The sequence below is a fragment of the Octopus sinensis genome, linkage group LG11 (assembly GCF_006345805.1).
Source record: "Octopus sinensis linkage group LG11, ASM634580v1, whole genome shotgun sequence".
In the NCBI taxonomy this organism is placed as follows: domain Eukaryota; kingdom Metazoa; phylum Mollusca; class Cephalopoda; order Octopoda; family Octopodidae; genus Octopus; species Octopus sinensis.
In genome coordinates this window covers 49,186,311-49,328,810 of record NC_043007.1, presented here as the reverse complement: position 1 = coordinate 49,328,810, position 142,500 = coordinate 49,186,311, and the positions used below count along the sequence as shown (strand labels likewise).

Here is a 142,500-nt window from a genome sequence, read left to right as displayed (position 1 = left end):
ATATTCATTGATAATTTAGTTATTATTCAAATATTATATAATTATTTGATTTGAAATTAAATTTAATAATATGAATAGTGATTTTTTTTTCGTTAAATATTTAGGTAAATTAGATATTGACTATAACTGAGATTAGATTATTTGTGGGTTTATTATGTTTTTTTAAAAGCCATATTATATCTGAATAGATATAATTTTAAATTTTTAACTTTAAATTTAAATAATTTAAATTTTGAATTTTATATTTTATATATTTTGTATTTTATATTAATTAATTTTATTTCTATGTTTTGGTTTATGTTTTTCACTGTTTGATTTGCCTAATAGTGGTTTTATCTCTAATTTAATTTATATTTATACTGTAAAATTAGATTTAATCCTAAATCTAATTTTTCCCTGTAAGTTTGGATTTGCTCTCTATTATTATTATTATTATTATTATTATTATTATTATTATTATTATTATTATTATTATTATTATTGTTATTATTATTATTGTTATTATTATTATTATTATTATTATTATTATTATTATTATTATTATTATTATTATTATTATTATTATTATATATATATATATTGCACAACTGCAAAACCTGTAAACCACAGCAAAACTATTAAAAAGAAAAGAAAAATTCCAAAAGAAAAAAAGTCAGAAATTTAAAAATCCCACAAGGTGAACATATCTACCTCCTACTATTCCCAAAGATTGGAATATCTACAATTTCCTGTGAATATTTTAAATCTCCCTCAAAATATAATGAGTTAGGAAACTTACATACCCACAACATTCGAACATACAAACAAACAGCTTTAAAAAATCAACCTTTAATATCTACAATTACTGTGTGAATACTTATCCTTTCCTCTCTCCCTGAGTATCCGAAAATGTAAACATCATGCTCCATTTTATTCTAAAAACACTACCATTTCTCATTGTGCGGTCATGCAAAAGATCATATTTAGTAAATCTTAAAACTTTACTATCTACAACTTGTTTTCTTTTCTTTTTGACTTTCAATGAACATGTGAAAATGTAAACATCTTTTTCATTGCAAATGTCTTACTCTATTCTCCAACTGGACAGACAAACGAACATCTCAAGAAAACTTTTAAACTTTAATATATTACCCAAATACGTAAACACACCTTTTATTGCAACAACACAATTGAATTCAGAAATTCAAAAGTTCAACGACGTGAATATCAGTATATATGTGTGTGTCTGTATGTATATATATATATATATATATATATATATATATATATATATATATATATATATATATATATATATATATATATATATATATATATATGTATGTATGTATGTATTATTGTTTTTTCTACCAGCAATTACAAATAAACAGGTTGAATTGCTAGTGGTAGTAGGCCAATGGTTGTAGTAAGGTCACTGGTAGTAGTAAACACATTTCACCTCAGCTAACTCAAAGGGTGCGAAGATTCCTTTGTCTCTATGGCTGACCTCCCCACCGTCTGCCGAATTTATTTATACACCTGTAGGATATGATCTATTCACCAAACTGCTACCCAACTATCTCCCCCAACAATGGTAGTGGTGGTGATGGTGGTAATGACAAAAATAGAAATAATGATAATATGTAGCAGCTGCTAATACTACTAACACTACAATAATACTACAACTACTACTATTATGATAGCACAGAAATATAAGGCCCAACTAGCACCCTTACCAGTACCAAGGCCCCTGCTACTGTTGCTGCAACCAATGCTACAACTACACATAGAATCAATAATATCAGTGATGATAATAATAATGAAAGGAAACGGGTGGAGCCTCCTCCTCCTCCTCCTCCTATGGGCTGATTAATGATACATCTAGTGTTGGTGTCAATAAAAACACTGGTAATTGCGCAACCTGACAATCGCTACCTCACATGAGGAACAATGAAAAAACAAAATATTTTGAATAACGGTGGTAATGAAACTGAAGCCAATGATGGTGACAGTGTTACACCCGGTAGGTTCAGAGATTCTGGTCCGGCTCCAGCCTGTCGATATCCAGAAAGGGACCACCACACACGGCGTAGATGGAGCAAGCAAATTAATGCTGTGGTGATGGAGTGTTACTACCTGAGCAGCGCGGTAGATGAAAATGGTGTTCAGATTAGGGGTTACCGACAGCGTATGTATGATCATTGGAGAGAAAAGGGATTATTTCAACTCACAGAACAGAGACTGTGTGATCAAGTTAGAGCAACAAGAAAAAAATATTGGTTCACAGAAGTAGAGCTCGATTCTATCAAAAGACGGATCATGAAAAATAGCAGCAGAGATAACAATGAAAATACAGTTCTTACTAATAAAAGTAATCCCATTGCACAGGAAAGGAGCAGTGGTAGTTTACTTGATGTGAGTCATATAGATGATCTAAAAGAAGACAATAAAACTAATAGTGACATGACAGATGAATAAAAGGCAATCTACGACAGAATAAAGGTAAGACTACAGGAGAACGATTGCGACGTTATTTGCAACCTTAAAAAGGTTGATCGATGGAAATTGAACCAAGAAACGAAAAATGTCAATGAAGTTCTGAAATACATCAGAACAAACAACATTACAGAAACAAATAATTTGATCAAGGCAGCGAGTATTGTTGTAGCAGAAAACGTGGGTGTTGATGTCAAGAAAAAGAGACATAATGGGAGTGACAAAAAAAAAAAGATGCATGTTAGAAAAGAAGAATGCAGGCAGGGTTAGACATGCTGTCGAAGGAAATCTCAGTGTTAGACCGAAAAAAGAAAGGGGAGCTTAAAAGCGAACAAAAATACAGGGCACTGGAAAGGAAGTATAATATTGAAAGAATGGACCTGAAAGTTGTAAAGGAGGAACTGAAACAGCGCTTCGTTGCAAAGAGAGCAAAGATGGTTAGATATGACCAAAGAATGAAGGGTTACCACCAGAATAGGTTATTCAGAGCAGGTCAGAAGAGATTCTATAAAGAAATAAATGGAGAGCGTACAGATGAAAGTTGATACCAGATAACATTGAAAGTCAAAGGTTTTGGAGTGACATCTGGAGCAAAGACAAGGAGCAGAAGAGGGATGCTGAATGGTTGCAAGAACTGAAACAAACAGTAGTCTGTCCAAAACAGGCAGATCTAGTCATTTCAGTTAGGGAAGTGAAGGAAATAAGCAAAAAAAATGAGCAACTAGAAGACCCCGAGACCAAATGGAGTTCAAGGCTACTGGATCAAAAGATTTGGTGAATGTCATGCACGAATAGCTGCGCGAATCAACACCTTGTTAAATGCCGACCAAGTAACATCAGAGTGGTTAGAATTGGGTAGGACAGACCTGTGCCAGAAAAACATATTGAAAAAGGTAATACAGTAGACAATTACAGGCCGATATTCTGTTTGCCACTTATGTGGAAGTTATTGACTGGAATACTGGCAGAGTAAATGTACGAATATCTGGAAAAAAATGGAGTCCTGCCACATGAGCAGAAGGATTGCAAGCGTAAGTGCAGAGGTACCAAGGATCAACTCCTGATAGACAAAACTGTACTTAGATGCTACAAGAGGAGGAAAAGTAACTTGCGTGTCATGGATCGACTATCGTAAAGCGTATATGATCTCATATTCTTGGATTGTGGAGTTTATGAACCTATTTGGTATTGCATCGAATGTTGAGCGATTGCTTGGTAAAAGTATGGCGATTGGAGGACGGACCTGGAGGACGGAAGAAGTTTAGGGACAGTAGAAATTAAGAATGGCATCTTCCAAGGGGATTCCCTGTCCCCACTGTTCTTTGTACTGTGCTTGATATTACTAACACTGATTCTGATAAAAGCAAAAGCCACCGATGAAAAGTCAACCATTTGTTATTCATAGATGACCTCAAACTTTATGTTGATACGGTGTATACCTTCAGTGCTGATATCAAAATGGAGTTCGGACTGAGAAAGTGTGGTGTTTTAGTCTTGAAGAGAGGCAAAATAAAATGTATGGACGGGCTAACGATACCGTCGGGGTTGGTTATGAAACAGATAGAAGAGACGGGCTATAAGTACTTGGAGATTTTGGAGATGGATAAATTGATGGAGAAAAAATGACAGAAACATTTAAGGTGGAGTACTTGCGCAGACTGAGACTGATCCTTAAGTCGAAATTAAACAGACGGAATAAGATCGAAGCTATCAACACCTGGGTGGTTTCACTCCTTAGATATGGAGCAGGAGTAATCGTATGGACAGCAGACGAACTAAACAGCTTAGGCAGAAAGACAATGAAGTTGCTATCTAGACATGGGTCACTCTACCCAAAAAGTGGCACTGACAAAATGTATGTACAAAGAAAAAGAGGAGGAAGAGGACTTATTGGAAGCGAACACAGCATTAGAGCAGAAGAAAACAACATAGAATGGTATGTAAAAATTCCACAGAACCGTTATTATTAGAAGTAAGGTCAGATTTTTGTAGGATGAAAGATTTCAAAGTTAAAGCACTATACAAGAAATTGAAAACGAATGAAACTGAAAATAGGTGGGTAAAGAAAATAATGCATGGTCAATTTCGTAGGGATGTTGAAGATAAGACAGACAGAGAAAAAAGATGTCTGGATGACTAAAAGTGATTTCAAACCGGAAAGGGAGGCTCTAATCTGTGCTGCCCAAGAGCAAGAACTAAGAACAAACTACATAAAATACAGAATAGACAACACAGTAGAAAGTGATAAGGGCAGAATCTGTGTCAAAACGGTGAAACCGTATGACACTAACCCAGAAGGAATATAAGAGACGCCACGACAACATAGCAAGGCTTGTCCTTTGGACACTTTGCAACAAGTATGGACTTGACAGACCAAAAAATTGGAACGATCACAAACCTGAAGGCATCGCCGAAAATAGACATGCAATGATCCTATAGGATTTTATGATTCATTGCAAACATGAGATAGAGAATAGGAAGGCGGACATAGTCTTAATTGAGAGAGAAAACAAACTATGCTGGATCATAAATATAGCATAACCAGCTGACAACAAGGTATGGGATAAGGAAGAAAGAGAAGTCGAGAGATATGACAGGTAGTTAAGCAGCTGTGGTCGATGAAAAAGGTAGCAGTAGTACAAATAATTGTCGGAGCTCTGGGAACAGTGAATAAAACAATCTTGAGAAGTACGTGGAACAAATAGGGGATGCAATAAGGGTGGAGCACTTGCAGGAAACAGCATTGCTTGAAACCGCTCGAATACTCCGGAAGGTGCTCGAAAAATAAGAGGTGTTACCTTAGTTCACTGGTAGTGAACAGATGACACTATAGTATATCTCCAGCGTTAGAAGCTGAGCAAAGGTAATAAAAATAATTATAATGATGATGGTGATGATGATGATGATGATTTCAAATTTTTGCTCAAGGCCAGCAACTTCGGGGCGGGGCGGCAAGTCGATTAATAATAATAATAATAATAATAATAATAATAATAATAATAATAATAATAATAATAATAATAATAATAATGATAATAATAATAATAATAATAATAATAATAATAAAAACATCTGAGAGCGATAAAACACTGCTCCGAAATCTATCCAAAAACGTCGGGAATAAAGCTATCGCGTGGAGTCAGAAATAGCTGACAAAGGGTTGGACTATATACGAGTAAGTACTACTAATTGAAATTTATTTCTATTTTCCAAATGAAATTATGTATTTTTAATGGATATCATCCCCATTGCTCGCACATCACATGTAAATACGCTCGACACATTACGATCCATCAACACCAGACCACCTCCGTCCCAAAACACCATGTACAAAAAAATTACAAATAAATTAAATAATACCGGTATTGTTCAACTCAAGAATAATAATCGGGAAATACGTACTTTAAACTTGTTACACAAAAAGTACAAAAAACTACACGTGCAAAACAATTTAACACCAGAAATGAACGGACTGGTACCCTATGAAAATGATGACTGTCAAAATAAAGAGCCGGACGTTGTTCCTCATGTCCCGCAAATAAAACCAAAAAATGCATAAATGGACACGTGAGGAGTATATCTCAATCCTACACGCTTATTATACAGTAGTGCTCTACCCAAAGAACGAAAACACAAAAACATATACATATAAAATCTGGAAGAAAAATAACCTAAATAAAGACTTGGATACAACAATGAACCCTAATAAACTAGCTAACATACGAAGATACATACTTAAAATATATCTATAATATATATAGATAGAAATATAACATTTAAAAGGAAAAATACTTCAGGAAAATGTAGATAGTAGCCACACAGCAATGCCAAATAATATAAGAACTGAGACAGTAAAACACGAAGACAGACGTAACATTTCCAACAAAAGCGAAGTAAACGACATAAGACAACAAACCCAGACCATAAGAATGTATAATGATGGGCAAAAGGCACCAAGCCAGAACACCACAGACAAACATATGAACGGGAAGGAAGGCGAAACAAATCTAGAACCTGGAAACAGTGAAAGGGAACCTAATGATTATGATACTCTAAATGAGCATAATCAAAGAACTGAAAGCCACATATCTCAGTATGGACCACTGATTGTACCTCCCAAATATTAAAATAGATAATAAAACAACATCAATAATAAATAGTATGAATCTGGCCGTCACAGAACTAATAGCCACAGAAACAAATGTCAATATCACCGAGCTAAATGACATAATTTATGCAGCTGCCACTGTGGCCACAAAAGAAGCTGGAGTACTAAAAAAAAAACGTGGATAAATAATATCTAGAAAAAATAGAAAACAAAAGAAAGGATCTGTCAATCCTTAACGAAACTAGTAGACAATCAACACTACTTAGCAACAAAAAGAGAACAAAAATACTGTGCAAATACAACATTACAGAAAAAGGGTCCACCGAGCAGCTTTTGTTCCCTCTTGTCTCAGAGCATGTGCCTTGGCTCAGACTATGCAACTTTCTTGCTTGGCGTTGAAGTGTCAACACGTCATTTGCAATATCTTTCCTAAGCGCCTTTTCTAACTTTTACGCTAAATCATCCTCCAATCTATTTCTTTCTACGGCTAAAACTTTGCTAAATCTGACTGATTCTACTTTGATGGACCCTTTTTGGTCTACACTACTAGTTATTGTTGATGATTGTCCCTGTCAAAGCTTTCTGAACTAACTCTTTAATCCTATCTCTGTAAGCTTGGCACGCTGAGATTGACGCGTTCAGCTTCCAGTAGCCGTGGCCCTGTCTACGTATGCTATCTAAGTCGACCTTACAGGTTACTCATTTGTGATCTGTGTAGCCGACGATTTGAAATTGTTGACATCTAATACTCTCCCTGTCTAAAGACCTGCAAAATTCTCTGCGGTTTTCCCATGTCCACATTGACACACTCGGGAAATCCAGTCGGACAGTTGAAACTGTCTGAGCAGGTTTGCGAGGCTTTTGCAATCCCCTTTCCTATCTGTTTGAATCACACAGTCCAATTGTGCATCTAAGATGGCATTGAAATCAACCATTAACACTAAAGGTAGCGACGAACCCAGGAAGACCCTCCAGACGCCTGAAGCATTCCGGCTATCCTGCACCTGTCAGTGCGTAAACAGCCAGCAGCCTGAAGGCCCCATCGTCACTCCCTTTCACGTCCAGGACCATCGGCTTCCCTTCTGGGTCCAATAAGACTTACGTTATTTCAACATCCAGACCTTTCTGAAACAATACCGCAGTACCCCCACCACTCATTCTCCACCGACACGGAGATGCATATATCTTGTAGTCATCGAAAATGGGCACGAAAGCTCGCGGTTCGGTTAGTCTGGATCCAGTAATGACTATTACATCTATTCCTCGTGGCCTCAGGTCTTTCAATAGGCAACCTTGTTTCCAAGGGGACCCAGGCCACATATGTTTATGCAACCTATTTTGAGTATGACCATTTTAGTGGCTGGTAAGAAGAAAAAGGAGAGGACTACTTACCATTAGCACTCTGGGGTGGTAGCGGAGCAGATGTCCCGCCCCTTAAGTGGGATGTGGTGGTCTCCATAACCAGGGGTTTATAGAGTCTCCAGGACACTTTCGTGTTGAAACCTCTAATCACCTGTGGAAATTTGGATTTTATGTTGCTCTATGTATGTTGCGATGCTCGAGGTATGTGTGTGTGGTGGCGGTGTGTTATTCGGGGAGAAAACAAAGTCAGTCATTTTGATGTCTGTATATTTCTTTATGTTTAATAGTAAGTTTGTGTTGTCTGTGTTTATTGCAGTGAATTTTGTGATGTTTTTTTGTTGTTTTCGCTTACTTTTTGTGTTGACCCTGTTGTTCCTTATACTGTTGGCTATGACTGTGGATTTGGTGGTGATGGTATTGGTGAATATGTTGGAAGCATGGGTGTTGGTGTGGTGTTGTTTTCGAGTGATTTTGATTGCGTTTTGGGAGATACAGCTTCTTTGTTTATTAGTGTGCTGTTGCGACTTTTTCTTTGTCTTTTACATGTGACTTCTGTCCACTCAATTCTGTCGGCCTCTCCGCACGACATATCTGAGTGGTCAGAGTTGGGAAGGGGTAGTTCCAGTAAGTCGAAATTTGCTGGTGTTTTTTGCTCCTCTGGCGAAGCGGGGTTGTTGGTGTTCTTGTAGACGCTGTGGTGGTGGTGTTGTCAGCGCTTCTATTATTGTTGGCGTTGTCTCTCGTGTAGTTGTTGTTGTTGTTGTTGGTGGTGGTCGTGGTGGTGGTGGTGGTGGTCGTCGTCGTCGTAGTGTTTTTGCTGGAGCCCCCTTCCTTTATTTTCTTAAGGTTTCTTCTCTTGTTAGGGCTGCTTTTGCTGTTGGGGTTTGCTTCTGTAGTTGGGGTTGCTTCAGTTGCTGTGGTGTCGGTGGTGCTTGTGTCAAGGAGGTAATTCCCACCTTATGTTTTAGTTGTGGGCAGAAGGCTTTCAAGTTGATTATTCTATCCGCATTGATAAGATCTTGGCCTTCTGCTCTCAACTGCGACGTTCAGCATAGTGCCATCTGGTCAGGAATTTGTTCCAAAGGTCTTGGACCATTATTTGCAATGCCTGACCAGTCCAGTTGTTTTTTTCTTGTTTCTCGACTTTAATGATTCTGATTTTATCTTCCAAGACGAGGAAAACGGCTGTGACAATCCAGTAAGCGTTGATTTCTGGTGGTATCTCCAGTATTTTTATCTTGGCGACGCGCCGTTCAAGTACGTTGGAACTAGAACAAGTTCACTGTTTCTCAGCGGAGCTGTTGAGTGCTGTTTGCCACGTATTCTGTAGCAAATCTGAGTTCAATTGTGCCATATTTCTTACCCCTCGACAGATATGTTACGTCTTTCCAAATGGGTTGCAAGCATTTTTCAACTGCTTTGTAACAGTTTCTAAACGTCTATTTTTTAAAGATATAGTTTTGTACACTATGGTACGTTTGATTATCTATAATATCTTGAGGTACGTTTATCGAAACACATATTTCGCTTTTTCTTTTTAAAATGTTTCTGTAGTCTTTAAGAAAATCTACAGAAATATTATTTCTAGGTTTTGTCATTGCAGCAGAACCTCGGCTATTTAATGCACTGAGCTGTTATTGTTGTTGTTGTTGTTGAGTGTTCAATGTGTTAGTGTTAGTGGTGGTAGTGGGAGGGCTTGGATTCACAGGTGTTCTTTGCTCTTTTCCTCTTCTTTCACGTGTTTCTTTTCTTCTTTTTACTTCTGTTACTCAGCGTTGCACATGCTAGCAAGACTTTGATCGTCCCCCGCTCTGCCTTTTAAGGCGTGGAGTGGGCGGAGAAAATTAATCTTTAAACCTTTTTGGTTGTCTTCCGACAGCAGAATGGGGGAAATCAGAAGGGAAGAAAGAGTTAACACTCTTTTCCAAGGACATTTTTACAAATTTTAAAATTGAAAAAAATGAAAAAAGAGGAGAGTTTAAATTGAAAATTCGCCCCAAGACTCCCGGCCTAACCACTCAGCTTAGCAAGAGCCCAATCGGCCTGACCATAAAAATGATGTAAAAAATTTTCAGATGCAACAATATTATCTGTGAAAATTAAACAAAAACTTACAGCTCACGAACACACGTCCTTCCTCTCTGAAATCCACGAGCAGTTTCAATATAATAATAAAAATATAAAAATAATAATAATAATAATAATAATAATAATAATAATAATAATAATAATAATAATAATAATAATAATAATAATAATAATAATAATAACAACAATAATAATAATAATAATAATAATAATAATCATAATAATAATAATAATAATAATAATAATAATAATAATAATAATAATGATAATTGCCCTGATGCAGTACCTTGCCCTGATGCAGTACATTGCCCTGATGTAGCACCAGGCAGTGGCTCTCATGGCTTCTGATCTTAACTGATTGGAAGTGTTATCATGTACATTATTTTGTCTTGGTATAAAAGATGGGCTACAGCAAATATTCTGCTCAATACCACAGATTTGCTTGTCAGTTGTTTGACCTTAACCAGTTGAGCATGTCCCTTAGTGGCTGACAATATGTGCATCTCTGATCACGAACAGAAGTAGTGGGGGAGCATCATAGCCATGTGCTGAGAGGAATTCTTTGGAGTTTGAATAATTCACCTTTGGAAACATGGGTGTTTCGTTCAACATCCTTAAACGACCCTTATTCAGGGACCGTTTGAGCAGGATGGGTTACTCAACCAGAAGAAAATTCTAACTGGGCCCCACCTGCAAGGTCATGTGCTGTTTATCTTGATATGAGATCACCATGTCGTGCACATGTGGTTGTGATGCATGTGCCTGGTGTACCCTTATCAGCCGGGTAGTCATGATGGGTATACTGGGCTTCATGTATTTGTACCGCAGCACCATTTTGATGGAGAGCGATGCTGTCTCACTCAATACTATTACTAATAATAAAGCAAAAGAATTGTGGTAGATGTTTATAGTTGCTCACAGCAAAAAGTAATGACAAAAATCATCTATTCCCATATACATACACACGCGCGCGCACACACAACACATACAGAGACACATACATATATGTTCACGCACGCACACACAGACAAACACTCGTAAACATTCCCACACACATATGTATATATATTCACATCCATACACACACACACACACATACACACATACACATATATATATATATATATATATATATATATATATATATATATATATACCTTTATTAAATCTCCAAATTTACCACAAAACCCGTCACTCAGAGTTTCACGTTCTCGTTCGTCGGGCAGTTGTTATGACAGGAACGTGAAAATCTGAGTAATAGTTTTTCTGATAATTTTCAGCTTTAAAAAAACATATTACTAAACCTTTGGAATTCGAGTACTATTTTTCGACCTTGTTTTCCACCTATGTTCTCACCTGTGTGTGTGTGTGTGTGTGTGTGTGTGTGTGTGTGTGTGTGTGTGTGTGTGTCTGTGTGTGTGTCTGTCTGTGTGTGTGTGTGTGTGTGTGTATGTGTGTGTGTTGGGTCATCACTTAAATAATGCGTTTATACTTCTTTTATTTTTCAAAATTTAGATAAACAAAGATTTTTTAAAATCTAAAATATATTCTCCTTCATTTCCCACAATGTTCTTCCGTCTATTCGCTGGACATGCAAAGTACCCTCTTCCAAAATTCACTTGTCCGTGACGAAAAATACTCCTCCAATACTGTTCTAACCTCTACCTTAGAAGTCATATTGTTTCCATCCAAATGATTTTGAAGATTGCAGAATAAATGATAATCAGATGAGGCAATGTCCTGCGAATATCGTGGGTGGGACATCGTTTCCCATTCAAACTGCTCCAGCCTTTGGAATGCCATCTTCTCTGTATGTGGCCGAGTATTACCCTGATGGAATAATACCTTTCGTTTGGAATCATAGACAGTTGTTTTTCTTCTATCGCTGACTTAAGCCGTTCAAACTGCCCGCAGTAGATGTCTTTGTTATCGTTTGTTTGGGGTTTAAAAGTTTCAAGTAGACTAAATCATACTTATCCTACCAAACAGATAACACTTTCCGTGGGTGAAGACTTTTTTTGCCTGGGTGCCGATCTTTCTCCTTTCCGTACCCACTGTCTTCGGCGCTTGACATTTTAGTAGAGAACCCATGTTTCGTCATCAGTTACTATTTCGTCCAAAAAAATGTTCATTCGTGAGATGTGACAGCAGAGAATTGCACACATTCACTCTCTGTGCACGATTAGACTCGGAAAGTTTATGAGAAACACTTTGACCAAATTTGTTGGTTTTTGTCGATGAATGCTTGAATAACCAAATCCAAGCTTTGCTGCTAGTTCCTCAACAGTTACGATGAGATTTTGTTCCACAAGGGTTTCCAGGAGGTCCTCCTCGAGCTCTACGTATCTTCCAGGATGAGGCACGCCTTCTAGGCTGTAGTTTGGGCTCGGAACTACTATTGACATTGGCTTGCCCTTATTATCATTGACACTGGCTACCCCTTATTGTCCGATCCCCATAAAATGCATTAATATTCCTCGTAATTTCCATTGCGTTGATGCCTTTATTGAATTCATAAAACGAAATATGCCGAATATGCTCCTTTGTCACTTCCATTATAGCTTTGAAAAAATAACTGTTAAAACCGAACTGAACTCTTCAAAACTTGTATTAGGAATAAGTACAAGATAAAATTACTACCTGCTTTTATAACAAGTTGATGCAGGTAGTTTATCCCGTCCCCCTCCGACTTTCAGTTCATGCAATTGAAAAAGCCGCATTATTTACCAGATGATCCTATATATATATATACAGAGAGAGAGAGAGAGAGAGAGAGAGAGAGAGAGAGAGAGAGAGAGAGAGAGAGAGAGACAGATACAAGTTTTCCCTAAAACTTATTCACTTATTGATGTTTATAAAACCAGTATTTATTAAAATACATTTTTTTAAAAAATGTAATAGAAACGATTTGTTTGATGTATGCCTATTTCAAACTGATTTATTCTGGTCTAGCCCCAAGAAATGGAGTCGCAAACATCAAGGAACGTTTCACTCGTTATTTCAGGGTATTCTCGTTCTATAGGTGTCCGCCAATTCGTCGTCTGTTGCCGACTTTGTACAGTAAACTTTATTATCCCCATAAAACATTCGAGTGTTGTGAAGTCCGGTGGCAAAATCTGAAGGTAGGCCTTTAGATTACTATATTAGTGCTTGTGAGAAGTACCACATCTTGGAAGTAAAGCTCCAAATTTTGGAAGTCCTCTTGAATGCTTGATATAACAGAGTGTTGCATCAGTTTCAAGTAAGTAGGACAAGTAAAAAAATAACGGTCCAGTTTGCGAACAAAACCTACCATACTGTAAACACCCGGTAAATTAACATGATTTTCTTCCGAAATATGTGAATTTTCAGGTCTGCAGTACATGTTGTTGTGTCAGTTGATTGAACTATTTGGTTTAAAAGTAGTCTCATCACTCTAAACTTTCTTGGAAAGTGTGCATTTTCTGAACGTCTTGCCAAGCACCACTCGCAAAACTCCACTTTTCGGATGGAATCATTTTCAGTGTGAGATTGGACTGTGGTTGGAATGTAACTTTTCCAATAGCAGTGCTTCAAATGCGAAAGACGCTTGATTATGAGATTTCTAATTCAAGTTACACTTGTCGCAGGTTTTCTGGAATACTGACAATAAGTTACTAGTACCCGTTCACGTTTTGCGGGACACGACAATGTCTGCGGTCTTCCCGATCTTTTATTCTGGACAATCTGAAAAGTACTATCTGCTCTAAGAATTATTTCTAATTCGAGAGATGGTTAGTTTCGAAGACGGATCTGACTAAAGCTTCCTCTTAAGCTGGTTGTACTTCGACTGTAATATATATGTAATATACGTATATATGTATATGTATATATAATATTCGCATGAATGCATTTTGATTTGCAACCTTTCTTTTTCTTTGAGTCTTTTTTTTTATCGCCTAGGTTTTACACTCTCCCCGGACAAAATTACCTCTCTAATTTTAGGGCCTTAATTTGGGTGTCTTATAAATACTTTTATTCTCATTCTAACAATGTCTTCAACGCGAATTGTTCTCTTTCTGTTTTGTTTCCCGATTTTGTCAATCAATTATCTCTTATACTAATTTTATACACCTAATCACCGGTTTAATACGCCAATATATATATATATATATATATATATATATATATATATATATATATATATATATATATATATATGTATGCATGTATATGTATATATATAAATTTCCTTAATGTCTTTATTTTTCTTGATAGATTCTTTTAAAACCAATCCCCATTCATACTTTGTAAAAGTTGTAAAAGTACTCATCGTCGATAAATATGTTTTAATTATTTCCCTTTCATCAAAACTATTACATTTTCTGAAACACTGCTTTATTCCGTTTTTTCTTCAATAATTTATGTCAAATTAATGTTGACACTTGTTTCTGCTTTATATTCCTTAGTATTTTAGGTTTTCTAGTGTGAATTTCATTTCCCTCAGTTTTCATTTATTACTCACCCAATAAGTGTTGATTTCTTTACTGAATTTATCATTATTTGCTTTTTGCTATGAAAGAGGTCATCTTATTGGAACTGACTGTGTCTTGAGGAAAGAAGATATTTCAGGCGCAAGAGATGCGAGGGGTTACGTACCAATAATTTAGAGATGACTATCCCAAGAATAGGTGGAGGGCAAGGTGTGTGCCACGGGAGATGGATAGTCGAGGATTCATAGATCTCTCCTTCAGTAGGTCCTACAAGCATGTGGGTATTACAGGAATGCGTAAAAGAGCCTCCAAGAACAGCGTAGTATCTGCTGAGGCATCTAGATAGCTCTGATTGAGTTCGAAAACGCTGCTTGAACACAAGCCTAGGCTTGTTCAATCTAGGTCAAGTATCCTGGCTGAAGTTGCATGTTGTAAGACCTGAAGCAACTTGTGACCCCATAACTAAATTCTGACGATGTGTCCAGGTATTGCATTTATAAATGTATGTGAAATTGCGCTCACTTCTTTCTGTAATAAGTTAAGTTGTTTTTTTTAACTACTTCCTTGTTATTTATCAATATGTATGTCTAAAGTAGGGCGGCGAGCTGGTAGAAACGTTAGCACGCCAGGCGAAATTTCACGTCTTGTGCCTATTGTCGAAAGGATTAATATTTTTATATTGGCAGAATCGTTAGCACGCCGGGCGAAATGCGTAGCCGTATTTCGTTTCCCGCTACGTTCTGAGTTCAAATTCCGCCGAGGTCGACTTTGTCTTTCATCCTTTCGGGGTCGATTAAATAATATACCAGTTACGCACTGGTGTCCATGTAACCGACTTAATCCGTTTGTCTGTCCTTGTTTGTCCTCTCTGTGTTTAGCCCTTGTGGGTAGTAAAGAAATAGGTATTTCGTCTCCCGCTACGATCTGAGTTCAAATTCCGCCGAGGTCAACTTTGCCTTTCATCCTTTCGGGGTCGATAAATTAAGTACCAGTTACGCACTGGGGTCGATATAATCGACTTAATCCGTTTGTCTGTCCTTGTTTGTCCTGTCTGTGTTTAGCCTCTTGTGGGTACTAAAGAAATGGGTATTTAGACTGTCTTTACGTTCTGAATTCAAATTCCGTCGAGGTCGACTTTGCCTTCCACCCTTTCGGGGTCGATAAATTAAGTACTGGGGTAAATCAAATCGACTGGGCTCCTCCCCAAAAATTTCGGGCCCAAAATTTCGAGTAGAAAAGAATATGTATATCTAAACTATTTCATTTATGAACTCTAGATCCCACACAGTATTGTTCTTTTTCTCTTAGTCAACCTTTTTACTGTTCTTTTTCTTAATGAATTTACTTCTCTATTTTCGAAGCCATACATTATTTTATATGAATATGTAACTTTGTTTAGAAATTAATCAAGTTCCATTGTCTGTCATATGTATCAGGGTGACCTTTCTCCATTATCATTTATACACTAAATTATCAATATTCATTCGCATGCTCGATTAATTTCATACGTGTTTCACAACGGTTTCTATATTTACTTAATTATCTGTAGTGAGTATGTATGTCCAGGCCTGTCTACACATTTGCATATGCTGATGTATACACACTCACATATGTATGTTTAACATTTATGTGTGAGTGTGTGGGCGTGTATGATTGTATGTGTACGTGTACTTCTTCGTATATAGTGTAGCGGGTATCTATTTATCTATTAATCCCCCTCTGTATGTATGTATGCATGTATGTATGTATGTATGTAAGTATGTATGTATTTATGTATGTATGCATATATATATATGTATATATATATATATATATATATATATATATATATATATATATATATATATATATACACATACATACAGGGGTTGATCAAAATAACGGAAACACCTAGCATCATAGCATCATAATTTTGAAATATCTATAAAACTATCACAACCTTGTTTATTTTTATGTTTTTTTTATTAATTATTAGTGTTGCTTAATATATTTTGCTAAGATTACTGTTTCGTTTCAGATATCATCAGAAAAAGGTAATTAAAATTCATTAAAATGACAGATCTATCGGACTTTCATAGAGGTCAAATTGTTGGTGGTCGTATGGCAGGCGCTAGCGTAACAAAAACAACCGAAATGTTTGGTGTATCAAGAAGTACTGTCTCGAAAGTAATGACAGTCCTTGGGAAAGAGGGAAAAACTCCTCGTCGAAACAAAACTCCGGAAGAAAACCAAAACTTTCAGATAAGGACCGACGGACTCTTACGCGAATTGTTAGAAAGGATCACAAACGTACAGCTCCCAAAATTACTGAAGAGCTTAATGACCACCTCGAGAACCCAGTTTCCACAAAAACTGTTCACCGGGAGCTGCACAAAGCCGGATTTCACGGGAGGGCTGCAATCAGAAAACCACTACTTTCAAAAACAAACGTTGCAAAGCGTTTAGAGTGGAGTAAAAACCTACAGAATTGGTCCCTAGAGCAGCGCAAGAATGTTATTTTCTCGGACGAGTCATCCTTTACTCTATTTCCGACCACCGGCCGAGTATACGTGTGGAGACAGCCAAAAGAAGCATTTGACCGAGACTGCCTTCTCCCAACTGTTAAACGTGGAGGAGGATCTGTGATGATTCGGTGGGCTATGTCTTGGAAATCCTTCCGGAGGTAAACGAAATATTTCAGTATGATAGTGCACCAATTCACACAGCTAAAGTTGTTACTGAATGGCATGAGGAACATTCTAGGGAAGTTGAACATCTTATCTGGCCACCACAGTCCCCAGATCTCAATATTATTGAACATTTATGGTCCATTTAAGAAAAACAAGTAAGGAGTCGATATCCTCCACCATCAAGACTGTTTTAGCTGAAGAATGGACAAAAATTCCTTTGGAAACAATTCAAACTTTGTACGAGTCCATACCACATAGAATCCAAGCTGTAATTACTGCCAAAGGCGGTCCTACCTCATATTAAAATAAATTTGTTTCAAATTTTAAGGTGTTTCCATTATTTTGTCCAACCCCTGTGTATATACAGGGTAGGTGAAAAGTAAGTAGGCATTAAAATTGGTAATAAAATCCTTATTCCTTTTACAAATTTATTGAAACAAATTATACGGTCTTTATTACATGGGGAAATGAAACTATATCTTCATATTTCTACGTAAGCACCGGTGGCGTCAACCTGTTTGCTCAAACGGCCAGAGATGGAATGAACAACCTTCTGTAGGACGTCGTCTGGGATATCATTGAATCTCCAGAATCCGTGTCTCCAAACCTTCCAGCGTGCGAGGTTTTGTCTTGTATTGTCTTGTACACCTTTTTTGTGTAACCCCACAGGCAAAAATCACAAGGCGTGAGATCTGGATTTCTTTAGCCCCTGCACGTAATGGGGTTTCTACGGGCGAAAATTGAATTCTTTATTCAACACCGTATGTATTGTGTATTTTGTCAGTCTACTTTCACGAGCTGCTTGACGCGTTGATTTTAGTAACAAATAATTCTGTAAGTAACTTCTAATGCCTACTTACTTTCCACCAACCTTGTATACACACATATAAAAAGGTAAAGAGTAAAGTCCTCCTTCGGTCATGAATAACGATGGGATTGCACCTAGAAAATTCCCCTGTCAGGCACAAGTTTGGGCAAGGTTATTTATAGAAGGCCTGCAGTCGCCATGTATACCAGTCTCCTCTCTTTACGCCACCGATGCTATCCAAGAGAAAGACAAAAGCTAATACAGATTGACACCAGTGACGTCGCAACTCATTTCTACAGCTGAGTGAACTGGAGTAATGTGAAATAAATTGTTTCACCACCTCCTGGTTGCGAGCCCGACGCTCTAAACCAGGGGTATCAAACATATGGCCCGAAAACCGGAACCAGCACGCTGCAGGGTTTCATCCGGCCCGCGAGAAGACTTTGGAAAGTGTAAAAATTATATATTTAGTTACTTATTATTGTGAATGTTGATTGTTTGAGTATGACTGATGATAGAGTCAATGATTCAATTTCTAATAGAATAATTCCCTTCGATTAATATAAACTTGTTGAAACAAATATATTTTTAAATAATTAATTCAAAAAGGAGAAAAGTGGATACAGAGTATAGATTATTTCAAGAAAAGTGGTCCTTTTCCTATTTATTCGTGGAGGTGAATGGGAAAGCTGTGTACTTGGTGTATTCGCAACAGGTTTCAGTGCTCAAAGAATATGACGTTGGGCGCCGCTATGAAACTCATCGTGCTGATAAATACAATAACTTGCAAGGACAAATGAGAAGAGAGAAGGTAAATATATTGTTAGCGGATCTGAAGAAACAACAGCCTGCTTTAACCCAAAGTCGAGATATCAGTGAGGCAGCTGTAAAAGCTAGCTACCTTGTTGCATCAAAGCTGTACTGTGAGGATGAATTCGTGAAAATATACATACAGAAGGCTGCAGAAATTGTACGTCTTGAGAAGCAACAGACTTTTTCCATCCGAAATAGAAGTTTGAATCACCGTCAGTTTCACAATTTTCTGAGCTATATAGGCTTTATCTATGGCTTGCCATATCAAACCGAAGTAAGGTGGTTAAGCCGAGGTGACGTGTTGAAGCGTTCCTTTAACCCACGAGAAAAAATTGAACAGTTCATGGAGAATAAGGGCAAACCAGTGTTAGATTTTCAATCACCAGAATGGCTGCAACATTTAGCATTTAACGAGGATATTACAGAGCACTTGAATAATCTGAACAAAATGTTGCAAGGCCTTAAAGACGTTCTCACGCAGTATTTTGAAAGCATACGCGCCTTCAAGTGGAAGCTAACTTTGTAGGAGACACAATTGTCAGGTGGTGACCCATTCATTTTCGTTGTCTAAAAGATGTGGTTGCGACCGCAGATAATGTTGACATGAATCGGTACAAAGACAATATCACGGTATTGCTGCGAGGGTTTCAGCAACGGTTTAAGATTTTTGATGAACTTGAGACATATTTTACAGTATTTCGCTCACCATTTACAGTCAACGCCTCTGATCTGCCCGTCAGCATCCAACTTGAAATGATTGACTTGCAGTGTGATTCAGATTTAAAGAACAAATTTATCTCGGTGGACTTGAGCACATTTTATCAGTATTTCTTGAAAAAATACCCCAAATTGACAGCCTTTGCTACGAAAGTTTAGTGCATATTTGGATCTACCTACCATTGTGAACAAGTTTTCTTTGTAATGAGCATCAATAAAACAAAACTGCACTCAACGACCACACATAAGCACCTAAATGACATCCTGAAGCTAAAATGAGTTTGACAACCCTGCTCTAACCACTAAGTTATGCGCCTTCCTAACTCTGTCTCCCACTCTCTTTCTCTCTCTCTCCCTCCCTATAGTATGTATTAATCTATTTATGCGTAAATGTGTGTATAAGACTCTGTGATTTTGTGTGTATGTGTGTGTTGAAGGACGGATAAATACGAAAATTGGCAGATGATCGATGAGTAGATTAAGAAATAGATAAGAGATGCATAGATACATTTGTAGATAGATAAAAAGACATATGGATAGATACCATGACAAAAAAGTAGATAAAGATAGGTTCAGCGAAACATAGGTAGATATGATTAGAAAGATAAATACATAAAAAGTTTAGTAACGGATACATGCTTTAATGAGCTAATTTTATTGGTACCATAACTAAAATCATGAGAAGATAATGAAGATAAAACAGTAAGGTTTGTCAAGGTCTTTGAATATATTTTTGACTGTGTATATATACAGCGTGTCCCAAAAAATGTATACACACTTTAAATAATTGTAAAATAAGTGTTTATTAAAATACAATTCATTTTCAAAGTTTAATAGAATCTACAGACATTATTGTATTTTTTGTCAACGCCCGATTTCAAACTGAGATCTGTTCTAGTCCAGGAACTGCTGACAACGCAAAGCAACGGAATCGCAAACATCACGAAACAATTCGTTTGGTATTTGTGTGCCTTCTCGTTCAATGGCTGCTCTCCAATCGACGACTGTTGCAGGTTTCATAGCGTAGACTTTGTCTTTTAAAAAAGTCTAGTGATGTGAGGTCTGGTGAATGGGAAGGGTATTCAACGAAACCCTTTCGTCAAATCCACCTGTTTGGCAAGATCTCATCAAGGAAGGATCTAACATCGCGATGGTACTGTAGGGGTGCCCCATATTGCTGAAAATAAAACTCCTCATCTTGAAAGTCGTATCTAATACTTGGCATGACAGACTGTTGCAGCAAGTTCAAGGACCAATCACAGTAGCGTCAAAAAAGAATGGTCCAATTAATCCTCTTGATTGATAAGCCACACCACACTGTAACTCTTGGTAAATTAACATGGTTTTCCACCATAACATGCGGATTTCCAGGTCCCCAGTAGGTGTAATTGAGGCGGTTAATTGAACCATATAATTTGAATGCGGCCTCATCACACCACGCAATCTTTGTTGGAAAGTGTGCCTCTTCTACATATCGTTCCAAGTACCACTCGCAATTTTGCACTCTTTGGTCTGGATCATCGTCATTAATCGCCTGGACTAATCTTGGAACGTAACTTCTCCTTTGACAACGCTTCAAAATGCGTTGGACAGACGATTTTGGAATACCTGCTTCATGACTCGCTTGCCGCACAGATTTTCTTGGACTTTGGTGATGCGTTTCCAGTACTCCTTCTTGCTTTGTAGTGGTTGTTGATGTTCCAGCTTTTCTGGAACGCTTCTTGTGGACATTCTAAACAGTTCCATCAGCTTCAAACTTATCTCTAATTCGAGTGATGGCGAGTTGCATTGGCGGATCTGTTTGAAACTCCCTCCTAAACGGTCTTTGCACTTCAACTGCGTTTTCACACTTCCAGTAGCATTTTAGAATGAATTTCCTTTGTTCAAAGCTTATTCTGACTGCCATCATTAAATTTTTGGGACACCCTGTATAAATATATATATATATAAATACAGTATACATTTAAACACAAAAGAGGTATCCATCATAGGACTACCTGCATGTTAGAGAGAACAGTTAAATTCCAAACCACTATTAGGGATAAAATTTCGAATGGAATGAAAAATAAAAACATTTACCATCTAACTCCTGGACATATGGTTTCAGACTTTTTTTTACCTCTTTTGTGTTTAAATGTACACTGTATTTATATGAACAATATATAGTCTATTAACTAAATTTTTACACGCTAGGCCACTGGGAATGGAAATTTCTAATATTTCAGATTACCCAATACATAATACAAAGAGGAGAGGAAGATAAACCAGATAAGTATCGTGTATATGTTATCGGGTATGTATTAACTAGGCAACTAAGTTCCCGCTTTATTTTTAAATTTTAAATTTTTTAAAGGTTTAATAAAAAATAACAACTAGTTAATCAATAATGTATTCATCCTTGTTGTTTACAACTTCTTCCCAACGTTCAACAAGATTTTCAACACCTCATTGGTAGAAATCACCCGATTTCGACTCGAAGATGGATCCAAGCTCTCACTTCTGCATCAGTATTAAACGAAACTCCGCTCATCGCATTTAAAAGAGATCGAAAGAGGTGGAAATCCGTTGGTGCCAAATCAGGAGAGTACAGCGGGTGTGGCAGCACTTCCCTGCCATGCGTTTGAATGGCTTCCTTGGTCATATTGGCGATATGAGAGTGGGTGTTGTCGTGCAGCAGAAGAACTCCATGCTGCCGATTAGGTCTTTTCTCTTGAATAGCCGTGTTGAGCCGTTCTATCTGTTGAACTTAGAGTTCCGCGTTGACCGTTTGGTTCCGTTCAAGTAATTCGTAATGGATAATCCCTTCCCAGTCCCACCATACGTACAACATCGTTTTACGTGGATGCAGATCTTGTTTCACGTACTGTATCGCTTGTTTACCGGGGCTAAGCCATTCCTTTCACCGCCTCATATTTCTTTACCGAATCGCCAATAACGATTCGGTAAAGAAATCGTTGCTTGTGTCAATGATTTGAGCGGTGACGAGCAAGCAAACCAGTGGAGATTGTGGCTCGTTGATTTTTGTTGTTGTCACTTAAAGCATGCAGAACCCATGCTCCATACTTCTGAACCTTTCCCATCGAGTGAAGATGCTTCTCTATAGCAGTGTGGGAGCATTCCATTTTCTCTGCCAGTTCCCTTGTCGTTCGAACTCAGCTGGACTGCCAGAACGAGGTGCGCTTTGAGGTCAACATTTCCGTTTTTGAACTTGGCATACCAATCACGAGCGGTTCTTTCAGTTATGGCACCTTCTCCATACACAGCACAAATGTCGCGAGAAGCTTTTGCGGCCTTAGAACCTTGATTAAAAGCAAAAAGAAAGCGGTGTCGAAAATGCTCGTTTTTCTTAACTTGACATTCCTTATAAATGATCTGAAAATAAACAAAAATTAACTAAAATTAATAAGAAAAAAAAAACAAAGTAGATTCCAAAATGATTCAAAAATAGAATTCTCAAAATAAAAATGGATTCCAAAATTTAAAAACGCAATAAATTCCAAAATTTTAAAAAACGGCGGGAACTTAGTTGCCAACCCAATAGCTATCCATTAGTTACATTTCTACTTTGCTTTGTAGGTGTAATGAAGGTTAATAGGTAATTAAAATATATGGGCCTCTATCATATATGATTAGATCCGATGGGATAAAATAAATGCTCAGTCACAGATTAATAGGGTTAGATGATGTGTTCCTTCAGCATCACATACAACACCCATAATCGATTCTTTTTACATAGAATGATTAGGGATAGATATTAGGAGAATAGGAAAAATTTCACTAGATGATCATGCCAGTTATTAGATTGTACAGGCTTATACATGAAAAAGTAGGGAGACTATGAGTGTAGTAACATTGGCTAAAAACTAAATTTAAATGTTAGGTAATACCTTTAAAATATTTAAAGGTTTGGGTTACTTTATGAATAAATGAAAGACGTAGGTCCAATTTATTATTAATTAAATTTTCACTATTCTCCTATTTAATATTTCATAGACCTCCATACAGCATTGTCTGCACCCATATCTGCTGTTAGAGTATGGTTCTGCTACCCTAATTATATACCATTTTATTTTGAATTCGATATTATCGTCTTTGAGCTCTCAAACCTTTGTGGCTAATGACATTCTACCAGCCCTAAGTCTCAGTTTGAAAGACGATTGCTGGTTGCGTAGTCGCTTTATAAATACATAAATATAAATATAAGAATATAAGTATAAGTATTAACCTCTGTCGTCACTGTACACCTGTATACTACATTTTCGGCCATACAGTGACCAGAAATCGGGCATGATTTTTTTTCGAAACAATTGCATCTATGTTTGGTCATGGCGCAATTGTTATTACGAGTAATCCCTCATACTATTTTGGCTTAAAGGATTATCCTATCGGGTGCTATTAGTGTTCATATAGTTACTACCAGAGGTAATGTTAAAACATCTAATGTCGTTATTATTAGCTATATTCAGAGTAGTAGTTGGTGGATTGTGCGTAGGATAAGAAGGGATTATGCAATCAGAATCTATCAGCAATGGGCCAGGAATTGACAGGGATTCGTTTGGGCATAATTCTAAGCTAACTGAAAGTAGTTTATGACCGCAATTTGTGACAGGGCTAGAGTGAAAATCTGTTTTTATATCATTAGCAGTCACAAGCTGCTTACTACCAAGACAATCACTACGACCATCATTTGTAGCTGGCACAATCCCATTAATGTTTTTAGATTCAACAGCATTAAGGGGATTATAAACCCTGGGTATATTGGAATGTTTAGTATTACTATTACTTATGTCGATGAGGTTATTATGATTACCAGTTGGTACTATATCATCATAATCCCTATCACTATTGTTACGGGTTAGGTTTATGCTTTTTCTGTTCAGGCCAGCTACAATCGTACTAAGGGTAGAATAGGAAACTCTAATATTCTTACGGGTAACATTTGTGCGATGGGGCGGGGAAAGTTCTTATCTAATATGCTAAAGAATGTTTTATATAAATTAGTACCTATTACGTAATTGCATGATGGATTATATCAGATTACATCATTGTTATTTGTGTGTTTTCCTTTATACCTCCTACGCTTCTTAGACTTATAGTTAGTTCCAGATTTATACGATACTAGCTGAATCACCACCTTCAGGGCGATTGATTAAAGAATTTCCTTATACACAATGTTGTCAGTGTAGATTCCTTTCATACCCTTATACCCTGAGTCCAAAGCCAATATATGCACATTGTTCCCAGAACCAAAGCCAATACAAGTACATTGTACCTAGAAACAAAACAAATATATGCTCATTGTTCCCAGAAGCCAACATGGCTTCCGTTATCTCAGTCCATTTTGGGTTGGTTGTCATACTGATGAAGTAGTCTGGATTTCCAAACTCTCTCACCAGAGCAATTCGAGGTTGAAAACACTCCCTGTAAAACCGAGGAGAAGCAGTATGTGATGGCGGAAGGATGATTTTAGACCCTTCGTCATTCATGTCTCCATTTGCAATAGCATCCATAAGACCCTGGTACTTTTCAGCCTTAAGTTGTTTCTGATGAGTTCTCAGGAAGTGTAATCGATCTTGCTCTATCTTTGTATATTAATCTACTGCATGTTGTTGCATCAGACGTTTACTTTTCATTATGCCTTTGAACTCGTCCTTTCTTATCTGGAGCCGATAAGAATAAGTCACATTCAGTGATAGCTTTGCTTCCGGTATTGTCTTTCAAGAGCGCATTCCAGCCCTCTTCTCCATAGGGAAACAGAAGTAAATAATGAAGAAAGCCATAACCTTTGTGGATTTGACTAATGTAGTCTAACTTTTCATTGCTCGCATTGTACTAAATGGCAACATCCACAGGTTTAATGTTTGGGTTATTGGTATCATCCACCACCGTGATCACAGCAACTTTTTCTGCAGTTGATGGATTACAGCTTCTCTCATGTGACCCAACAGGAATAAGCCGTTTGTGATGACTTATAATATCATCGGTAGAATATTTTCCTGATGCAGGGTATTCCTTAAGTGTGTCAATAGCCTGTTTAAACTTTTGACATATGGATTGTGCATATGCAATGCTCTCTGAAAGTCTAGCAGGATGTTCTCATTAAGGTCATTGTCAGCCCCTCTGAATGACAACCTGTTTCTCATCTCACTTTCAGTGTCAACGAAATATAGTTGTGTGTAGACTGGCTTCCTATTTACTGGTGGTAGGAAACTTTCTACGCGGTGGTACAACTTTCCTTGAATCTTGAATGTAGTCATATAAGTGCTACCACCCTATGGTCAAATTGGTGGATTATCCAGTCCAAGTGAAGCCATAAACTAGTAAATTATTGTAGTCACGAATTTTGTTCAGAAACATTTGACTGCATAGATTAACATCATTATATTAAGTTATTCATTCTGGGGCTTTTTTACCTGTGGAATTTTATATTTACTAATTTTCCTTTGCCACAGCAGGGGGTAGTTTTCTCAGCTCTTCTAAGGTAATCTTTGCAGTTAGGGTATGTTCTGTTAAAAATGTTTCCATGGTAGTGCAACATAAAGATTGGGTTTCGTTCTTTCTCTTGAAAATCTGCCACATCAACTTCCATAGCCATTCTCTCAGTGTCAGTTCTTTGCTGACAAAGTTTCAGTTGCTATCGTGCCTGGTTGTCGCTACTGAATGTGTTGCAGTGACGTGTTTTCCCTAGAGACCTCTCCTCTTTCCCCAGCAGATCAGTATTTGTCCGTCGTGCTTCTGTTTAATGTGGTATTTTCATTGCACGGTTTTTCTGTGTTCTCAGCCGATTCACATTCTTCCGTTCTTTTTTTATTTTTCTGGTCTTTCCATTGCACGGGTTCCCTGTGTTCTCATCCGATTCGCATTTCTCCGTCCTTCTGAATCTTCTGGTCCTTCCATTGCACGGGTTTCCTGTCTCTTCAGCCGATTGCATTTCTCCATACCTCTGTTTGTTCTGGTGTTTCTATTGCGTGGGGTTCTTGCATTCTCCTTCGCTTTATTTCGAGACACTGAGAAGAGCTAGGTCCTTGTCTGTTTTCTTCAATTAGCATCTGTTGTCTTTGCTCAGCAATCTTTTGTGAATAAGAATTTTTTCGGGTCAGGTTGTTGCCCTTTCTTTCTCTGAGCACAGTATACTGCTGAAAGCGTGAATATTTATGACAATTATACAGTGAAAGTTTTGCAACGATTCAGCTAGTATTTAAGCTAATTTCTCTGAACGGGAAGTTTCCACGGTAATTGTAAATATTTACTTTGAGTATTTATTTAAAATTACTCTACTCTCGCTAAACACTATTTTAAAGTGCGATTTTTTTGTTGTTGAATTGCTCTAAACGAATTTTACCATAAAAATGTCGGAAATTTAGTATTTTTTAAGGTAATAATAAAATTAGTCGAACCTATTTTCATGCAGTCGAATGCGTAGTTTCCAAAATTTTCATACTTTTTACATATGCTGTTTCAGACGACAGTACGTTCAATAACATATTCATACACGAAACGACGTAAACACACATAAAAATAGTCCCGACGGCCGACGGCATGAAAATAGTTCCGGCAAATTTTATTAATATCTTTAAAAATACTAAATTTCCAATATTTTTATGGTCAAATTCGCTTAGAGTAATTCAATGACATAAAAATCGAACTTTAAGATAGTGTTTAACGAGTATGGTGTAATTGTAATTTTCACCGAAGATCAACAGTATATATTTTTTCAAAATGACACCGATAGAAACATTGGAAAAAACGCAACCGGTTAAGAGAGAATGAAGTAAGAGAAGTAGTAAATATGTGTCTTAGAGAGAGAGAGAGTTATGAGAGGGAACATTGTGTGAGAGTGAGTGCGATACGTAATACTTATGTGTGTGTGTGTGAGAGAGAAAGAGAGAAAGAGACAGACAGACAGAGAGAGAAACGTCAAATTAACACCAACGGAGACATGGAAAGAGCGCAACCGATTAAGAGAGAGTGAGTTATGAGAGGAAGCATTGTTTGCAATTCTATCAATTACCACTCCTCACACTACAGCTCCCAATAAGAGAAAGAGGTAGTAAGCGTGAGGAATAGTAGGAGAGTCACTGAATAGTGAGAGAGGGGTAATTCGTTTTGTCGGATTTTACCAGACTGGAACCGGACCGGTTAATTTTCGTGAATCCCATATAGATGTTAACACTTTCTCGGTACCCACGGTTCCTCACGCCAAGTTTGGTCGAATCGGTCCAGTGGTTGCGGAGGAGTTTGGAAACACGATTTTGACACAGACATACACACTAGACGTAAAAAGCGCAATTATAGTATAGATACTTATGTTTTTGTTGTTATCAATATCCTTATTTTTGCTACAATAATTATTTCCGCACTTAACTACATTTAGCCACTTTTTTCTGGTATACCCATTAGTTAATTAGTTAACCTCTTGACTCCATCATCAACACAATTACTTTTATTATAGCTTTTAATGAATTTAGTGGGCCTTCTAATATCATTCTCACAATTCCCAGAAATGGGAGTGATTCTTATGTTAGTGTTGTGTACATTATCATCTAGTTTCGGTGATTTAATAAAGCCAATGAATCCACTGGAATTCATTGAAACTAGTCTAATCGTATCACTCGAATTTGTCTTAAGCATCTGCCTATGTGCTGATACGATATTAACATTATCATTACCATCAATACATTTATCATTATTATGACGGATAGTTTTACATTTAGACTTTTCATATACAATGTCTTGTTTCTAGCGGGTTTTTCGTATAGCCGAATGAGTGTAGGAATTGAAAATGCTAGTTGCATATTCCTCCGTGAAATCACTTTTACTAGAGATTTAATTACGCAGTGGTGATGGTAGTTGGGTGGGCCGTTATTGGAGAATTTACTGACATATTTAGTGATTTCCTCGGGTTTTCTATAGGGATAGTATAATCCAGATTTAAGGTCTAATTTTACATCCAAGAAATCAACTACTTTAGTACCATACTCGAAAGTTAAATTTAGGTTGAAGTTTAGAAGGAATTTTCTAAATTTATACGCGTCCTCTCCAAGACTGTTTTACTGCTACTGGGTATGACGAACGGAGCTTCATTCCTGTATAAACCATCACGAAGATCTGGGAATTCCTTACTAACACAGTGTAAGAGGTAGATTCTTACTATGTCGGTAACTTGGGCTGAATCACTCAATCTCATGGCTATATAGACGTTGTCGCTGGTGTCACTTCTCGTTCATAGTCTCTCCTCAAACTCAATGATAGTTCGTTTAAGGTGTCCTAGACATTTTAACATCTCTCCGGTCGAACTCTCAGCCCTTCGATGTCTCCGACGCCGCCAAGATATCAACATCAAACCGGCTGACAAGGATAGAGCTGTTGTGATGATGTGTGCAACTCTCCACCAACTTCAGGATATCGCCTTCTGTTTCCCTCTATTCTTCAGCCCCACTCCTAACTACCAACAGACTATGTCTTCAACTATTCATGACCTCTTCCTACCGCCTCTAACCTCATTCTCCCTACCTCAAGCACCCTCACTATTTACTTCCTTCCCAAAATGCACAAGCCCAACAACCCTGGCCGCCCCATCGTCTCCGTCTCCAACTGCCCGCAGGAATGATCTCCAAGTACCTTGACTGTGTCCTTCACTCCCATCACACATTCACCATACTAATCATGCTTTCCGTCTGTTTAACTCTTTGTCCTTCTTTCCTGGCCCCTCCCAAATCCTGTTCACTCTCGACGTTAAGCATCTGTGCACAGTGATCCCGCACAACGAAGGCCTTCTTGCGCTAAAACACTTCAGCCAGACCCTCAGCTTGATACCTCCACTTTTTTTCGTTTGTCCGAACTTGTTTTCTGCTTCAACTGCTTTTCGTTCGCGAGTGAGTTTTACCAACAGGTCTCGCGGGGGAGTTTTACCAAGGGCTATGGGAACGAGAATGGACTTCAGCTATGCGAACTTGTTCGTTGGCTATGTTGAGGCGCAAATATTCTCACAGTTCACTAGTCTCATTCTTGAGCTATACGGTCGATATATCGATGACTGTATCGGCGTGACCTCACTCTCCCGTGAACATCTTGACATGTTCCTCTCCTTTGTCCAATCTTTCCAGCCTGCTCTCGTATTCTCTTCAATATGCACCACACCGCTCTCACCACTTCCATCCACTACAAACACACAGACTCACGCTCCTACCGTAACTTCTCCTCTACCAACCCTACTCACTCCAAGCTCTCCATCCCCTGCTCCCATTTCCTCCGTCTACGCCGGCTCTGCAATACCGACCAAGACTGAGACCCAGTCTCAACTCATGACTCGCTACTTCACTGTACGTGATAACCCCTCACTATTATTCATACTGCCTTTGCCCGGGCACAATCTGTTGACCGTGCCTCAGCTCTTTCTCTTAGCGCCCGACCCACCCTTACCCGTCTCCCTTTCTCCCACAACTACCACCACCCCACTCTACCCCTCCAACGCACCATCCTCCGACCCTTCCGGCGACACCATCCGACCTCTCCGCCTCGCACATCTTCCCTAACTGCATCTCCTACTCTCTCTCTGTCCTTCCCTGTATATTAGTCAAACGGGACGCCGCTTGGCTGACTGGTTCGTTGAGCACCTCTGAAACATCAGACTCAGCAATGACACCCCGATGATAACTGACACCTATCCCACACAGATTTCCACATACGTACACACATTCATACGCGCGCACATACATACACACATCCATACGCGCACACGCATACATACCAGTATACGAAACGCATATCACTCCACATAATGTACGCACTGGGTCACTTACACGCACATACACACACAGAGGTCCACATAATTCTCAGCTCGTCCACACATACATACTCATGCACTCGCCCCCACTCATAATACATACGCGCTCACACACACCATTCTCACATACTCACACGCGCTTGAATAAATTTGCTTAGCTGGGTTATCGTTATTATCTCTCATTCAACCTCTTCCTTCAGGCCATTTCATCATGTTGAACCGTTAATCCTACGCATTTCTATCTCCGTCTGTTTTTTTTTTTTTTTCATTCTCTTTCATTTTTTTTCCCATCTTAATCCTTTCTGTCGAAGAGCGTAGGCTCGAAACGTAGAAGACTTTCCATTCTTCCCGAGCGTTAAGCTAATACACCCGCTGGTTGTTCCTACACCTGTCTTCGTCTTAGCATTTGGAAAGTTGATTTTTAATGTGTTGTACGTGTGGTGCTTTAGCTTTAAAATTTGTATGTGTGGTGGTGGTGGTGGTGATGCATTGTGTGTTGGGAAAAAGAAGTCTTCCATTGTGGATGTTTGTGCAGTCTGTTTGTGCTGTGTACTGTGTCGGTGCTTGTGGTGGTAGTATTGGTGGTGTTGTTGTTGTTTGCTGTGTTTGCTTATTGCTGCTGATGGAATTTCCTCCTGTTTGCTCTTTTCCCTCTTTTTTTCTACTGTCTTTCTTTTCCTTTTTTGTGAACTCTAGTATTATCAGGCGATTGTAACGCTGTCTTAGATGGACGTTTCGATTGCGTGGGAGTATCTGACAGGAGAGGGGGTGCAAAAGCCTCCAAAACCTGCTCACACGTTTTCAGTTGTGTGACAGGTATCGACTAGATTACACACGCAAAACAAGCGTTGGTTTTTGATAACCGTTGGGAAATGGTAAGCGTTAGGAATTGATAGCTAAAGCATTGTCTGGAGACTCCGTGATTTCCGAGATGAAATACCCCGCAGCTAGTGGACTATTATCGACAGAGCGCCACCCTATTCAGGCGTCACCTCCAACTGCCAGCTCTGCTCCCGCGAAAAACGGCATATCCTCTAACAACCCGCAGTATCTATCAACAAGAAATACGATTTATCGTACTGCTGTCACCAGAGGAATGCCCTTCCGGCAAATTACAGAACTCTGATTACCGACAACTTGGATACACCATCTTAGCAACAGCTGCTACTTTGCACAGCCTGCACCAAAGTCACCGCTACCAATGACTCCCATAAGCAGGGCCGCCATTTATCAATTTCCGTTTACCAACTCTCAACGCTTACCAATCCCCAACGCTTACCAATTCCCAACGCCTGTTTTGCGCGTGTATACTCGCGCATGCATGCGTCTGAATGCACAAGTACATGCACATACGTGTGCGCGCACACACTGTTATGCATGCGTACATGTATGTGAATATACATATATACATATGGATGCACATGTGTGTGTATGCGTGTATGTGTGTGCATGTGAACGTATGCTCGTATATGCGTGTGTGAGCGCACACGCGCACGCGTGTATGTGTGTAGACGTGCGCGAGCGCGCCCGTGTACAAATGCACATGCGTCAATATACACATGCACGCAAAAGTATACGAGCGCACCTACACACCCATATAGAACTATATACTTGCACATGCCGCCCCTTTCTGACAACCTAACCGATTTCTTAATCGCCACGTAGTCTATTTCGTGTCCTTTAACATAAGGCTGGCCCAGGGCTAAACGACTAATCAATGAATGTTGCGATCCAATCACGAATCCACTAAGCAGTGTCTCTGAACTAATCCACTTTCAATTACCACCTCTCCAACTTTATCCATTTATTATGATTGGAAAATGAACTCGAATGGTTAGTAGTGTCCATCTGAGTAAAATAATGATTAAAGAGACCCATAGATAACAAAATGGTTCAGAAACAACGCTTCAGTGCATTTAAGATAAAAATAATACAAAAATAGAAGCAACTCTTTTATAAGAGTAACTTCCCTTGTAAAAATATTGCTCTTTAAAAATTACATTTTAAATACTGATAGAGTGAAAATATGGAAAATACGATCTAAATCATGAGTGGAGAAACTTGTTAGTTAAAAAGGTCCGCGGGCGGATCACAAGTGCTGACTCTTATATCTGGGTAAGTCTTGTATATATAGGCGCAGGAGTGGCAGTGACCTAAGTAGATTGCTTACCAGCCACATGGTTTCGGGTTCAGTCACCTTGGGCAAGTGTCTTCTACTATAGCCTCGGGCCGAGCAAAGCCTTGCAAGTAGATTTGATAGACGAGAACTGAAAGAAGCTCGTCGTATATATATATACATACATACATATATATATATATATATATATATATATATATATATATATTGTGTCTGTGTTGGCCGTCCCCAACATCGCTTGACAACCGATGCTGGTGTGTTTACATCCCCCGTAACTTAGCGGTTCGGCAAAAAGAGACCGACAGAATAAGTACTAGGCTTACAAAGAATAAGTCCTGGGGTCGATTTTCTTGACTAAACGCTGTGCTCCAGCATGGCCACAGTTAAATGACTAAAGCAAATATAAAGATTAAAGAATAAAAAGTATATCTATGCATAATTCGATATACATTAGTAAAGACAAGTTTAACACAATAAAGTAAGGCGTAATATCTTCATTAACGTCGCCACTGAATTTAGGACGTTTATATTACTTATGAGGTATTCATGTTTATGACATATTTAAACAAATTTATTCAAGTAATAATTTTATCAAAGCTAATTCACATTAAGGACGAAACTGCTTTTTTTTCTGTTTTTGAAAGTTTAGGAATATTCTTTGTTCATTACTCAAGTTTTTGTCAGTAAATTGGGTACGAAGACGATTTTTTGCATAATTCAATTTTTTGAAAAATTGCTCACATTGATATGTTGTCGAGAAGAGATATGCGAATTTTAAGGCATTTTTATGTAAAGCAGGTAATTTCTCAAGATTGATAGATTTGTAGAAGTCTAATAAAGACAGATTATAATACTTCGATTTTATTAAGTTATCCGACTTAATAAAATCAATTAATTCTCATTGTAATGAATCTGGAGCCTCTTCAGGACACACAACAAAAGTGTTTCAAAAACACGTAGCTCGATTTTATCTTGTATTTCTTCAAATCTACTTTCAAATTTCTTCAAAAGACTTTCACACTCGTCAGAATGTTCCTTTACTGATTCGGTATTTTGCTCACTCAATTTCGGAAATTGTGTGAAGCACTTTCTTTTCACATGTGTGACAAATAAAGAAAGCTTTTGATATAAGCAAACTGACTGTAGCCTTGTAGTTTCAAGTTCAAATGGTTTAAATGACTAGTTATACTAGTTATATTTACTAAAAATGCTAAACCACTTCGAGACTTTTCATCTTCTAGTCCTATAATAGGAACACCTTTAATATCTATAAAAAATTTCACTTCTTCCTTCAGTTTATAAAATCGCTAAAGCATTTAGGCCTTACTTAACCACTTAATTTTACAATGGTACAATAAATCCCCATATTCGGCTTCAAGATTTTTCAAAAATTCTTTAAATTCCCTATTATTCAACCCTTTGCTTTTTATCAAATTGACGGCTTTAGTTACAATTTTCATTACATTGCCCATCTTGGAAGATTTTGCACATAAAATTTCCATATGAACAAAGCGGTGACACAAAGTTTCCGGATCCAAAAGACGCTTCTTAAATTCATTCCTAATCACAGTCACGAACCCTTTTTCACGACCTACCATAGATGGAGTGTCATCTGTAGCAAGACCACTCATTTTGTCATACGGTAAATCAAAATCCTTTAAGGCTGAGTCGACCATATGAAATAAATAGTCACCTCTAGTTGTTCTATGCATTAACTTCAAGGCGAGTAATTCTTCCCGAATGTTGAATTTTGCAATTTTTCCACGTATAAATATTGCCATCTAAGCAGTATGAGACAGATCAGTTGTCTCATCAATAGCTAATGAATGCAATATGAATTCTGCTGGATCAGATTTTAAAGAATTTCGAATGTCATCAGCAATATCTTTAATACGATCAGAAACAGTTCTTCTTGATAAGCTAATATTTCCAAACACTAAATTTTTCTGGGCATATATTCTGAACAGCAGTAAGGATACATTCTTTCAGGAATTCACCATTGCTGTGTGGTTTGAATATTTTAGCAATATTTTCGCATACCGCATAAGTAGCTCGAGTTACTGATTCAGTTTCAAGAATCGGCTTTTAAAAAAAGCTTGTCTTTTGGACAGATTTCTTTCAAGAAAGCTATTTTGTTCAAACGCTCAGATTCTTTCATAGGTCTTATGCTTACTCACAAAATGTCTCTCAATATTATATTTTTTAATGAACGGCTTCTTGTTCGTTGCAAATAAGACAAATGCACTTGTTAACTATTTCGATGAAAAAAATAAAGCTCTGCCCATTTTTCATTTAAACAAAGCTCGTTCACCAGCATTTCCTTGTTTAGGATTTTTTATAACCGCCTGCCATATTGACAAGGATATCGAAAATCTGATTTAACAAAGTCAACAAAGTTAAAAACCGGTCGAATTTATATTATTACTTTCGGAATTTTAATTATTACCGCTTCCTGACAAAAGCGTAGTTGTAATGCATGCGTTCAGTGTTGTAAAACAGTAAAAAATGAAAATCTGCAAAAAATTAAGATATTTCATGGTTCAGCAAGGCTTAACTTGATTTTTCTCTCTCCCTTGCCAATAAAGGTGTTGACAAGCGGGTGAGTAGGAAAGGGCGATAACTGATAGGTCGATGGTAGATGAAAGTAACTCCTGTTGACCTTCTTGACACTGGCTGATAGCAAAACTGCAACACCCCTTTCGAAAACAGTTATTTTTTATTGCTTTTTCAGAAAAAGAAAAGTTGGTAATATGTTTTTATAATCCTGTTCACAAAGCACTAAATTTGTAGTTTCTGTTTCGATTAAGCTTTGCCAATTTGTTTTTAATTTTTAATAGAGTTTTAGACATTTTTTTGCTTATCGACACACAGAAAGACAGTGTGTGTCGATTTCGGAGATTTTTTTTTATATGTTTTGTAGTAAAAACAAAATTTCCACTAAATTGGTGATTACTGGACGATTTCTGTTCGAGTCTCATCGTTTTAAGTCGTTGTTGAAATCCGAACTATGTCGCAAACAGGTATACCAGTATTTTATAAATCTTATAATTGAAAAATTTACTTTATTTTGTACATACAAGTATATCAGCCTGCGGGTACAATAAAATGGGCTCGCAGGCACAATTGTACCCGTAGGCGAGGGTTTCCCCACCCCTGATCTAAATCATCCCAGCCGTGATCATTCAGTTATTTTGATTTTTGGGTGGTGGTGTCAGTGAGTGTAATTGACAACTGCATCACCTAATGAGTCCTTTTCTATTTATAGACGGTAAGATGTGATTCTCAGAAAAGTGGTTGCACATGGAACGAAGACGCCTATAGTGGCTCGTTTACTAGGATCTGTTTTTTTTTTTTTTTCGTTTGCCGTCTAGTTTCACACACACGCATACACATACTCGCACGCGTACGCACACATACACACACACATGCACACACACGCGCGCACATGCTGACGCTTACACACACGTACACGCGCACGCTAATACACTCACACGCATACATGTGCACGCACACGCATATATAAACACACACGCATGCACACACACACACACACACACATAGATAGACTAGTATGATTTGAGTAATATTTGGTTGCATTTTCTAGCAAATCGAACAAGTTCGGACATTGTGAGTTATTTGAATTAACAAGTATTTGTGTGTGTGTGTGTGTGTGTGTGTGTGTGTACGAGGTATAGTAAAAAATTATACGCACTCTTGATATTCTCAATATATTTACACAAATGTAGGGATAAACAAGTACGTCATTTTTCTACATAGTCTCCCTCGTTTTCGATGCCCTTAGTCCTGCAGTCCACAAACTTGTGTATTCACTCCAAGAAGGTTGGGCATGCAACCATTTATGCACCGCTTCCTCCACATCTTCATCTGTAGGATATCGACGAACTCGTAAACCATCATTGCGCGGTCCAAAGATATGATATTTGGAAGGGGCGAGATCTGGGCTATAGGCAGGGTGTTCCAGTACCTCAAAACCTAATTGGTTAATGGTTTCAACGGTCTGGGCAGCTGTGAGTGGGCATTTTCATGTAACAACAAAGCATTCTTTGACAATAGACTTCGGCGTTTGGTTGCGAATTGCTGGCTTCAGTTTGATAGCCAGCAAAGCACTGTATCTTGCACTGTTGATCGTACACCCCTTTTCCAAGGGTACATCCTTTTTCGTCAAAAAAGGGTTAGCCTCACTTTTCCTGCGGAAGACTGAATCTTGAATGCCTTCGTCGCTGGCGATCCAGGATGTTTCCACTCCATACTCTGTCTTTTGGATTTTGCCTCAAAAGGATGGACCCACGTTTCATCTCCTGTGACTATTCGGCTTAAAAATTCCTCGTCCTCTTTGTAGTAGCGATCGAGTAAACATTGACAGACCTCAAAACGTTTGCGCTTTAGCTCTGCAGTAAGCTCTCTTGGCACCCACTTGCACAGACTTTATGGAAGCCGAGCTCATCGTGGATGATTTGATAGGCAGAACTATGACTAATCTGCAGAGAACGAGCTACCTCAGCGATGATAAATCGCCGGTTCACCATTACTATCTCTCGAGCTTGCTGAATCTTCTCGTCAGTGGTGGAGGATGGCAGGTTCCGATGAATTTCTGCAACTGACACACCTTCCGACCAGAGAAATCGGATCACTGCTCTTTGTTCTTCTTCGGCGCACATTGCTAGTGGGGCGACCATACTTACACTGTAAAGCCAGAAAGAAGAATGGAGCAATCAGATTCAAACTTCGATCACGTGGCAGGAATAAATCTAACTATAAGCACGCATGCGCAGAAGGCAGTGTGACAATAATAAAAATATGTTATGGCAAAAGTGCGGATAATATTTGACTTCCCCTCGTATATATATATATATATATATATATATATATATATATATATATATATATATATATATATAAGTAAGGAAAAATTTTTTTTTAAATGCAGAATGCTCAAATGAAAGAAAATTTTAATAAAATGAGAAATTGATAAAATATATAAATATATATTTATTCAACCGGTTTTCGTCATTGTATGACTTGTCAAGAATATTTATGTTTTAAAAAGTTTTTTTGAATTTTATCATTATTCTTTTACAAAAAACAATGCAATTTTCTTTTTTTCATTTTTTCCCCTTTCTAATTTTTAAAAAAACTTTTTAAAACATAAATATTCTTGACAAGTCATACAATGACGAAAACCGGTTGAATAAATATATATTTATATATTTTATCAATTTCTCATTTTATAAAAATTTTCTTTCATTTGAGCATTCTGCATTTAAAAAAAAATTTTTCCTTACTTATCATTTCTCCACGTGCGGTCAACACAACCCCACCATTTATTGAACTATATATATATATATATATATATATATATATATATAACCCTCTGCATGCTAAATTCCAGTTTCAGTCGAAAATCACTACGATTGTGAATAAAAGGCTCCCTCAGTTAATTCATCTGAAGATTAACCAGTTATTTAACAAGGCTCATATTTGTGGCGCTAATGTTGGAGATAGTATTCAGGATATTTTCGATAAATAGTCTCCCATGGCCGCAGTCAAATGACTAAAACATATAAAAGAATAAAAGTATACATATACTTAAGCGCTCGCACAGACACATGCACAAACGCGCGCGCACATGTATACACACACACACACACACACACACACATACACACACATACACACACACACAAAACACACTATCCGTTCCGGTTGTTTGTATTTGAGTTCAAATACTGCTAAGGTCAACTTTCTCTTTCATTTCGTGTAGGCTAAAACAATGTACTAGTCAAGTACTAGTAGCTGTGATATCGACTGCTCTCTCCACACAAAATTGCTGGTCTTGTATCTAAATTAGAAACCATTATCTTCCCTATTCCTCTTACCCTCAATCTCATTCGCTCACATTTCCCATCTTCCAGTCTTTTTTTCTCACCTATTCCTCTCTGATTTACTCCGACTTTCTTCACTTTCGTCTCGTAATCTTTCACTCGTTGTTTTATCCCAACCGCCGCCTGTCCTGTCCGTGTTTATTTGTTTCGTTTCTGTCCCAATTTTTGAAAAATAAAATAGAATAAATTACTACTACTACTACTACTACTACTACTACCACTAATAATAATAATAATAATAATAATAATAATAATAATAATAATAATAATAATAAATAATAATAATAATAATAATAATAATAATAATAATAATAATAATGTGCAAATCATAAATGTGCAAAGGCTACCTTTATCAAAGGAAAAATGACAGAAACATCTAACGTTAACCTTGACCAGCAGAATGTCATAAAAGAACTAGACCCAGCGGAGAGCTACAAGTACCTAGGGGTAATTGAAGGGAACGGAATAAGGCATTCAGAGATGAAGGAAAGGATCAGGAGAGAATGCTATCGAAGAGTGAGAGCAATACTCAAGACAGAGCTGAATGCAAGAAACAGGATCAAAGCGATCAATGCATTAGCTATACCAGTCGTGACTTACAGTTTCAATATTGTTAACTGGTCAATTACTGAAATATGTCAGCTCGACAGAAAAATAAGGAAACTGTTGACAATGCATAGAATGCACCACCCTAAGGCAGATACAGAACGACTCTATGTGCCAAGAAAAGAGGGAGGCCGTGGTCTTTTGCAACTGGCAATAACAATGAAGATTGCTACAATTGGCCTAGACACCTACCTGAAAAACTCTGAGGACTGGATGTTAAAACTTGTCTCAAAACATGAAAACAAGAAAGCATCATACTCAGTCACAAAACAGGCAAAGGAATATCTAAGTGAATTCCGAATACAACCAATTTCGGAATTAGAGATAGATATACAAGAAACAAGCACAGAAAAAGCTAGGCGCATGAAAACCCGTGCCAAAACTGCGGCCTTAGATATTCTGAATAATAAATGGCAAGAGAAACCTCGCTATGGCAAATACCCAAAGAGAGCGAATAATGCAGATATCGACAAAGCCCTGACCCATCAATGGCTAATGGCCTCTGGCTTAAAATCTGAAACAGAGGGGTTTATCATAGCAGCTCAAGATCAATGCCTACCAACAAGAAACTACCAGGCCAACATATTAAAGAACGGCAGTAGCCCAACATGTCGTGTATGCCGACAACAAAATGAAACCATTGACCATGTTGTCTCCAAATGCAGTCTTCTATCGCCTACAGAGTACCTCAGTAGGCATGATAGAGCTGCACAATATATTCACTGGGTAATTTGCAAAAACCTGGATTTGCCCCATGAAAAAAACTGGTGGGAACACAATCCACCTCCTGTGCATGAAAATGACCACATCTCACTCCTCTGGAACTTCACCATTCAAACTGACAGGAAGATAGATGCAAATAGGCCAGACATTATATTGAAAGACTTCAGACAAAGAACATGCCTCCTCATTGATATGACTGTCCCAATCGATATAAACGTATCTGTCAAGACCTACCAAAAACTGAGCAAATATAAAGATCTTGAAATAGAAATCAGCAAAATGTGGAAGCTGAAGACTAAAACAATACCTGTTGTCATAGGTGCCCTGGGAATGATAGCGAAAGGGACTGATTGCTACCTAACTCAGATACCAGGAAACCCCAAAATGGCAGAAATTCAAAAAATAGTGCTCATGGGAACTGCTCATATCCTACGCAAAATACTCTCTATGTAATCCCAAGGTTTAAAACAAACTTTTTTTATTTATTTATTTATTTATTTATTTATTTATTTATTTTTATGTATTAGACATTCACTAGTACAACACCAAAAAAAAACCCCAAATATATGGCACAGAACTTCCAACCTGTTGTCTCTTGAGGTCTCTGGGTGAGACTTGGAGCCAACTTGTACAGACATAAAGCAAAAGTCAAACATGGAATAATAATAATAATAATAATAATAATAATAATAATAATAATAATAATAATAATAATAATAATAATAATAACAATAATAATAATAATGATATTAATGATAATAATAATAAAATTGTAATAGTTTATTTTGTTGTTGATTCAGAGGGCGCCAGTGTGACTAGGTCTGATCTGAAAATATTTGTTTTTCTTTTGACTTCGATGTTAAAACTTACTTCTGGCTTTTCACCACCAAGTTGTGATGTGGAGGTGTTTAGTGCGTGCGTGCGTGTGTGTGTATATGTGTGTGTGTGTGTGAACGTGTGTGCGCGCGTGCGTTTATGAGTGTGTGCACGTGTGCGTGTGTGTGAATGTGAATGCTCGTGTGCGTGTGCGAAGGAGAGAGAGAGAGAGAAATAGAGAGAGTGTATGGATAATGGAAGAGGAGTGGGGGTAGGAAGATGTGAAGACTTGCGATTTGGTTGGCAGCAAGGAATTCTCAGCGAAAAATGCCAAAATGGTTTTCATAAATAAAAAGAAAACCCCAAAGTATCAGGAAACAAGAAACGAAAACAGAAATCGAAAAAAGGGACACAAAGACATAGATTTTAAGGAAGAATTATAAGTCAATATAAATGGTAGAACGACAAAATGAATAAATGAATGAAAATAGATATTTGAATGAATGAAAGAATTAAAACATGAGTGAAAGAATTACAGAAAGAGTCTGTACTCCCCAACAACAACAACATCAGCAACACCAGCAGCAACAACAAAAACGACATGAATAACAACAACAACAACACAATACTGCACACATTTCAAAGAATGTAGCAGGTGTGCTGTTGAAATTTGCCTGAAACTATCAAATGCCAAATAATAATAACTTTTTCTACTATAGGCACAAGGCCTGACATTTTAAAGGGAGTAGTGAGTCAATTACATCGACTTCCTCAAAAAAACTGCTCGCCCCGTGACAAAATTACTATTATTATTATTATTATTATTATTATTGAGTGAGAGAGCAGTTCATGCCATCAAAGTGACACTGGGGTAAAATATACGAAGCCCAATATACCCATCATGACTACCCGTCTGATAAGGGTACACCAGGAACATGCATCACAACCATATGTGCGCGACATGGTGATCTCATATCAAGGTAAACAACGCATGAACTTGCAGATGGAGCCTAGTTAGAATTTTCTTCAGGTTGAGTAGCCCATCCCGCTATGATGCTCCCCCACTACTTCTGCTCGTGATCAGAGATGCACATATCGTCAGCCATTAAGGGACATGGTCAACTGGTTAAGGTCAAACAACTGACAAGCAAATCTGTGGTATTGAGCAGAATATTTGCTGTAGCCCATCTTTTATACCAAGACAAAACAATGTACATCATGACACTTCCAATCAGTTAAGATCAGAAGCCATGAGAGCCACTGCCTGGTACTGCATCAGGGCATTGCTCCCCCACTACTTCTGCTCGTGATCAGAGATGCACAAGTATTATTATTATTATTATTATTATTATTATTATTATTATTATTATTATTATTATTATTATTATTATTCCTTCCTAATACAGTGTAGGTAAAAATGCACCGGAGTCTTTAGTCATCAGACAGATAATACTTTCCTTAAGGCGTGCGCTGTACCCAACAAGGCTGATTTTTGCAAGACATCAATCTTGCATGGGATTTCCAGTTGTTTTAAGAAGACTTGAAGTATCACTTTTACATTACCTCTCGCAATCCATACAGTCTTGCCATTTCCACTTTCAATTCGGAATACTTGGTGATTTTTTCAACCTCTTTACTCACAATAATCATGTCATTTGGTATGGCTAAATTAATGATCTGATAGTATGTGAATTACCCAAACCCCAAAGAATTACTCTTAACACATGGCTATGATGCTCCCCCACTACTTCTGCTCGTGATCAGAGATGCACATCTCGTCAGCCACTGAGGTGACATACACAAATTGTTAAGGTCAAACAACTGACAAGCAAATCTGTGGCATTGAGCAGAATATTTGTTGTAGCCCATATTTTATACCAAGACAAAACAATGTACATGATAACACTTCCAATCAGTTAAGATGAGAAGCCATAAAAGCCACTGCTTATCGATAAAAGAAGTATCAGTTGAACACTGGGTTCGATGTAATCAACTCATCCACACCTTTCTCAACCTGCCATTGTGACAAAAATTTGTATCATTCTGGCAGAATCTTTAGCGCGTCGGAGGAAATGCTTAGCGGTATTTCACCCGTTGCTACGTACTGAGTTTTATATTCCGCCGAGGTCGACTTTGCTTTTTATCTTTTCGGTGTCGACAAACTGAGTACCAGTGAAACACTGGGTGTCGATGTAATCGACTACGCCCTCCCTCAAAATTTCACGTATTGTGCCTATTGTCGAAAGGATTAATATTTTTATACTGGCAGAATCGTTAGCACGCCGGGCGAAATGCGTAGCCGTATTTCGTCTGCCGTTACGTTCTGAGTTCAAATTCCGCCGAGGTCGACTTTGCCGTTCATCCTTTCGGGGTCGATTAAATAAGTACTAGTTATGCACTGGTGTCGATGTAATCGACTTAATCCGTGTATCTGTCCTTGTTTGTCCCCTCTGTATTTAGACCCTTGTGGGTAGTAAAGAAATAGGTATTTCGTCTGCCGTTACGTTCTGAGTACAAATTCCGTCACGATCAACCTTGCCCTACATCCTTTCCGGGTCGACAAATTAAATACCAGTAAAACACTGGGTGTCGATGTAATCGACTAGTCCCCTCCCACCAAATTATAGGCCTTGTGCATATAGTAGAAAGGATCATTATTATTATTATTATTATTATTATTATTATTCAGTAGTTTTATTTTTATAGCGTGCTTTCACTTCACTACCGAGCGCAGCTCTGTGTGCCTTGGGTATGTGCTGTGATTTGTTGTGATGCTTTGATGGTTATTGTATGGAAAGTGTTCTGCGTAGGATGTGTGCAGTGCCTAGTAGTGCAATTTTCTGTATGTTATATGTGTTTGTAAGTCCTGGTGTTTTTGTTATGTATTTGTCTGAATATTTTTTTATCATGCCTGAAGCACCTACTATGATAGGAATTGTTTCTGTTTTCAGATTCCACATTCTAGTTACCTCTATTTCCAGGTCTTTGTATTTTGAGAGTTTCTACATTTCTTTTAGAGACACGTTGTCATCAGCCGGTATTGATACATCAATTAGAAAGCATTTTTTTTCTTCATGGTCTCTGACAACTATATCTGGTCTGTTGGCCTTAATTTCTCTATCTGTGTGTATCGGCATATCCCAGAGTATGGTTGCTTTCTCGTTTTCTGTGACCTTTTCTGGTGTGTGCCTATACCATCTTTTTTCTGTTGTTATTCCATAATGTTGGCATAGCTTCCAATGTATGTAGGTTCCAACTCTGCCATGTCTGTGAATATATTCCTTCTTAGCCAGGACTGGGCAGCTAGAGATAATATGATTTATTGTTTCTTGTCCATCTCCACATATTCTGCAGTTACTTGTTATATTTCTTTTCATTACATGTTTTTGGTAATTTCTGGTGGGGAGGCTTTGGTCTTGTGCTGCGATTAAAAATCCCTCTGTCTCTGCTTTGAGTCCTGAACTTCTCAACCATTGCTGGGATTTTTCTTTGTCTATTTCTTTTGCGTTTAGTTTAGTCCAGTATTATTATTATTATTATTATTATTATTATTATTATTATTATTATTATTATTATTATTATTATTATTATTATTATTATTATTATCATTGTTGTTATTATTATTATTGTTATTATTATTGAGTGAAAGAGCAGTGCATGCTATCAAAGTGACACTAGGGTAAAGTATACGAAACGCAGAATAGCCATCGTGACTACCCATCTGATAAGGATGCACCAGGCACATACATCACAACCATATGTGCGTGACATAGCGATCTCTTGTCAAGGTAAACAACGCATGACCTTGCAGGTGAGGTCCAGTCGAGTAGCCCATCCCGCTCAAAAGGTCCCTGAATAAGATTTGTTTAAGGATGATGAACGAAGCATCCATGTTTCCAGAGGTGAATTATTCAAACCCCAAAAGAATTCCTTTCAGCACATGGCTATGATACCCCCCTACTACTTCAGTTCGTGATCAGAGATGCATATATCGTCAACCACTCAGGAACACTCTCAACTGATTAAGGTCAAACTACTGACAAGCAAATGTGTGACATTGAGATGAATATTTGCTGTAGCCCATCATTTATACTGAGAGAAAACATGTACATAATAACACTTCCATTCAGTTAAGATGAAAAGCCATGAGAGTCAGTGCCTGGTATTGCATCAGGGCATGCAATCTATGGTACTGAGTAAACTATTTTTTGTAGCCCACCTCGCATACCATGACAAAACATGAAAGTGGAAATGGCAAGACTGTATGGAATGCGAGAGGTAATGTAAAAGTGATACTTCAAGTCTTCTTAAAACAACTGGAAATCCCATGCAAGATTGATGTCTTGCAAAAATCAGCCTCGTTGGGTACAGCGCACACCCTAAGGAAAGTATTATCTGTCTGGGGTCTTTGTTATAACTAAGACAGATGACTAAAGACTTCGGTGCAGTTTTACCTACACTGTATTAGGAAGGAACAATAACAACAACAACAACAACAACAACAATAATAATAATAATAATAATAATAATAATAATAATAATAATAATAATATTATTATTATTGTTGTTGTTGTTGTTGTTGTTGTTGTTGTTGTTGTTGTTGTTGTTTTTGCTGTTGCTGTTGTTGTTGTATATATAGCCTTGCATCCTAGATCCTGTCATTATTTTTCTTGTTTTCCTGTCTATTTTGGTTAGTTCATTTAGTGTCCAGTTAAGGATATTGTAGCTGTAACTTATAACTGGGACGGCTAAAGTGTTAATACCTATTATCTTGTTTTTAGCAATGAGCCCTGTTTTTAGTATTGATCTAACTCGTCTATAGTATTCTTTCTTTATTTTCACTTTCATTTGTGCGTGTTGTATCATATTTAGCTCATGGATTCCAAAGTATTTGTAAGTTTGGCTTTGGTCTAATTCTCTTATTTCATTGGCTTTATCTAGTGTGATGTTGCTACTCTTAACTAGTTTTCCTCTTTTCATGGTTACTTTGGCGCATTTTTCTAATCCAAATTTCATATCTATTTCTTTGGTAAATCCATGAACTGTCTGTAGTAGTGTTTCCAGCTGTTTGTCATTTGTAGCGTATAGTTTTAGGTCATTCATATATAAAAGGTGACTGATCGTTTTGCCACAACATTTGTATCCGCATCCAGTTCTATTTAGCATATCAGATAGAGGCGTCAGTGCTAAGCAGAAAAGGAGTGGAGAGAGCGTGTCTCCCTGGAATATTCCTCTTCTAATGGGGGTGGCTTTTTTTTCACGAGTACCTCTTTTTTTGGAGCTGTAGTACTGTCTGCCATTTATTCATAGAGTGTCTTATGTATTTTATAATTGTTGGTGCTACCTTGTTAATGGCTAGTGTTTCGAGGATCCACGTTTGTGGAGTGCTGTCAAACGCCTTTCGGTAGTCGATCCAGGCCATACTGAGGTCTTTCTTCTTTCTGTGGCTGTCTTCAGTTGTGGCTTTATTGATCATTAGTTGATCTTTACAGCCATATGAGCCCTTACAGCATCCTTTCTGCTCTTCTGGAAACAGGTTGTTTTCGTCCAGATGCTTGCTCAATCTTTGCGATATTACTGCAGAAAAGGCTTTGTACATTGTAGGGAGACAGGTTATAGGTCTGAATTTTTGTGGTTTTGACGTTTCATTGGATTTGGGAATTAGGATGGTTTTCCCTTTCGTAAGCCAGTCAGGCATTGTCTCTGGCTCTGCTAGTATGTCGTTAAAGTTTTCAGTCAGCTTTTTGTGCATTCCTGTCTGATATTTCAACCAGAAGTTGGGAATCTTGTCGTGCTCAGGTGCCTTCCAGTTGCTTGGTCTTTGCAGTGCCTAGGTGACCTATTCAGTTGTTATGGGAGTCCAGAGTTGCTCAGGAGCTAAGTTTGTTGTTTTAATAGTCCTTTTCTGTGGTTGTTCATTCGGCGACCATATTTCTTTCTAAAATTCTTCCACTTCTTCTGCCGTTGGTGCTGCAGTGATGTCTATTTTATTTTTGCGAAGTTCTTGGTAGAACTTTTTGGGGTTGGAGTTGAACTGCTTGTTTTGTTCAAAGAAACGTTGGCGTTTCTCATACCAGCGGATCCTGTGTGATTTGGCAAGGATATCTTGCTTTAGCTTTTCTTTTATCTCAGGTAAATCTTTTTCTGTGATGTATTTGCACAGTATTTTTGTTTTCTTCTTGTTGCTTAGTAACGTTGATTGTCTGCTAATTTCGTTAAGAATCGACAGATCTTTTCTCATTTTTTGTATTTTAAGTTATTTATCCACAGGGTTTGTTTGGATGGTGGTACTCCTGTTTGGATGGGTTTGAGGGAGTATCCAGCTTCTTTGTGGTGGCAGTGGCTGCTGCATATATTATGTCATTTAGCTCAGTGATATTGCTATTTGTTTCAGTGGCTATTAGTTCCGTGACGGCCAGATTTATGCTGTTTATTATTGATGTTGTTTTGTTGTCTAATTTGATTTTGGGGAGGTATGGTCAGTGGTCCATTCTGAGATCTGTGGTTTTCAGCTCTTTGATTATTCTAGTTTTTATAGCATCATAATCATTAGGTTCCCCTTCGTTGTTTCCATGTTTTAGATGTGTTTCGTCTTCTTTCTCATTCATATGTTTGTCTGTGGTGTTTTGTGCATTATTATGCATCCCTACGGTCTGGGTTAGTTGTTTTTTGTTTACTTCGTTTTTGTTGGAAATGTTACGTTTGTATTCGTGTTTTACTATCTCAGTGTTTATATTATTTGGTATTATTGTGTGGCTTCTATCTCCATTTTCCTGATGTATTTTTTTCTTTTAAATATTATATTTCTATTTCTGATATTTTTTTTTTTGCGTTGAAAATATATCTTCTTATGTTAGCTAGTTTATTAGGGTTCATTGCTGTATCCGAGTCTTTATTTAGGTTATTTTTCTTCCATATTTTATACGTATATGTTGTTGTGTTTTCGTTCTTTGGGTAGAGCACTGCTGTAAAGTAAGCGTGTAGGATGGAAATATATTCCTCACGTGTCCATTTATGCCTTTTTGGTTTTATTTGCGGGACATGAGGAACAACGTCCGGCCCTTTATTTTGACGGTCATCATTTTCGTAGGGGACCGGTCCTTTCATTTCTGTTGTCACATTGTTTTGCATGTGTAGTTTTTCGTACTTTTTGTGTAACAAGTTTAAAGTACGCACTTCCCGATTGTTATTCTTAGGTTGAATAATACTGGTATTACTTAATTTATTTGTAATTTTTTTGTACATGGTGTTTGGGGCCGGAGATGGTCTGGTGTTGATGGATCGTAATGTATCAAGCATGTTTACATATGCTGTACGGGAGGTGGAGATGATATCCAGTTAAAATACATAATTTCATTTGGAAAATAGTAATAAATTTCAATGAGTATTACTTACTCGGATATAGTCCAATCCTTTGTCAGCTATGTTTTGGCTCCATGCGATGTCTTTATTTCCGATATTAGTGGATAGATTTCGGAGCACTGTTTTATCGCTCTCACATGTTAAATGTCCCCGGTGTCTTCTGTGTTAAACTTCCCCGGTGTCTTCTCTGTTATTATTATTATTATTATTATTATTATTATTATTATTATTATTATTATTATTATTATTATTATTATTATTATTATTATTATTATATGTTTCACTTTTGCTTTGTATTTGTACAAGTTGACTCCAAATCTCACCCACAGATCTCAAGAGAAAACAAGTAAGAAGTACAAGTTGGTATTATGCCTAAGGTGTCATATATTTGGCTTTGCACATAGAATTGTTCTAGAGAATGTTTAAGAAAACATAAGACAATTGTAGGCATGTTAAAAAATTTTATATTACATAGAGAGTATTTTATGTAGGATATAGGCAGTTCCAGTGAGCACGATCTTTTGAATTTCAGCCATTTTGGGTTTTCCTGGTATCTGAGCCAGGTAGCAATCAGTCCCTTTTGCTATCATTCCTAGGGTACATATGACAACAGGTATTGTTTTAGTCTTGAGGTTCCACATATTGTCAATTTCCAGTTCAAGATCTTTATACTTGCTCAGTTTTTTGGTAGGTCTTGCCTGATACATTTATAATGATTGGGTCAGTCATATCAATGGGATGGCATGATTTTGTCTGAAGTCTTTCATTATAACGTCTGGCCTATTTGCATCAATCTTTCTGTCAGTTCGAACGGTGAAGTTCCAGAGGAGTAAGCTGTAATCATTTTTAAGTACTGGAAGTGGTTTGTGTTCCCACCAATTTTTATCATTTAGCAGGTTCAGATTTTTGCAAATTACCCAGTGAATATATTGTGCAGCTCTATTATACCTGTTGAGATAATCTGTAGGCGCAAGAAGACTGCAAATGGAAATAACATGATCATTGGTTGCATTTTGTTGTTGACATACACAACACGTTGGGCTACTTCCGTTCTTCAGTATGTTGGCCTGGTAGTTACTTGTCGGTAGGCATTGATCTTAGGCTGCTATGATAAACCCTTCTGTTTCCGATTTTAGCCAGAAGACACTAACCATTGATTTGTTGCATTTGGAATTCACTCAGATATTCTTGTGTCTGTTTTGTGAAAACTCCACGGCTACCCTCTTTTCTTGGCAGGTAAAGTCGTTCTATATCTGCCTTAGGGTGGTGCATTCTATGCATTGTCAACAATTTCGTATTTTTCTGTCAAGAATACATATTTCAGTAATTGAGCAGTAAATGATATTGAAACTGTAAGTCATGACCGGTATGGCTAAAGTATTGATCACTTCGATTCTGTTTCTTGCATTCAGCTCTGTCTTGAGTATTGCCCTTACTCTACGATAACATTCTCTTCTGATCCTTCCCCTCATCACTGAATGTTTGATTCCGTTCCCTTCAAATACCCTTAAGTATTTGTAGCTCTCCGCGGTTTCTAACTCCTTTATGACATTCCGCTGGTCAAGATTAACATTGGATGTTTCTGTCATTTCTCCTTTGATAAATGTAGCTTTTGAGCATTTATCTAGGCCAAATTGCATCCTGATGTCATCACTGAATTGTTTAACAATCTCTATTTTATTTTTGCCAAGTTCTTGGCAGAATTCTTTGGGATTGAAGTTGAACTGTTCGTTTTGTTCAAAGAAACGTTGGCGTTTCTTATACCGGTGGTTTCTTTGTGCTTTGGCGAGGATATCTAGCATTAGCTGTTCTCTTATCTCAGGTATATCATGTTCTGTAATTTCCGTAGTGTTTTCTACTCTTCTAGTAATGTTGTTTGACTGCTAGTTTCGTTAACGTTTGACAGATCCTTTCTTTTATTTTATATTTTTCTGGATATTATTTAGCCACAGGATTTTCTGAATGTTGATATTCCACTTTAGATGGGTTTGAGGGGGTATCCAGCTTCTTTCGTGGTCATAGAAGCTGCTGCATATGCTATATCATTTAACATTTGTTTCTGTGGCTATTGGTTCTGTGACGGCCAGGTTCATGTTATTTATTATTGATGTTGTCTTATTATCAACTTTAATTTTGGAGAGGTACAGTCGGTGATCCACACTGAGGTCTGTGGCTTTTAATTATTTGATTATACTCATTGATTTCGCCTGGTTGCAGTCTTTAGTTGTATTAGTGTTTGTATTGCGTGTTGTGTGTAATGCGAAATGTGTTCCTCTGTTGGGTATCCAGTCTGTAGAATACATGCTATAGGAGTCGTTTAGTTTATTCGATATTTACTGTATAGAGTGTGTCTTGTGTTTCTGGATTGTTTTGTTCGTAGATAGTTTTGTTTGGGCTGTATTTATTGAATTGATAGTGTCTTGCGTAGGATGTAGACTGTTCCTAGCAGGGCTATTTTTGGATAGTGTACTGTGTTGAGGATCCGGGTGTAGCTTCTACGCTTTTGTTCATACCCAATGCACTAATTATTACTGGTATTGTTTTTGTATTCATGCCCCACATCTTGAAATCTTCGATTTCGTGGTCTTTGTACTTTGACAATTTCTCCACTTCTTTTTTAGCAATATTTTTGTCTGAAGGGTTTGTAATATCTATCAGTAAGCTGATGTATTTTTTTTCAAGCTTTGACTTTTATTTCTGAGTTTTGCTTTTATTTCTTTATCAGTTTGAACTTATTATTATTATTATTACTATCATAATAATAATAATAATAATAATAATTATTATTATTATTATTATTATTATTATTATTATTATTATTATTATTATTATTATTATTCACTGCAGAATACATAAGATGTGTTTTCAAACTTACCATATTGGTGCACCATAAGACACTTGTTTACACCGGTTTGGTGCTTATTTCCATTATTTGCTTTATTCCAAGTTATCAATAGAAATACCAGGAACCTGTTACAGGTGTTCTACGATTGTTTAGCCCTCCAGGAGTTATACTCGGCCCACCTAATATGTTCTGTGGGCGTTTAATTTAATTTAATCAAGCACAACTCAAAAAGATGGCGGGGCGCGTCTTGAAAGAGTTGAGAGAGAAGAAATCCGGTGGCTACTGAAGATTTCCATCCCCTTCCCTCCGTTACTATCAACAGGAGAAGGGGAGTAGAAAAACGAGACAATTACAGTACAACGTCCACCACAGCGGTAGTAACAGTTACAGCAACAGCGGTAGCAGATACTAAAGCAGCAGCCTCAACAATAACAACAGCAGAAGCAGCAATAGTAGTAGTGATAGCAACAACAACAACGAAAATGACAGCAACATCACCGTAACAATGGTAGCAACAGCAGCAACGATAGCAAAACAACAAAACAACAACAACAATAAAACCAACACTAACAACATCGGTAAAAACAGCGACAGCAACAATAACGGCAGCAGCAACAGCAACAGCAACAACAATAACGACGAGAACATTACCAACAGCAAAAGCACGTTCGCGGCAGCAGAAGCGAAAAAGAAGCAACGCTTTACCGTGAACCTCACAAACAGGGACGAAATGTTAACGCAAGCATGGAAACTAATCAAACAAGAAAAGTCATGGGCCAAACTTACTTATCCGTTAGAGGCAATTGGAGCAGTGGAGAAAAGAATGGTACATCTCAGCAGAGACGAAAAGAGAGGCTTGATAGTTGGTGGCTTCTGGGATGCGTAATTGTGGAGGGGACGGATACTGTCCCGATAGAAGTGACAAGAACTACAAGGGAGGACTGGTCCGGCGTTGACCTGGAGATACCTCTCCAGATCAGACCCGAAAACATAAAAAAATCCTGGACTACATCCGTCTCCAGAACACAACAACCGAGGGCAAAAGGCTGCATTGTTTCGTGTGTGAAAAAGCTACTCATTTGCGAGTTCGCTGCCCCATGTGGTAAAAGGTGCAAGGGGTCAAAGGCCTCTATAGCTGCCTATGTCGGGACAAAAATTCGAGAGAGCTTTCCGAGGGACGTGGGAACCCCGAACGTGAGACCCACATCAAAGCTCTTAAAGGGGTTCCCAAAAATCCCCTTCTCATTATGGAAATCGAACCACCTGACCTTCACAAGACGTCAGGAGGTAAGTAAACCTTTCCCTTCTCTCTTTAGATTGCCAACATGGCCATATTAAGTGTAGGAATTTTAAATGTTCGAGGCCTGGGGTCGCCCTGAAAGCAAGGGCACTTGCTCAACGACCTCAAGTCTTTAGAATTGGATATAAGTGCTGTCAGTGGGACCAGGATTTCCAATACATGCGCACTGGCCCCATGTTCGACGACTGTCAGATCTTTGCATCTGTTAGTTGGATGGTTATGGGAAGTGGAGTGGTAGTGCTATTTAGGAAAGAACTGAATTTCGAGGTTAGGTCATCTTCCGGGACCCGGACGGGAAGTTGGGGGTCCTAAACGTGAGAAATAGTGTAGGTAGTGTCTTTAGTGTGGTGGTCGTCTACGCCCCTACTGGAGCCAAACGGCCACATTTCTTTAGGCGTCTGGAAACCTTTCTAGGTACAACAACAACAACAGTATTCAATTGCGTATGGCTTTCGGGTTTAAACACGAGCAACAATAAATTGTCTTTTGGTAATGATTTGCTCAGTAGAAAAATATTTTCCTGAAAGATCAAAAACCTATGAATATTTTGTGCATCGAAATGGGTCCATACTTGCTCAGAGGTTTACAAAAGCCAATGAGAAGAGAAAACCAATGTACCTATACCTTATGAAAACATGGGATCACACCCAAGCACGAATTGTGAACAGCTCCCGGGAGACGCGCAGATACACGGACAAACACACAGACACTCAGACACACAGATACATAGACACGCGCGTGCATACACACACAGACAAATGTACAGATACATACATAAAAGGACATAGACAGACACACAGGCACAGACGCACAGTTTCATAGATACACAGATGCACACATATTTGCGGGTAAAAATAAGCAAGTTGTACAATTGCAGGAGAGAAAGGAGAGATTTGGAAAAATAAAAATTTCGCTGTGATTGATGAAAACCAAACGTTTTATTGATCATTAAAAGATGACTATTCTTGAAGAAATTTGCGTTTTGTGTTAATCAATCAAATGCTGAAAGGCTCTCCGAAGTTAATATTAAGCAAGCAACATCTAATTTTTAAGTGTCAACAACTATCCTTTCGAAGTAATTACCTGACTAAAGGGAGAGTCTACAATGCAAATGTACAGATTGATAGTAACCTGATGTAGAAAATATGTATCGGATTAACAGAAGATGCTTTTAAAACAAGATTCTACTTGCTTTAAGAATTTACGAACTTTTTTAAATATTTGAACACAAGTCTGGCCGGGAATATTCTGCTTTTGAAGAAATCCGACTTAGCTCACTTTAAAGAACACTAGTCTGTTTTAGAAAGAGATAATCTATATAAAGATAGTCTTCACGCACAATTTTATGTAATATCCGTTTGAGCGAGTATTACATCATTCTTTTTCAGAATAATTTTGGTTTCCTCCAGACCCACATCGAAATACTTGCTCGGTATTCCGTAGCCTGTTAATGGATGATGAGTGATAAATATTTTTCGAACTTCTCAGTGAAATGAAATGTTTTGGATTTTAAAGCTGCTAACTTTTTGAAGTTTTGGCATTTTACATTGTTTATCAACTTTTTCTAACGTTTTTGCACAGCAACAATTTGTTTATGTTCTGGTTTTTGTGATAATGAGTTATGCGTGTGTGTGCATTAATTTTTATTCATTTGTGAACCTCCAAAATCTTTGAGATTTTCACGCTTAAGAAGACACATAGAATGAGAACGCTGTCGGTTCAAATTCTATATTTTCTCTTCATTTTCAAATTATATTTAGTGTGTACACTAAACATTTTGAAACGCTTCCATAAATCACTATTGAGGTGCTTTGAAAAATAGCCATGCATTTAAGCGACGTTATGTACATTTAAAGCGATTTAAAATCTTGAATTCTGCGCAAAAAGATTTTCTGGGCGAAGTTTGCGTACATACAATCTTTGTCATTAGAGAGAGGCAAAATACTTCTGGAAAAATGATTGCGTTTGCATCGTTTTTATATTTTGATGAACAGAGTTGTGTTATAAGCACAGCGTGTATATAATGAACGCATGTTGTAATACTGTATTTTGTCTTATAGGCATACATATATGTGTGTATATATATTATTATGTTTGCATACACATACACACATGCGCACGCACACACGCACACGCACACACATATATGAACAAAGGGAGAACAGAGTGAAAGCGAGAGAAATAGTAAATGAAAAATAAACAGTCATGTTTAAAGATAACTTCAGAGACAAGTAAAATAAAATATTGTTTTATTAAATTTCTTCTTTACTTTTGGAATTTATATTTTTCCTCTTCTTTGCACCTTCTCCTTTACCGCGCTCCCGTTTGGAGCTCAGTATTTCATCCAAATGCTGTGGTAGTTGTTTATTATGCGTTTCAGGAAGAGTCAATAACAAGCTCGATGCAATGAAACAACCAGCACCAAATACAAGTGCTGGGCCCCAAACAACACGCGCAGCCTGAAAAAAAAAATTTACAAATTATATATATATGTATATATATATGCATATATATATGCGTATATGCATGCATATGTTTGTGTGTGTGTGTGTGTGTGTATGTGTGTGTGTGTGTGTGTGTGTGTGTGTGTGTGTGTGTGTGTGTGTGTGTGTGTGTGTGTGTGTGTGAAAATAATGGTGACGATGTGTACGATAATTAACAGGAAGGACAAGAAACAAATATGGATAAGCACTGTTTAACAGCTAGCTTTTTGTTCAGAGTTAATGCGAGCAGTCATCGCTTGTTTGACTGTGCTTAAATACTAAAGTAATACCATGAAGAAAAAAAGCAGTCAGTTAACAAAGTAGGCGTTTTGAAGGCGAACCGTTGGCTTATGAATGTATATAGTGAAATGTTGGGCCTTAGCATGTCGGCTGGTAAAACATTAAATCGAAAGCCTAACAAGTACATGATCAATCACACTGGTCAGTCAGTCATTATATATCATGGGTTCCTGGGTATGTAGGAAAATTAAGGACAATGAAGATTACGTTACGACTGATAGTTGGGGTATACGGATTGGACTGATTTGCTAGTAACACAGAACCATGTCAATTATGTAGGTAGTAAATGGAGTGAGAATGAATGGCTTTGACGTTCCTGGTCGTTAGTCTGAGCTGGTCTCATTGCATGAAGTACAATCACCCGTCTAGCGATTGCACTGACACCTATCAGAGAATCACCAACAGGGTTGTCGGTATGCTTGAGATCGAACATGACTGTGGTAAATTCATTGACGTCGGTCAGTTGTCACATTCGTTTTTGTATGGCAAATTAGAAGCAGCAGGGAGGGCAGAACATGAATGGTTTGTGCTCTCTCAACATTTGGGAGGGTCGTCACTGCAAAAAAATGTAAACGGCACAAAGAAAGGCAAATCGTTAGCAATCCATGGTCACGTGTACTACATTCAGTTTCCACAGAGCTGAATTTCCGAGAAAAGTCTTTGCCGCCTCGACGGTGCTTGTTTTAAAACCCATTCTACTGCAATAAATTAATCGTTATTGCAATATTTTTTAAGTGATATAACGATCTAATTGGAGGAGCTTACTTAATAGTGGGAAAAACCGTTGCATCTTTATTCAATCAAATGATTTCGTTAGTATTCAATATTTCTGCTGTAGAAAGAGAATGTAGCCGTCTTTTTATTTCTGAGAGTTGCTTTTCTATAAATCAATGGCAGAAATTGATGATTGCTAAGAATTCCTGAAGCTGTCGTCCTATGTTGAGAGAAGGGAAATTTTCTGATTGCTACAACTCGATTATTTCGAGGAAGTGGGCATCTCCAAATTCAGTTTTGCTAGATTTAGATTTAGAAATCTGTACACCACTGAGGTTACCTTACTGTATGTCTGCAACATCATATCCCTGACGCTGATAGCTTAGTCTCAAACGAATTGTCTCTTCTGCCTTCATAGCAAAAAGTAAAATTTTACTCGTCAAGCAATTGAGACTTCAGCGAGATCATCTAGCAGTTAAGAGAAGTATCATATTAAAACATACTCAGAACAATATACCTGCATAGCAAAAATTATTATAAATGCATGCATGTGTGTGCGTGTGTCAGTGAGAGAGAGAGAGTGAGTGAGATAGTGTGTACGTGTGTGCATATATATTAAGTTATAGCTTAAGAAAACATTTTACTTACCAGCATTCTTGTGTAAGGAGAGAACACGCCACCGATACGTGCTGTAGCTGAGGCTATACCCATTCCAGCATTCCTGTTAAAAGACAATCCAACAATCATTAATTAAAGAGATTTTCTTTTATAGAAACTGTCTCGAGACGAACAAGACGCCTTGTTCATGGTAATTATTGTTTATGTTGGTCCTGGGCAATCATACAAATCAATGATGGATGATAATCAAACCACGAATATTCAGTGGTTTTCCCTTTTTCACCATTGCATCCAGAATCTCATTTTCCAATGTCTGCTTGCCATTTTCAAAAGGTATTTTGTGAAGATTGAGGGAGATTACGCTGATAATTCTAACTAGTGCACTAATCACTTATATTTTCCTTTGCTGGATTATATTGACGAATTTATTGTGACGAATTTACCACAGAATGCAATTTTTGAACAAACAGTTATCACAACTTCCTGTATCAACTTTTGAGTTGCGATTTCTGGACCATGCAGCATAGTTTATCGAGTGACTGAGTCAAATGGAAACTCCTTTCTAAGACACAACAGTGAAAGGGCTTTCCAATTACTCAGTTTTCCATTCCCATTTGGTGGAATTGAACTCAGCACAACAAATTACTGAAACGCTCGTTTATACAACAAGCGAACATCATAAATCATGAAAATGTCGGTCGCGATCAAAACACGCTGGTGAGTGGAAGCTAGGATCTTGGCTGAAACCATTTCACTTTACAAACGCTCCCGATGCTCTTTGAGGAAGAATGAGTATTCCAATCTCATGTCACTGTTTGCAATATGTATAACAACTGTAGGTCTCCAGTCAAAATATTTATATTCACTTTCACATCCTTCTGTGGTTGTCAACTATCCTGTTGAATTCTTAAAGTTTTGGAACCTCTTGGACTCCCACAAAACCGACTTCTGTTGAAAGTAAGAACCATCATTATGCTATCATGGAACCTTAACCAGCCTCGGTTGTGTGATGGTACTAGACGGTGCTAAAAGTCAACGCCCGATATTATTTAGACCACTATTTTAACTGGTTATTCCATGGGAGATATTCTTATACCCAGAATACCCTTAATACCATCCGACACAGAAATTCTTTTGCATTAAAAGGGCTGCGACAGCCAATAAAACTCAGTTTTTCTATGTCTGTAAATAAATCACAAGGACAGACTTTATTTTTTCCTGGGCTACAACTTGAACATTGAGGACGAAATAACACAATAAGAATGTGAAGTGGTGCTGAAGGAATGGGAGGACTACAAGTGAAATATAAATATGTGTAAAGCGCGGCAAAATAGTGTTATATAGGTTGTCAAAACAATATACACACACACACACATATAATTTGTTTGTTCGTTCGCCCGTTATACATTAGTTAATTAAAGAGGTGGAGTAAGTGAGTGGTGGAGTAAGAGTGAGAGAGAGCGGGAGGGGTGAAGAAAGAAGAGAGGAAGAAGTAGAGGAAGGTGATTAATATCACTACACACAGACCAAATAGTCACGGGGTCAGCTGAAGGTAGAGGCGAAGAACGAGAGAAAAGAATGACGAGAGAAAAAGTATGAGAGGGAAGTGTAAACGACGTGTGGTGGGTTGGGGGAGGAACATTTATTACGTGGTTAAAAAGTAGAGAATGATAGATAAAGATGAACAAGGGGGGGTCAGTTATATTGAGAGAGAGAAGAGAGAGGAGGGAGAGATAGCGGTGATGGTGGTGATGGTGTGTTGTTAGAGGAAAGTATTTTTTTCCTTTTTGAACTAATATTTTTTATAGCGACCATCACTTAATGCCCACGCATAAGTGCAATTAGTTATCGTCTACTCTCTGAAAAAACTGATATTTATATCTATATGTGTTAAATTAGCCTAAACTCAGGATACATATGAAATAGGGTTGCAAGCTGCCCGAGAAAGGATGTGTAGGTATAGAGCACGGACCAGAGAGAAACAGCGAGAAGATAAAATAAAAAGAAAAAACAACGGAGCCATGAGGAAATGGATGTAGACGAACGTCAAGAATATTAAAAGAAAGCTGAACAATGAATGCTGTAAAAATCTAAATCATCCTTTCTTTCTTAAATAGGTCCTCTTAATTTTTTCCTTCCGTGGAATTTACACCTGTCCCACAAGCGTGTGTGTGTGTATATATATGTGTGTGTATATATATGTGTGTGTATATATATATATATGAATAAATGAAAGAAAGGGGTCGAACGAAGATGTTAGCAAAATTCCTTTACTCTCGACATATGTTTCGAAGACAACATGGTTTCATTCCAAAGGAATAAAGGGTGCATTATGCAATCTTCTCATCGGGAAAGAAAGGGAGCCTCTCTCGACAACAAGACAAACAAAAATTTCGATGACTGCCTACATGGTAAACAAAACGATAATGAGTGTTTTTAAAAAAAAACCGTTAGAAGAATTGACGTCAAAGATAGATAGTAGGAAGAGAAGGGTTAAAGGAATAATAGGTAGGGAATAAGTGGAGAGGGAAGGGTACGTTGTATGATTTTTCTATGAGTGTGTTTACAATTGGAACCTTAGAGAATCTGAACTCTTCCATATTCTCTTCTCTAAGATTCCCCTTGTAAACACACTCATAGAAAAATCATACAAATGTAAACACTGGCAGAAACATACTTTCTACTCATATAAATGATAAGGATAATCACTGTGGTTTGAACAATTAGCTTAACGTGCACTCCACTTCAATAGCGAAATTCTTTCCTAAGCCTTCGAACATTCTTTACAGGTGTTTGAACTGAGTCAAGTGTGAAATGGAGCCTGTTGAGTGTCGAGCAGTGATCCGGTTTTTGTATTTGAAAGGACGCACACCACGGGAGACTTTTGATGAAATGAAAGTAACTTATGGTGATGATGCCCCATCATCTGACCTTGTAAAGCGCTGGCATCGTGAATTCAAACATGGTCGGAACTCTGTGGAAACAGCTCCCAGATCTGGTCGCCCCCCTTCTGCCATTGATGAGGCATCTGTCCGTCAAGTTGAGGTTGCCATTTTGGAAGATCGACGCATAACTATTCGCCAAATAGCCCATGAGGTCAAGATTAGTACCGGGTCTGTGGAAACTATCATTTATGACCATTTGCATATGCAAAAGGTATCTGCCAGATGGATTCCCAGGTTGCTCACACCTTTCCAGAAGCAAGTACGGCCGAGTGCTCGAGGATGAATTTGGAGATGTGCCAAGAAGATGAATCAAAATTTTTCAAACGACTGATTACACAGGATGAAATCTGGGTCCATTACTATGATCCAGAGACCAAAGCCCAGTCAATGCAGTGGAAGCACTGTGACTCACCTCCTCCAAGAAGGCAAGGGTGCAGCCCTCCGCTGGCAAGGTCATGCTCACAGTCTTCTGGGACCAGGACGGATTAGTGATGACAGATTTCCTGGCAAAGGGTACCACAATTACAGGAGCCTATTATGATTCACTTTTGAAGAAATTAAGAGAAGCCATCAAAACAAGAGGCGGGGCAAGATCAGCAAAGGCATCCTCCTCCTGCAGGACAACGCTCCGGTCCACAACTCGCATGTTGCCAGATCAGAAACACAGGCGTGCGGCTATGAACTCCTCCCCCATCCCCCCTTCTCTCCTGACCTTGCACCCTCTGATTTTCACCTCTTCCCAGCCATGAAGTTGTTTTTGAAAGGAAAGTGTTTCCCAGATAATGCAGCATGAAAAGTTTGGCCACATCACCAGCGATGATGTGGCCAACCTTTTCATGGTATGGTGGGACAGAAGGCTTAAAGAACGCCTAACACAGAACTCCATACTCGTAAACATGTACTCTCGCTATGTTGATGATATCAACATAGTGGTAAAAGCACCCCCACAAGAGAATAATGTTGATATAGTAATAGAAACTAATACTATGGAGAGCATCCAACAAATAGCTAACTCCATCCACCAGAGTATTAAGGTCACAATAGACTACCCCACTAAACAACCCAACCATAGACTACCAGTACTAGACACTGAACTCTGGCTAGAAATTGTGAATAATAAAACCCAAATCATTCATACTATGCCAAACCTATGGCCTCAAAATACTTGATCCACCGGAACTCAGCCATTGCGGACAATGCCAAATTCAATATGTTGATGGCAGACCTCGTCAGAATAATGAAAAATGTGTCACGCATGTGCGAGCCCACAGAGTTAAAGAGACACATACAATATTTCATTCACCGCATGCAGTTCTCAGGTTATAGCCATAAAGAAAGGATCAGAGTATACAAAGGAGCCATGAAGAAATTTGATAATATATTATGTAATGATAGGAATGGGATTTGCCCTCTCTATAGGAACAAGTCATGGAACACTATAGAAAGGACAAAGAAGAACATAGGGAAGGCCAACTCTTGGTATGATAGCCATAAATACCAGTGTCATGTTCATTGACACCACCCCTGGAGGTGAACTGGTGTACCGCTTTAGAAGGACCCTAGACAAACTTAAGTTAAGAATTAAGGTTGTTGAAAAGCCAGGCAACCCTATCAAATCTATAATTGGTAGAACCTATCCTTTTAGTAGAACCCCCTGTACGGATAAGTACTGTACTATATGTAGATTTAGCCCACAAACTGTAAAGCCAGAAATGTAGTCTATAGTATAAGATGTATAGAGGGACGATGCAGTAACAAGACAACGACATACGTAGGGGAAACGGCAAGAAGCATAGGAGAGCGGGTAAATGGTCATTGGAGACAACTCAAGGAAGGTAAAAGCTCATCGATTCTGTACCAACACGCCGAACAGGAACACGGGGGATCAATCAGCAATATAGAAATTAAAATATTGTCCACACATACAACAGATGCAACATTCAGTCGAATTACAGAAGCTACACACATAATAGAAAATAAACCTAGCCTGATTAGAAAACTAGAATGGAGTACTAGCACACACCACAACATATGACGATAGAGGATCCCGAAAACATAATAAATACACAGATAAATAACTATATATATATATATATATATCTTTTTTCGATTCGATTTATTATTATTATTATTACTAGTATTGTTGTTATACATACAAGCATATGTAATGATATAATAAGTGGATGTAAACACGAACAAAATAAGAATAAACGAAAACAACAAACAAAAACAAAATACAAATTACATGAACGTATATAAACAGAAGATACAAATATTACATGCATCCCCCCACATACACACACTAAATAAACATAGACGCACATAGAGATATAAGCATGCGCAAATGAAGACACAATAGAAAACAAAATGGCTGACGTTAGTAAGGAGAGACACAAATAAGAAAGAAGAAAACAAAGGACCACTGATCCGGTCACAGGAGTGTGACGAAAGAACTCTGGCCGAAATAAGATTAAGATTAATGTAAAAAATAAATAACACTGAAGCGAAATAACACCAAATATATAGTGCGTGTGTTTGTATTGGCTAAACTGGCAAAATGACCATTCCGAAATATAACAATATCTGTTTCAACACACGACTTCACATAAAACATCTTGCACAACAAATCTTTAAACGTACTATATATATTATATATTATATATATATGTATAAGGGTGGAAAGGAACAACGAGTTGATATATATGAAAAAAACAAGTCAAAAAATAGAAAATGCTAAGATGATTTATAGTGAATCTTTCAGTATCGGTTTCGGTCATTTTGAGACCTTTTCAACTGTAACGATTAAATAATTAATAATTGTCACTAATGTCTCTTCAGGATAACGCCTACGCAAATTCCATAAACAATTCCTGAATTGAACTGCGACTACTGTCAGCCACTGTCAGCCACTGACCATTCAAAATACGACCATTAAGGCATTCCAGATTTCCCCACCCCTCTCCACATCAGCCTCATCATTATTCTTCACCTACCCTACCAAGAACTCAAAACGACCTCGAACACAAGTGCAAACAAGGGAGTCAGAGAAAGCAGAATGCTACTTATATCTGAACACTACTACAGAAATATTCTTTTAAAAAAACTTTTCTTCTAATTTTCTAAATTTAATTATTTAATCGTTACAGTTGAAAAGGTCTCAAAATGACCGAAACCGGTACTGAAAGATTCACTATAAAATCATTAGCATTTTCTATTTTTTACTTGTTTTTTCATATATATATATTATATATATATATATATATATAATATATATATATATATATATATATATATATATACGCACATATACACACAAAAGAACGTGTATATATTTGTGATTAATGCTAACCTTAATGTAGTCGGATAGACTTCAGGAGTATATAACCATACACCACCAAAGGCACCACTGATACCGATCATTCCAAGCAAAGACAAAAACTACTGTAGAAGTATTGATGGCGTCACTGTCTGTAAATAGAAAATAGAGGTCAACATTATCACAAACTCAAAACAGGTTGCTTCTGGGCTTCTAGATCGAAATGAAAATATGTGATGCTTATTCATCTCATATTATGGCTTGACAACCGAAAACGAGCAAATATGAATTCAATTCAAAAGTTATTTTATATATTTAACTTCTGATCAGTTGATATCTTCTTTTCGATGATAACAACACCAACAACCACATTTGATGATACCTTCTAGATGTAAAATGGTAACCTGGTAATTTTTTTAAAATTCGCTAAAAAAATTCACTGATATTTAATAGACTTGGCCTCGAAGTTTTTGGATTATTCAAATATATCTGACCTTATGTCAGTGTAATTTGATCTTTAACCGCTTCATGCAAAGAGAGTTAAACACAAAATAGAAAAAATTGCATAAATCAGATGACTTACCTTTCCTTCTTTCTCTCTCTCTTCTCTCTCTTCTCTCTCTCTCTCTCTTCTCTATCTATCTATCATCTATATATATATATATATATATATATATATATATATATATATATATATATATATATATATATATTATATATAATATATTTTATCGCTATCTCTATCTCTTTCTGTTCCCCCTCTCTGTTAACAAGATCGTCTTAAATATTCAAGATAAAAGTGTAAAGAGAAAATAAGTGTGCGATCAAGTTAACATTTCTGCTTTTGTTATGTCAATTCATACAATCTCGTTTTAGAAAGATCTTCTGGTCAATCATTGTTGTGTTTGCATTGAATCTCAGTGTGTGTTCATGTGTGTGTGTGTGTGTGTATGCGTGCGAGTGTGTGTGTGTGTGTGTGTGTGTGTGTGTGCGTGCATGCTGTCGAGTCTTTTCATCGCCATGTGATTTTCCTTGTTCACGTAGTGTTTGTTTTTTTCGTTTATACACTGACCGCTCTCATTCCGTTTCTAAATTAGCTTAATTTATTCTGTTTCATGCAGTGAATATGTCAGAGTTTTGTAAGGGAAATATTAATAGCTTTATATTAGTGTAGTGTAGTTTGGAATTTTTGAGATCTACTGCACCGAAAGTCTTGTGTTGTCAAGGCCAAGTGGTGTTTGTTCTGTGTCCATTTACATACACTCCCTTATCCTTTTCACCAGGAGAAATGAAATCTCTTATAGATAATGATGAGAGGAATTGCCATATATATATATATATATATATATATATATATATTATATATATTATATATATATATATATATATATAGCTATATATATATATATAATCAACTTTTTGTGCATAAATATTGCCGATAAAAGCTAGGTGTCTTACCACCGACTGACTTCAGAAACTGCCACGGTTAACAATGTCACACCTGAGGCACCAATAAGAATTATGATGGCTTTCTTCCGTCCAAATCTGAAAAATGGTACAAAATAAGATTCTGGTGGTGAGCTTGAATGATGAGTTTCATAGACTGGTACATGGAGTAAATTATCTCAGATATCGTAGTAGACCTTTCAGTGATATGTACAATGCAATAAAGAAAGGCAGCGACGGAGAGAGTGAGAAGGAAAGAGAGCGAGATAAAAGTAGAGAGTGAGAAGGGTAAGAAGGATTGAAAGAGAGAGAGGGTGGAGAGAGAGAGAGAGAAAGAGAGACAGAAAGAAAGAAAGAAAGAAAGAAAGAAAGAAAGAAAGAAAGAAAGAAAGAAAGAAAGAAAGAAAGAGAGAGAGCTCCAATGTTTGACTGGCTTATATTTTCGAAAGGACAAAAGATAAAGTTGACCTCGAAGGACTGGAGTTCAGAGCTGGAACAACGATTGCGAAAGGCAGTCAAAATGATTCTTTCACAATTCCACAAGTTAGCCGCCTGAAATCATATCTTTTTGTCTTAGATGAAAGCAAGACATATTTGATAACACAGTTGAAAATAGAATGTGTTTGGAAAAAAGAGGCAAAATTATAGCAATTGGAATTGTTTTGATCATAGACAGATGATCTAAGGTTATTCTGGGGTATACATAATAACAAAACTTGTAAAATTATTGTACTTACAATCACCAGCCCCTGTTCAATATTTCATTCATCTACCCCAACTCTCTGTCTGTCTGTCTCTCCCCCCTTTTCACTCTTTCTCCCTTTCTCTCTCTTTATAACATCCATCGTTACTTTAATGTACACATCTCATAACACATAAAGCTTTTAGCGAGCCCTGATCATTTGTCACCAGAATGCTCTGTATCAGTTAATGATTTATCCACCCTGTAATCTTCATTAATCTTCTAAATTAAGATTTAGAACGCACATGTGTTAAAAACATTCACACAAATACAAATATCTTTCTGTCTGCCTGTCTGCATGTATATATATATATATATATATATATATATATATACGTAAGTGAATCAAATATAAAATATTTACGAACAGCGAGAATAATTTGTAGACGAGGAAACTGGAGGGAAGTTCCATGGCTGCAGTGAGGAAGAAATTCAAATGACGGTCACCAGACAAACTACTGGAGGTCAAGTAGAGTCCGAAATATGTCAAACTGGTAATGAGCCTGAAATACAGGGGAAACAAGACAGACATTTGGCTTTTGTTCTTTCTTAAAAGTATTATTACACATAGTGTTCAGTTTTTTGTTTTAAATTATCAAATATAACTATTTTTGTTTTATATGTATTTGTGGCGCAGTCGTGGCTGTTTAGTAAGAAGTTTGCTTTCCAACCACATGATTCCAGGTTAAGTCCCACTACGTTGCACTTTGAGCAGGTGTCTTCTACTATAGCCTTGGGCTGACCAAAGCCTTGTGAGTAGATGTGGTAGACGGAAACTGAAAGAAAGCCGTCGTATATACATATATGCATATATATCAGCGTGTGTGGCTGTGTTTGTCCCCATCCACCCACCACTCGACAACTGGTGTTGGTGTGTTTACGTCTCAGTAAACTAGCGGTTCAACTTAAGACATCGATAGAATAAGTTGCTGGCTTTATTAAAATAAGAGCTGGGGTTAATTCATTAGAATAAAATTTCAAGGCCGTGCCCCAGCATGGCCACAGCCCGATGACTGAAATAAGTAAAAAGTTAAAAATAAATTATGCATCTACCACGAGTCCTGAGTTTCTAAGACGTTGCTGTTAACCTTCTGAAATCAACAGTGAAGTTTGTGGAAGTCTTAGTCGAACGCCGGTGAGTGTAACCATGGTATGCTGCATGAACAGCTAAGAGCAATAATACCTGGCTGCAGACCACCAGGTATGTCACCATTGTCTGGTGATTTCGCTCAACGACAGACATGAGCACTCTGCTGGTTTGTTCGCCAAATTTACCCGATAACAGGCACCTAACGCCTGCTCGCAGGACGCTGCCGAATCGTGTGGCTGAGGTTTTAGTAAATGTAAAGAATGTTTACAAGAGCTATATATTTCCAATATCTGGTTGTGCCTTTCACAATTCTGCGTCTGCCACGACCAAATATAAGGAATTTTGCTTAATTAAAGGATAGCTTTATGAGTAAAAAGATGCGAACATTAAATGATAGATTCAATATGTGTTATTTTTAATCTAAAGGCAATGACTCTGATATTTTGCTCGTTGTTGGCCTCGTTAGTCTTTCGACGCTTACTACTTGCAAAACTTAGAAGTCACTATCAATAAAATATTAATAGTATATTTTGCATTGTAATTCTAAACTATATATTATGATAATAGGTTTAACTGCATTTGTTAAGTTGGCGAATAACAAATATGGTAATGGATTGCCTGTAATTCAGTACAAAGAAATTCATTCGATGTCCATCTGCTTTTATGATGCCTAGCTTATTTGTTGATATAAATGTTTGTATATATGCATTCGTACATGTATGCATAATTTTGAATTAGATGTAAAGTACAATACATGTATAATGCACTTTACATCTAATTCAAAAGCGAAATATTAATTGCAAAGTGCTCAATAAGAAATTCAAAATAAAAATAAATTAGAGCAGTGGCTTACTCTTGATAAATGAAAAGAACGGAAAGGAAAGAATATAGCACAATGTAGACTTGTGCATATTACCTGCACTGATTCCAGTTACAATATACTTGGAAGGAACCGATCAACATGAGATTAAAAAAGAGGAATTTTGCTTAAAGCTCTACGCAAAACCACGAAGATGCAAATATATCTTCTTAACAACGCCGCCATGTCGGTGTCTAAATTTCTCTACCATAAATGAGCAGTTCGTTTGCGATCACAATCTTAAAAGTGCATGGACGGCGGAATTTTCGATAAAGTTCGAAAGAGTTCGAGTCTCATCTATTGATGGTGAACTAATAATGGTTTCCACGTTTTGTACTAAGCTAGCAATTTTAAAAGAGCGGGCATGTCGATTGCAGTGCTAGTACTTATAATATTAATTCCTAAAATGATGAAGGCAAAGTCGACATTGGTGACATTTGAAATCAGGAAAGAATTTTGTCCAGAGCAGTAACAATTCTGCCAGCTCGCCGCCTAAATAAGAGTAGTAGTAGTAGTAGTAGTAAAATAATAACAGCAATAATAACAACAATAATAATAATCCTTTCTATTATAGGCTCAAAGCCTGAAATTCGGAGAGAAGGTACAGACAATTACATTGACCCCAGTACTCGATTGGACATAATTTATCGACCCTGAAAGGATAAAAAGCAAAGTCGACATGGGTTGAGTCTGAACTCAGAACTTTAAAGCCAGACAAAATACCGCTAAGCATTTTGCCCGGCGCGCAAACGATTCTTCCAGCTCGACACCTTAACAACACTAATAACAGGAACAGAATAAGAACAACAGCTTCAACAACAATAACAATGGTTTAAATTTTGGTACAATGGCCAGTAATTTTAGAAGATTACATCGACCCCAGGCCTGAACTGGTACTAGTTTATTGAGCAAAGTTGACCTCTGCGAGTCTTAAACTCTGAAACTAAAGAGCCGGAAGAAATGTCGCTTTGCATTTTCTCCGACACGCCATTGATACTCCCATTTCACTGCCTTATTTTATGATTTAGGCACTAGGTCAGCAATATTAAGAGCAATGGATAGGTCGATGCTACGGATTCCGTTGTTTCACTGGTATTGCACTGTAATATTTCACTGGTATTTGCAGTGTAGTATTTCACTAGTATTACAGTGCAGCTTATTAGAACACCTTCTTGTAATTTCTTGATGCCTGCAGTGTGAGTAGAATTCATAACATAAGGGATCGTAAGTAAGAACAGAATGCTTTATTGTGTCTCTCGAGCTAAACATTCCAATGTCCATCAACTAATAACAGTAAAATAATTAGCAGAAATCGTTAGCACGCCGGGCAAAATGCTTGGCAATATTTCGTTCGTCTTTACGTTTTGAGTTCAAATCCGCCAAGGTCGACTTTTGCCTTTCATTATTTGCGGGGAGAGGTCAATGAAATAATTACCAGTTACACACTAGGATCGATGTAACTGACTTAATCCCTTCCCCCAAATTTGAGGCCTGTGCTTCCAGTAGAAAGGGTTATTATAAGAAGAAGAAGAATTACCATGCGAACATGATAAACTAGTGTCATGTTTCTGGTTGTTCTGTATTTCATCATGGTCCACAATCCAAGCGCAGTTTCTTTAGGATGAACTTCGGCTTCGTCTTCAGGGTTTGTTCCATTCTGTCAATCAGTTCTTTGGACTGTTCACCTAATCGATGCATTTCCATGGCAGATTCATTAGATTTCAGACATTTTGTCCATGCCGCTTCGAAACGACTCCGTTAAGTTTTGCTGCGCGTTTCACAATTCTTTCGGCTTCTACAATTTCCCTTTTGCGAACAACCATCGAAAGCTTCTCTTAAGTACCTGCATAATATGAATATGAATATGCATGTATGTATGTATTTTGTATGTATGTATGTATGTAATATATATATAATGTGTGTGTGTGTATTTCGTTTTTGGATTTGGTTTGTAAGATTCTTATATGAGTTCGTGTGCTGAAGCATATTCTGTTGTGTATGGGGAGAGTCATTTTCTTTTGGTGCCTTATAATTTAACCAACACACACACCAGCAAAATTTCCACTGATTTCTTATTTTATTTCCTAAAAATTTTTTTCCTAAAATTTTCGTTACGTCTTGTAACCTTTTCAATAGTCTTGACTCTGTTAGTTATTTACACTGCGTTCCTTTTTGTTTGTTTGTGCGCATGTATGTGGGTCTGTGTGTGTGTGTGTGTGTGTGTGTGTATGTGTGTGTGTGTGTGCCTATGCATGCATGTACGTATGTATGTATGTATGTATGTATGTATATATGTACGCATGTGTGTGTGTATATATAGGTGTGTGTATGCATACATATATATATATATGTATGTATGTGTGTGCATCTGTATGTATGTATGTATTCTGCATATTCACGTGCTTGCATGTCCGCGTTTGGTGTATTTTCTATGTTATGTAGATATATGTATGTATGTGTGTGGTGTGTGTGAGTGTATCTATGTTTTTTTTTTGTATGTAAGCATATGGATATGAAAATAAACAAATCATATACAGACGGATAGGTACATAGGTTATATGAACAGTCAAGAACACATATGCAAATGGAGACTGAAACACATGACCACATATACATACACACTTTACTCCACACAAGGACACATATCGAGACACGGGTTCACACTATAGGATGCACATCCATACATACAAACATGGTACATAGTTGCAAAACACATACACCACTGACCCACACACATGCGCACAAACAAACAAAAAGGAATGCAGTGTAAATAATGGACAGAGCCAAAACTATTGAAAAGGTTGCAAGACGCAACGAAAATCGTAGAAAAATAAAAATAAGAAATCAATGAAGATTTTACCGGTGATGTGTTTATATTATAAGGCACAAAAAGAAAATGACTCTCCCCGAGGTTTCCGATTAGCCATTTTTAGGTCAGGACCACCAACTTCTGTGATAACAGAGAACAAGCCGGATTTCAGCTAAAGTCATAGCTGAGACTCTGTAGATTTTCCGCGAGAGAGTTGGTCACATTATCTACAACACTCCTGGACATGAGAAGGCCAAATGGGTACCGAAATGCCTGAACGCAGAACAGAAGCACATCCGCGTAACGACATGAAAGGCTATTTTGGGACCGCTTTGCACCATGATGAAACACTATGTCTCGTTTAGTCACCATGGATGAAATCTGCCTTCATTATTATGATCCCCAGACTAAGTAGCAATCAATGGAGTGGCGCCCCACAGCAGTTCACCTGAATTTTAAGACGTTTCGGACCCAGAAGCCAGCAGGAAAGATTCTAGCTTCAATGTTTTGGGACAAGACAGAGTATGCTTCATAAAATACTTGCCAAAAGGTTCAACCATTAAAGCAGAATTCGACATGATCCTATGGATGAACTGCGTGAAGCTTTGGAGCAGAAACGCCGTGGAAAACCGAGTCGTGGTACCCTGCTTCTTGCATGCCAATGCACCAGCACACACAGCACATTAAAACTCTACGGAAAATGGATGACATTGGCTTCAAATTGGTAGACCACCCACCTTATTATCCTGATTTGGCCCCCACCGTCTATCGTCTCTTTCCACAACGGTAAAATCAACTCAAGGGAACAAAAATTTCACTCTAATTCGGAAGTGATCGCTGCTTCAGAGGCTTGTTTGGCGGTCCAACTATCCGTATTTCTTTTCACTAGTCTTGGAAAATCTGAAGGGCCGCTGCAATACGAGTGTGAATCTGAGAGGGGAATATGTTGAATAGCATTATAATTAACTGATCTTCCTGTATTATATTTTACCGAAAGCCAGAAACTTTTTCAGCACCTCTTCGGATATGTGCATACACACGCACGCACGCACACACACACACACACACACACACACACACACACACACACACACGTGTGTGTGTGTGTGTGTGTATTTATGAATATACACGTACGTGTTAAAAGACGGAGAAAAATATGCAAAATATATATATATCACAAAATATAGGACACTTTGACACCGCAAAAACAGTATAATTTTGAAAAACCATAAGTTCTAAGTGCAGGAGCACATCAAACTTCCAGAAAACCAAGCGAGAAAACTATTTATATATACAAGAACGCTCAGTCCTCATCCATAATCAAGAAGTTTGTAAATGATATTTAAGGATATTTGCAATCCCACCCGCTCTTACTATAGCAATATACTATCAAGAAGCGAGATTAATGAAAACATTTTACAAGAAATATAACTCCTCCCTCATAACTACAAAACCAGGATAACAAGCACAATTCTTTCAACCCACTCTACAGCATGAATGAAACTACTAACATGAAGAGAAATCTTCAATGACTATCAAAAATTAATTTCCAATCACACATAAATATCATAAACTTTCAAAGCCAATAAATTCAATGATTTAAGTTTGTTCGGACAGCGTCCTTTCCTGCAGCATCCACGTCGCAATCTAAGACATACATCTAGTCGTAATTTTACTGCTTTCAATATCCAGCTTATGGTTGCGGAAAATTCTAAACTTCCGATTCAAAGGAACTTATCTCTCTCCAAAGAAGTGGTATACAGTGCGTCCTTGACACTCACAGACAGTATTGAGGGAATTCAACGGAACCCACCACGAATGATTTCAATATCAGCTACAGTGAACATAAATACTCATTCAGATCGATGGATAAAAAGAAATACATACCTTTGTCAGCAATATGTTTTGCGATTGCGGAATAGCAGAATTACAACTTTAAACAATGGACAGAACTCTCACATACTCTATCGGGACACGGTACAGCAAATTATGCTTTCACTGAAAAATCCCGGGTCTTGAAATAACCACTAAAATCGCTGAGCAGAGTTTCAGAGATCTTCCACGTCTGCCGCAGCCACAAGCTATTTCGTCTGAAAATCTACTCACTGAAAATGTCTTCAATTTATAACAACCAAGCGATGCTTCAACGACGTATTAGCCATTATTCTTTTTATTCATTTACATGTTTCAGTCATTTAACTGCGGTCATGCTGAAGCACCACCTTTAATCGGACACATCGACTCCAGGATTTTTATTGTAAGCCTAGTACTTCTTCTATCGTTCTCTTTTGCCGAACCACTAAATTACGGGGACGTAAACACATGAACATCGATTGTCAAGCGATGGCGGGATGATAAACACAGACATAAATAACAACACACATATATATATACAACGGGCTTCTTTCAGTTTCTGTCTACCAAATCCACTCACAAGGCTTTGGTCGGCTCGAGGCTATAGTAGAAGACACTCGCCCAAGGTGTCACGTGATGGGACTGAACTCGGAACCATGTGGCTGGTAAGCAAGCTTCTTTATTTTATTATATGGGCTATGAAAGCCGTACACAGATGGAGAAACTACGGGCTGGACAAAGATATTAATGAGATGAGATGTGGTAAGCAAGCTTTTTACCACAAAGCCACTCCTGCACCTATGGCTAATTCAAACTAAAGAACTAAATTTCTTCTAAGATATGCCTGCTCTTTCTTTCTTTCTTTCTTTCTCTTTTAAGGAACAGTTAATTATTGATCCCATTGTTACACAGTTTCGTACCGCATCTAAGACAATACCTAGCTGAATAAAGCATCTGTGGAATGGATTCTCATTAGCTAAGATCAGTCAGTGATATATTGCATCATGCTCTAGCGAATTCAGTCAGTATTAACAAGTAACTCGTGTAAATTGGTATATAGGAGAATTGCAGATCAAATTAGTTCAGCTGCAGATTATTACCAGTTTTCTTCGGATCATGAATTCCACTCACGGAAGATTTAACAGATAGTTCTAAATCTTACCCAGTCCCGCTGCAGGAAGCTCTTCATTCATTGTAAACGCTCTTCCTTAGCAATCCCGAAACGTTTTGAGTACCCAAAGAGCTTCAGGGCACACTCTCGGAACTAAAGATACAGGCTTAGCATGATATTTAATTAGCATATATGCAAAAAAAAAAGCAAAAGAATAAAACATATCTTTTGTTATTTTGTCACATCTAATATTGGAATTTTCACCACGAAAGAAAATGCAAAAGAAATAAATAAAAGACAAAGAGAAAATTAAAACGAAGAAGTAGTTTGAAAAAAATCACAAGAAATTCCTTACCAAAATTGAAATATACATATGATCCCGGGAATCCCAAAAACGGCACAGAGCCATCTCCATTCTGAATGTCTCATGACATAGGCAACCAACGCTAGGATCATAACACATATACTCCACCAAACCCCCAGTGTGCATGAAACTAGTGTCCGTTTGTCAGCAGGAAACATCTCCAATATCATGGTAAAACCAGGAATAACGATACCCTGTAGGAAGATATATTTTAAGTTCACAGTTATGATAAAGTTTTATGGATTCAGTATGTATGTGCTGAGTAAGCTATCTAATACATTAATCAATTTTAATATCTTGAAACTTTTGGGGAGGGGACTAGTCGATTACATCGGCCCGAGTACTTACCTGATACTTATTTTATTGACCTTAAAAGGATGAAAGGCAAAGTCGACCTCGGCGGAATTTGAACTCAGAACGTAAAGACGGACGAAATGTTGCTAAACATTTTGCCCAGGGTGCTAACGATTCTGTCAGCTCACCACCTTTGTAGCTTTCATAATAATATTAATAATTGTTTCTATTTTTGGCACAAGGCCAGCATTTTTAAGGCGAGGAGAAAGTCGACCACATCGATCACAAGACTTGACAGGTACATTTTTATCGTCTCTGAAAGGATGAAAGACAAAGTCAACATCTAAAGGCACGAGGCTTGGAATTTTGGTGGAGGAAGCTACTCGGTTACTCCGAACCAGGGCTCAATGGATACTAATTTTATCGAGTACGAAAGAAGAAATGGCACAGTCGACCTCCGCGGAATTTGAACTACGAACGTTAAGCCAAAAGAACTGCTGTGAAGCATTTTGTCCAGCAGACTAACGATTCTGCCAGATCACTTTTTCGTAATAATAATAATGGTTTCAAATTTTGGCTCAGATTGTAAAGACGGGTGAAATACTGCTAAGCCTTTCGACCGGTGTGCTAACGATTCTGCCAGCTCACCACCTTAACAATAATAATAATAATAATAATAATAATAACAATAATAATAATAATAATAATAATGACAATAATAATAACTTTTTCTACTATTGGCGCAAGACCTGAAATTTGGGGGATGGGAGGGGGATAGTCAATTACATCGACCCAGTACTCAACTGGTACTTGATTTATCGACTCCGAAAGGATGAAAGACAAAGTCAACCTCGGTGGAATTTGAACTCAGAAGGTAACGAAGGACGAAATACTGCAGAGCATTTCAGCCAGCGCGCTAATGATTCTGCCAGCTCACAGCCTTAAATAATAATAATAATAATAATAATAATAATAATAATAATAATAATAATAATAATAATAATAATAATGAAAAACAAAGGCACCGCAGTGGTGATGCTTATCCTGAGCGTAGATAATTTTTTTTCGCATGTGGATTACAATGCGTTGCTTACCCATGCTTTTTCATTGAACTGAATCAGCTTTTTATAGGTATTTTTACTCCATTATAGGTATTATACTCCGGTGAAGTTAAGAAATAAACGTAACCCACGAATTCATCACTGTATACACATCCGCGCGCGCGCGCACAAACGGAGAGTCGGATATCTATGTATTTATGTGTGTATGTATGTACCCTGACATGTTCACGCACATAGGTACACCATTATCTATACACACGCAGACGAGAGTCGATTCAAATGAAAAAGAAAGTGAACAAAATAATACGACCACTTGTTTATCGGGAAATGTTTAAGTTCGATTTCTCATTATTTTTTAGTTTTTCGTTAAGTATCACTATCATAGGTTTGCATACTCCAGTGAAATTAAGAAATCGAGTCGTAAATAAATGAAACCCACGAATCCATTACTGCACACACACACACACACACACACACACACAAACACAAACACACACGCACACAGAGAGGAACACACACACACGCAAACACACACGCACACAGAGAGACACACACACACACACGCACACACAAATTCACAAGCCTATGTATGTATTTATGTATGTATGTGCCCACATGTGTCTACGCGCATATGTACTGCATGCTCTATACAGATACAGACGAGGGTCGATTCATTTGAAAAAGAAAGCCAACAAAATATGACCACTTAGCAGAAAATCTGTAAGTCCGATTAAAAAAAAAAATTCTTTTAAAGATAATCAGTGCAAATGTTCATCATTTCGAGCCACTCGCCCACTGAGTATTTCTACCAAATGTGGTGAAAATCTGTTTAACCGTTTTCCAGTAATTTTGCAATTTTGCAAATAGACAAAGAGACAAAAACGAGTGATTACAGTGATTACAGAATTGGGGCAAGGCACGACGGTCAATTGATAATATACGACGGAAGCGATGTATGCATTCGCCACCTCTGTCCGACCTTCTAGAGATGGGTTCCCCCGGGCAATTTCTGGACGAGATTGGCTACCCTGCTCGTCACCTCGCTCCAGTTCTTTTCCACCTGGAGATCCGGACCAAACCACATCATAATAAATCTATCCAGCACCTTCGTCCAGCGTCCTACGACGTTATTGGACGCAATAAGCTGCTCCTCTAGGTGCCAAACTGCAGGCCAACTGACTTGTCTTGGTTATGTTTTGCTCTTGTGAGAGATACGCATTATTTCAGAGCTGTACCGATCAGATTTATGTACCTAGTGTTCAACTCTATGATGGTTATGTCGTCTGCATATGCCGACACATTTCTCCCACGTCCTAGTTCGCTAGCGATGCCTCTCAACGCCTCCGATTTCCGAAGTAGTGGCTCTGGAACCAGTACATATATAGCAGACGATAGGGGGCACTCTTGACGGACCGAAAGCATTATGCTGAACGGTCGTCTCAACAGGTAACCATCCACTGGAACTTTCGAGTAGATATCGCTGTGCATTGTGGCAATCCAGCCACGGAAAACGGGATCGAAACCAACTACTATGACAATGGCTTCCAAGGCTTTTCAGTGGTCCAAGACAGAAAGCATATGGTTACCAAGTGGTGAAATGATGAAGGCAATTCAACCTCAATCCAGCTATAAGTACCTGGGAATACTTGAGGCAGATGGAGTCAAACACCACGACAAAAAGGAAAAGACAAAAAGATTACCTGCGGCGAATGAAAAAAATATTGGCTTCAAGGCTGAATGCCAGAAACATATTTCGGCAATAAACTCGCGCGCAGTCGCAGTAGTTCGATATGGCGCTGGAATCCTGAAGTGGACAGGGGAGGAGCTAAAGGAGATGGACAAGAAGTCAAGAAATCTCCTAACGATGCATGGAGCCCATCATCCACGTGCAAGCACTGATCGCCTATACATGAAGAGAGAAAAATGGAGGAAAGGGACTGATAAGTGTGGAAGACTGTGTGCGTATAGAACTTGAGAGCTTCATGAAATACCTAGCCCAAAGTAAGGAAACCTTGCTAGTGACAGTTAGGAATGCGGGAATATTGAGAGCAGAGAAAACAAAGGAAGAAGTACAAACAGGACGTGAAGAAGAATTACGCAAGAAGGGACTACACAATCAATTCCATGTAGCCACAGCAGAAGTCGCTGGAGAAAATGGTGGGTTTGGATGATGAAAAGAACCCTAAAAGAAGACCGAGAGCACTATACTGGTAACGCAGGGCCAAGATCTGGCCATGAACTGGAGGGTCAACCTGAGGAACGAGCAAGTGTCTCTGCTATGCCGCACCTGCAACAAAGTGGATGAAACCATTGCCCATATCACGAATGAATGCCCTAGACTTATCTAAAACAACAAGTTGTGGCATCACGACCAGGTAGCATAAGTGCTACATTGGAAACTAGTCGAAAAGTGGGGGCTAAATAGAGGCAAGACTTGGTAATGAGCACAAACCGCATAGTGGCAGAGTCGGAGACTAACAGAATCCTCTGGGATTTCTCAATCCAGGCAGAACAGGTGCTAGAGCATAACAGACCGGACCTAGTGGTGGTGGACAAGATGCACCACATATGTTATATAATTGATGTTGCATGCCCCTATGACCCACGAATAGTCACGAAGAAAGGTGAAATGATAGATAGATAGATAGATACAACCCTCTTATGTACGAAAAAGCATGGCTATGGAAAAGGAAGGTGAAGTTAGCGCAAATTATTGATAGGCATCAAGAGGAATATAAAAGAAATTGGAATAGAGTGACTAGTAAAAATGTTACAAAACGTTTGCATTTTTGAGACGGCAAGAATAATCAGAAAAGTATTAGATAGCTGAAAAGAATGGATAGCATGGTACCGTAGGCTGCAGGTAGTAAGCCCGCTATGCATGCAAGACTCCAGGAGCTCCAACAAAACCTGTGATAAAGATAAAATAATAATAATAATAATAATAATAATAATAATAATAATAATAATAATAATAATACAACACACACAAATGAAAGAGAAAATAAAAAAAGAATATTATAGACGAGTTAGATCAATACTAAAAACAGAGCTCAATGCTAAAAACAAGATAATAGGTATTAACACTTTAGCTGTCCCAGTTATAAGTTACAGCTACAATATCCTTAACTGGACACGAAATAAACTGACCAAAATGGTTAGGAAAACAAGAAAAATAATAACAGGATCTAGGATGCATCACCCAAAATCTGACATAGAAAGACTATATATATACAACGTATAGAAGGTGGTAGAGGCCTTATACAACTGGAAAACTACTATAAAATAACCACCATAGGACTGCAAAGGTATCTACTTCAGAAGGAAGGAAAACTGATACAAATAGCGGCAAAACACGAGCAAAACAAAAATCTGTTCTCAGTATTTAAGGAAGCTGACAAATACAAACAAGAAATCATACCACCTAATAAATATGAAGAAGAAGAAGAAGAAGAAGAAGAAGAAGAAGAAGAAGAAGAAGAAGAAGAAGAAGAAGAAGAAGAAGAAGAAGAAGAAGAAGAAGAAGAAGAAGAAGAAGAAGAAGAAGAAGAAGAAGAAGAAGAAGAAGAAGAAGAAGAAGAAACAACAAAAGCTATAAAACAAATGAAATCCAAACTAAAAATAGAACAGCAACGAACCATGATAAAACGATGGCAAGAAAAGCCCCTTCATGGTAAATACTGGACTAAACTAAACGCAAAAGAAATAGACAAAGAAAAATCCCAGCAATGGTTGAGAAGCTCAGGACTCAAAGCAGAAACAGAGGGATTTTTAATTGCAGCACAAGACCAAAGCCTCTCCACCAGAAATTACCAAAGACATGTAATGAAAAGAAATATAACAAGTAACTGCAGAATATGTGGAGATGGACAAGAAACAATAAATCATATTATCTCTAGCTGCCCAGTCCTGGCTAAGAAGGAATATATTCACAGACATGACAGAGTTGGAACCTACATACATTGGAAGCTATGCCAACATTATGGAATAACAACAGAAAAAAGATGGTATAGGCACACACCAGAAAAGGTCACAGAAAACGAGAAAGCAACCATACTCTGGGATATGCCGATACACACAGATAGAGAAATTAAGACCAACAGACCAGATATAGTTGTCAGAGACCATGAAGAAAAAAATGCTTTCTAATTGATGTATCAATACCGGCTGATGACAACGTGTCTCTAAAAGAAATGTAGAAACTCTCAAAATACAAAGACCTGGAAATAGAGGTAACTAGAATGTGGAATCTGAAAACAGAAACAATTCCTATCATAGTAGGGTGTTTTCAGGCATGATAAAAAAATATTCAGACAAATACATAACAAAAACACCAGGACTTACAAACACATATAACATACAGAAAATTGCACTACTAGGCACTGCACACATCCTACGCAGAACACTTTCCATACAATAACCATCAAAGCATCACAACAAATCACAGCACATACCCAAGGCACACAGAGCTGCGCTCGGTAGTGAAGTGAAAGCACGCTATAAAAATAAAACTACTGAATAATAATAATAATAATAATAATAATAATAATAATAATAATAATAATAATAATAATAATAATAATAATAATGATCCTTTCTACTATATGCACAAGGCCTATAATTTGGTGGGAGGGGACTAGTCGATTACATCGACATCCAGTGTTTTACTGGTATTTAATTTGTCGACCCGGAAAGGATGTAGGGCAAGGTTGATCCTGACGGAATTTGTACTCAGAACGTAACGGCAGACGAAATACCTATTTCTTTACTACCCACAAGGGTCTAAACACAGAGGGGACAAACAAGGACAGATACACGGATTAATTCGATTACATCGACACCAGTGCATAACTAGTACTTATTTAATCGACCCCGAAAGGATGAACGCTATAAAAATAAAACTACTGAATAATAATAATAATAATAATAATAATAATAATAATAATAATAATAATAATAATAATAATAATAATAGGACCGACATACACGGTGTAGATGGAACAAACAAGTCAATACTATTGTTATGGAGTGTTACTACCTGAACAAACCCGTAGACGAAAATGGTGTTCATCTTAGGGGATACCGACAAAGTATGTATGATCAATTGAGAGAAAGAGGATTGTTTCAACTTACGGAACAGAGATTATATGATTAAACTGGAGCAATAAGAAAAAATTGTTCGTTCACAGAAGTAGGAAAGAAGCTATCAAAAGATGAGAATTGGAAAATAGCGGCAGAGGAAAAGATGAAAATACAGTTCCTACTGATAAAAGTAATCTCATAGCAGAAAACAGAGGTGAAATCTCTAATAAACCACTGGAAAGGAACAGTGATAGCTTGCTCGATGAAAGACATATAAATGGTATGGAAGAAAACAATAAAACTAATGGCAACATGACAGATGGGCAAATGGCAATCTAAGACAGCATGAAAGCAAGACTACAGGAGAATGATAGCGACATTATTTGCAACCTTAACAAGGTTGAACAGTGGAAATTGAACCAAGAAACGAAAAATATGAATGAAATTCTGAAATACATCTGAACAAAAGACATCACAGAAACACACAATTTGATCAATGCAGCAAGTGTTGTATCAGAAAATGTTGGTGTTGACGTCAAGAAGAAGAAATAGAGTGAGAGTGACAAAGAAAAGATCCCTGGTGGAAAGGATACAGGCGGGGTTAGATATACTCTCGAAAGACATTTCTGTGTTAGACCAAAAAGAGAATGGGGAGCTTAAAAGCGAACAAAAATACAGCGCATTGAACAGGAAGTATGATATTCAAAGGGCCTAAAAATGATAATGGAGGAACTGAAACAGCGCCTTGTTGCAAAGAAAGCAAAGATGGTAAGATACAACTAAAGAATGAAGGGATACCAGCAGAATAGGTTATTCAGAGTATATCAGAAGAGATTCTACAAAGAAATAAATGGAGAGTGTACAAATGGAAAGTTGATACCAGATAACATTGAAAGTCAAAGGTTTTGGAGTGACATCTGGAGCAAATACAAGGAGCACAAGAAGGATGCTGAATGGTTGCAAGAACTGAAACAAAACAGTAGTCTGCCCAAAACAGGCAGAACTAGTCATTTCAGTTTGGGACGTGAAGGAAATCGGTAACATAATGGGCAATCGGAAGGCCTCGGGAACAGATATAGTTCAAGGGTACTGGATCAATAGATTTAGTGAATGTCACGCGCGAATAGCTGCACAAGTCAATACCTTGTTAAATGCCAACCAAGTAACACCAGAGTGGTTGGCAATGGATAGGGCAGCGATGTGCTTGAAAAACACCGAAAAAGGCAATACAGTAGACAATTACAGGCCGATATACTGCTCACCACTTATGTGGAAATTATTGACTGGAACAGGCGCAGAGTCAATGTATGAACATTTGGTAAAAATGGAGCCTTGCCATTTTGTAAGCGTAAGTGCAGAGGTATCAAGAATCAACTCATGGTAGTCAAAACTGTACTTAGAGAGTGCAAGAGGAGGAAAACTAACTTAGCCATGTCATGGATCGATTATCGTAAGGCGTACGATATGATCCCACATTCTTGGATTATGAAATGTATGAACCTATTTGGTATGTCGAGCGATTGCTTGGAAAAGGATGGCGAAGTGGAGGACGGAACTGACAGCAAATAGAAGAAGCTTAAGGACAATAGAAATCAGTAGAGGCACCTTCCAAGGGGACTGTCTGTCCCCACTGATCTTTGTTCTGTGCATGATAACACTAACGCTGATTCTGTGGAAAGTAAAGGTTGGGTATGTATTCAAAAGTCGCGAAGAAAAAGTCAACTACTAGTTATTCAGAGATGACCTTAAACTTTATAGTAAAGATGAATCCCAAGTCAGTTCCTCTTTAATAAGGTGTATACTTTCAGTGCTGATATCAGAATGGAGTTCAGACTGAAAAAGTGTGGTGTGTTAGTCTTAAAGTGAAGCAAAATCAAATGTATGGACGGGCTAATGATACCGTCGGGGGAGGTTATGAAGCAGATAGCAGAGACGGACTATAAGTACTTGGAGATATTAGAAATGGATAACTTAAGGAGAAAGAAATGACAGAAAAATTTAAGGTGGAGTACTTGCGCAGACGGAGATTGATCTGCAAGTCGAAATTAAACGGACAGAATAAGATTGAAGCTATCAACACCTGGGCGGTTTTACTACTTAGATATGGAGCAGGCGTAATCCCATGGACAGTAGACGAACTGAACACCTTAGACAGAAAGACAAGAAAGTTCTTAATTGGGTATAGGATACTCCACCCAAAATGAGACACAGACAGACTGTATGTACCAAGAAAAAATGGGGGAAGAGGACTGATTGGATGCGAACACAGTATTAGAGCAGACGAAAACATCATAGCATCGTCTGTAAAAAATTCCACAGAACCGCTATTATTGCAAGTAAGAAGGTCAGGCTTTTGTAGGATGGAAGACTGCAAAGATAAAGCACTGTACAAGCACTTGAGAATGAATGAAACTGAAAATAGGTGGATAAAGAAAAGAAGGCATGGACAATTTCACAGGGATGCTGAAGATAAGACAGACAAAGAAAAAACGGCTATGGATGACTAAAAGTGATTTAAAACCAGAAACGGAAGCTCTAATCTGTGTTGCCCAAGAGCAAGCATTAAGAATAGACAACACATCAGAAAGTGATAAGTACAGAATTTGTGGACAAAATGGTGAAACCATATGGTACTTTACTAGTCAATGTACGCTACTAGCCCAGAAGGAATATAAGAGACGTCACGACGGTATAACAAGCATTGTCCATTGGAGACTTTGCAACACGTATGGACTTTACAGAGCAAAAAAGTGGTACGAACATAACCCCGAAGGCATCACCGAAAATGATAATGCATTGGTTATTTTATGATTCAGTGCGACCATAAGATAGAAAATAGGAAACCACACATAGTGTTAATTGAGAAAGAAGGTAAACGATGCTGAATCATAGATACAACATGCCCAGCTGACAACAAGGCATGCAATAAAGAAGAAAGAATAGAAGATAGATATGACGGGTTAGCTTGGGAGTTTAAGCAGTTGTGGTCGATGAAAAGGGTGGTAGTAATACCAATAATTGTTAGATCCCTGAGAACGGTGAGTAAAACAATTGAGAAGTACATGGAACAAATGGGGGCTGCAATAAAGGTGGAGCACTTGCAGAAAACAGCACTGCTTGGAACCGCTCGGATACAACGGATGGTGCTCGAAAAATAAGGGGTATTACCTCAGTTCACTGGTAGTGAACAGCTAGCACCGTAGTACATATCTAGCGTTAGAAACTGAGCTCAGACAATAAAGAAGAAGAAGAAGAAGAAGAAGAAGAAGAAGAAGAAGAAGAAGAAGAAGAAGAAGAAGAAGAAGAAGAAGAAGAAGAAGAAGAAGAAGAAGAAGAAAAGAAGAAGAAGAAGAAGAAGAAGAAGAAGAAGAAGAAGAAGAAGAAGAAGAAGAAGAAGAAGAAGAAGAAGAAGAAGAAGAAGAAGACCTACTACCAGTGAAACAAAAGTGGTGTAGACGTAAGTGCAGAGAAACGAAGGATCAATCGATAAGACTATTCTGGCTTACTGCAAGAAGAGACAAAAATGTGGCGATGGCATGGGTGGACTACAGGAAATCATATGACATGGTTCCAAAATCGTGGATTATCGAATGCCTTAAGTTGCTTAAGGTCTCCCACAATATATTGAAGTTAATACTAAACTTAATGGTATCGTAGCAAACTGAACTCACAGCGTGGGGAGATAAGCTGGGGAAGGTAAATATCAAAAGAGGAATCTTTGAAGGGGACAGTCTGTCGCCTCTCCCATTTGTCTATTTGTTGTCTGCATACTGCCACTAGCCAGCGTTTTATGAAAGATGCGTGTGGGGTACATGCTAGGCAGGGTGAAAGTAAACAACCTGTGGCTTATGGATGACCTGAAGCTATTTGCTAAGACAGAGAAAGAAATTGAATGTTTGACGGCAACTGCGCAGATGATTAGCAAAGATCTTAGCATGGAATTTAGGAAAGAGAAATGTGGTGTAATGATTCTCAAAAAGTGGAAAATTAGTAAAAGCCATGGAGTCAAGCTGGAAAGTGGCGAAACTATACAGGAAATCGGAGATGAAGGGTATAAGTAGCTGGGTATCATTGAAAGAGATAAGACGAATGGACACAAGATGAACGAAACATACATGAAAGAGTATGTGAGGAGAACTCGGCTTGTGCTCCAATCGAAGCAAAATGGCCGCTATAAGATTAGAGCAATTAACACGTGGGCGGTTGCTTTGCTGATATATGGGTCAGGAATAGTATCTTGTAAGAAGAATGAATTACAAGAGATAGACCGGAGAACACGTAAATTAATGATAATGAACAAGGAGCTACACCCCAGGAGTAATGTGTCAAGATTGCATGTAAAAAGGAAAGAAGGCGAACGGGGATTGGTGTGTTGTGAACGTTGTGTAAGGGAAGAGGAGAATAGCCTGGCTTGGTATGTGAAGGGGGATAAAGAAGAAATGATTGAAGCAGTGAAAATGCAGGGAACCTTAAAAGTGAAGGAACACGATTTGAGAAAGACCAGAGATAACAGATGAAGGAAATTTGGCGGGACAAGAAAATGCACAGCCAGTTCTTGAAGAAAAAATATGAGATTGCTTGCATTGAAACCTGGCAATAGCTGCAGAAGGGAGACTTAAAAGGGCCCACTGAGGCATTGGTGTGTAGCGCTGAAGAACAGCCTCTCAGAACAAACTACTCCAAATATCGCATTGATAAAATCACTGAGTCACCACAGTATAGGATGTGCTCTGAGAAGAGAGCCATATTGTTAGTGAGTGCTGTAAGCTCGCACAACGCGAATACAAAATGAGACGACAATGTGGCCAGATATGTCCCCTGGTTGTTGTGCGATAAAGCAAACCTCGAGAGAGCCGAACACAAGCCAGAAGCTGTAGTAGAAAACGAACATTACAAAATACTCTGGGTTTTTAACATACAGTGCGACCAAGTCTCCATAAAGATGAAAAAGAAGCAAAGATAATAGATGATGCAATACTAGGTGATTCGAGGATGATATGTAAGGAAACAGAAAAGATTGAGAAATACCAGCCACTGCGGGTCGAGATAGGATAGTTCTGGGACATGAGGAAAGTAATGGTGAAACCGGTAGTAATTGGAGCATTAGGAGCAGTTTCCAAGAGCTTTGAAAAACATATTAAGAATATTGGCTGCTGGTCAGGCTCGAGGTGATCCAGAAGACAGCATTGTTGGGTACAACTCGCATTCTAAAAAGAGTATTGTCTCTTTGCGCCACAGGAGAAGGCACTGCTTGAAACTTTTGGTGATTTGTTATTGCCTGCTTTCAAGTAAAGAAAAACCGGAAATTAAGAACTATCCGAGAGTCTTTCAGAATAGCTGTAGTAGTAGTTGTAATAATAATGATAATAATAATAATAATAATAATAATAATAATAATAATAATAATAATAATAATAATAATAATAATGATAATGATGATGATGATGATGATGACGATTTCACTTGCTACAAGGGTGTGGCGGTTTACATATGATAATGAAATGATAATAAAATATAATGTATACACGGTATATACTGGTAAAGAAGGGACATATGCATAGCATACAAAGGTAAAAACGGAAGGAGGATGATAGAGATGTAGCCCTCCTGATACAGGTACGTCTCTAGGGATAATCGAGGACCCCCACTGTCCGAGATCTCTTTGAAACCCGAGGAGCAAATGCCCTCGCCAATTCCTTTTCTCCGACTCAAAGGTCTACACTTAGAGAGAAGTACCATCCACTCTTGCCATTTTCGCAACTTTCACCCCGCTTTCAATAAACTCGCCCGAGGACAGCACTTTCCTCTCCACTATGAATTTCCTTTTCAAGTGAAACTTGAAAAAGTAAATGAGAGCTCTACCAAAGAAGAATGTATCTGTCCTCATGCCTTTTTAGTCTTGTCCACAAAACAACCTCTTTCGCCACAGTCACCAGGCGAATGAAAACAGCATTGCTTGCCCGATTGAAGGAGGGTGGCGGTGCAATCATCACTACAGACTCGGTCAACAGACGGATCCGTCCAACACGTAACGGCAGCTGTTCAACATAACTCTACAAGTCAGCAATGCCAGGACACTGAACGACCCCGAGCAGTTTAACCAGTTTAACGGGTCCGTCTGTCCAGCGCCCTACGGCGCTGTTGGACGGCATGGGCTTGCCAGGTGCCCAGTTGCAAGCCCACAGACTTTTCCGCGTTAATCTTTGCCCCTGTCACCGCTTCGTAGTCGTTTAGTGTCTCGCCAATCAGGTCAATGTGCCTGTGGCTCGACACCATCCCGGTGACGTCGTCGGCATAGGCAGACACGCTGTTTCCACCTCCTAGATCGCGCGGGATACCCCTTAAAGCCTCCAACTTGCGCAGTAATGGCTCGAAGTCAATATGTACAAGAGGGAGGAGAGAGGGCATCCTTGGCGGACCGAACGCGAGATGTCAAACGGTTTCGAAAGGTGACCGTTTACCCGTATCACCGAGCAGATGTTGCTGAATAAAGCAGCGATCCACCCACGGAAGACTGGACCGAAGCCAGCTGCCTTGAGAACAGCTGCCAGGTACCGATGGTCGACCCTATCGAAGGCTTTACTCTGATCTAAATTGATCAAAGGCCCACCCACGCCAGCGTCGTTACCCACCCTCTCTATGATGTAGCGCATGAGATGGAGGTTGTCGTGTATCGACCTGGTCGGCACGGCGCATGTCTGCGTTTTGCCAACCAGCTTGTCCACGACAAGCGCCAATCTCTTGGCTAGCACCTTGGCCAACTGCATTGAGCAGAGTGATGGGCCGAAAATTCCCTATAATGTCCCCTTAGCAAAGCCACCACCCCTCGACAGACAAAAGCAGGAATTCTCCCGTTTTGCTGCCAGTTGCAGTAGACGTTTGCCAACAGGCCCGCAAACAAGTCTGGCATTGAAGTGTAAAGCTCGTAGGGCAGACCATCCAAACCCGGCGATCTACCTCTCGTGCAACTCTTCATTGCTTCCTCCACTTCCCAGGCAGATATCGGTCCTTCGCAGCACTCTGCCTCGCTGTCCGAGAGTTGCAGTAGGCCTTCCAGGTACACACCGAAGTCTGTACCGTTGTCCGTTCCACCGCTCGTCCCAAACAGTTGAGCAAAGTGCCGCTGAAACACCGCACACATCTGCTTCGGTTCGGCAAACTCGCGCCCGTTCTGGTCCACCAAAGACCGAATGGTTGCTTTGTTGCCTCGCTTCGCCTCCGCCACGCGGGCCCATCGAGCGGCTCTAGTCCCCTCCTCGCTTAGCGAAAGTGTCTTAGCTCTGACAACGCAGCCTTCATGTTTGGTGTCAAAGTGTTGGTCGAGGGGTAACCTTGCCGCCAACGCGTCGGTCGCGATGCCAGTCTCAAGAGCCTCGTCTAGTTTCTTAACTAAATCCCGCCCTCTCTTCCTACGTTCAATAGCTAGAGTCTTATTAAACCTAATCGACTCTACTCTAATTGCTCTCTTGAAGGCAAACCACCAGTTGTTGTTGATGATTGCCCCCATGAGCGCCCGCTTAACTAGTAAACTAATCCGGTCTCTGTAAGCTTTGCACGCCGTTAACGACGCGTTCAGCTTCCAGTAGCCGGGTCCCTGTCTATGTAACCTATCTAAGTCGACCGTGCAGATCACGAATTTGTGGTCCGTGTAGTCGACTATGTGGAATTGTTGACACCCTATGCTGTCCTTATCCGCTGGCCTACAAAACACTCTATCTAAGTACGATCTAGACGACCCGATGCGATTGGTCCAAGTCCACATTGGCACATTCGGGTTGTCTAGTCGAAACCTGTCGGACAACTGAAAGCGTCCGAGTAGGTTGGAGAGGCTCTTGCATCCTTCTCTCCTATCAGATGCTCCCCTGCCCACCCGATCGAAAAGTTCGTCTAAGACAGCGTTCCCATCCCCAGCTAGCACTAGAGTGCGTGACGTTCCCAGGAATACTTCCAGACGTTTGAAATAATCCGACTGCCCTGCTTCTGTCGGAGCGTAGGCAGCCAGCAGTCTGAAAGCACGGCCGTCACTACCGTCTACGTCGAGGACCACCAATTTACCTTCCGGATCCATGAAGACTGTCCTTATTTTCAAGTCCAGGCCCTTCCGAAACAAAACCGCAGTACCACCACCGCCCGCTCCCGGCCGACACGGAGATAGAAAGATCTCGTATCCGCCGAAAAGGGCTGCGAGTTCCTGCGGGTCGGAGAGCCTGGTTTCACTAATGGCTGCTACATCCACATCATGAAACCTCAGGTCGTTTAACAGGTGACCCTGTTTCCAAGGTGACCCGAGGCCTCTCACATTCAAGCAACCGATTCTAAGTTTTGCCATGTTTCAAAGGTGACAAAAAATAAAAAGAAGAAAAAGGCTCTACTTACTTTTGTTGGTGGTGGGGGTGGCTCCCTTGTGCTTTTGCACGGGTGTTTCTACAATATTTTTATAAAGTTTCTTTGAGAAACTTCTCCCTAGCGATCCGACATCGTTAGGGAATATTTGTTTTACGTCACTATATGTTTTTTCGTTCATTTTAATGGTGAGGATGTGTGCTGGTGGTGTGTTGTGTGTAGGTATTATGAAATCTGTAATGTTTGTACTTGTGTTGTCTTTTATATATGAAACGAGTTTTTCATTTTTTTGTGTTTATGGCTGTAATCGTGTCTGTGTGTGTTGGTGTGTGTGGCAGTGGCAGTAGTGGTGTCGAAAGTGGTGTTGTTTGTTGTTGTGAGTGCGTGTTGTTGTTATTGTTGATGTTGGGAAGCACTATTTGTTCGTGCTTCCCCTGTGTGTCTTTTTGCTTCTTCCTCCTCTTCTTCTTCGGAGGCACTGTGTGCCATTCACCTTTCTCGGTATCAGTGCTCGCACAATTCGAGCTGTCCTGATCCGGAAAGGGGGTGGCTGTCGGGTCCGCTTCAGCAGGAGGGCGAAAAATTGTTGGTTCTTCTGGTAGCGGTGGTGTTGCTGTATCTGTTGGTGATGGTGACGGTGTCGGTGATTCTTCTTCTTCCTTTTTTTGTTGTTGTTTTTCTTGGTGCTGGGGTTGGTTGTTGGTTTGGTGGTTGGAGATAGTGTCGTTCGTCGTGGTGGTGGTGATGGTGTTGCTGGTGTGGCAGCCTTTGGTGTTTCTTGCTGTTGTTGTTTCTGTTGTTGTTGTTGTTGTTGTTGTTGTTGTTGTTGTTGTTGCTGCTGCTGCTGCTGTCTATTGTCGTCTGCCTCCATTCTTTCTTTGTAAATGGGACAGTCCCTCTTTAGGTGGCTTTCGCTGCTGCAGAGGTAACATTTTGGCTTTCGCCCCTCCACAGCAACGTGCAGCCTGGTTCCGTCCGGCAAATTTACCGAGTCAGATATGGCATTAATGTTTTTCTGCTGGATTTGTACCAGCTGTTGAACTCCCATACCTGACAAGTTTTTTTCCTTCACTCTTCTTATATCTAGAATAGTGGCAGTGTCCTCTATGTCATAGAGGACAGCCGCCACCAGCCATGATATATTTTGTTCGGGGGGTACTATGTCGATTTTTATTTTTTGGACGCTCCGCCCGAGGTATGTTGGAACAAGGAACAAATTTTCATTTTGCAAGGGCGAAATGGCATGCGCCCTTGCATCCTCCTCTGTTGGGAAGCGAACCTCCACGGTTCCGAAACGCTTCCCTCTGGTGACATAGCTCTTTTTGCTCAATATGGACTTCAGAGCTATTTCCAATTGTTGGGGTGTTGCGTTGATTAGTCTTTTGTTTTTCTTGTCGAAAACCTTATAATATATTGTTTTCTTGTTTGTGTCATGTATGAGTTGTTGAGGTGTATTGAGGAAAACACTGTTTCCCTCTTTTCTCAACAACTCCTTTGCGCTTTTTATTTGGTCCATCGTAACTTTTACTTCCTCCGAGTTCTCTTTTGTAGCGGAGGCGAAATTGTTACGATGGCTTGTTGTGTTGTTGCTGGTGGTGGTGTCGGTGTGGCTGCTGGTCATTTTCTTTGCTCCTTTCTCCGGTACTGGAGTACTGGTGGAGAGAAGAGAAGGAAAATCTTCGTTGACGTCAAAGGTGACGCCATCGTTGTCGCTTTCCTTTGCAACGCTCTTTTTACCGTCCTTCTCCAGTACTGGAGCACTGGTGGAGGGAAGAGGAGGGAAATCTTCCATGACGTCAAAAGTGACGCCTTCGTTTTCATTTTCATTTGGAACGTTGCACGCGCCCGCACGTTCCATCGAAACATTTTGTTTGCCTTTAAGACACGAAATGGGCGGTTTGGAGAAATGTTCAAATCAATTTTTTCTTGTGCCGGGTGTGATGTTCGAAGAAGGGAACAGCCATCTGCTCTCTTCGACATTTTTGTCAATATGTATGTGAATGTAATTTTAAAATGTCAATATTTCAAACAAAATTTTACCCCCAATGGGGTAAAATTTTGCCTAACCAACTAGCTCCGCAAGAAGTTAGTCGGTTTGGCCACACAAATATCCAAAAATATTTACACTTTTAAACAAATTTCCAACAGAAATGGTGCAAAACTTACACAGCTTCTTGAGACACGTCCGTCCTCTCGAGAAGAAATAATAATAATAATAATAATAATAATAATAATAATAATAATAATAATAATAATAATAATAATAATAATAATAATAATAATAATAATAATAAAATAAAGAAAGCGCACGAGCAATTGGCTGATAGGTGGGAGGAGAAACCTCTGCACGGCAAATATGTGACCCGCAGCAAACAAGCTGATGTTGACCAGAAGCAAACCCATCAGTGGCTACGGAGCTCAGGGCTAAAAGCAGAGAGCGAAGGTTTCATCCTGGCTGCTCAGGATCAAAGCCTATTAACTCGGAACTACCAGGCCAATGTGATGAAAAATGGAGCAGACCCAAAATGCCGATTCTGCAACGACATGATTGAAACAGTGGACCACCTAATCTCTGGATGTAAAGTCTTAGCACCAGTGGAGTATAAATTAAGACATGACAGAGTTGGCCAATATCTCCACTGGCTAATAAGTCGGCATTACAATATCAAAACTGCCGACAAGTGGTATAATCACCACCCTGAGGCTGTAACATCATAGCCATAGGAATTCTTTGGGGTTTCATCTCTGGATAAATGAGTGTTTCATTCAGCATCCTTAAACAACCCTCATTCAGGGAACTTTTGAGCAGCATATGTTACTCGATCTGCAAGGTCATGCGCTGTTTGTCTTGATATAAGATATGGTTGCGATGTACGTGCCTGGTGTATCCTTATCAGACCGGTACTCATGACGAGTATACTGGGTTTCGACTATTTGTAAGCTAGTGTCATTGATGATGATGATGATGATGATGATGATAGGAAATACAAGATTTAAATCTTCTCTTGAGTTAAAATACTTAGTCAAAGAGAAAGGATTTGGGACTGTCACGGAAAATTTGAACCAGCGTATCACAGCAGCAGCAGGTAATCTTTCTAGATATCAGAAAAGAATAGATCAGCATCAACAGAATAGATTATTTGAGACAGACCAGAAGAGATTTTATAACAAAATAAACAGGGGACAAGAAAGTAATGAAGATGAGATACCTAACGCAGAAGAAGCTAGAAAGCTCTGGAGTAATATTTGGATAAGCCAATCAATCACAATGGAGATGATGTGTGGTTAAAGAAAGTGAAGGAAGAAGTAGCGATTGAGAAGCTGCTAGATCTAAGACTAGCTAGTGCATTAATGAGTAAAGTGTTACGAAAAATGCTGAATTGGAAGGGCCCGGGACCAGATTTAGTTCAAGAGTACTGGCTAAAGAAATTTAGTAGTTTACATGGGAGGCTGAAGAAACAACTTCAGGATTGCCTTAATGTAAGACTAATATCAGATTGGATGACTAGAGGGAGAACAAACTCCTTATGAAAGATAAAAGCAAGGGTAATATAGACCAATTATAGACCAATCACTTTCTTACCATTAGTGTGGAAGCTGTTAACAGGAATGCTTTAAGAAAGCATTTACAAGCATCTTGACAACCAAAATTTACTGCCAGAAGAACAGAAAGGTTGCAGAAAAAGGCTAGAGGAACGCATGATCTATTATACATAGACAAAGAATTACTAAATGACGTAAAAGCTAGAAAGAAAATTCTAGCAATGGCATGGATAGAATACAAAATAGCCTATCACATGAATCCGCACACATGGATAAGTGAATGTTTGAGTATAGTCAGTATAGCAGAGAACACAAGAAAATTAACATAGCTTTAGCATGAAGGAATGAAAAGTAGATCTCTACTCAGGTGACACAGTCGTAGGGAAGTTAATATCAAGAAAGGAATTTTCCAATGAGACTCGTCATCCCCTTTAATATTTGTCTTATGGTTGATCGCCCTCAATTTAGTATTAAGGAAGGCAAGGGCAGGGTATCAGTTCAGAAGGCGAGAAAAGTGTTAACGACGTCCGGTGGGGAAGGAATACTTATGACGTTGTTAAGAAGTTAGCTGAAAGGAAAGGTAGATAGAGAGAGATGGATAGAGGAGGCAATTATATTGAAAGGGGGAGAGAGAGCAAGAGAGAGAGAGGCAGATAGCGTTGATGGTTGTTATTGTTGTGGTGGTTGTGGTTGTGGTGGTGGCGTGTTGATATTGAAAAATATTTTTTTTATTGAGCTAATTTTTTTGTAGCGACCATCGCTTAAAGAATGCTCTTAAGTGCAATTATTTATCGTCTGCTCGCTTAAATAAATTATATTTGCTTATAAGGGCTAATTTAGTCTAAACTCTGAATTCACAAGAAACACGGTTTCAAGCTACCCGAGAAAGGATGCGCATTTGTAGAGCATGGAATCAGAGAAGAACAGTGCGAAGATATGATAAAAGAAGCAAAAAGATAACTCCAGCATGACCTCAGTCTAATGACTGAAACAATTGTGTGTGTGTGTGTGTGTGTTGTGTGTGTTAAGAGGTTGAATTAAAAATAATGCAGATAAATATTATAACCTGTTGAAAAGCTCCACTTAAAACTCGAATCGCTGCGAAGACCCATATGTTTGGGGAGAGTGCACTTCCTGACACACATAGAAAGAGCAAAAATGCAGAGCCAACATGAACTGGTTTCCGACCTATTTTATCTGCAAGAGCCGTAAATATCAAAGCACCAGCTCCTTGGCCTGCAGTAAATAAAGATTGTGTTAATTCCGCCAAGCCGTCTTTGTCACAAACCAGGTTCCACTGTAAGGAAAACAAAGGAAATGATAGATACGTAATAGTTTTTGATTTTATGCCAAAAATACATGTAATAGAAAAACATATTGAAATTTAAAAGATATCTGGATGACCATAAGAACAAGATAAGTCAAAGAGAGCATCAGCAAAATTCTAAATGAAGAAATTTGTAGATTTGGTATTTCTTACTAAAAGGCAGAGGCGTGGCTCTGTTGTAAGATGTTTACTTCCCGACTACATGTTTCGGGATTCAGTTCCATTACGTGCCATGTTGAGCAAGTGCCTCCAACTACAGCCTGAGCGCCGACCAAAGCATTTTATCGAGTATAAGTAGAATTACTATATATATATATATATATATATATGAAATTTCTATCAAGCTTATCTAAAAGGTACCACCATGCTACAGATAGCAGTCAAAATTTGACTCTAAAACCACAAAAAGTATTCATACACCACCAGGAGAAAGGGCAAATAGACAAATAAACTAACAAAGAATTATTGGATAATCCCAGATCTAGATTTCTGATCTGCATAAAAATATACTCTGCCTCATCAGTGGGATATACACAGATATTACATAATTACATAGATATATATATAAAACATACGAATACTTACATATACGTATGTCATATATATATATATATGTGTGTGTGTAATTATGTAATATCTGTGTATATACCACTGATGAAGCAGTATATATTTATGCAAAGCCAGAAATCTAGATGTGGGATTATACAAGTTTTTTGTTAGTTTATTTGACTATTTGTCTTTTCTTCTGGTGCTGTATGAATGCTTGATGTGATTTTAGAATCAACCATTGACTGCTATCTCTAGCACGGTGGTAACTTTTAGATACCCTTAATTATGATTTTAATAATAATTATTACCAATAAGGATTTTTTATTACCATACTGGCTACTTGATATGATCGGTATTTTAAATAACGATCTTATCCTTATATGTGTGTGCGTGTATATATGTATGTATATGCATATATAGAATATATATATATCCATATATATAATATATAATATGTATATATTATTGTGCACTTTGCTCTCTCCCTCTCTCTCCATATATATATATATATATATATATATATATATATATATATATATATATATATATATATATACATATACGCACGCACTCTCGTATACAAACATGTGTATAAATTTTATTTCACTAATATTTTGTTTTCTTAAAGATTATATATTTATATATGTTTGCAGTTTTAATTTGTAGTTTACTAGATGTAATTTGGCTTGTAGGTAAATATGCTAATCTCTCTTTATATAAACGGCAAAATGTATGTGTGTGTGTGTGTGTGTGTGTGTGTCTGTGTGTGCGTGTGTGTGTGTGTGTGTGTGTGTGTGTATGTATATGTGTATATATATATATATATATATATATATATATATATATATATATATATATATATATATATATATATATATATATATATTTCGTTTGGGGATTTGGCTTGCAAGATTCTTTGTATGAGTTCGTGTGTTGAAGCATATTCTGTTGTGTCTGGGGAGCGTCATTCTCTTTTAGTGCCTTATTATTTAACACACTCACCGGTAAAATTTTCACTTATTTCTTATTTTTATTTTCTAAAATTTTTGTTGCGTCTTGCAATCTTTTCAATAGTCTTGACTCTGTCCTTTTGTTTGTTTGTGCGCATGTGTGGGGGTCAATGGGTCAGTATGTGTGTGTGCCTATACATGCATGCATGTACGTGTGTATGTGTGTGTGTGCTTGCATGTGTATGTATGTATATATGTGTGTGTGTGCATATGTATGTATGTGTGTGCATCTGTTGTACGTATCCTGCATATCTATGTGCTTGTCTGTCCGTGTTTGTGTATTTTCTATGTGTGTGGTGTGAGCATGCGTTTGTATATGTATGCACCTCTGCCGCCTAGTGTGTGCATGTCTGTGTGTGTGTGTTATGTAACTATGTACCATGTTTGTATGTATGGATGTGTAGCTTTATATGTGTGGATCCGTGTCTCCATATGTATATGTTCATATAGTCTATATACCTATCCGTCTGTATATTGATCTGTTTATTTACATATCTAAATGCTTACATACAGAAATAAAAAATAATAATAATAATAATAATAATAAAAGCATACATACACACTCACACCCACATACATACATACATACATTTATCTACCTGACAGTCCACTAACTATTCTACTCTACCTGTGTAAACTTCTATAACAATCAACATAAATTGGAAATGATAAAGTATGTAAATACCTATTAAGTCTGTAACTTGGACGGAATCAGCTGAGCCCATGATTATGTCAAAACAATCAGGAGTATTTTTTCTGGGCCAGCACTTGTTATAAAATAGAATGGTAGACTTCCTAGCTTCCAAAATAACTTTAATTTCTCTTAAACTTAGGTTGGAATTTTTCCTTGCAAACATAAGTGCACTATTTAGCGCAATGGGATTAATTCAAGAATAATAATTATTAATATCTAATTGAATCAATTTACTTCTACTTTTATTATCTAATTTATCTAACCAATTAATGGCTTCCTGAGCATTGGACCAGACTCTAATTTTAATATTTCCTTAATTCTGGGAATACATTTGTCTAGAATAATTTTACTTAATCTACCCAGGTCAGAACTTCCTGGGCAAATTAATCTTACTTTAGAGTTGGAGAAGAAATTTTCCTTATGATCTTTCAAAGCAATTCTTTTCTGTCGGTTAGATCAACATTACACATAATACTTTTACCATCTAAGTTGATATTTCTTAATAATTCTTACCGACTACCTTATAGTTGCTAGTGATTTCATTTTCCATTAATTCATGATATTTATAAATATTCATAAGACAGAAATTACCAGTTTTGTCTGAAGGCACAATGTTGCTCTTATTTCTTAGTTCACATACAAAAAGCCTTCACTTTTAACAGGTGTTCGTTCGCCATAAGGGGATATTTAACAAACTTAGTGTTCTTGACAATATGACAGAAGTATATAAACGCTTCATAAAACATCATTTTATGGTTATTTCATCTTCAAAATTTTACTAATTGATATTCTTTTGTTTCAGGTTCAATATGTGACCGTTTAATCATGCAACGTACAAAGAAGCCTTGGAACTGTTCGAATTTCAAAGAGGCCGTATTGTGGGTCAATCTGAAGGTAGACTTAGCATTAAATCGCAGAAAACCTTGGGGTTTTGCTTTCTACAGTTAATAGAGTGATTGTTCTATTCACCAGGGAGGGGAAGGAATCCACATAACCTCGCCCAGGTGGAGTAGGGCCCTCAGATAAGACACTTCGCTTTGCTAAGAAAAGTGTGGAGGATAATCCTGGTTGCATGGCATATGATATAACAGAACAAATTGATGTCAGTCCCAGAACAACTGTTAGATATTTCTATAAATTTGGCTACTATGGTAGAGCAGCTAAAAAGAAGCCATTTCGCCGACCAGCCAATATCAAGCGGAGAAAAGATTGAGCCAGTGAGATGGTGGAGAGGCCTCTAACATTTTGGGACACTGTCATATTCTCTGATGAGTCCAGATTTGCTGTATTTTCTGACAGTGGCTATTCTGTGATGCTTTGGGGAGCAATTTGGAGCAATGGCTGATCAGAGCTGGTGGAGTATGAGGGAAACATAAACTCAGATAAATATGTACAGAAAGGACTCCTTCCAATCTTCTCTAGAGTTAAATGATTACAAAAGACTATTTGTAGAAGATAGGGCTCCTTGTCACATGGCTAAAAAGACCCACTATTGGTTTGAAGACAGTGGCATTAAAACGCTTCCATGGCCAAGCCTGTCATGTGATATGAATTGGATACCTCTGGGGCATAATGGAAAAGCACTTCATAAAAAGAACAAGAAAACATCCTCAAAGCGAGATCTTTATGAAACTTGGCAAGATATTCCTCAAGAGAATATTCGTCATCTGATCAGTAGCATGCCTAATAGGGTCCTGGCATTGAAAAATGCAAGGGGCATGTCTACTAAATATTAGATATTCACTTCATAATAATCAATAAATAATCAATACGTAATTGAAATTATAAATTCAGATTTAAATAATTTAAACGATTGTCTATTTACTTCTGTCATGACTATATGTGTAATTATATGATGATGATGATGATGATGATGATGATGGGTTTCCTTAGTGTTAGAGCAAGCCCACTTCTACTCAATTATTGGCCAAGCCGAAACAATTCCCCAGACCAGTGTGTAGTCGCATCAAACCCGGTATCCATAGTAACAAAAAAACTTCATAAACAAAAGGCCATACTTGGGTTATCCATTCGTGAAAATTCAGTTGTGTTGGTCTTTGGATATTTCCCATAAAAGAGTTAAGTTCTGTAGAGGAATAAATGTATCAGCAGTAGGGACCGGAGAATATGACCAACCTCGTATTCAGGTAGTTTGGGAACCTGTTCCAAATGGAGAAAACGACAGGAAACTCCTTCAGTATGACAAAGCTAACGACGAACCCTCTCTGTAATCTAATCTCCTGTTAGAAATACCAGACTAATCTCCCTCAAATCACACTATACCGTTTTAAAAATATGAAGGGATAACTATAACTATATTCCTATATAACTATATTAACTATTGGATAACTATATTCTTAGATAAACTACGTTTGAGTAAAGGTCTGATTGATCATGATGAGAATGATTTAGACAGAAATACTCGATCTGGGTTGTCTGGTCGCTAGACAGCAAAAACATTTCTCTTTCAATATCGTATATAATTTTAACTGTTGAAAGATATGCCTGAAAGCAGATGTGTTAATGAGACAGAAAGGAAGAGAGGTGTAGGGGAAATAAGATCTAAAATATTAACATTCTTACCTCTATCACATAAGAGATATCTTTATTTGCTGAGTAGTTGTGTCCATTAATACAGGAGAGCTCATCTGTAATATTTTTCAAGCCACGAAATATGTTAATGTGACACTTCTCATAACTGATGTCATCGTATGACGTCACGTTGTATATGGACAGCTGTTCCTCCGAGAGATCCTTGCATTGATGATCTGGAGTGTAACCTGAAAAGAAAATGCTATTTTTTAAACTTAAAGTTCCTTTTATTTTATGTCAAAATGTCTGAGATAAGTAGTCTTATAATTTTCTCAGATTTTTAACCCCATCTTCAAATATGAAACTACTGCGTTTTCATCAGTTTCGTCTCCAATCATCACAAAGTATTCTATTCCTGGATGTGTGCAGAATAATAGACCGGATCCATACCAGAATATTTAATTTATTTCTCTTTTTAAAAAATATTAATTCTCTTTGTTAACCGCCTTCTCGTAATGTAAAAATTGAAGTAGCCTCCGTTCAGTTGGACGCTTGGAGATTAATGCTTGTACAAAGAGTACGTTTCAAGGAAGATTAATTAAAGAGTTTGTGCAGGGCATTTTGCATTGTGAGATGAAGAGCTAAAAAAGAAGAGAAGGTGTTGGAATGAGAATTGTAGAGTATGTGCTGATTGGGATGTGTACTCTTATTGATTAGCAGTTGTGTTGAATGTGAGCTGTGAGTGTAATAGAGTCTGGTGTCGATTACATAAGGGTATGTATTGTGTTATTTCATTGAGTGATAATTTCATATCGTGTTTTGTGTTATTTAAGATATGATAGTGAAAATGTTATTTGGAGTGCGGTTTGTGTCAAACAGTAAACATGTTTTGACTGCGTGTAATGTTGTCTTCCTTGTAGAATATCTTGACCGTCGGACAAAACGCTTTGCTTTATTCCGTTACGACACGTTACGTTCTGATTTTACATATCGTCAAAGTTAACTTTGTCTTTCATTCTTTCGAGATCGATAAAATAAAGTACCAGCCAAGTACTGGGGTCGATGTAATAGACTAACTTCTTGCTTACATAGCTGCCGGCCTTGTATCTAGATCAGAAAGTATTAGGACAGCGAGCAGGCAGAATCATTAGTGCGCTGGATATGAAACATGCTTTGTGGTATTTTTTCAGTCTCTTTACGTTCTGAGTTCAAATCGTTCCGAGGTCAGCTTTGCGTTTCATGTTTTTTGAGTCGATAAAATAAAGTATCTGTCAATTACCGGGGTCGGTGTAATCTACTTGTCCCACTTACATCAAAATATCTCGTGTGAAACTTTGAAAAAATATAACAAAGCTATTACAAGCTAATTTATTTAACAGAGATGTTACCTAGAGATTTGGTGAGAATAAGTCTCTTCAAATTTCAATAATCTTTCTTAGGATACTTGAAGAATACAGGTGGCACTTTTCTGCAGATCGACAATACGAACCGATGGAACAATTACCACAGGAACAATTTTTATTCGTGTGTTCTACAATTTCTTCATGTTTGTGGCTAGGCCCGGATGATTCCCAGTTTTATTTTTCAATTTCTTTGGTATCCACGCTATTATCATATACTATTGCAAAGTATATTGTCTTACACCATTTGTTTCTTTTGTCCTGTATAGTTGTACCTGGTCTTGTTGCTGCAGTAGTAATGTTAGTATTTATTGAGAAATCTCCAAAATACTGCATAATACTGGAACTGAAGCATATTTATACCATTTTTTCCATCATTTCAAATTCACACGCTTCGCTAACATTTTAGTAGAGTTCCACTATATCAAATTTTGACGAAGAAAAGGAATTAATTATACATAAATATATATTCTTCCATCTTTTTATTTGTTTCAGTCATTTGACTGCAACCATGCTGGAGCACGGCCTTTACTCGAACAAATCGCCCCCAGAACATAGTTTTTGTAAGCCTTGTACTAATTCTATCGGTCTCTTTTGCCGAACTGGTAAGTTACGGGGACGTAAACAGACCGACACAAGTGGTCAAGTGATGGTGGGGGGACAAACACAGACACAAATATAAATTTATGCACACATATACATGAATGTATGTATATATGTATATATATATATATATATATATATATATATATATATGATGTGCTCCTTTCAGTTTCCGTCTACCAAATCCTTTTATAATGCTTTGGTCGGCCGAGGCTATAGTAGAAGACACTTGCCCAAGGCATCATACAATGGGACTGAACCCAGATCCATGTGGTTGGGAAGCAAGATTTTTACCACACAGCCACGACTGCACATGTATATATATATATATATATATATATATATATATATATATATATATATATATATATGTGTGTGTGTGTGTGTGTGTGTGTGTGTGTGTGTGTATATATGTATGTATATATGTATGTATGTACGTCTGTATGTATGTATGTATGTATGTATGTAGATATATATATATATATATATATATATATATATATACAGGAGTGGCGCAGGAGTGGCTGTGTGGTAAGTAGCTTGTTTACCAACCACATGGTCCCGGGTTCAGTACCACTGCGTGGCACCTTGGGCAAGTGTCTTCTACTATAGCCTTGGGCCGACCAAAGCCTTGTGAGTGGATTTGGTAGAGGGAAACTGAAAGAAGCCCGTCGTATATATGTATATATATGCGTGTGTGTGTTTGTGTGTCTGTGTTTGTCCCCCTAGCATTGCTTGATAACCGATGCTGGTGTGTTTATGTCTCCGTTACTTAGCGGTGCGGCAAAAGAGACCGATAGAATAAGTACTGGGCTTACAAAAGAATAAGTCCCGGCGTCGAGTTGCTCGATTAAAGGCGGTGCCCCAGCATGGCTGCAGTCAGATGACTGAAACAAGTAAGAGAGTATACATATATATATATATATATATATATATTGGAATGATGTACTCAGAAATCTGGATGGTTTATATGTGCAGATATTTATTAGTATGTTACATGTTTTTATAAATCATATCTCATATTAGCGCTTTCGTCCACTCTAGTGGAGTTGTCAAATTGAACTTTTGCAGGAATTTTGTCTCTTTTTATAGTATTATTGATTGTGTAGGGGTGGAGAGAGATATAAGATAGTACAAGAGGGTGAGGAATGGGAAGAAAGTGAGAGGGACCGCGCGTGTGTGTGTGTTTTGTATCTGAATGAAGTGTTAAAGAAAAAGAGAAGGAAAGGAAGAAGATGGAGAGAAAGAAGAAAAAAATTGTTGATATCTTTGCAGATGGTCAGTCTTTCAATAGTAAATGATTCTGGGCTTGTAGAAATGGCAAACCTAGCTGATCTCTCCAAGGGGGGAAAATTGTCACTTTTCAAAAAATTGTCTGGATTTCTTTTTATCATTGTCTATACTCTACGTAGTGTAGAATTAACGGAGGAAGTCGAAGTCATCCAGCGAAGCTACACAAAGAAGATCCTCTCAATGCAACAGGTCAGCTAATTGGAAAGGCTGAAAAAGTTAATACTCTACTTTCTAAAACAATGACCGGAAAGATATGCAGTGATATACATCCTGGAGAGATAGCATCAAAATTTGGCATTGAAAATTACACAAACAGCAAGGTATCAAAGATTCCAGCATTGCCATGAAGATAAAGAACCAGATACTGCAACAATTTGTATTTCAAGGGCTCAAACTCTTGAATATCCTTCACTAAAGCCTGATAGACCCACATTAGGTGGATGTAGATGTCGCCAAAACAAAATTTCCTGTCAAGAGTTCTGAAGGATGCTTCAACTAATAAAAGTGTAGAATATACGCGCGTGCGCAACACACACGCACATACAGAAACACACATACACACACTCACACAAAGAAACACACCCGCACAGAAACACACATACGCACACACACACACACACACACACACACACAGACCAAACACATATATATGCATGTGTATGTGTTTGAGTCTACGTGTGTATATGAGTGTGGGTAAGTGTGCGCGTTTGTGGGTACATGTGTATCATTTGAAAGGATAGTAATAATTTTATCGATTTCTAAATGATCAATTTTAAATCTGACATTGGCAAAAGGACACTGTCGGATATAGAGACCACACCATAAAATCATGAATTAGAAGGACATTTTGAAAAGTATCTTTCCTTTGTACAAGCTTCTATATAATCGATATAAGTATAAAATCCTTTGTACCTTTGTCTGTTTCCAATGCATTCTCAAACGGCTCAACCAAATATGATCAGATTTTACATGGCATACTATTAGACCCCGTGAGTGTTCAGACGTAATTATTTTGGATTAAAACAATGCAACATTGGCATTGGTTCTGTATTACGTCTCAAAAATCCAAGTATAAAAGTGAAACATTCGACGAAGTTAGAAATAGTTTGAGTTTTATAGTTTCACTATCTATCTATCTATCTATCACTCTTTCTATCTATCTATATGTGTGTGTGTGTGTTTGTGTGTGTGTATATGTATATATATATATATATATATATATATATATATATATATATATATATATATATATATGTATATATGTACATATATATGTATATATATATGTATATATATATGTATATATATATATAATATATATATATATATATATATAATATATATATATATATATATATATATATATATATATATATATATATATATAGGTATATATATATATATGTATATATATGTACACATATATGTATATATATACATATATACATATATATATATAGAGAGAGATGTATATATATAAAAATAGATGTATATTTATATATACATTTACATATAAGTATATATATACATATATGTATACTAGCTGGTGTACCCGCTAATTCCCGGGGGTAAAGATGTTCTATTGAAACGCCTTATTACTCTGATATAAGAAAGCAATTTCGTTATAACTGCCACAAATGGTGTATTTTCCGTCACGAAAAGGTACAAAATCTGTCAGCTGGAGGAGGGAGAGATTGTTGGCGGTTGGCGAGAGAGGGTTTCGGAGGTTGGTGAGAGAGGTTGTCGAGAGAGGTTTTCGGAGGTTGGCAAGAGAGGTTGTCGAGAGAGGTTTTCAGAGGTTGGCGAGAGATGTTGTCGGAGGTTGGCGAGAGAGATTGTCGAAGGTTGACGAGAGAGGTTGTCGGAGTGAGAGGCATCTTTGTTCCAAAATTTCAGTATTGCAGGGCTTCGTGATACACGATGTTTTTTGGTTTTGTTGTTGGCTGCATAGATAAATAAATTTTCCGGATTTCCAACTCTAGAGCATCCGACATAGAGCTGTCCGTGAGAAAAAGCAGGTTCTGCAAGATTAAGGCCTACCACTTCCAATGTCTGACCCTGTGCTTTGTTGATGCTCATTGCAAAGCTTAATCTCAGTGGGAATTGTAGCCTTTTGAAATCAATTTGTGTGTCGGAAGGAATCAGAGGAATCTTTGGAATGAAAACATCTTCACCACTTGCTTTCCCAGTCAGTATTGTTGCCGCCAATACTGTTTGCATCAATTTTTTTTATTATAAGTCTTGTGCCATTGCATAATTTTGGAGGATCGAGGTTTCTTACAAGCACAACTGGGGCTCCAACCTTTAGATGCAATTCATGCGGTGGCAGACCTGAAGGTGCAAGTCTATTGAGGAATCCAACGGGGTAATGAACAGCATCATTGGTGTGGAGCACAGTATCAATTGAATTGTATGTTCGATGATCGCCAGGCTGTTGTTCCAGAAGGTGATTGTTTACGCCATCTACTGCGACATTTTTTGGCGCCAAAATTGCACGTTTTCTCAGCCAGCTATGGTCTTTGAATTATGTCTTCAGGTTTGGGAAGACTCTCGCCAATAGTTCGTGTATATTTGACACCAACTTGCCAAAGGGTAAACTAATCTTCCCAACCTGCTCAACAATTACAGCACTGTTTCCAATATCCATTAACTGCTTGCAGAAGTTCTCCATGTGCGCATCACCATCTAACTGCACTCTTATGTTTGTTGTAAGTTTCAACTTTCTAACCTTGCCCAAAAGTTATGAAGATTTGATGCTCGCATTTACCTCATCTGCTCTCATCTCCTTTGGGATGACTGGGAGTGTTTGTCGAAAGTCTCCTGCGAGGAGTACTGTTAGGCCACCCATTAACCTTGAGTTGCGCCTCAGATCTTGAAGTAATCTGTCAAGAGCCTCAAAATCTCCCTTATAACTCCTTGTCGCTTTACCCCAAATGATCAATTTGCACTCGGTGAGAATATTTGCTTTTGTAGTGCCACGACTGATATTGCAGGTTGCTATGTCTTTTTTTGCAAGGTCCAGAGGCAATTTGGAGCAAGAACGAGCTGTGCATCCACAGTTTAATAGAGTTGCAGCTATTCCACTTGACGCCATGGCAAGGGTTATCTGTTTATTTTGTCGCAGCTTCGCCAAAATAAGATTGATAAGGAATGTTTTGCCAGTTCCGCCTGGAGAATCGAAAAAGAAGAGATTACCAGTCTCGTTATTATGAAGGCAGTTTCATGATCCTCGTTCAATTTGTGTTCATTATAAGCCATAAACGGTGCCATTTCTTTGACGTCATAATTGATCTCCCGTACATATTCGATGTCAAGGGTTTCAGATGACACATCTGGTTGAGGCAAGCCAAAAGCAACAACTCCACTGCCACCCATGGATTTCACTCGGTTGTCTAGGTCATTGAATGCCTCGTTAAAAATAGCCTCGTTGTATTCAACAGTTTCCGATGGGTTCTGCCTTTGAATTCTGCGTAGTATATCCACTGTCATGCTTTCTCTGATTTTCCCAAAGCGTTACAGGATCACTCAAGGCACGTCATAAGCATGATGGAGAATAATTGGCATAGTTGGGTTGGAATTTTGGCGACAGAGGCCTCGTCGAGTATTTGATGCCAGTGAGTATCATCTTCAAATAGCCAAGGTTGGGAACAGGCCGCCCTAAAGTTTAATCAGAGCTCTCCATTAAACATTCGCAGATCTTGAAAATATGTGGGACCTCGGACAGAGGAGACGTAAAAAGAAGCACTCTTGTTGATTTGGATGGACTGTGTAAACTTTCTCAATAGCATTGCTTTGAAATATCTCTTCTGCCTCATAGGCGATAACTGGAGTTCCATTTATACATTTTACCCATTTTTCCTAACCAGGTAAATTTCTGTTGAGCATTATCTTCCGGGAAATAGACACGCTCTCCGCTTTTCAAGATGAACAACTAGATTCACGACCGTTGGATACCGTCTCTGAAGCCAAATATACGCCAAATCGCCTCATCCGATGATGTGTATCTTCCCAGTAGATAACATCTTATTTCATATCCGTTTGCTGTTCATGCTCATTGACTCCAAAAACTGCCATATCGGACCCCTTGTTGATGTATTTGCAGATGTATTTTATGCTCTTAACAGAATTACATGATTCAACATTGATGTGTGCCTCAAATATTTTCGATGGGAGTTTGTTGTATGGTACAATCCATCTGTTGTCAACAACCTCTTGCTGGTGTGTCTTCAGTGTTGCAGTATAACCGCCATGTTCAGGTTTTCACTGCCTGTAGAGTGGATAACCATCATGTCCGGTTCATGTTTCTTGAACGAATAGTCTGGGGAACCTCTTGTGCACATATTCTCCATGCAAGGAGACGAAGAGTTAAAGCTTCCACATGGCCCGTGAATCATGTGTTTCTTCACAATGATGTAGAGCTGAGCGTCTTGCTCTGGGTTTGGGTACTCTGCAGAAATGATGTCATCAATCGAATCTAACCCTCTCCTTACACCATATGAAGGTATGTGAATGAGGCAGACCCCGTTTCTGCCATTCGATTTTGTACATCCAAACATAGTCTGACTTCTGTCTGTTCAGGTTTCAGTCTGGCATGCCATGTTTGAGGCTCTTTTTTCGCAGCACGGCTTTGTGTCACTTCGGGTATTTCATTCTGTTGTGCCCTTGAAGATGCATCTCGTTGGGCTGCAAAAAGAGTTTGTGTTGCCTCGGGGGTTTCATGTCATCGTGCCCTTGAAGATGCTTCTCTTTGGGCTGCAAGACAGGTTTGTGTCACCTCGGGTGTTTCATTCTGTCGTGCCCTTGAAGATACCTCTCTTTTCACTGCAAGACGGCTTTGTATCACCTCGGGCGTCTCGTTTTGTCGTGCCCTTGCATGTCTTTGTCTTTGCGAGGCTAGATATCGTTGTGTCTTTGGCTGTTTCCTTATTAAAAAAAAGATAGTTGGTATGCATCTTAACTGAATAAATTATAAAAGTCATATTGTTTGCAAAAATTACTAATTCGACACACTAAAAATCAATATCGAAATTAATCGAACACAAACAATGAAACCTGTGAAATATTTCTAAATGTGATGCCTCAACTAGTTTAATGAAAATGTATGAACTGTAAATAAGCAATAAATATTGATTAGTAAAATGAGTATAAGTGATACTGGGTGTCCCCAGTCAATGTGCTATGGAAGTCTGGTTTCATTTTTTATGAATTTTAAGCATTCAAAACATGAATTCATTGTATTGGAACACATTTATTAAATAAGTTCTGGAATAAGAAATTTATGTATTGTCATCGAAAAATTTTAACTGGAAAAATACAAAATTATCGGAGTTATGGGCATCGAAGTGTACATACATATATATATATATGTGGCTCAGTGGTTAGAGCGTCGAGCTTACGTTCGTGAGGTTGTGAGCTCGAATCCCGGACCGGGCTGCGTGTTGTGTTCTTGAGCAAGACACTTTATTTCACGTTGCTCCAGTTCACTCAGCTGTAGAAATGAGTTGCGACGTCACAGGTGCCAAGCTGTATCGGCCCTTGCCTTTCCCTTGGACAACATCGGTGACGTGGAGAGGGGAGGCCGGTATGCATGGGCGACTGCTGGTCTTCCGTAAAAAACGACCTTGCCCAGACTTGTGCCTCGGAGGGTAACTCTCTAAGTTCAAACCCATGGTCAGTGTCTGACCGAAGGGGGTCACCACCATATATATATATATATATATATATATATATATATATATATATATATATATATATATATATATATCTTTATATATAAAAGTAAGGTTGTGTGTCTGTCTCCTACGATTTAGATTCCTAACTACTCCCACATTTTGCGGTACAGTTTAACCAAAACCGGGTATCTTATAGTCGTGATTCATATCGAGCCCTTCTGGGTATTAGCGCGCGTCTACGATGAGTCTACGATTAAAAAAAAAATTACCATCATTTTTTTCCCATTTTAATGCATTTTTTCGCTATTAAATAAGGGAAGTAACTCTCTAAAAATGTCTACGATGAGTCAACGATTTTTTTTTTTAATTACCATCATTTTTTTCCATTTTTAATGCATTTTTTGCTATTTTTGGCTATAACTCTCTAAAAATGCTTATATAGTTATTTCCCTTACAAACCCGAGCAATGCCGGGCGATACTGCTAGTATATATATATATATATATATATATATATATATATATATATATATATATATATATATATATATATATATATATATGTATGTATATATATATACAAATAATATGCATAGATATATATATTTGCATATATATATATATATATACATACATACATACGCATATATACATACATATATATATATATACATACATGTATATATATATATACATACATGAAAGGGTTTAGCAACAAGTTGCTTCACCACATACCGAAAATTTAGAAATAACAGCCAAAGACAGCTAATTCTTTTAACTACAAATATGACTCCATGTGTACATATCTACTACATATGTGGAAAATCGGTGTATGTTTGTCTATGGAGTCATATTTGTAGTTAATAGAATTAGCTGTCTTTGGCTGCTATTTCTAAATTTTCGGTATGTGGTTAAGCAACTTGTTGCTAAGCCCTTAATTATATTTATAATTATACATATATATACATACATACATATATATGAATACACATATATATATAAACATACATATATATATCGAAGTGTAATGAAATTTAATTATATACATATATACATACATATATATATATATATATATATATATATATATATATATATATATATATATATATATATATATATATATAAAAGTAAGGTTGTGTGTCTGTCTCCTACGATTTAGATTCCTAACTACTCCCGGCATGGGAACGTCTTTCTTAAATGGCGGTGCCCCAGCATGGCCACAGCTCATTAGCTGAAACTGGAAAAATCATCAAAATCATCATATATATATATATATATATATATATACATATATTATAAAATGAGATAGGGGTTGTAAATTCAACCCTCCATGGGATAACATACATCCAATATACTGCTAGAGAAGTACCCAACAAAGCTAATACATAAATGTTAAAAATTGCGATGCAATTAATTCATTTACTGAATTAGGTGGGCAAAGGTAAAATTATTTTTACCGTAAATTAATAATACAAAATGAGAAAATGGAGAAATATATCTAAATCAATCATCAACTATCAGATAATACCGAATCAATACTTTATTAAAACACTACACAATAGCAATGATATTATACATTAATATAGTACAATAATTACAATCAATATGGTGAAATATAACTAAATAAATATAACAAGACATAGAAATACATTTACATTGTAGCTGACTTGTAGTGGTCTTTACAATTTGAAACATACAACTTATAAATTTATAATCTTGTAGCTACACATATATATAAATATATATGTTCTGTATTGATTGTTTTTTGTTTTTTGTCCTGGCTTATAAGGGAAATACACTAGGATATAAATATATATATTTTGGTATATACATAGCACTATGATATTCATGGGGATTTCCAAAATTGATGAGTGTGTATGCGTATCATAGTTTGGGAAGCTGGTTTTAGATACTGTAATACTAATATGTAATAAATGCGAGTCTATATTGAATGTACATCGTTTGTTTTGGATGAGTATATGAGTTTTTGCAGGTATTTATTTGGCAGTTTTATATATTATATATTAAGTTTATCTTTGTACTCATCTTAATTTGTATCTTATGTTATTTATTAATAAATCTATTCATTTACTTATATGTGGCTTTATACATATTAGCAGTCTTATATATTTAGTTTATATTTGTACTCATCTTGATTTGTACCTTATGTTATTTATCTATTTATTTATTCATTTATTTATATGTAAATATTTACATATTAGCAGCCTGTATACTAAGTTTATCTATGTACTCATTTTAATGTATATTTTTTTATTTTATTTTAGGTTATTTATCTATTTATCTATTCATTTATCTATTCATTTATGTATATGTGGGTATATACATATTAGCAGTATTATATATTAAGTTTACCTTTGTATTTATCCTAATTTGTATTTTATGGTATTTATCTATTTATTTATTCATTTATTTATATGTAGATATATACATACATATCCATTCTTTATTAAAATATATATATATATGTATACATGTTTTTACTTATATTTTCATTTTATTTTTAATTATTTCATCTTATTTTATTTTATCACATTTTAATTTTAAGTAATAACAATTATTAACTTATAATTAATTTAATTTATAATTATTTACTTATATACTATTTATTGGTAAGTCCTGTTAATTACTATATATGTATTTATACGTCCACTGATATTATTTAATGCTAAATCCTGTTAATTAGTATATATGTATTTATGTGTCCACTGATACTTAAAAATATATATATATATATATAAGTACTACGAATGTTTACATACACATCATATGTGAAAATATATAGTGTATATATATGTTTGTTGTTACACATGAGTATACATATGGATATGTAGATATGAGTATAATTCTATTAGTTCGTTGGTGAGGGTTTAAATAGGAATATAATAGTATTGTAATAATACTGGACTTCTTAAGTAGTGATGTTATCTGTATAAGTTATAAGAAGTTATTTTGATTATATATCTTAGAATATTAGCGTATTTTGACTTTTTACAATTAATTTCTTATAATTTAATTATTATAACAATAATAAATCTCTGGGCGAGATATAAACAGTAACTGCTCTATAACATAAGAGGGATCAGCCATCTGAATGTGGCTAGGGTCAGGGCGGGGTGGTGGGGGTGTTACTGATGCATTTAGCCCCAGGCGAACATCGACGTCACCAGAAGAGCTGACACCATTATTATAAACCTCTGTTAACTTAGTATATATGTATTTTTATGTCTTTTGATAGACAAACATAAACGGGTATTCTATATTTTATAATTTAGTAAATGTTTGAATGAAACATAACGGTAATGATGCGGACATTTTTAGTTCTGAAATATTTTGTTTACGAAAAATACGGTGTCATATGAATTACACTCTCCATCTAGGTATAATTACACTCTCCATCTAGGTATAATTATATGTATGATTGCATTTACGGATTTATGGACATATGTGAGTGGATCTGTTTGTAAACACTTAGTGTATAGTTGTGATAGTACCTCTTATGTTATTTATTTATTTATGTTTTGGTTGTGTACGTGGGTATGTCTATGTGTATGTGTGTGTGTGTGTGTGTGTGTGTGTGTGTAAACATATGACTATGTATGTATGTGCGCACGTTTATATTTATATGTAAATTATTTAGGATTTGCACTCATACTTGCATTAAAATCTCTGAAGAGGCCGTAAGATATTCTTGTTAATGTCTCATTTATACCTGCATTATATGGCTAATAGGTTAAATGAGACATACCTGTCTTCATGGCCGAAACAGCTGTCAGCTACAATGCAAATGTATTTCTATGTCTTGTTATATTTATTTAGTTATATTTCACCATATTGATTGTAATTATTGTACTATATTAATGTATAATATCATTGCTATTGTGTAGTGTTTTAATAAAGTATTGATTCGGTATTATCTGATAGTTGATGATTGATTTAGATATATTTCTCCATTTTCTCGTTTTGTATATATACATATATATACACATACATATATCTACATACATATATATACATATATATATATATATATATACATATATATATATATATATATATACACACATATGTATGTATATGTTATATATATATAAGCATATACATATATATGTGTGTGTATATATATATATATATATATATATATATATATATATATATATATATATATATATATATATATATATATATACATTGTCATCAAACATTCTACATTGAAAATCTTGCAGGTAATTCCAAGCTTCAGAATGCCATAAAAGGCATGAGAGACCGAACATGCCTTCAGTCAGATCTCTTTGCTATTGTCCAATGGCCGAAAGCAACAATATACTTTTAAATGAAGATAAGTTTGATTTGATCTACTTTGGGGAGGAGGAAACTCTGAAATTACCATATGCTCTTCCCTCGGGCAACTCCCTAGTGTCATCCAACAATACCAGAGATCTTGGAGTGAATGTTGGTAACAATCTAAGCTGGAATTCCATCCCTTTATCCTTGCTGCACATTCGCACAGTCTCAAACAGGCTCTGTTTTTGCGAACAGTTTTAAATCACCCATGAAGATGATGATGATAATAATGATAATAAATGTAATTGTCCTGCTCTTACTTTTTCCATTGAACCTAATTCCCATAATTTATTTGTTTGTTTTTTTTTCTGAGATATTTTCGCCTAAGGCTTTCCTTCATTTCACTTGCTTTGATTTTCTCGTATTCCAAAATCTCCAGATATTTATATATCCTTTATTTTCTCGCCCTTGGGTAGCTCTGCGCCATAAGACGACACTACTTTACCTCGGTATTATAAGCATGCCATACTTTTTAATCCCAAATTCCATTCCAATATTCTTATTGAATATCTGCACTATTGAAACTAGGCTATTTATTTCACTTTCGGTCTTCCCAAAGACCTTTAATTCACCCATTTTTACAGATGATTTAATTTTCTTCCACTTTTCGAGGTGTACCCCGATGTTACTTTCCGTATGAGGAATATCATACAAATCACAAACGGCAATGGTGATAAGTTTTCTCCTTGAAATATGCCTCTCTTGATGTTAACCCTCGCCAAACATTTTTAACGTGAAGATAACTCTGTATTCCAGTTTTTCATTGATCATCTCCTGACAAAATTTGATGTTATCAGACACATGTATCAGCTCCAGTACTTTCTAAAATCCAGGAATGGGGAACCATGTCATACACTTTCTTATAATCGATCCACGCCATGCTCAGAGTAGTAGGTCTTTTCTTGCAGCCGTTCAGTGCCATTCTGTCATGTTTGTTTACTGTTTACTGGCGACGCTTGTTTACTGGTCATGCTTCAAGAACTCTGTGAAGAATTCTTGCTGATTTTCGTAGGTGTTCTATGTCAGTTATCATACATATTCTTTCTTTTTCATTCATGTCCGGTTTCCCATGCATGACTTGGGCGGGTGATCGCACTGAATCATTGCATTCCGCAAGATTTTTCAATTCTCATTTTCCTGACTCCTTCTGGAGTTTGCTCGTATCACGTTTTTGCTGTAGGTCGTGATTTCCACAGAGCTCTCAATGGCTCATTCTTGCCACATTGTCATGGTGTCTTTTGTATTCGCGTTGTGCCAATTTCGGGCATTCGCTAACGATGTGCCATACTGTTTCACCCATCTCACCATAGTTTGTATTTGACGCTATCGGTGTGTTGTCTATTCTGCACTTCATATAGTTGGCCCTTAATACTTGTTCCTGAGCCGCGCATATCAATGCTTCTGTTTCTGTCTTCCGGTCTCTCCTCCTCATCCATAGCCACCAGACCTCTCAACTTGTCTTTTTTTTTTTGTTCATCTTTCGTTTCTATTTTTCTTTAATAACACAATTTTCAGTTTTGATGACGCCGACCTTCTTCGCATGTTTCAACAGTGGCTCCAAGGCCTGTTTTATATACCACCCTAAGCTGTTTTCCTCTGTTTCGATACAGTCCTGGTAACTGATCAAGCCTCTCCCACCCTTTCTTCTGAACGAGTAGAGCCTATTGGTGTCACTGTCAATATTTTTCTGGTCTTGGTATCCATTTTCTTCACTTCTCTCATTTGCCATTTTATAATACCCGCTCCATACCGAAGTGATGCAATCGCCCACGTATTAACTGCTTGGATGTTATTCCTTCCAATCAATTTTGAGCACAACACCAACTTCAGTCTTCGAAAATACTCCATCCTCACTTGCTCTTTCATTTCCTCGTTGAACTCCACAAACTATTTTTATCCCTCTGATTCAATCAAGTCTGTATGCGGTAATTCTATGCCTGCTAGGGACTGCACCTTGTCTCTTTTTGGGTGAATTATTCCGCATTTCTTGAGTCCAAATTCCATTTTAATATCAATATTAAAACAGTGGGCCATGTTCACCAAATAACTCACTTTTGTCTTATCTTTGCCATACAGTTTCAAATCATCCATGAAGAGGAGGTGGCAGATTGTTTGAGATTTTCCCTTTAAACTCCAGGTAAACTCCAGGTTTACTTTCCTAAGTACCAAGGTCAGGGTTTGATGCAGAGAACAAAAAGCAACGGAGATAGGCTATCACCCTGGAAAATCCCTCCTCTGATAACCAGTGTGCCCTAGCTTTTTCCGTAATATGTCAGTTCAGTTTTCCATCCCACCATACATCTCTTCAGGAAACACGTTACATTCCTCGCAATTCCAAACAGGTCTAAATACGAATGTAGAATCATATCATAAGCTTTGTGATAGTCAATCCAGGCTATTTCCAAATTTGTTCTCCTTCGTTTACAATCTTATCATTTTGTCTATCAATAGTTGATCTTTGGTACCTCTGCTTGCTCCATATCTTACCACAGAAAAGTCGACTTTTATTAGGAACTAATATTTCAGGTTTTTTATCATCATTAATTTCATAGTAAAATCATTTTTGGTCGGTTTTAAACAATTTCTTTTGCCGGTATTGCTAAATCTGTCGTTCAAACATAGTTAGCTTTGCTTTTTTTGCATATATGTGCTGTTTCAGTTCAATTACAACATCCAGGCCTTTTGTGTCTACACCATACTTCATCCTAACTTTTTCGAATTTCCATTCATTCTTAAGTTCTCCATTTCTTTTCCTTTGACACTACACTGCTCTAGGAGTTTAAATTAAATCTTCTCCTTTTTCACCATGGTTGTTTACTTCCTCTCCTATTCGTCGCTGTTCTGTTCTCAGTAGTTCTCAATTCCATCGTTTCCACCACAGACTTGCTAGCAGCCTTCATAAGATTGTTTGTGTGATGTTCTTTGTTTCAATTATTATTGTTGTTGTTGTTGTTGTAGCTCCGTATCAAGGCAGTGTTGGGTAGTACAGTTGTAGGTTTAGCAGCTACATGCAAATCGTCGTTGAATTCATTTTCAGTTAAAGCAATTTCACACGATCTACTACATGCTTAATATGTTGAGTGTGAACAAATAAAGTAGATTTGTGCTGCATCCCTGGTAAGGTTAATGCTATTACTGATACCTATTTCTTTACTACCCACAAGGGGCTAAACACAGAGAGGATAAACAAGGACAGACAAACGGATTAAGTCGATTACATCGACCGCAGTCGTAACTGGTACTTAATTCATCGACCCCGAAAGGATGAAAGGCAAAGTCGACCTCGGCGGAATTTGAACTCAAAACGTAACGGTAGACGAAATACGGCTACGCATTTCGTCCGGCATGCTAACGTTTCTGCCAGCTCGCCGCCATTTAATGCTATTACTGATACCGGGATATTTTTTATTAACTCTGAAACGATTACCAACTGCAATGTAATCAGTTAGATTAGTTGGGGTAGCAAAAGCGATTTTAATGTGTTTGTTATATCTACTAGAAGGCGGAAAGTGCTTTCTTAATATCTTGAAACATTTTCTTGCTAGATGCGAAACGATATTTGTAGCTTGTGAAGGGTTATACCACTATATTTTTATGTAAAAGGTGTAGACTAATTCGTTTATGGGTACAGTTATTATTTTTATTTGTATAATTATTTTTGTTGTTGTTATTATTATTATTACTAATATTATTATTAAAAAAAACAACAATAGTAACATCAACGGTGAAGGGTTAGGCTGGACAATAATAGTAATCAACCTGCTTCTCCCGCAACAGACATTCAGAGAACATGCAACAGCAACAACATCCCTTATCGCCACCAACAGCATTGTTCAGTCTCAGCGAAATAGTTTAACTGCTAGAAAACAAAAGCAGTCATATAACTTTCTCGAGCAAGGAGTTTCAAAATATATTTAATTCTCTGAAAGTGGGGCAGGAAAATATACTGCGGCAGGTTCAAGACATTAACTCTAGAAACGGACCTTTTAAAATGGACATAAAAGAGCCTTCTAAAATAGAACGGGAAGAAATAAATGAAATAACTATCTAATGTATATTGAATCAGAAACCACGTGTCAGCAATAAGATTGCTTGCTTACCACAAGGGGCGGGGGCTGCACAATAAAGGCAAAGGTAAACATTCAGTGCCTAGTTGTCTCGCAGTTTGCCGTAGTTATGAAGTGCAACACGATCAACAAAATCATGAAACACCAGGAACAGTTAAAAGATAAACTAGGAAAGCAGACTGGTGGCTCAAAAGCTAAAACCTTAAATTCCAAACTCCATCAGCCAAAACAAGAACTAACAGCAACAGCTGAGAAACTGAAGTATAAATTCTGCAGATTATAAAAAGAAAACCGAATAGGTTGTTCGAGACCCCAAATCAGTCTATCGTAATTTCAACAAAATAATATATCGGTAAGAAACATCCCATCAACAGAACAAGTGAGAAGTTACTGGAATCAATTTGGGAAAAGAATGATGAACTCAACGGAAAAAACTGAATGGATTGAAGAATTAGAACAGGGATACTGCAAACATGTTAAACAAAAACTGTTCGAAATCGACAGTGCAGTGTTAGAAACAATTGCGTGAAGGATACCAAATAGGAAATTCTCAGGCCCGGGATTTATTTCAGGATATTGATTTTTAAAAAAATCTCAACTTCTATCGGCGAGATTCAATACGACCTTTGGAGAAGAGTATTAAGGGCACGTTAAACACATCCAAATGGCTTCCAAGTACCACCACCCTTCTCATCCCACAAAATAACCAAACAACCGTATCTAAAAATTACCGCCCAATAGCCTATCAAAATACCGGCTGCTTCAACTTGTTTCTACGAGGCCATTGTGCCACTAACAATGTTGTAACCCTAGAGCATAGCGGTAGGGGCGAGAAGAAAGGAAGTATGAGGATGTTTTGAGCAACTACTAGTTAGAAAAATGATGCAAAGGAAAACGTAATATTTCTGCGGGGAAAACTACAAATATCTGGACAGTACCTTACCTATGATTATTTAACTGATTTCTACAGAACGAAGTGTAAATTCGACATTGATTTAAGAGAGATCATTCTGTCGGTTACAAAGACCACACAAGAATAAGAAGCAACAGGTTGCAAAACCCAATATTAAATATATTATTATAAAAACACAAAAGGAAGTCCATGGATGGAACATCATTGAGCATACCTGGAAAAGGCTGAATTGTGGCAAAACAAGAACAGCTCTGCTATCAGCTGCCTCAACCACAAATGATCACCCTTCTTGAACAAAATATTTCTGACATCAAAATTAAATGCTAAATTCAAATAAACAAGTCTTATAAATCACTACTTACCCAGGAAGACGATTTGTAGCAAAGAAAAACTTTCCACCATCGCAGGCCACATTATTAGTAATGTTTGAAGAATTTGATATTTACCAAATTGTTTCAAATCAACACAGAGACCATCAAGATCATATTCCTTTTTCTGTGACATCTTTGTTCGAAAGTTTTTTATCAAAGTTTTTTCAGCATGCGCGTATATATATATATATATCACGGTATCGACCAGAGTCTCGGATATTGCTAGATAGCGCTGGTCACAATGCGATTAGTTGTGTATTAATTTTCAAATGATACCACTATTTTAGCTTGGCAGGCTGGCCAACATTTCGCCTGAATGGAGCACCAATCAATCACAAGTTTGCCAATTTACAGCTGTGCAGCTGAGTGAACTGAAGCAACGTGAAATGAAATGTTTTGCTCACGAACACAAGTCACTGCCGGTTTGGAAATCGAAAATACGAGCTTATGAGCGTGGATGTGAAATCCTAACCACTATACCACGTGTCTTTATTCACTAATACATTCACAATTTAGATATACAGAGTCAAGATATGTGTATTCACGTCATAGTCCGGTTTCAGCATCGACCCAGATAAGACAGCAAATTATGCAAATGAATTATGATAATAGCAGGCTTCTAATTTTGGAACAAGGACAGTAAGCTTTAGGGGCGGGGGAGTTGATTACATCAATTATTTGATTTTTAATTTATCGACCCCCAAAAAGATGAAAGGCAAAGTTGACTTTGGCAGCATTTTGAACATAAAGAGCCGGAAGAAATGTCACTGAGCATTTTGGTCTAAGTACTAATAATTCTGTCTAATAATAATAATAATAATAATAATAATAATAATAATAATAATAATAATAATAATAATAATAATGATAATAATAATGATAATAATATAATAATAATAATAATAATAATAATAATAATAATAATAATAATAATAACCTTACTGCTATAGGCGAAAGGCCTGAATTTTGGTGGTTGGAGTAGTGGGGCGGGATAGTCGATTACACCGATCCCAGTAGTCAACAGACACTCATGTCAACGACCCCGAAAGGATGAAAGATAAATTTGATCTCGGCGATATTTGAACGTTAAGTCGAAAGAAATACCGCGAAGCACTTTGTCTTGCCACCTTATATAATGATGATGACGGAATTTGAACACAGAACGTAACGGCTGGCGAAATAACGCTAAGTATTTCTGCCATCTCACCACCTTAATAATAATAATAATAATAATAATAATAATAATAATAATAATAATAATAATAATAATAATAATAATATTAATAATAATAATAATAATAATAATAATAATAAAATAATAATAATAATAATAATAATAATAATAATAATAATAATAATAATAATAAGGCTGGACGTAAGAAGGCGGCTGGACGTGACAGAGGATGGACGTATTTTTACGATGCTCTGAACTGGCAACAGCGAACCCAGCAGGTCAACTGTAGAAAACTGGAAGATCTACTGTTTTCTGTAAGTAATTTGAATTACCCTCAAAATAAGTAAAAAAAAAACTTACATATCTACAGCTCATACAAACGTACACCTAACAAGAAAAATTAGAAACATACATATCTCCAATTCTGTGTGAACATTTACATTTAGTCGTCTCTCATGACTATAAGAATGTGTAAATTGCCTTTTAAATTACCTTCTATTGTAACAACACAATTAAATGCACGATAAAAAGTTATGGAATTAAGCACCTACTACTATATACATACAACTGAATTCAGAAATTTAAAAATATATACATAACATTGAACTCAGAAAGTTATTTAAAAAAAAGAAAAAAAAAATCTTCGACGAAAACATCAGATAATATGTGTGGTTTATTGTATCGTCTTCTATGAGTTATACGTTCTTGTCCATGTTGTATTTTTCTACATACCTTAATATATACATATACATATGCATGTGGTGAAGAAGAAAAGAGAACGAAAAAATAAATAAATAAACGTAAACAGGTTTGACCTTTTACTGACCATTAACGTCCTTTGTCTCCACCATCTACCGTGGCTATTTATAGACCCAAAGAACATGAATTCTTTAACCACCCATTCTCCAACACAATGGAGTGTTGATGGTGGCTGTGGCTACACATTGAAGATGATGATGGTGATGGTGGTGAAGATGATAGTAATAACAATAATAACTGACAGATCCCGTCTTTTTCCCTTTCTTTTCGTTTCCTTCTCCGTATTTTATTCTCATTATTTCGAACTAATACAACACAGTAAGCCTTGAAGAAAGGAAGAGGAGGAAAGAAAAAAAAAAAAATGTCCGGAGATAAAACTATCAACAAAAAAAATACAGACGAATATAGATCTGCTAGTCTTAAGAACGGCGCTATGAGCAATGCTTACTTGTAGTGAACCCTAAATGACAGATCCATCTCCTAATATAAGAATGGATGCTCGTCATGCTTCAAGGTCAACAAATCAAACAATAAACCGCATTGTCCATTGCGCGGATTACAAAAGACCACGTACCCGAAAATTGAACCAATCCTGATTGAAAAATCAGTTACTGGATCAAATCTTCCCAACACACAGGAGCTGGACGAACCCCACACCGAATATTCCAACAGATGGCCATCCATGCTCATCACCAAATAATCAAAAGAAAAAGAAGGAAAAATGGTCTAGGGAGATAGATAAAGAGTTCTTGAGGCCTTCTACCATGCCATATATTTCCCCACAGATAGTCTAGCACTGTACAAGCATACTTAAACTAGAGACAGAAACACCCTGAAGAAGACCCTACATAGACAGTACAAGCTTGCCAATGTTAAGAAACATTAATAAAAAGAAATTACTGACTGAAGTAAGATTGATCAGGTTAGACAAGCAATATCGGATAAAATGAACGAAGCTGCAGCTAGAGAAGATAATACAAGAGGAAAATGATTATAGACCAGCCCAGGCGGATAAAACAAGAGAGGATTGAAAGAGTTATATAAGTGATATGCCAAAGTGAAATACGCTGAACCAATCATAACACTAAGACAGATGAGCATCAAATATAAAGAAAGTCACACAAATATTGACCCAACAAACTACAATGAGCTAAAAAATCAATCATGATTGATGGCTGAAAATTAAAGAACCAGCATGGATGAGCGTGATACACTTCCTAAAATCCGCAACTCTAACCAAAACATGAAAATAATTGGGTAAAATCCGGCTTGCACTTAAGGATATAATTTCAGTTAATGATGTTGATATCACACAACCTCACCACCTATACTATGCATCCGCGAAAATCTCAACGATCCTATGTGGTGTAAAGATTAGAAAACGGCAACAGTCCCACAAAAAGCCTTCTTGGCAAGAGCGTCTGCAACAACAATTAAGTATTTAGATCTGACATTGAATATTTGAAAACACTTAAGGCTCACAAGACTAACCAAACCTACAAAAACCCAAAATTACTGAAAAAATACAATATGAAAACTATACTTGATATTGATGCCACCATAGAACCCATCAAACAAAAGGTATTTGCCAAAGCTGCCCGCATAGCGAGGTATGAAAGCGTGTTAGATTTTTCAAGGACAACAACATGTTCAAATAAACACCAAGAATTTTTACAGAAGATAGGAAAAACAGCGTTTACTGCAGGGTCTGTACCATCAAAAGAAGAATGCAGAGATTTTGGAATAAAATCTGGGCAGAAGAAAAAACACACAACGAAAAGGCCCCTGGATTGACGAATATCTACAGAACTGGACCCTTCGAAGAGCAAAAGTGGGAGGTGTCAACGTAGAAGATATAAGATCTGCTCTCGGAGGTCAGCAATGGAAGTCTCCAGGAAAGGATAAATTCCTAACTTCTGGCTGAATGCCTTCCCAGAGAGCCATGATTGCTAACAGAACTGTACAATGATGTTTTGCAACACCCTAGTAGGATGCCTCCTTGCTAGTTAATGGGTTACATTCCTGCTTCCAAAAAGTGAAGAAACAAATGAACCAAAAAACCTATAGACCCATAACCTGCTTAACAACTATGTACAAAACACTAACATCTGTCCTGACAGAATATACCTATAGTTTTTTAACAGAACAGCAGCATATTCCCTAATGAACAGAAAGGATGTAAACGTGGATCCTACGGCTGTAAAGACCAACTACTCATGAATAAGATGATCTTAGAAGATTGTCACAACGACACAAAAACTTATCATAGCCCTGGATAGACTATAAAAGGCTTTGATAGCCTACCACATAGCTGGATTAGGAAATGCCTTGAAATGTATAAGATAGCACCAACTCTCTGCGAAACTTCTTGACTGTAAGTATGAGATCATGGAGAACCACACTAACTCGTGAACAGTGACAGTGAATCCCTAAATGCTGGTGATGTAACAAATTTCGTGTGGCATTTTCCAGGGTGACTCACTGGTCACCACTCCTCTTTTGTTTATCCTTAATACCACCTCTCTCAAGCTGCTCAATGACGCGCAGTAGGGTATAAAATGGTTGATAAAAATATAAATCATCTCGTTTACATGGATGATTTAAAGCTTTTTGCAAAAAATGATCAACAACTCAAGGGCTACTAGCGATAGTCAAACAATTCAGTGACGACATCAGAATGCAATCGGCCTCGATAAATGTGCAAAGGCTACCTTTATCAAAGAAAAATGACAGAAACATCTAACGTTAACCTTGACCAACAGAATGTCATAAAAGAACTAGACCCAGCGGAGAGCTACAAGTACCTAGGGGTAATTGAAGGGAACGGAATAAGGCATTCAGAGATGAAGAAAGGATCAGGAGAGAATGCTATCGAAGAGTGAGAGCAATACTCAAGACAGAGCTGAATGCAAGAACAGGATCGAATCAATCAATGCATTAGCTATACCAGTGTGACTTACAGTTTCAATATGTTAACTGGTCAATTACTGAAATAGTCAGCTCGACAGAAAAATAAGGAAACTGTTGACAATGCATAGAATGCACCACCCTAAGGCAGATACAGAACGGGTCTATCTGCCAAGAAAGAGGGAGGCCGTGGTCCTTTTGCAACTGGCAATAACAATGAAGATTGCTACAATTGGCCTAGAACACTACCTGAAAAACTCTGAGGACTGGATGTTGAAACTTGTCTCAAACATGAAACAAGAAAGCATCATACTCAGTCACAAAACAGGCAAAGGAATATCTAAGTGAATTCCGAATACAACCAATTTCGGAATTAGAGATAGACATACAAGAAACACACCGAAAAAGCTAGGCGCATGAAAACCCGTGCCAAAACTGCGGCCTTAGATATCTGAATAATAAATGGCAAGAAAAACCTCTCTATGGCAAATACCCAAAGAGGCGAATAATGCAGATATCGACAACCCTGACCCATCAATGGCTAATGGCCTCTGGCTTAAATCTGAAACAGAGGGTTTATCATAGCAGCTCAAGATCAATGCCTACCAACAAGACTACCAGGCCAACTATTAAAGATCAGAAGCAGTCCAACGTATCGTGTAATGCAAGCAACAAATGAAACCATTGACCATGTGATCTCCAAGTGCAGTCTTCTAGCGCCCTACAGAGTATCTCAACAGGCACGATAGAGCTGCACAATATATTCACTGGGTAATCTGTAAAAACCTGGATTTGCCCCATGAAAAAACTGGTGGGAACACAACCACCCCCAGTGCTTGAAAATGACCACATCTCACTCCTCTGGAACTTCACCATTCAAACTGACAGGAAGATAGATGCAAATAGGCCAACATCATATTGAAAGACTTCAAACAAAGAACATGCCTCCTCATTGATATGACTGTCCCAATCGTATAAACGTATCTGTCAGGACCTACCAAAAACTGAGCAATATAAAGATCTTGAAATAGAAATCAGCAAAATGTGGAATCTGAAGCTAAACAATACCGTTGTCATAGTGCCCTGGGAATGATAGCAAAAGGGGCTGATAGCTACCTAACTCAGATACCAAGGAAACCCAGAAATGGCAAAAGTTCAAAGATAGTGCTCAGGGAACTGCTCATATCCTACGCAAAATACTCTCTATGTAACCTCATGTTTAAAGACAACATAATTTTCGTTAAAAAAAAAAAAAAAAAATTTTGTTTTTTTGACATTCATTCGTACAACATCCCCACCCCCCAATATAATGGCTCACTAGCATAATCAAACAACATGAACTTCCAACCCTGTTGTCTCTTGAGGTCTCTGGGTGAGACTTGGAGCCAACTTGTACAAATAAAGCAAAGTCAAACATAGAATAATAATAATAATAATAATAATAATGATAATAATAGGCCACATATTAAAGAACGGCAGTAGTCCAACATGTGTATGTCAACTGCTCATATCCTACGCAAAATACTCTCTATGTAACCTCAAGGTTTAAAACAACCATAATTTTCGGTTTAAAAAAAAAAAAAAAAAAAAAAAATTTTTTTTTTTTGACATTCATTAGTACAACATCCCCACCCCCCAAATATATGGCTCACTAGGCATAACAACAACATGAACTTCCAACCCTGTTGTCTCTTGAGGTCTCTGGGTGAGACTTGGAGCCAACTTGTACAAATATAAAGCAAAAGTCAAACATAGAAATAATAATAATAATAATAATAATGATAATAATAGGCCAACATATTAAAGAACGGCAGTAGTCCAACATGTGTATGTCAACAACAAAATGAAACCATTGATCATGTTGTCTCCAAGTGCAGTCTTCTTGCACTGGTGGGAACACAAACCACCTCCAGTGCTTGAAAATGACCACATCTCACTCCTCTGGAACTTCACCATTTAAACTGACAGAAAACATGCCTCCGCATTGATAATACTGTCCCAATCGATATAAACGTATCTGTCAAGACCTACCAGAAACTGAGCAAATATAAAGATCTGGAAATAGAAATCAGCAAAATGTGGAAGCTGAAGACTAAAACAATACTTGTTGTCATAAGTGCCCTGGGAATTATAGCAAAAGGAGATGATTACTACCTAGCTCAGATACCAAGAAACCCAAAAATGGCAGAAATTCAAAAGATAGTGCTCATGGGAACTGCTCATATCCTACGCAAAATACTTTGTATGTAATCTCAAGTTTTAAAACAAACATAATTTTCGTATGGTTTTTTAGACATTCACTAGTACAACACTAAGTACAAAACCAAATACATGGCACACTAGGCATAGCACACACATGAACTTCCAGCTTGTTGTCTCTTGAGGTCTCTGGGAGAGACTTCGAGCCAACTTGTACAAATGTAAAGCAAAAGTCAAACATAGAATAATAATAATAATAATAATAATAATAATAATAATAATAATAATAATAATAATAATAATAATAATAATGGGACGATGCATCTCGGGCAGGTCCGTCTGACGGCACTTCTGTGCCTCTTGAGCTTATCTCAAACCGGCAGTGCCCAACGGTAGCAATGCCAAGCTAGGTATTTCTGGAAGTTATCTATTGTCCCCGGTTCGAAAGTCCTCTTGAACAGACTGGTTATTTGGATTTCGTCAACGCCGAACGTCTCTCCAAATGTGCCATCACTAACCGTTCTTTCCCTTCACTAACCGTCTATTTCATTTATTAGCCGCAAGGGGCGACATTTATGGGACGATACAGTAGACATGAACAGTGGGGATTTTACACAAAACAACGAGTACACAAATAAAACAATAACAATGATATCCAGCAAAAGAATATAACAATGAAAGATCCCCAATGGGAGGGGGTAACCACCTAGAGTTGGCCCAGGTACCCCACCAATCCTGAATCACTCGACACTTCGAGGGCATCTGGGAAGAGCACTCTTCTCCTTCTCAAATTCACTAGAATTATTAGAGTAGGCTCACTCACACGTGCCATTTTCGCTACATTCACCCACCTTTTAGCAAATGTACTGGGAGGCAGCACTTCTCCCTCCACTCTCATCTTCCTTTCCAAATGAAATTTGAAAAACTTGATGTGTGATTGGCCTAAGAGAAAAGTGTTTGTCTTCAGTCCTTTCAACCTGGTCCTCCATACACCCTCTTTCGCTACTGCTATCAGACAGAGGAAAATTGCCTGCCTTTCTGGGCCGATGGAAAGCGGCGGATCGATCACCAGTATGAACTCGGCCGATAGCCGGATCCGTCCATCACGTGATAACAGCTGTTCAACATAACTCCACTAGTCAGTAATACAAGGACACTGGACGAGTGCATGCAGAAACGTTTCGTGCTCTGCGTGCATCTCGGGAAGGTCCGTCTGACAGCACTTCCGTGCCTCTAGAGTTTATCTCAAACCGGCAGTGCCCAACGGTAGCAGTACCAAGCTAGGTATTTCTGGAAGTTATCCATTGTCCCCGGTTCGAAAGTCCTCCAGAACAGACTGGTTATTTGGATTTCGCCAACGCCTAGCGTCTCTTCAAATGCGCCATCACTCTTTCCCTTCACTAACCCTCTATAGTGCTCAAGAGTGGATGTTTCACAGATCGCATTGCTCGCCTGGTAGAGGGTAGTGAGTGCCTGGCAACATTCCAGATACCAGTCACCCCTCCTCGGTTTCTTCATGACCCAGAACTGCAACTCAGTCAAGGAGACGAGCTGTTGAAAAGCCTGATTAACAAACGGCGACCACACTTGTTCACCGTTTAAGCACAATATCTGGAGATGCCACAGCCTCAACGCATGTCTGCGCATCATTAACCATAGCATGCTTAGAGGGTGTTGGCAGCAGATGGGCCGCCTCACCAATGAAACCTGACCGCTCCACATGAATTTGAAGAGGAGGCGATCTAACTTGGCGAGGCGCGATCGGGGGCAACGCACGACGGTCAAGCGGTAGTAGATGACGAACGCGATGTGCGCATTCTCCACATCCGCACGACCTTTCAGTGATATCTTCCTCCCAGCCCATTTCTGGATGAGACTGGCAACTCTATGAGTCACTTCCTTCCAATGCTTATCCACCTGGATGTCTGGTCCGAACCAAACGCAAGCAATTTTACCGGTCCGTCCGTCCAGCACCCAACGACGCTGTTGGCCGGCATGGACTTGCCTCTCCAGGTGCCGAGTTGCAAGCCCACCGACTTTTACGGGTTAAGTTTTACTCCTGTCAACTTTTCATATTCCTCCAATGATGTGCCAACCACCTTGATTTTTGAGGTCTCCGACACCATGACGATGATGTAGTCCGCATATGCCATAACAGCTCTCTTGCGTCAAACCTCTTTGCTGATACCTTGGCCAAAATATTAAACTTTGTGTTAAGTAGAGTTGAAATTAACTAATGTGCTCCTCTTATTTTCGTCTTTCCGTATCAGCGTCACTAGACCCCGGCTCACAGAACTCGGAATACACCCGTTCTGCTGCCAGTTGCAGAAGAGCCCTTCGAGAAGATCAGAGAACAAGTCTGGCATATTTACGTAAAGTTCATAGGGCAGACCATCTAAACCTGTTGACTTGTGCCTCCTGCAACCGACAAGGGCCTTCTGAATTTCGACTGAAGTTATTTGCCTTTCATAGTACTCAGTGATGGCCGTCGAGAGACGCGGCAATCTGTCGAAGTAGGAACTAAAGTCTGCTACCATCTCCGCTCCACCACGATTACCGAGCAAAGTGCTAGCGAAATGCCTCACATATCTGCTAGAATCACTCGGCTCCTGTCTGTCTCGGTCCGTCAAAGACCGAATTTTGGTCTTGTTACCACGCTGCGGTTCCGCCACGCGGGCGCATCGAACAGCTTTGATCTCTTCGTTTCTTAGAGCACGCGCCTTAGCTCTGACAATGCAACTTTCATGTTTTGCGTTGAAGAACTAGTCTAATGCCCTTCTAGCTGCTAGCACACTATTTGTAGTGCAATAGCACTACAAATAGCCTCATCTAGTTTAGCTACTAAGCTCTCCGCTTTTGAAATTTTTCCTAACACTACTTCTTTGCTAAAACCTATCGATATTATTCCAATCTCCCTTTTGAGAATCGCCCACCACCTGTTGTTGACGACCCTCCCTGTCAGCTTCTGCTTATCTAAACTGCTGACCCAGTTTGTGCCTTACGTGCTGGAATGACATATTTAGCTCTCAGTACTTCGGTACTAGCCTACACTATTACTATCTTTTTTCTAGATAATACCGGACTGATTTGATGCTTCAACTTAAGTAACCTAATTCAACTGAATCACAATTTTATATATATATCTGTAAATATAATATGTGACAATTATTCGGTAGCCATGATAAAACTCCGTGTTTCGGATGTCGGGGCGGAAACCTACGCCGACATCACTTCAGTTATCGGGCCATCAAAAAAGTGCTATGAAAATGACTGTTAAACAAAAAAAAAAATCATAGAGTGAATATCAGAGAATATGCGTATGTGAATATACATATATATATACATATGTGTATAGGTATATATATATAGCTGGATTGCTTTTCAAGATAACGCTGGTACTAGTAAACAGGTTTGACCTTTTCCTGACCCAAAATGTCCTTTGTCCACCATCTGATGAATCTATTTATAGAACATGACCACTCCACCGTGGTGATGGTGATAGTGAGAATAATAATAATAATAAGCTACCGCTGTGACTACACATAAAACAATGTCATTGATGATGATGATGATGATGATGACAGTGATGACAGTGATGACAGTGATGATGATAATTCTTATTTTATATTTGTTTATTATTATTTTTTTTCTCGTATTTTATTCTCATTTTTTCGAACTAATACAGCGAGAGTGAACCTTTCATAAGTTTAAAGAAATAAATGAATAAATAAATAAAAAGAAGGGAAAACTATGCCCGGAGATAAAACTATCAACAAAAAAAATACAGACGAATACAGATCTGCTAGCCTTAGGAAACTGCACTACGAGCAATGTTTACGTGCAGAAAATCCTAAACTGACAGATCCGTCTCTTAATGTAAGAGTCGAAGCTCGTCATGCTTCAATGTCAACAAAACAACCTACAATCCGCGATGGTCGACGAGCGGACTACAAAAGACCACGTACCCGAAAATTGAACCAAAGTCTGATTGAAAAATCAGCTACTGGATCAAATCTTCCCGACACACAGGAGCGGGACGTACCCCGCAACTGGAATATTCCAACAGATGGCCATCCATGCTCGTCACCAAACACTCAAAAGAAAAAGAAGGAAAAATGGACTAGGGAAGATAATAAAGAAGTCCTTGCAGCCTTCTAGCATGCCATATATTTCCCCACAGATAAATCGAACACTATACAAACCTACATAAACTGGAGACAGAAACACCCTGAAGTAAGACCCTACATAGACAGTAACAAACTTGCCAACGTCAGAAGAAACATTATAAAAAAAAAATTACTGACTGAAGTAGAGATTGATCAAATTAAACAAGCAGTAACGGATAGAATGAACGAAGCTGCAGCTAAAGAAGATAATACAGAGGAAATAATTATAGACCAGCTCAGAGCTAATACAAACGAAGTAAGGATTGAAAGAGTTAGTATAAGTGATAGGCAAAGTGAAATACTCCCTGAACCAAATATAAACACTAAGACAGATGAACATCAAATAGATAAAGAAAGTCACACAAATATTGACCCAACAGAACTACATGAGCTAAAAAGTCAAATCATGATTGAATGGATTAAAGAAACCAGTATGGATGAACGTGATACACTCCCTAAAATGCGCAAATCTAACCAAAACATGAAAATAATTGGTAAAATCCGGCTTGCACTTAAGGATATAATTTCAGCTAATGATGTTGATATCACAGATCTCAACCACCTATACTATGCATCCGCGAAAATCTCAACGATCCTATATGGTGAAAAGATTAGAAAACGGCAACATTTCCACAAAAAGCCTTCTTGGCAAGAGCGTTTGCAACAACAAATTAAACTATTTAGATCTGACATTGAATATTTGAAAAACCTTAAGGTTCATAAGACTACCAAACCTGCAAAAACCCAAAAACTAATGAAAAAATATAATATGAAAACTATACTTGATATTGATGCCACCATAGAAACCATCAAGCAAAAGGTATCTGCTAAAGCTGCCCGCGTAGCGAGGTATGAAAAGCGTATTAGATTCTACAGGGACAACAACATGTTCAAAAATAACCCCAACATTTTTACAGGAAGATAGGAAAAACAACAGTTACTGTAAAGTCTGTACCATCAAAAGAAGAAGTGCAGGGATTTTGGAATAAAATTTGGGCAGAAGAAAAAACACACAGCGAAAAGGCCCCCTGGATTGATAGAATATCTAAAGAACTGGACTCCTTAGAAGAGCAAAAGTGGGAGGGTGTCAACGTAGAAGATATAAGATCTGCTCTCAGGAGGTCAAGCAAATGGAAGTCTCCAGGAAAGGATAAAATCCCTAACTTTTGGTTGAATGCCTTCCCAGAGAGCCATGAACTGCTAGCAGAACTTTACAATGATGTTTTGCAACACCCTAGTAGGATGCCTCTTTGGCTAGTTAATGGGTTAACATTCCTGCTTCCAAAAAGTGAAGAAACAAATGAACCCAAAAACTATAGACCCATAACCTGCTTAACAACTATGTATAAAACACTAACATCTGTCCTGACGGAATATACCTATAGTTTTTTGACAGACAGCAGCATATTCCCTAATGAACAGAAAGGATGTAAACGTGGATCCTACGGTTGTAAAGATCAACTACTCATCAATAAGATGATCTTAGAAGATTGTCACAAACGACACAAAAACTTATCAATAGCCTGGATAGACTATAAAAAGGCTTTTGATAGCCTACCACATAGCTGGATTAATAAATGCCTAGAAAGGTATAAGATAGCACCTGCTCTGCGAAACTTTTTGTCTGTAAGTATGAGATCATGGAGAACCACACTAACTTTGAACAGTGACAATGAATCTCTAAATGCTGGTGATGTAAAAATTTCATGTGGCATTTTCCAGGGTGACTCACTATCACCGCTCCTTTTCTGTTTAGCCTTAATACCTCTCTCAAAACTGCTCAATGACGCGCAGTACGGATATAAAATGTTTGATAAAAATATAAATCATCTCATTTACATGGATGATTTAAAGCTCTTTGCAAAAAATGACCAACAACTCAAGGGCTTACTAGCGATTGTCAAACAATTCAGTGATGACATCAGAATGCAATTTGGCCTCGATAAATGCGCAAAAGCTACCTTTATCAAAGGAAAAATGACAGAAACATCTAACGTTAACCTTGACCAGCAGAATGTCATAAGAGAATTAGACCCAGCAGAGAACTACAAGTATCTAGGGGTAATTGAAGGAGAAGGAATAAGGCATTCAGAGATGAAGGAAAGGATCAGGAGAGAATGCTATCGCAGAGTAAGAGCAATACTCAAGACAGAGCTGAATGCGAGAAACAGGATCGAAGCGATCAATGCATTAGCCATACCAGTGGTGACTTACAGTTTCAGTATCGTTAACTGGTCAATTACTGAAATATGTAATCTTGACAGAAATATACGAAAACTGTTGACAATGCATAGAATGCACCACCCTAAGGCAGATACAGAACGACTTTATCTGCCAAGAAAAGAGGGAGGCGGTGGACTTTTACAACTGGCAATAACAATGAAGATTGCTACAATTGGCCTAGACACCTACCTGAAAAACCCTGAGGACTGGATGTTAAAACTTGTCTCGAAACATGAAAACAAGAAAGCATCATACTCAGTCACAAAACAGGCAAAGGAATATCTAAGTGAATTCCGAATACAACCAATTTCGGAATTAGAGATAGACATACAAGAAACAAGCACAGAAAAAGCTAGGCGCATGAAAACCCGTGCCAAAACTGCGGCCTTAGATATTCTGAATAATAAATGGCAAGAAAAACCTCTCTATGGCAAATACCCAAAGAGAGCGAATAATGCAGATATCGACAAAGCCCTGACCCATCAATGGCTAATGGCCTCTGGCTTAAAATCTGAAACAGAGGGGTTTATCATAGCAGCTCAAGATCAATGCCTACCAACAAGAAACTACCAGGCCAACATATTAAAGATCAGAAGCAGTCCAACGTGTCGTGTATGCAAGCAACAAAATGAAACCATTGACCATGTGATCTCCAAGTGCAGTCTTCTAGCGCCTACAGAGTATCTCAACAGGCACGATAGAGCTGCACAATATATTCACTGGGTAATCTGTAAAAACCTGGATTTGCCCCATGAAAAAAACTGGTGGGAACACAAACCATCCCCAGTGCTTGAAAATGACCACATCTCACTCCTCTGGAACTTCGCCATTCAAACTGACAGAAAGATAGATGCAAATAGGCCAGACATCATATTGAAAGACTTCAAACAAAGAACATGCCTCCTCATTGATATGACTGTCCCAATCGATATAAACGTATCTGTCAGGACCTACCAAAAACTGAGCAAATATAAAGATCTTGAAATAGAAATCAGCAAAATGTGGAAGCTGAAGACTAAAACAATACCTGTTGTCATAGGTGCCCTGGGAATGATAGCAAAAGGGGCAGATAGCTACCTAACTCAGATACCAGGAAACCCAAAAATGGCAGAAATTCAAAAGATAGTGCTCATGGGAACTGCTCATATCCTACGCAAAATACTTTCTATGTAATCTCAAGGTTTAAAACAAACATAATTTTCGGTTTAAAATTAAAAAAAAAAAAAAACTTTTTTTTTTAGACATTCATTAGTACAACACCTCCACCCACCCCCCAAATATATGGCACACTAGGCATAACAACAACATGAACTTCCAACCCTGTTGTCTCTTGAGGTCTCTGGGTGAGACTTGGAGCCAACTTGTACAAATATAAAGCAAAAGTCAAACATAGAATAATAATAATAATAATAATAATAATAATAATAATAATAATAATAATAATAATAATAATAATAATAATAATTCACCTCTGGAAACATGAGTGTTTCGTTCAACATCCTTAAACAACCCTTATTCAGGGACCTTTCGAGTGGGATGGGTTACTCGACCTGAAGAAAATTCTAACTGGGCCCCACCTGCAAGGTCATGTACTGTTTATCTTGATATGAGATCACCATGTCGCGCACATATGGTTGTGATGCATGTGCCTGGTGTACCCTTATCAGACGGGTAGTCATGATGGCTATACTGGGCTTCGTATATTTTACCCCTGTGTCTTTGATGGCATGCACTGCTCTCTCACTCAATAATAATAATAATAATAATGATAATAATAATAATAATAATAATAATAATAATAATGATAATAATAATAATAATAATAATAATAATAATGATAATGAAATAATAATAATAATAATAATAATAATAATAATAATAATAATAATAATAATAATAATAATAATAATAATAATATTTTCTATTAAAGACACAAGACCTGAAATTTTGGGGGAGGGGCCTAGCCAATTACACCGACCACAGTGTTTCACGTGTACTTAATCTATCGATCCCGAGAGGATGAAAGGTAAAGTCGACCACAGCGTAATTTGATCTCAGAACTTAGCGACAGGCGAATTAATAATAATAATAAAAATAATAATAATAATAATAATAATAATAATAATAATAATAATAATAATAATAATAATAATAATAATAATATGCGGATATAAATGTTACGGTAAAACGATCAGCCACCTTTTATATATGGATGACCTAAAACTATACGCTGCAAATGACAAACAGCTGGAAACACTATTAAAGACAGTTCATGGATTTACCAAAGAAATAGATATAAAATTTGGATTAGAAAAATGCGCCAAAGTAACCATGAAAAGAGGAAAACTAGTTAAGAGTAACAACATCACACTAGATAAAACCAATGAAATAAAAGAATTAGACCAAAGTCAAACTTACAAATACTTAGGAATCCATGAACTAGATAAGACACAACACACACAAATGAAAGAGAAAATAAAAAAAGAATATTATAGACGAGTTAGATCAATACTAAACACAGAGCTCAATGCTAAAAACAAGATAATAGGTATCAACACTTTAGCTGTCCCAGTTATAAGTTACAGCTACAATATCCTTAACTGGACACGAAATGAACTGACCAAAATAGATAGGAAAACAAGAAAATAATGACAGGATCTAGGATGCATCACCCAAAATCTGACATAGAAAGACTATATATACAACGTATAGAAGGTGGTAGAGGCCTTATACAGCTGGAAAACTACTATAAAATAACCACCATAGGACTGCAAAAATATCTACTTCAGAAGGAAGGAAAACTGATCCAGATAGCGGCAAAACACGAGCAAAACAAAAACTGTTCTCAGTATTTAAGGAAGCTGACAAATACAAACAAGAAATCATACCACCTAATAAACATGAAGAAGAAGAAGAAGAAGAGAAAAACAACAAAAGCTATAAAACAAATGAAATCCAAACTAAAAATAGAACAGCAACGAACCATGATAAAACGATAGCAAGAAAAGCCCCTTCATGGTAAATACTGCACTAAACTAAACGCAAAAGAAATAGACAAAGAAAAATCCCAGCAATGGTTGAGAAGCTCAGGACTCAAAGCAGAAACAGAGGGATTTTTAATTGCAGCACAAGACCAAAGCCTCCCCACCAGAAATTACCAAAAACATGTAATGAAAAGAAATATTACAAGTAACTGCAGAATATGTGGAGATGGACAAGAAACAATAAATCATATTATCTCTAGCTGCCCAGTCCTGGCTAAGAAGGAATATATTCACAGACATGACAGAGTTGGAACCTACATACATTGGAAGCTATGCCAACATTATGGAATAACAACAGAAAAAAGATGGTATAGGCACACACCAGAAAAGGTCACAGAAAACGAGAAAGCAACCATACTCTGGGATATGCCGATACACACAGACAGAGAAATTAAGGCCAACAGACCAGATATAGTTGTCAGAGACCATGAAGAAAAAAAATGCTTTCTAATTGATGTATCAATACCGGCAGATGACAACGTGTCTCTAAAAGAAATGGAGAAACTCTCAAAATACAAAGACCTGGAAATAGAGGTAACTAGAATGTGGAATCTGAAAACAGAAACAATTCCTATCATAGTAGGTGCATTAGGCATGATAAAAAAATATTCAGACAAATACATAACAAAAACACCAGGACTTACAAACACATATAACATACAGAAAATTGCACTACTAGGCACTGCACACATCCTACGCAGAACACTTTCCATACAATAACCATCAGAGCATCACAAAAAATTACAGCATATACCCAAGGCACACAGAGCTGCGCTCGGTAGTGAAGTGAAGGCACGCTATAAAAATAAAACTACTGAATAATAATAATAATAATAATAAAATTATTATTATTATTATTATTATTATTATTATTATTATTATTGTTATTATTATTATTATAAACTCATACACTAGATACCGCCAAAAAGGGAAGAAAACCCCCCACAACATGTGCCATAGAAGTCTGATACCCAACACCTTGCACTGCACAAGCAACACACAGTACAAAAACTAATACAACAGAAAACTCAAATGAAACCCATAACAAAACATACTGATGCAATACAATATTCCCTAAAGACAAAAAACATGAAGTATACATCTCACCAGCACAAAAGTAGAGCAAGTGATACAATAGAAAGTTACTTGAAACTATCAGATGTCGAATAAAAATAGTGGTGATGATGATGGTGACGAACGTTACCTTACCTCATTTTATAAGAGACAAGATTTTGCGTATAAACTATGAATGTAACAGTAAAAATGAGGTTAAACCTTTAAGGGAAGGCCTCTCGCTAGGTAGTGGTTCAGTAAAGATGCAGACTGACCACAACTGTTATCCTAAGACAGCATCATCAGACAATAGAGTAAGGATGAGGAAGTGGATCAGCGAAGAAAACAGAATAGTGATGCAGTGCTACATAGAAAGTGAAACTAAAAGAAGGGGTTATAGAAAACGGATGTTAACACATTGGTTGGAGCAGGGTATGTTTATAGTGACTGAGCAGAGAATAGTATATCAACCTAATGCTATTAGGAGAAGAAAGTGGATGACAGCATTGGAGGTAGAAGAGATCACAAGAAAACTGGAAAAATGAAAGACCAGGCAGTAGGAAAGACAAACAACAACATATAAGATACGGTTCAAGCCCAAGAAGATCCTATAAAAAATAATAATAGCTCTATCGATGAGGAAGGGACAACTGTAACCAGTGATTTAAGTGATTTAAGTGAGGAAGATCAGAAGATAAGATTTTAGATGAGTTGCAAAAGGTCATGATTAAAGAAGAAAGAAAAAGATTACCAGCATTAAAAGGCACCAACTAAAGGAAGCTGCAAAAAATACTACGAAAGTAGATTCTTTTATCAGTAGGATAGATACTAAAAATATAGGAGACATTAACTTATTGCTGTATGCAAGATGGGTAGTAGTTACTAGAAGATTAGATATTCCACAAAGAAAGATTAGAAAAGAGAAAACGAGAAAACGGAAACTACAAAATAAAGTGAAGACTTTAAGACAAGATCTGAGTAGAATAGAAGCCTGGAAACTGAACAAGTTAGGAAACACAAGATCTAATTCTTCTGCTGAGAAAAGATACTTAGTCAAAGAGAAAGGATTTGGAACAGTCATAGAAGAATTGAAACGGCGTATCATAGCAGTAGTAGGTAAGCTTTCCAGATATAAGAAAAGAACAGATCAGTATCAACAGAATGGATTATTTGAGATAGACCAGTCAATCCTAATAGAGATGCAGTATGTTAAAGAAAGTAAGAGAAGTAGTGAGTGAGCCAGCTCAGTATTAAGAAAGGCAAAGGCGGCTACCATTTCAGAAATTGCAAGGAAAAAATTAATCATTTGCTCTACATGAAGCTTTTTAGTAAGAATGAAAAACAGATAGATTCCTTAATAGAGAAAAACTCTTCAGCAAAGATATAGGCAAGGAATTTGGCATAGATAAGTGTGCAATATTAGTCATGAAAAGGTAGTCAACAGTGAATGCATCCAATTTCCAGATGGCCAGACATTAAAATCACTGAAAGAAGGAGAAACTTATAAATATCTAGAGGTATTAGAATCTAACAGAGTACTAACTATAGAAATGAAAATGAAAATTGAGAAAGAATTCATGAGAAGTGTGAGGAAGCTAATGAAGTCGAAATTAAATGGTCCGAATCTAGTGAAGGTTGAAATAGTTGGGCAGTATCATTACTTAGATAGTCAGCAACTTTTGTAGATTGAACAAAAACTGAATTAGCAAAATTAGACAGATGAGCTAGGAAAGAATTCAATATGAACGGAAAACTCCACCCAAGGACAGAAGTAGTAAGATTATACTTACGTAAAAAGGAAGGAAGAGGGTTAATATCAGTAGAAGACTGTGTGGAGTTAGCAAGAGCAAATAGTGGTAGTGAGACATGGCTATGGTTGCAGAAAGGAAGGCAGAAAAGAGAGACAGAAAGTATGTTAGTAGCAGCACAAGATCAAGCATTAAGGACTAATTGGATAAACAGATAGACAAAAACCAAGTAGATTCCCAATGCAGGTTATGCAAATCAAAGAGGAAAATGTTACTCATATAGTAAGTGAATATAGATGCTGATACAGAAAGAATTCAAGAAAAGATAGGACAACCTAGGAAGAGTAATCCACTATGAGTTATGTAGAAAGATAGGATTTGAACATACTGATAAATGGTATGAACATGAACCTAGTAAAGTACTAGAAAGTAAGAAATATAAGATTGTGGGACTTTAACATTCAGACTGACAGAATAATAGAAGATAGGCCTGGTATAGTAGTAGTAGTAGTAGTAGTAGTAGTAGTAGTAGTAGAGATAGAAGGTGCCAGATAATTGACTTTGCAATCCCATAAATTATTCAGTGTCACAGAAAATAATTTACATCTTTCTGGAGTTCGAAGACACAAAGCAAAGCCATGATTAGTAATTGATAAAATACGCTTTTATGAACTAGTTTTGTTTCAAGAAGAGTCGATAAGTAATATAATCGACAAAAACTATATCAAACAATTCATAGCAAATTTTTGGATGAGCAGTACCGTGTCAAAACATGCACATAAAAAACATATAGCATAAAGATGATGTTAAGCAGGCAATAAAAACTAGCATTAATCAGATTAAATAACGAAAAGTATACATACATGCACACATGCACACACACACACATGCATATATACATGCATGTATATATATATATATATATATGTCTGTATATATGCGTGTGTGTGTGTGTATACATATGTCTGTATATATGTTGTGTGGACGCCCCCAGACGATGCAGTAGGCTAGCCCAATACGCAGATATAGAGGGAGAAGCCTAGACGTTAAGATTAGTAAAAGGAGAGTAGAGCAGAGTGTAGTGTTGAGTAGAAGGCATCCGAACGTGTGACATAACAATAGCGACGAGGATTTCGTAGCTCACACAGCCACTGTGCAGTATTGCGATATAACAGTGGCGACGAGGATTTCGAATAGTACCGAAATGGAAGAGTTACTGAAAGCAGTTGTAAAACAACAAGAGCAGCAGCAGCAGCACAACTACAGAAGTTAACAGAATTGTTACTGCAGTCGAGAAATACGACAGAATCATTTTCAGCAGATGGTGTTGCAAATTCCATAGAAGAATTTCACTACAATCCGGATGAGGGCACTACTTTTGCTGCATATTATAGACGATACGAAGACATATTCCGAGAGGATTGCTAGGGATGGTCTAGTGAAAGAGAGGTAAGGCTCCTCTTGCGAAAGCTTGCTACTCCGGAACACGAAAGTTTTTGTAACTTTATTTTGCCGAGAAAGCCCGCGGAATTGTGTTTTGATGAAACGGTAAATATTTTGACTACTATTTTTAGCGAGAAAAGTTCGCAGTTTAACATTCGATGGAAATGTTTAAATTTAAAGAAAAACGAGTCCGATGATTTTGTAACATATGCCGGTATGGTTAATTAGGCTTGAGAAAGGTTTAAGCTGGAAGAATTACCGCCAGATATGTTCAAGTGCCTAATATTCGTTAAAGGGCTAGTGGCAACGGAAGACGCGGAAATTAGAAAAATAATATTATTAAAACTGAATCAAGATATGAAACTAACTTTGCAGAATGTGGCTGAAGAATACCAACAAATAATAAACCTTCGATATGATACAAGAAAGATAAAAGACAAGAATAATAATGTACAAATGTGTACAGAAAGTATAGAAAGAAGGAAACATTTAAATTCAAAACGGTAGCTATGGTTGCGGAGATATTGCCCCTTTGAAGATAAACCTGTTTTAAGTGTGGTAAAATTGGACATATACTGACGAAATGCCAAACCTGTTTTAAGTGTGGTAAAATTGGACATATACAGACGAAATGCCGGTCAAAGAAAATGGTAAAACAGAAGAAAATTATACCAGACAAAAACGAACATTTGTGTTGGTAGAAATAAATGGGTTTCAGACCAAAATGCAATTAGATACCGGTTCAGACGTATCGATAATAAATACGGCAACATCGAGTAAGATAGGCAGGCCGTTGTATAAAAAAAAACTACTAGGATAGCCTACGGTGTGTCAAGGGAACGAGTTCAATTCTTGGGCGAAATTTCACCAGAAATAAAACTTAAAAACAGGACGCGGAAATGTAAACTAATGGTATCTAAGAATACAATGAATCTGTTCGGGGCAGATATAATGGAAGGATTCGACCTGTCGGATCTATCAATGAATACATTATGTAAGAAGGTGAATGCGTCACAGTCCGTGTCAGAGAAAGCATCGGAAAAAATGAAATTAAAATTGAAAAAGATGTACCCTGATATTTTTTCGAAAGAGCTCGGTATGTGTAAAAAAATTAAAGTAAAGTTTGAGTTGAAAGAAAATGCGGTGCCGGTGTTCAAACCGAAAAGGAATGTACCTTTTGCGGCATTAAATCAAGTTGAGAAGGAATTAAAAAGATTGGAAGACATGGAAGTAATTGAAAAAGTAGACTACTCTGAGTGGGCGGCTCCTACGGTACACATAGAAAAGAAGGTCAATGAGGTAAGAGTATATGCGGACTTCTCAACTGGTCTTAATGATTGTTTAAGAAGTTACAATTATCCGCTTCCAAACCCAGAAGAAATATTTGCTAAATGCAATGGTGGGAAAATTTTTCCATGCTGGATTTGTCAGAGGCCTACCTCCAATTACTGGTAGATGAAGAATGTGCTAAAGTATTAACGATCAATACTCATAAAGGTCTGTACCGTTTCAAAAGACTGCCATTTGGGGTAAAGGTCGCATCAGCAATATTTCAGCGAGTGATGGATACTATGCTAGCAGATTGTGAGTTCGCGGTCTCATACTTTGATGACATATTGATCAAAAGTGAATCAAAGGACCAACATATTGAACATATAGAAGAGGTTTTCAAACAAATATGTGATTACGGGTTTAAAGTAAGGGAGGATAAATGTGAATTTTTCTTGACAAAAATAAAGTACATAGGAAAGGTGATTGATGAAAAGGGACGAAAACCAGACCCTTCTAGGATCGACCCGATAAAAAAAAATGCCTGCTCCCACAAACAAAACAACACTACAAGCATTTTTAGGTTTGGTAAGTTATTACCAGTTGTACATATCTAAAATGTATGAGCTAAGTTACTAAAGAAGGACTCGAAATGGAGCTGGACAAACGAATGTCAGAAATCATTCGAGGAATTAAAAAAGTGGTTACCATCAGAGTTATCATAAACTCATTTCGACCCAAATCTGAAAATAATTATGGCATCGGATGCCAGTGAATATGGTATGGTGCTGTGATATTGCATAAATTTAATGATGGTAAAATCAAAGCTATTGCACATGCATCGAGAGTTCTATTACCAGCGGAAAGAAACTACAGCAAGATTGAAAAAGAGGCGTTATCATTAATCTTCGCAGTAAAAAATCCTTAAATTCTTACATGGGAGGAAGTTTACACTGCAAACGGATGACCGACCGCTATTGTCTATTTTTGGTTCGAAAAAGGTATCCCAACGCACTCGGCAAACCGCTTACAGCGCTGGGGGACTACTCTGTTGAAATACGATTTCCAGATGGAGTTTTTGCTATCAATGAAAATGGAACACGCATTTTCACCGAGAAAATAAAATTGATAAATTCGGGTTTAAAAATTTCAAAAGGGGGAGATGTTGTGTGGACGCCCCCAGATGATGAAGTAGGCTAGCCCAATATGTAGATATAGAGGGAGAAACCTAGATGTCAAGAGTAGTAAAAGGAGAGTAGAGTAGAGTGTAGTTTTGAGTAGAAGGCATCCGAACGTGCGACATAATATATATGTATATATATATATATATATATATATATATATATATATATATATGGGAAAAAAAGTCAAGGTAGAAAATGCTAAAATAATTTTAGAAAAAGCATTTCAGTACCGGTTTCAGTCATTGAGACTTTTTTAACTGTAACAATTAAATAATTAAATTTAGAAAAATTAAAAGAAAAGTTTTTTTAAAAGAATATTTTAATAGTGTTCAAATAGAAGTGACATTTTCCTTGTTTCTGCCTGTCTATGTCTCTCTTGTTTACTCCTGTGGGTTCGAGGTCCTTGTGAATTCTTGGTAGGGAAGAAAAAGAAGAAAAGACGAAGGAAGAGGAAGAGAAGGGGAAGAATAATAATAATTTGGGAGTGCCATGATAGTAGTATTTTGAATGGTCAGTGGATGATAGCAATCGCTGTTCAATTCATGAAAATATTTCGTTTGAATGTTTTGTTTATAGAATTTGCGTAAAAAGCATTAGTGATAAAGTGAAGAAGAAGAAGAAGAAGAAGAAGAAGAAGAAGAAGAAGAAGAAGAAAGAGAAGGGAGAATAAGAATGAATGTATGTAGTGTGAAAGTAGTAAGGTGTTAAATGACTTAAAATTGGCACGTTATGGATTATAGCAGTGATTGGGACTGGTTTTTTTTTTTTTTTTTTTTTTTTTTTTAATTCTTGGGAATCTCTTGAGTGTATCATTTTTAATATTTGTCGAGGTGGATATGTCGTTTGTCGTAGATGCGTTCAGAAGGGGCCTGTATTTTGTAATAAAGAGAGTTTCTTTACTAATTCGTTGGCTCCAAGTTGTATCGTCCCTGAAAAAATCTGAAGCTCGGATTTTTGTTGTTGGCGCAAATGTCTATGTGTTGGCTGAATGCTATTTTTCTGTTTTGGGGAATTTTTATCTGGGATCTGTGCAGAGCCATTCTTTTACATAGACTATTTTTTGTTTGGCCTATGTATTGCTCTTGTCATCCAGAGCAGGTTAGTGTGTATATCAGGTTCTCCGACGCATATGTGAAGTTGCTTTTCACTGTGAAACGTTGTCCCTGTTTGAAGGAGAACTCTGATCCTTCAATTAGATAATCGCATATCCCACAATTGGGTCTTCCACATTTTTTTACTGACGGCATCTGTGTTGTTGAGTGTATTTGGGCTTGTGTTAGGAGATTTTTCATAGATTTGGGCTGTCTCTTGCTTTTTATGATGGTGTGTGTTTGGAGGATTAAGTTCATTCTGTGGTCCTTTTTTAGCAGGGGTATGTTTTGGAGGATGGTGTCGAAGGCTTCATTGTTGAGAGGGTTGTGTGTGGAGATGTATGGTAAGGCTTCTGGTTGTAAATTTTTCTTTAATTTGGAATGTCTGAGTTCCTGGATGTTGAGTTGAAGGGCAGGTTGAATGCATATGTCAATTAGTGAAGGTGGGTAGTTCCTGGTGATGAGTGTATCTTTTAGTTCGTGTAGTCATGTGTCTCTGGTGTTTGCATTAGAAACTATGGTACATATCTTTTTTACTAGGTTGAAGGGGATATTCATTCTGATGTGTCTGGGGTGGCACGAATTGAATGGAAGATATTGCTTGGAATCCGTAGGCTTATAGTATATATCTGTTTCTATTACGTTATTAGATTTCTTAATGAGGATGTCGAGGAAAGGGAGTTGTTGCTGGCTATATTCCATCGTGAACTGGATGTTTACGTCAAGTCCATTTAAAAGCGCTTGGAATTCTTTAAGTTTCTCTATATTTTCATGCCAAAGAATGAAACAGTTATCCAGGTATTTCTTCCAGTTATTTTCTATGTAGAGGGAGACAAGGCTGCCGTATCTTTCTAGAACCTTACGATAAAGACTGATTTCTAGATATCCCATGACTAGGTTAGCAAAGGAGAGGGCCATTCGCGTACCCATCGCAGTCCCTGATTTTTGTCGGTCGAGGTTGTCTTTGAAGGCGAAGTAGTTATTTTCCAGGATGAATTTTAGCCCTTCTATCACGAATTCTTTTTTGATGCGATGTGGGAGTTCGTTGGCGTAATTCTCTAGTCAGAATTGAATTGCCTCTATTCCTAGATTGTGGGGGATATTGGAATAGAGGTTGACTACTTCGAAGGATACTAGTAGGGTGTTTTTGCTTATTAATTTAGGAAGGTGATTGAGCATATCCAAGTCGTCCCTTTTATAGCTTTTGACATGTTTGAGGAATGGTTTTAAGAGGGTATCTAAAAAGTTACTGAGGCGGTGGGTTTCGCATGCGGGACCTGCTATTATAGGTCTCAATTTGAGGTCATTAGGAGTAGGTACTTTAATTATTTTCTCTGTGGCTATCTTGCATGCGTTACTTATTTTCTCACTTTTGTGTGTCTTGGGAATACCGTAGAATTGGCTGGTTTTGCCTTTGAAATTGGTCATATAGTCATATTCTTTGTCGGTGAGCCCTTCTTTGTATGTATTTAACATGGATTTTAGTTCTCTCATTATTTTTTGCTGACTGTAGTACTGGGCTTTTTCATAATGTGTCTTCCAACATAGATAGTACTAAAGTTATATAAAATATCGTGTCCATTAAGACAACTGCACTCCTTTTATCGGCCTCTTTGATTGTTATTGTTTTGTCATTTTTTAATTTGTTCAGCTCAGCCCATTCTTTTTTGCTGAAGTTTGGTTTGTGTTTTTGTTTGTGTATATGTTGATATGGGTAATTCGAGATGTGTTCAAAGAAATGATCAAATGTTTTATTCTTACCTTTTGAGGGGGTGTTGTTACTCCTATTTCTGACCAACGATTCGTCCACGTTGTATTTGTCGTATAGCTCCTCAGCAAGTCGTAATTTTCTACAGAATTCTGCGATGTCTTCTTTCATTTCATTGTAGTTGGGGTGTTGTGGGGTAGGCGTAAACTTAAGTCCTTTGGAGAGTATATTGATTTGGTTTGCTGTTAGTTCATTGTGAGTTAGATTGATAATTTTTATCACTTTTGGTTCCTCCTGTCTGTTTGGTGCTATCTTTTGTCTCTGTGTTTGCGTATTGGGTCTAAAAGATGATTGCGGTGGTTGGGACGGTAGCTATTATGTAGTTGTTCCTTGTTGTTGCGGGGTGCCCTATTGTGATTTATGGTGTGTTTTCTTGGAACAGTATTGAAAACTGTGTCCCAATATCCCATATTTGGGTGTGGCGTTTTAGAGGGCCGTCGTTGGTAGTTATTGCGTGTGGTGCGGGTTTGTTGTGCATGGTTGTTTCGCAGGTTGTTGGAACAAAAATTTCGTTGGTAACTCTTTTTGTGGAGGAGGAGGTTGCAGCATCTATCCTGTGGGTAGTGATTTATCCTTTACTCTCGATATTGTATCTCTGGTGTCTTACAAAGTTAGGGTTAGGTCTTGTATTCTTTTTTTGGTAGAAGTAATGGTTCCGATTTTTAGACAGGTGTGTATCAGTGTTTGAGTGTTGTTTTGATTTTCTTATTTTCTGGAAAGGGTTGTTGGAAGCGT

The 142,500-nt window shown here is 37.6% G+C and overlaps 2 protein-coding genes and 1 long non-coding RNA gene across 4 annotated transcripts in view; 1 reads left to right on the top strand and 2 right to left on the bottom strand.

Moving 5' to 3' along the window:
- LOC115217088 (GATA zinc finger domain-containing protein 15-like) overlaps positions 1-40,394 on the top strand; it is a gene marked incomplete at both ends in the record, with an annotated part of 45,584 nt that extends 5,190 nt beyond the window's left edge. The window contains 4 exons of the mRNA XM_029786681.1: positions 3,108-3,128; positions 5,409-5,549; positions 10,137-10,290; positions 40,301-40,394. Coding sequence (XP_029642541.1) covers positions 3,108-3,128; positions 5,409-5,549; positions 10,137-10,290; positions 40,301-40,394 — 410 coding nt within the window. The remainder of the gene's footprint in view (positions 1-3,107; positions 3,129-5,408; positions 5,550-10,136; positions 10,291-40,300) is intronic.
- A 13,807-nt stretch (positions 40,395-54,201) lies between these two features.
- Positions 54,202-68,152, bottom strand: LOC115217629. Its single transcript, XR_005001111.1, has 6 exons — positions 68,020-68,152; positions 64,902-65,036; positions 63,804-63,890; positions 62,379-62,497; positions 56,115-56,187; positions 54,202-54,428 (listed from the first exon to the last, which is right to left on the bottom strand). It is a non-coding gene; the product is annotated as an uncharacterized LOC115217629 (long non-coding RNA).
- A 77-nt stretch (positions 68,153-68,229) lies between these two features.
- Positions 68,230-116,228, bottom strand: LOC118760859 (organic cation transporter-like protein). 2 transcript variants are annotated; one of them, XM_036507483.1, is made up of 5 exons: positions 115,729-116,228; positions 97,107-97,303; positions 92,010-92,240; positions 72,612-72,814; positions 68,230-68,325 (listed from the first exon to the last, which is right to left on the bottom strand). In XM_036507483.1, the coding sequence occupies exons 1-5, from the start codon at positions 115,868-115,870 to the stop codon at positions 68,241-68,243; spliced, it is 858 nt and encodes a 285-aa protein (XP_036363376.1). In that variant the 5' UTR covers positions 115,871-116,228; the 3' UTR covers positions 68,230-68,240. The 2 variants fall into 2 exon arrangements, with proteins under 2 accessions (XP_036363376.1, XP_036363377.1); XM_036507484.1 differs by lacking the exon at positions 68,230-68,325 and adding an exon at positions 68,944-68,961.
- Between the last annotated feature and the right edge of the window lie 26,272 nt (positions 116,229-142,500).

Bases quoted from the DNA above. Each gene is read 5' to 3' on its own strand.
- LOC118760859 (XM_036507483.1), bottom strand. From the start codon at position 115,870: ATGTCACAGAAAAAGGAATATGATCTTGATGGTCTCTGTGTTGATTTG. The intron at 92,241-97,106 runs GTAAGAATGTTA...TTTTCCTTACAG, and splicing joins ATATCTCTTATGTGATAGAG to TGGAACCTGGTTTGTGACAA. The intron at 68,326-72,611 runs GTAAGGAATTTC...CATATTATGCAG, and splicing joins ATATGTATATTTCAATTTTG to GTACTTAAGAGAAGCTTTCG.